Source organism: Gavia stellata, chromosome Z, assembly GCF_030936135.1.
Source record: "Gavia stellata isolate bGavSte3 chromosome Z, bGavSte3.hap2, whole genome shotgun sequence".
In the NCBI taxonomy this organism is placed as follows: domain Eukaryota; kingdom Metazoa; phylum Chordata; class Aves; order Gaviiformes; family Gaviidae; genus Gavia; species Gavia stellata.
Genome location: NC_082637.1, coordinates 26,312,492 through 26,456,670, shown reverse-complemented (window position 1 = coordinate 26,456,670; position 144,179 = coordinate 26,312,492). Strand labels below are relative to the sequence as shown.

Below are 144,179 nucleotides of genomic sequence, written 5' to 3'. Positions count from 1 at the left end.
ATCAGGCTTCCGAGAATCTAAATTCATAGGAAAGTAGGGTATTCTGTAATTACTATTATTCAAAAAATATGAAGACGCTTAGGAAGAGACCGAAAAATATCTTTATGGCCTGTTTACCTAAAAATGGGTATGTGTCATTTGCATATTTTATAAAAACATTGCAATATCAAATAGAAATAACAGGGGAAGCTTTAGGAATAATAACAAAGGAAATGTAAGACTCAACTCTTCACTGATTAAATCAAGCTTTGGATTCCGCTCCCAGCTGAGGTCAACCTGCACATAATTGCACTGTCTGCTGTAATACTTTTAAAGCTTTATGGACAAAATAATTTTTTTAAAAATACTGAAGACAAAAACAATCTTTGTTATATAGTTCAAATATATGTGCTGTTAAATTGAAAAAAATTTATTTCCTCCGGGTTAGAATCTATCTGCATATAGTTGCCTAAAATACATGGATTCATTTAGTTGTGAACAATGTAACATCTGTGAAACATGATTCTTAAAATAAATGCAGTATTCAATGGGTATAACACTAGTCAGGCGTGTACAGGATATTACTCTACCTCCTCCACCCACTTCTTTAATATAATTAAAAAATTGTGAAAGTAAAAAATTCATACCGAGACTGTTGAAGTAAATGGACCATAACACTGAATGTCTGTGCTGAGAATTAATCATGAGTGGGGCATAAAACAAGCCACAAAAATTGTTCATGTATTTTATGCTAACACCTTGAAAACTGCATGGTTTTAAGGTACCAGGTTGATTTAGGCATTCGGCCAGCTTAACCAATGTCTCCATCTTACTAAAAATTATTAGCTGAATTTTCATGTTTCTGGTGTAGTGTATCGTCTAGGAAGTGCCTTGTGTGAAAATTGGAACATACGCAGTTAAACTACCTGTGAGTCCATGGAGGGCTTGGTTTGCCTTATGACATTATTAATTCAGTGGATTCTGTGCTAGACTCAGCATTATTGTTATCCGATAGTCTGAATACTGTCTGGATGGCAGCCAGCTAAAAAAAATGCTTCACCTGCCTTTGATCCAGAACAGGAGAGCTTCCATCAGATTGCTTTGTAGAGCAAAGTGGAGAGGTCCTCTACGCAGCCGGCTTAGCATCATCTGTCTCCTATGTCAGTGCCCCTTTAGGACTTGTGGCAATAAAGCAGCATGGACTCTTCATCAGGCTTACAAGGCTCTGTGTAGAAGCAGAATCAAAGCTGTCAGTCTTCTGTTCATACCACATCATATTGGAGAAGGCTTAGTGATTGGTAATCACATCAGTTCCAAAAACAGTCTGACGCTTCTGTATTCCTTTAGGCCGTATATATAGAATCATTTAGGTTGCAAAAGACCCTTAAGATCATCAAGTCCAACCGCAAACCCAACGCTGCCAAGTCCACCACAAAACCCTGTCCCTAAGTGGCACGTCTAAATGTCTTTTAAATATCTCCAGTAAGGTGACTCAGCCACTTCCCTGGGCAGCCTTTGGCAATGCTTGACACCCTGTGGTTGAAAAAATTTTTCCTAATACCCAATCTAAACCCCCAGTGGTGCAACTTGAAGCCATTTTTTCTTGGCCTATCGCTTGATACCTGGGAGAAGAGACCTACACCCGCCTCGCTACAACCTCCTTTCAGGTAGTTGTAGAGAGCGATAAGGTCTCCCCTCAGCCTCCTTTTTTCCAGAGTAAACAACCCCAGTTCACTCAGCAGCTCCTCATAAGACTTACTCTGTAGATCTTCGCCAGCTTCGTTGCTCTTCTTTGGATGTGCTCCAGCACCTCAATGTCTTTGTTGTAGTGGCGGGGCCCAAAACTGAACACAGTATTTGAGGTGCGGCCTCACCAGTGCCGAGTACAAAGGGACGATCACTTCCCTAGTCCTGGCCACACTATTTCCGATACAGGCCAGGATGCTATTAGCCTTCTTGGCCATCTGGGCACATCTCGTAACTATAATTTCAAATGCATGTCATAATTTCTCTGTGTTGTTTTTCTTTTTTAAAACTGAATTTTTTCACACTTCTTCCGTTTCTTCTTTCTCTCATGTAACTTTTAACTCAAGTGAAATTTGAGGCAACAATTTTATGGTGTTGATCTGACAGGACAAAATAGTTTCAGTGTGCTTTTGAGCTGGTTTACAGGCTTTGTAGAAAAGGTTAATGTTCGGATGTTTTTCCCCAAAACGCTGTCTGAATGAACCTGTGGAAGAACATGTTAATAGATGGATGGGTGTAATGAGGCTATATGTAACCAGTGCTTGCAGTTTGGTAACCTTCCTGTCTGTTTTGAAGAATACCCCTATTCAATAGCTCTTTGGTCTTTGCTTCAAACCAAATAAGGTGATACTCTTTTGTTTAAAAATCAGTGTTCATGTTTTGTTATGTCTTTTCTGGCAACTGTAGTTTCTGAATGAAAATGGTGATGAAATTTCATTTAAAGGTCTTCATTAGACACAGGAAACGGACTCTCTGCATCGTTGCCTTAGGAAGGAAGAATGGTTGCTTACCTTGTGTTAATAACTGAAGAATATGTATATTCTGTATGAATAACCTGCCCTCACTTGTATTTTTTTACTGGGGGGTTGGTATTTCTGAAAGAGTTGAGGATTAGGTTTAGGATTGGGGTAACTCCAGCAGCGGACCGAACAGAACTGCATATGGACAAGACCTTGAAACGATGGCTGTTTACTTATCTTCTGTATGTGCACGAATGTAATCATAATTCATTATCTTATCCATACCATTTCCAGTGATTTTCACTGAACAACCAACTAAATTATAAGTATATCCTTGCTTTTAGTGTCCTTAAGATGTCTTTGTACTATACTGGTGGTCACAAAATTGAAATGGTCCTTTACTTCCTGGCACTTCCACTCCAAAATCTGCAAATTTGTGATTGTCTTCCAGAATATCAGAACTATTAAATAGGCCTTAAGAATGGTCTGTAAAGGAAAAAAAAAAGCCCTATGTTGTATTGTTCTGTTCCTCGAATGAGATTACTTAAGATTCTCCTTTAAATGGTGATAAGTTTTCTGTAATTTTTGTCATTTTTTGTGGCCCTCTAGGATTTGTATCCTAGTAGAATAAATAGTAGGGCTTCACAATGAAACAAATGTATAAATTTATTTAATAAGGAGATGCTAATAGCCTAAGCAACTAAAAGGAAATTAACGTTACAGTGTGCTGTAGAGCTGCTGCTAATAATAGAGACCCTTCTTCCAATGGGTGTCTTGAGAAGAAAGGTTTGTTTTTTCAGTACCTTGACAGAGGGATAATTACAGCTTTGGGACTGCAAGAGAGTTTTCTGATAGTGCCAGGGGGAAGTAGGAGAAGGCTTGAGTATGGCAACTCTGCTTTTAGGCACTAGCAACAAGCAAGAGGAGCTTTACAGAACGTGGCTTTATAGACTAGATGGTTAAAACAGCTAGTGGTCTGCAATAATGCATGAAATCCAAAGGGATTTAGGACTCAAACCCAAGAGCATCTTGGGATGACTTCTGTCCCTGTAGTTGCAGGGTAGATTATGTGTGTTTAACCCTCAAAGTTCATAAAATGTCAATTTTACAGACTGCAAGCCACAAACCACTACCCAGTACTCTCAGTGAGAACTCAAATGCCACAAAATATTATGTGCTGCTGGAAGAGGGCAGAAGGGCATAGCAAAAAACACATTATGAGCCGGCAGTGTGCCCAGGTGGCCAAGAAGGCCAGCAGCATCCTGGCCTGTATCAGAAATAGTGTGGCCATCAGGAGTAGGGAGGTGATCGTGCCCCTGTACTCGGCACTGGTGAGGCCGCACCTCGAATACTGTGTTCAGTTTTGGGCCCCTCACTACAAGAAGGACACTGAGGTGCTGGAGCGTGTCCAGAGAAGGGCGACAAAGCTGGTGAGGGGTCTGGAACACAAGTCTTATGAGGAGCGGCTGAGGAAACTGGGGTTGTTCAGTCTGGAGAAGAGGAGGCTGAGGGGAGACCTCATCGCTCTCTACAACTACCTGAAAGGAGGTTGCAGAGAGGTGGGTGTTGGTCTCTTCTCCCAAGTGACAAGTGATAGGACAAGAGGAAATGGCCTCAAGTGGCGGCAGGGGAGGCTTAGACTGGGTATTAGAAAAAATTTTTTTACTGAGAGAGTGGTGAGACACTGGAATAGACTGCCCAGGGAGGTGGTGGAGTCACCCTCACTGGAGGTGTTCAAGGAACGTGTGGATGAGGCATTGTGGGACATAGTTGAATGGGCATGGTGGTGTTAGTTGATGGTTGGACTTGATGATCTTACAGGTCTTTTCCAACCGTTGTGATTCTGTGAAATAGGAACAATTTCCTAGGTGAAGTTGTTTAGGTAATAAAACAAATTCCCTCATGCTGCTGGGAATATCACATCTGTTCTGCACCATCTCTCCCATACCTTTCATCTCTGCTAAGCCTTGGTGAAGGAAAGATCTTGCTGGCTTGTCGTCTGACCATCATTTTAATGCTGAACATGTAAATAAAGCTACTGTGAGCCTCTCTGAATTCTGCTCTGCATCCTCTGTCTAATCTTGGCCAATCTTTAGAGTTACGAAGGAAGCCCAGATGGGGTTAGGGGGATCTTCAGAAGCAAACTGCACATTATGAAGAAAGAGAAAATTTTTCTTATCCGGTCAGGTAACTGAAATACAGCACAGTAATATAAATGTGATGGAGCAAGCTGAGTAGACAGTATGGTAGTCACGACTCATCTTGACTGTCTTGGGATATAAATGAACCAGACACCAAAGGACTGTTGACCAGAGCTTCATTTTCTAATCTGCATTTCCCTCAATTTTGTCTTCCAGTTATAACACTTGATGCAGCTGAGTATACTGAGAATAGTTAATGTAGGCTTGGCATCTAACTTGAATGAAGAGACAGAAGATATGATGTGCATATTCCATAGTGTTCCTAATCTATGCTAAGTTCAAATAAACTTGGACTGTGAATGTATGCTTTTGAGATGGTAATATAAAGGATAAGAGACTTTGACTTTGAAAATTACATAAGAGGGGAATTAATTTCAGATAATCTTGTCTTTGTAAATACATCAAGTACTCCACATGTCTGTATGAGATTAGTTTTTGTTAAACAGTTCAATATTTTTTTAGAAACAGTAAAAGATTTCCAGCAGCATGTGAGGTCTGCTCAGGCAAATGCCCAAAATAGATGCAAAACAAGCATATAAATTAAAAACATATATTGTGGCAAATTTGTGCCAACAGATGGATTTTCAACTTCATAAGAACTAGAGGAAGGAATGGATGGGCTTTGATGTTGTATTTTCTTATATGAATTAAAACATAAATTATTTTAAGTATTTTTTTTATAAGCTTGTAATACTTAGATAATATCCTTTTAAAAAAAAAAAAACCTAATGGAAACTTTGTGCATTTGAAATTTCATGCCTAAACTCTCTAGGCTAAAATCATAAACTGGAAGGCAAACTTACCAGAAATGCAGATCACTGTTTTGTTTCATACAGATTCTTGTCTTGTGTCTAGAGCTGCACTGATGTAAAGGGCCTGTGTGGGTCCAAAGTACAGACAGGCAAAAAAACCCCCCAAGAACCAAAAAACCTAGAAGGATCAAAATGTGACTTCTCTTTTGTCTCCTTCCCTATCACTCCTGCGCCCTCCCAACACCTGAAAGTGAGCAATGTGTGAAGTAGCATGTCCAATTACTATGTTATAGATTCTTGTACTAAGTTGCTTTTTGTGCTGTCTTTGTGCTAATATTCATTACCTTCCAGAAATTCCTGGAAAGAAAAAATCAATACGAGTGCTGCACATTTTGAGTTAAGGTTATCAGAGATGTGCTCATACTTGACTGACTAAATTCAAGATGTGGGTGGGGATTAAGATTTTTTGTTTGTTTGTCTGAGTGATGATTTTGTGGGAGAGGGAAGATAATAGAAGAGGATAGGTTAAAAAGCTTTTTAAATGACTGTCACTTTTCGTAGGAGTGTTTGAGCATGTTGACTATAATTGGCACTTTTTCTACAGCTTCTGGAAAAACATAAGAACACGGAAAGCATGGTAGAGCTGCTTGAACTGTATCAAATGGAAGATGAAGCCTACAGTAGTCTTGCAGAAGCTACCACAGAGCTCTACCAGTACTTACTACAGCCATTCCGAGATATGAGGGAACTTGCAATGCTTAGAAGACAGCAGATAAAGGTATGGTAAAGGAAACTGAACTTCTTGTTAATGGGGAAATCATGCTTTTTAGTTACTATTTGTTACTTTTATTATGCAGTATATGCAGTGATGGTTTCTCTGCTAGAGGTTGACCCTATTTTTCTGGTTCCTCTGCTCAGAGGAGTGCTTTTGAAGAGTGATAACATCTCTGACATATGTAGCTAACCATGACCTGTTTAACTTACTGTGTTTGACTATTCAAATTCATTGCTGAATTTAATCGGTGAAACTTACAATTTTGTGATTACTGGGAATACTGACTAATATATAAAACAGACATATGTACAGCATTTATGCTATTGTTAATTCTTTTAAAAGATTATACAGGGAGTTACTTTCCATTTTAGTTTTCTGAGATAATCTGATAAACCATGAGAAGTCAGTAGCTTCTCACCTCATGTTGTGAAACGCTTCAACATGGAAGCTTATTAGAACTACATAATTTGTTGTAACACTTTAACAGTATGTTTTCCTAAGAGCTAAAAAAGTATAGCCAGCTGAAGAATAAATACTACATTTTAGTAAAACTGGTTTATAATGCATATGTTGGTTTTATTTAAAAATAATTCTAATTGTAAATATTTAAACAAAAATAACAAATGTCATCTTTATTGCATCTCAGAAGTACTTTTGATAAAATCACTAGTTCCTATGCAAATTATTAATACTAGCCTTCTGATTCTTCTAACATATCTGTTGTAACATAGATGCTAAAATGAGTTTGTTTCATTTAATCTGTATTGCTAATGTCAGTTTATCTCAGCTTGGCACCTTGTTTACTTAGCCAACATTGTTTTTACTGGTTTCAATTTAAAAATACAGTGTTTTTTCTCTGGGTTTGAGTATAGAATGAGGGAGGCAAGCAAGAGGATTTATGATTTCGAAACTAGTTTTATTTTGAGCTGTTGCTGTGTCCATAAAGTAGTTTTTCCAGAAAGTTCAGCAATCTGAAACTAACTCAGATAATGTGATGATATTTGAACTAAAAGTGCTTTTTTTTTCTCTGAATGATAAATGTTGCTGCATAGGGAATTGGGATGAATATTTTTTCAGATGTATTACACAGTTGAAGATTATGAACACTACATTTAATAAAAAGCCTTCTTCAAAGCATGATGAAATAGTTCCCATTTTATTTGAATTTGTAGCAGAGGAAAACTTTTTTTTGTTCTATTGTCAAACAAGAAAAGGTAAATATATTGAGTAGGGAATATGAATTGAGAGTTGTGTTTTGGGTTTTTTTCTGTTGTGGTTTTTTTTTTTTTTTAACCTCAAGGATCTCTTGAATTCCAGTTTTAAAATCCTCATTTTCTATTTTTCCTGAAAGAATAACCTTGATAAACTTCAGAGGCATGTTCTGTGGTTGATTATTTTAGTCATACATAGTTGCATCTAATGTACATTAAGTTCTCTTCCTAACTTGGCAATTTTTGAGCTATAAAAATTGGTCATATGCATTATGTGGTAGAGAAAGATGCCATCTCTTGTTTTTCATTTCATTGTTTGAGAGAAAGCAGTACTTGTATCTATGATGACAAAATATATATTACGCTGGGTAGCTAGGGTAGAAGAATTGCTTTATAAATAGAACTTGTGCATGAAATGGTTTGTGTTAACTTGCTGCGTATGTTTTTCTGGCAGGCTTAGTAATGGAACAAAGATCCTTACGTTTCTATAAGCCCTTATGGCTGGGGTTAGCTCCATTTTCGTGCATAAGAGAAGTATTTCTGATGCTTACTACCTCAGTGAAATGGGAGCTGTGAGCATATAATACTGTTTACATATAAAGAGTGACAAGAAAGATAAAATTTGGATGTAGGGCAGTGTAGGGAAGGAATAACCTGCAGAACATGTTACTAAAGTGAAAAAGTAAGTTACACAGATGCTTAAGCTTGAATACAAATATCAGTATTTAGTCAAGATTGTATATGCCTTCTGTAATTACTTTATTTAACCTTTTTAGACCTTTTCTCCATTAGGTATCTGTTTTTGATTTGTGAGGGGATTGTTTTAATTTGTTTTTTATGAATTTGGGGTTCTTAATATTTTAATCAGTTTAATTTTGTCAGTTTTCAGAATTAGTTTAGGAGGAAATTAATTGCTTTGTGTATAATCTTTGGAGCAAGACATAAAAATTGGAAGATATATCATGGGCATTAAATTTCTGCTGTTGCTGTGAAACTTTTAGCAAGAGATGAGCCTATAGGAGGGAAGGGAGAAACAAACATGAAATTCTGTCCGCTCAGTGGAGGCCTGTTAGGGTAGGACAGCTGTATTCTCTGCAGATTCCTTTTTTGGGAAAAACAAAACAAAACCGAAATAACCCAGAACAAAAGTTTATAACAAAGTTAAAACATTTAGAAGCTTGAAAATGCAGATTAGCGTTGTCTATGATAGACATAAGTCTTTTTTTAAAATTTCTTTCTTGTTTTTGTATTTTAACTTGATTGTGTGCTAGTTTTTCAGGTGTATTTTGCCTCATTTAGTGTGAAGAATGGATCATTTAGTATGGGTGAGGAATCAAAGCAGTATTGTGAGGCACTTAAATATTGCTGAATTTGGAAAACATAATGAAAAAGGTAGAAGATTATGGAAGGAGAAAAGGATGGCTTATTATGAAATGAAATGCCACTCTGAAAAACTGACTTCTGACAAAATTTCTATTTAATTACAGACTAGTCATCTGACCCTAGAACAGTGCGTTCAGTAGTGATATGTTTCTCATTTTTTGGGCTCCCAGCTTCAGAAACATAGTTTTGTTCATAGAAATGCTTAATATTTGTAAGTGCTGCCCAAATCCATGGGGACCTCTGTCTAAGCATGGCAAAATGCTTACCAGATATGCACGTGTTCTTGAAAAAATTGCACACTGCAAGCACAGCAGCGTTTGGGACTTACATTTTGTAATATATATGATACGGGAACAATCCTGCATGCCCCAAGGCCTTTATGTGGGACACAAAAGTAAAAGCCAATTCATAATGAATTCTGTTATCAAATTGAGAAATGCTCACCGAAGAAGCAAGTCTGCTCATTTCAAGATTAAAATGTTAGATATGCTTACTAGATGTATTCTGTGTGTCTAGTATGACCATATTTTGTAAGCTAAGTGTGAAAAGTTGTATTGATAAGCCAGCCAAACAGTCAGAACTGTAATTATGTTCACTGAATGCTGGAGGAGGTATAATAAAGGAATTGAATACAGTATTATAATTTATATACACATAAAAGCCGTGCTGAATTTGTATAGGCATTTTTAAATTTCATTATTTTTGGACTGTTGCTGGTTTAGATGTAATAATATGTAAAGACATTCAACCAGTGAGTTTTAGCATGTTAATTTCACGCTTTGGGTTACTGGTCCATTTCATCTGATTTCAGACTCTCAGATGTAACATAGGCATCAGGCAAGTGAAGCTTCATATTCAAATGCTGTATTATATGTTTTAGGCTATCTGTATATTTTTCCAAAAATCTGGAAGACAAGTATGAACTTAAAGCCACAGGACAAACAATTTATAGATTATGTTATCTAGCATTAATTTTGAATTCTAAATGGATTCAAAGATGCTCTTTTTGCTGGAATTCAGACCTCTAAAGAAGTAAAAAAAGTTTTAATTTTTCTGATCCTAAAATTGTTTTACATTTATACCCACAGATTTCTCATTTATCAAAATGGATGATTTCCCTGTGAAAATTGAGCAAATTTTTTGTACGTTAAGAATACACATTGCCATAGCAGAAAAGTAGGAAGCAGTAGGCATCAGTGGCTGGAAAATCTGAAGGTGAAACACTTCTCCTGAAATTTGGAAGAAGCAGAGTAGATACCTGTGCTCTAGTGCCTTTGATTTCAGATAGTTAAATCTTAATTTTGTCAGATAGTCCATGCATAGTGTTGTCGTCTTCTGAAACTATGGAGGGGAGTGACCACTTAGTGGTTCATATTTGGCTATAGAACTTACTGACAGGTTAGTATGATCAAGCTTTAAGCCCTTTAAGATATAAAATGTTTTTTGATACAGGATACCAAATCTGGTTATTTAAAAAAAAAAAAATCTTTCAAAAGAATAACTTTATGGGTAAAACCTTTTACGTATGTTCACCAGCCTCCATAGAGAGAAAAAAACCTACCTTGCTACTTTGAATTTTTATGGTCTTGTACCTGTGGACGGTACTTCACAGTGATGTTGAGTAGGCACCGTGTTTGATCAAACTTCAGGTGAAATCAGTGGGAGGCTTTCTTTTTTCATGCTTTTTTTCCTTTTTTTTCTTACCATGCTTGTTGTTAGTCTAAAGATAAAATGTAACATAAATTGTTTCATAACCTACATGTAGATGCCAGCAAAACTTTGACACAAGCATTCCTGAAGGTCAGAGTTGGACTGGATTTGCTTAACTGGGAACTGAGAGTATCTTAATACAGGTGAGAGCCTACAGTCATCATTACCTCTCAGTTCATCTCCAGGAAACGAGAACATTAAAATGTAATTATGTATTAAATATATTTAAAAGCACTCTTAGTTTCATTGCATACATATTCATTATTTTCACTGACTTGAATGTGTGGGGTTTTTAAGGACTTCAAATACACTAATGTTGAGGTCGAGCACTGGAAATAAGAGATTAGAGGAGCATATAGTTTGATAATTCATCAAATTCAGGGTTTTTTAAATTGTAGAATGCTTTATTAGTCTATGTTGTGCTTCCCTTTCAAGCTCCTTTAAGTAGATGCTGGTATAGTTGAAAATACAAATCTGGCTCAACCATATGCAGATTTATTTGTTGGTTTAATACTTGATGGTGAATTGCAGTAGTGAACCTTATAACTAATTTGACTTTGAGCTGTGTAAAATGAAATACTTAGATTATGTTGCATTGAACATTTTAACTTTTGGTTAAAAAAGTATTTTCACAAAGTAGGAAACAAGTTCAAAGGAGAAGATAAGTTTAATGGTGAGGATAGCTAGCAAAAGAGAGAGAATTACTTAAGAAAATACTTAAAGAGAGAATACTTTAAAAAAAGTCTCACAGTCAACTGAAGATGTTTTTGGGAAGGGAGTGGATGTCAATGCTTTCATACTCTTAATTTGTAGTGTTGCTCCCGTACATCAAATGGATGAGTTCTGTATTACTAAATCCATGGTTTTATCATTGGCTCTTGAATAACTGATGTCCTAGTGAGCTGGTTTTTGAACCATGCATTTTTATTTTTTTTTAAGCCTTATATAATATTTTTGAGTGCGTAATGGTCTTGCAGTAAAAACCGTGAATACAAAGCTACACAAGGCACACTGGAGGACACTAAAGCAGCACTGATTAATACGTACGATTAGTTGCATGGCAGTCAGCTCAACTTCATTCCTCTCAGTTTGCGAACCACCCCCTCCAGTAGTTATAGACTAGTGACTTGCTGGCAAGTTGATGAAAAACGTCTGGAAAAAAAAATCCTAAGCTAATACTCAGTGGAGAGACTGAAACACTTCAAAGAATTTGTCTCTTTTAGTAGATCTATAGTTGAAGATAAGTCCTCACATCATCAGAAATCATAGCTAAATAAACTTGGCTTTTGAAAAACCTGTAGAGTAGGGAAGAAACGGTAATCTAAGTTTATGCAAAATGGCTGGATTTGCAAATAAAGGTCATACACTTTGTTGAAAATACTGCTTTCTTGTTTGAGAAACTGGTGTAATATGCTGAATTATGCTGCGATAATCTTTATAGTCTCAAAATCTGTTTCAGAAAAGTTGTATGCCAGTCTCTGTTTACATTCTGAATAAATCCTCTAGTTCTATTTTATGAACTCATAGCAAAACATTTTGCTGACTTAAAATCAGGGGTTTATGGGCTTTCTGAAAAAATAATGCTCTAAACAGGCGATCTGATGGAAGGTAGGGTGGTAGTCTGAATCATTGAGGAAACAACTCTTGGTATGAGGTTGCTGACTACAAAACTGTGGCATGTATCTGATCACTTAAATCTGCCTGTCTGCAAGGTGAATAGACTACAAAACTGCTCTGGATGTTCGACTGTAAAACTGCTTAATAAGACTTGTAGAAAACTCTGATTATGTTTGAATGCCAAAAGGTTTGTTTTGTTTTGTTTTAAAAAAGTTCCCTTACAAAAGGCTGGGCTGGATAATAAAATGGTAGCTGAAATTGTCAATAAATAGACAGTAATGCCTGTGCAGAATGGTGATGATAACCTCCAAAAGTATACATGCACATTTGTATGTGCTCAATTAACTATTACTCCTGAGGAAAAAAGTATGAGAATTATCTTGAGGAGTTCTCTGACTATAGCTTGCCATTCAGCTTTTTGAAGGAGGAAAGAAAGGTTTTGAATTATTAGGGGGGGGAAAAAAACCCCAAACAAAATAGAAAAGAACATCACACCTTTGTATGTGTCCATGGTATACTTGCATCTTGAATGGTGCAGTTTTAGTTTCTGTCTCTCAAAAACATGATGTATGATCAGAATAGTTACAGGATGGCAGTGAGGATTGTTGGGGGATTTCCCTGCAAACAGCCTCAGTGCAAGGGCAAGAGTAAATGAATCAGATTGCCTTAGTTTGGAAAGCATGTGATTCATGTTAGATAAGAAAGAGATCTATAAATCATGAATGATAAGGGGAAGAAAATACTGAATGATTTCTTTCAGTCTTTCTCATACTAAAAAAAATAGGGGCCCCTCAATGAACTCATGGTGCTTTAAAACAGCCTACAAATAAAGGAAAAACAATTAAACTCGTATTAAACACACCTTACATGCTCTGTGGCAATAATTTCCACAGTTTAACTAGGGACATTAAATATGTATATGTTCCAGAAAGAGACAGACCCATCAGTGGCTATTAACAATGATTCAGATTAGCCATCAGCTCAGGAAGCCTCTAAGCTGTTTAGTAACAGAAATTGGGACTTAATGTGTCCATACCGCATGGCTTAATTTTTTTTTTTCTCCAAGTGCCAGTAATGATTACAGTTGGAAGCAAGGGCCAGGACAGCCTTGGATCTGACCTAAGATTAGGGTGTGGGGGGAAATGTTGTGGAAAGAAAGATGCAGAATCAGAGTGTCCATTCAAAAAGGCATCTTGATGAAACTCTGAAAGGATGTTAAACATGCAGAAAATGCTAAAATTGTGTGTCCCTGCAAGGATTAGAGTAAACGAGGGTGAAAACTGGAGTTGTATGATTTTTTTCTTTTGCAGTGTTGGAGATAGCGAAGGAGAAAGAAAGAAGAGACTTTGATATAATGTTACGCAGGCTGTGGAGGGCAAGGAAAGGGGCTTAAGTTCTTCAAAGACAGAAAAACTTGATCACGAGAGTGTAAATTTTTCAAGTCTGTGTTTACCTAAATCTGTAAAAAGATTGAAATCTAGTACTTTTTTTTTCAGTGGTGCTCTGAAAAAACAATTTTTGTAAGCTTTCATGATATTTGTGGACATTATACTGGATCTTGTAGGGCTTTATTTGCAGTTCTTCCAGTTATTTTCAGTATCCCTATTGGTGGATATTTATATGTGTTTAATCTGATTCCTTCTTGTCTAAAACTTGTGTCCTTACTATTTTCCTTTTTTCAGTATATCTGTATATAAAAATTGTCAACCATATTTTGATGAATCCTTGATAGACGTGCTTAACATTTTGTCTGTTGTATATATTAAGCTTTTTTTAACTGAAGATTTAAAAATCCATCCAATCCTTTTCATCCACAAATGGAATCTAGAACATCCGGAAATACTCAAGCCCACTTGCTTTAATACTTGAGCTCAGTTGCTTAAATAAAGTTTTCAAATATCTAGTAGAATATGTCTTAATAAAAAAGACATTTTTTTCTTTTAAATAAATCTTTCTTTTTGAAGGTAAACTTTTTTTTAGCCTGGAGCTCAGTCAATGAAGCTGAAATGTAAATAAAGGTTTTATGATATAGACATGGATAAATAAGGAGGGTATAACTCAGGATGCACAATTTAGCCTTAATTCTGTCAATTGCCAATATAAAATACTTTATCTTAGTGGTTTTAATGCTCCTCTGTATACACTCTATATGTCTGCGGAAAAAAACAGTTGAATAATCCCAGTCATTCCTCTTACTCTTGCCATAACCTTAATCTTTTATGAGTTTTCTCTTTTGAATACTTTGTAATTTTTCAGCATTCTTCATAGTTCTGGAAAAAGCATTCACCACTGCACTTTGCAGTACAATGACATTATCGTTCAGTCTTCTTTTTGTATGTCCTAACATCTTGCTTGCTTTTTAGTTTGTTACTTCCTTTATAGTCTTCATCTTTATTGGATTGTGTATGTCATTCTCCTATATCTTGATTAAGATAATCAAACCCCCTGTAGTTTGTATTGCTAGTCCTAGGCTCCAGATGTTTTAAGGAATCTAGACCATCCAGTCTAAGTTAGTTCGCATGTATTAACATTGAAGTTCATGTCGGGATTCATTAGGATAAAACCAGTAAAACTGTAAAGCCCTTTTTACAGGTGAATGCTTTCACTTAATGTATTTGGCCAATACATAGGGAATTATAACATGTTTTGGGAAGTAGTGCTGGGATTGTGTTACCAGCTGGGAGCACAGTTACATTAAAACCTGTAAGACTAACTTTGAGAAGTCCCTGAATGGCTGTTGAAGCTGAAATGCATGCATTATTGCTAATATATCCAGCAGGCTGTGGTTGGAATTGGTTGTTTGGCCTCCTGGAATGTGTTGAAGGAAGGTAGCAGAGTGTTTGATCTGAATCACTCCTGTATGTATGAAGCTGTTTCCTTTTGTATATTGCCTCTGCCATATGTAGTGCCCCCTCAACTTACTTTTTTTCGTTCTTAGAATTAATTGACCTGTTGTTGTTACATCTTGTGTTTTTCTTCTTTTCTGCCTATTACAAGTCCATCTAGGAGAAGGATAACGAAGGGAGCTGGAGAGATGTGACAGACCCCTGCGAAAGTTATAATGTGACGTAGCCTAAGTCTATTTCTGTCATTCTTGCCCATTCTTATCCCAGCTGTCTTCAGAAAGAACCTGGGAAGTATTAAAGATCCTTGAGGACTATTTCTTTATTTAGGAGATGTATATACAAAACTAAATAAAATCCTGTAGTTGCAGGCCTGTTTCTCATATCTTCTCACAATAAACTTACTTTACTCTCTTCGAAACTCAACATAACAAGAATCTGTGAACTTTACCAGAGAATAATTTTTCCAGAAGAGTCCTATCTCTCTGATTCATTCTCACTTCCTCACAGGCTGGATTAGGGACCTCCTTTCAGTTTGTTTCTTCTGAAGAACTAATTTGTTTTCCTTCAGAAACATCCATGTTTCTGAAGCAGTAGCTGGTGGAAATAGATACTTACATGATGTGTTGAAGTTAATGGCTTCTGCTGTTTCTTCCTCTTCTTGTGTGCTTTCCGACAACCACTTTTGTGAAAGCTGTCATAATTTTCTTAGTTTCGAAGCATTATCTGAAGTAAAGCTTGCAAAACATGAAAATCTTCAACAGCAAGTTTTGTCACGTGGAAAATAAAAAAATCTTAGCCAATTTTACCATAAGGTTTGGATTCTTCTCAAGGAGAATATAGGTTTTTTTAGGAAGAATAGCTGGAATGTTTTTCTTGAGAAACTCATTACTAGAAAAGAAACTGTAGATTTGGCTGTGTGATCTAGTTGTGAGATGAAGAGTTTTTTTTCTATTAGACCACGCTTTCTCCAGAACTTTGAGTCCAAATGAGGAACTTCCAAAGCAAAAATGAGTTTGAGAAAATGTTAGAATAGAAGCTGTGGTGATTTGCTGTTAGTTTTATCTCCTTTTTGTTTTTCTTCTTTTGTTAGCCAACCTGAAACTGGTTGCTGTTGGCAAAATAGCAACAATTAATTGTATTGTTAATGCTGGACTGATTTATTTTCAGATCTCGATAGAGAATGACTACCTAGGCCCCAGAAGAATTGAGAGTCTGCAGAAAGAAGATGCCGATTGGCAGAAAAAAGCCCACATGGCTGTGCTTTCTATTCAAGATCTTACAGTTAAATACTTTGAAATAACAGCTAAAACACAGAAAGGTAGTTATTTTCTACTATCTTATCTGTCAAATAAAAGATCTTTAAAAATTTATTTAATGTCTACCATGTTCTGTATTGTACTGTGATTTATTTTTTTTTCATCGATTCTCCGTGAGAAAAACGTAGTTGTCATTCCCATTTGTTTTTTCTTCTGTGTCTATTTGAATCTTTCACCAATAAGCCTTTTCAGTACATCATCACAAGTGAGCAGAATACAAATTTTAGATAAAAATTTCACAACCACTTTCTCAATGTGATTGTATTAGCTGCACTGTACATTTGTGAAGGATTTAAGGAGCATAGAGTCCCTGATGGATTCTGTCTTCTGTACTGGATATGGCAGACCACCCTAGTAAGTGTTTATTACCTTTCGATTAATTTCCTTTCCCTGTCTTTCAGTAATTTTTTTCATAGCTCTAAATATTAAGCAACAGCTCAGTTTAACTACTTGGTGAAAGCTGCTCTGTTGTTCAGAAATCTTAATGGATATAACCTTGGCATTTCTATGCTTGAAAAATGCAGCAGTTTTAGTGAAGAGTTGGTGCAGTGAAACCAGGTCATATGACTTGCCATGTACATCTGTGCTCTCATCCTTGTACTGTTTTAACTTAAGTAATCAGTTTATTAGGGCAGACACACCTGAGGATGTGGTTTCATGTCACCTCTTTTAGTTTGACTGTGGGCTACCACTGACAGAGTTTATGTCCCACTGTCTTCCTTGCCTGACTGCAGGTTCCTGTTTCTTTCTTTGCCTTGGTGATAGTGATTGTGCAACCAGATAAACAAGCTGTACCCCTGGGAGAAAAATCTTTTTTGATGGGTTGGTTTCCTGTCATCTCCCTGCATGACTGCTATATCTGCCTCAAGAGAAGCAGTCACTGTAAAATGATTTCTTTCAGTGACAACCCAAGTTAAGTATAACATGAAACTCCACCTTAATTTGAAAAAGTGACTAAAGCAGTTCAAGCATGTTGGAATGAATTTATTAATTAGAGCAAATTCTAAATGTGTTTAATCAGTTTGGTTCCTTTTCTAATATGACAAAGTCAGAACATAAATTACCCCATTAGTTGATAAAGAACACATATTTACAATTATTTACTTTTTGTTTTGTTCACATGTTCACAGTCAGGATTGTGGGGAAAAACACTGGGAAAGGTAATGCCTGGAGACCGTTTGCAACCATAGACCTTTGGTGTACAGGTTGCTTGCCTGTTTTGTTATCTTTCGGGGGTTTTTGGCCTTCTGCTGATCATAGCGTGGTCTTACATACCAAAATGCTAACAGATGGCAGAGGAAAAACACATGAGAACATAAGGTATTTTTTATTACCAAACAACAACATGTAGTATCTTCTGGCAGGTGGGGACTGAATGCTATCTGTCTGATTGTGTGACTACTGTGGCTTTGCTTTGCAAAGCTAAGTGTACAGTATCATGTTATTGTTCTGTATATTAAAAATGGTGAAAATAGCATGTGTGTCAGCCTACATATTGTATGGGGCTCAAGAATAGAAAATCTGAATCAGGCAAGGGGCTCCTGCTACTCTGAAGTCTTCTTGAAAAGATTCTCATTCATCTCTGCATATTAAGATCAGATTATAATTTGTTTAGTTAATTTGAATTAATTTTTTGAAGCACCCTGCATTTTGAGTTAAAAGATGGATGTTGTTTAAATTTAGTTCAGTATTCTTACAGAATTGTACTTGAGGTCAAGCTGAAATTTTTGCTTTAAATTGTAATTTTTTTCACTCTGCAGATTTGTTTAAACTTATGACTGCACTGTAGAAGTTATCAAGGGAAACTATAGGGTTTAGTAGCTGAACATTGGGGCTTTCAGAACGGAGGGAAATTTGGGGTGCAGTTTAAAACCACATGGTAGCATTAATGAGATACTTTTTTTTTAAGTCAAGAATTCTGAACCAGTGGTTCAATTGTTCAGGCGCTGTGTATTCAGAATGGTCCCTCTATGGATAACAAATTGGAATTATAATGACAAAATGATCAACAAATAGCTAATTGTATATTTACATGAATCCTGAGAGTACTTACATCCTGGATTTGAAGGTTAGTACTCTGTAGAATGACTGCTCCCTGCTATGAGAACTTTGTGTGCTTTTGGATACAAATGTGTGCATTGCCTCTGCAGTAGAATCACTGGTCATCTGAAGAGTAGTGTGGTAAGCTGTCTGCCTTTTCTTCCCTTCTGTAGCTGTGTATGATCGAATGCGAGCAGACCAGAAAAAATTTGGTAAGGCAGCATGGGCAGCAGCAGTGGAACGTATGGAAAAGCTTCAGTATGCAGTTTCTAAGGAGACGCTGCAGTTGATGCGTGCTAAAGAAATCTGTTTGGAGCAGAAGAAACATGCACTGAAAGAGGAGGTAATTTTTTATACCAATAAATAGAAAAATAAAACGCGCAGAAAACCCCCAAAATTTAAAGGAGTGTTGATGTACTAAAAAAAACCCAACAAAACCAAACCACAAGACTCATTACACTCTGCCATGTTAGACAAATGGAGTTGCAATGTAGGTGTGGTGGGTTTTGTGCCACTTATTTATGTCTTCTGTTCACCTTTTCCTGGTTTGTCAACCAGGAGGACAGTATTTACTGTTAATGTTTAGAGCTATCCGCTGAGATGAATAAAATGAAGAGAAGGGATAGGACAGAAATTTGCTGCTATGTAATCTCCACAGTTGAGCTCTCAGAGGCATGACCACTTTTTTGGAATAGTTCTGACATTCCAGATGGAAGGTGGCTGAACATTAGTAAATATACAGATGACTAGCCTGTTGTACTGCACTCTCTTTGTCTCTGCTTACCCTAATTATTAAGGCAGTCTTCCAGAGGGGGTTGTGCTAGCTACAGCTTTCCTGAGAAAAGAGTGCATGCATTAAATTGTGTTTAAATGTCTTAGCAGAAAAGAACCACGTTTATTGGGTTTTATGACACCCCCGCAAAAGCAAAAATGCTACAAATCCTCTTTTAAAATTTGCTGTCATGTGGATATTCGGTGCTAAGAACTTTCTGTCATACTGATGTTAATTTACATTCTATCCAATCAGTTGCTTGTTTTTAGAGCACTTCTCAAATGTTTCAGCAAAATTTGACTAAATCAGTGGCTCTGTTATGAAAAGGTTATCCAGAGAACTTACAACTTCAGCACTGTGTAGACTGGTAGGCTTGTAAGTCTATTTCAGGAGCTTTTGTAGAAGACAGCTTGATCTTCAACGAGACAGAGTACATGCAAGACCCAGAGCACAAAAAATAAAGTTTGCTCTGTTTCAGCGCTCTTTATATTTAGAAAGCCGAGAGTTGTCTGGAAACCTGAGTTTATCAGGGTGCTGCCATCCTTAGCTAAGAGTTGATGAGAGAATCCAGCAGTACTAATTGGAAATACCGTATTTAATGTGTTCACATATTTAGGGCAGCCATGCATCGTCTTTTCCATAGCACATCTTATTTTTCTCCCAGTGGAGACTTTCTGTAAATTTTTGTTGAATGACATCACAGTCTGGTAAATAAGTAATTGATTGTTTTGATGTGCCAAAGCATTAGGGGCTGCATAGGAAAAGGAGAGGTACATTGCAGTATATGAGGGGTTCTGAACTGAGAGGTTGGGGCTTTTGGGGACAGAGAGATGAGGAACATCTGATGGGTGTGCATAAGCATGGTGCTTTGGGATGGCGTATTACAAGGTATAGAGAGCTCTGGTTCGAAATGTGGTGATGGGGAGATACGAAGACCAGCATCTGTTCTGAAACATCTTGTTTTGCTTTGAGAATGTAATAGCCTTAAGTATGCAAAGCTGGATGTGACAAAGGTGACTGGGAATCCCATATGGGAGAAGAAGGGTTGCAGTCTTATCATAAAGGATATATTTGGTGATTATTTGGTGATTATGTTAGCTGGTGTATTTTGAAGAGATGACAGTGAAAAAGAGAAAACAACATCAACAACAAAAAATGAGGATGTGGTACATTTTCTCCTTTAAGCTTAAGAAGTGAAGACCTTCCTGCTATGCTTAGATATATAAATTTGCTCTCACCAAGTAGGAAAAGGAGACACATGGGAAATAATATACTTGTTTCTCTTGCACTTAATTCCCTCTTCTCCAAATCTAAACTGACCCTGCTGATTGATTTTTAAGAGGGACAGTAAAAATGTCCTTGTTTCTGTAGTTTTCATTTAGTATTAATCAAGCACGTTTTGTTTCCTAAAATGTGTTGACACTGTAGATGTCTAGAAGGCTACCACATTTTCCAAGTTACCATGATACGAAAATAACCTGGTTAGGTGACTAGGCTAGTTATAATTTTTTTTTTTTAATTTGACAACTGAAAATGTTAGCCCTATGATTATGTTTAAAAAAAATTTAAATAATAACTCTACACAAATTACATATTGCACTTTTTTATTTCCCTGATCGGTACCTCTTTTAAGTTCCATCTGTTGTTCTGAGTTTTGTTTGAGGGGAATGATGAAAACTTTCCCTTTGAGGCAGACCAGAGTCTGCTTTTGTGGACTGGTTGCCAAGTCTTGTCCTCATGACAGTAAACAGAAACATTAAATCATAGTGAGAATCCTTTGTAATTCTCCAAGTATGTAAAATAGTTTGGACAAATGGAAGTGAGTGACTGGAGACTTAAATTGCAGCAAGTCCCATCTTGCACATATAGGATTCAGTAACTAGTCTTCTCTTTTTTCCTTTTAGAAGCGTACAGTTGAGTTCTAAAGATACACTTCAAAAACAATTTTTAGTTTACATGACAAATGTTCTGTGATATTTTCATAAACAAAATCATATTCTAATAAAGTACTGCTTGGGTTTTTTAAGATTGTTTTTCATAGTTTCATAATTCTAAGAGTACTTTCCTTTCTTGTACATTGAGCCTGAATCAAAGATATATTTGTTTCTGTGGTGGGTTGACCCTGGCTAGACGCCAGCTGCCCACCAAAGCCACTCTATGACTCCCCTTCCTCAGCTGGACAGGGGAGAGAAAATGTAACGAAAGGCTCATGGGTCGAGATGAGGACAGGGAGATCACTCACCATTACCGTCACGGGCAAAACAGACTCGACTTGGGGAAATTAGTTTAATTTATTACCAATCAAAATCAGAGTAGTATAATGAGAAATAAAACCAAATCTTAAGAACACCTTTCCTCCACCCCTCCCTTCTTCCTGGGCTCTACTTCACTCCTGATTTCTTCTGCCTCCTACCCATGAGCGGCGTAGGGGGACAGGGAATGGGGGTTGCGGTCAGTTCATCACACGTTGTTTCTGCCGATCCTTCCTCCCCACACTCTTCCCCTGCTCCAGTGTGTGGTCTCTCCCATGGGAGACAGTTCTCCACGAACTTCTCCAACGTGGATCCTTCCCGTGGGCTACAATTCCTCATGAACTGCTCCAGCATGGGCCCTTTCCACGGGGTGCAGTCCTTCAGGAGCAGACTGCTACAGCATGGGTCCCCCACGGGGTCACAAGTCCAGCCAGCAAACCTGTCCAGCCTGGACTCCTCTCTCCACAGGTCCTGCCAGAAGCCTGCTCCAGCACGGGCTTCCCACGGGGTCACAGCCTCCTTCAGGCATCCACCTGCTCCAGCGTGGAGTCCTCCACAGGCTGCAGGTGGATATCTGCTCCACCGTGGACTTCCATGGGCTGCAGGGGGACAACCTGCCTCACCGTGGTCTTCACCACGGGCTGCAGGGCAATTTCTGCTCCGGCGCCTGCAGCACCCCCTCCCCCTCCTTCTTCACTGGCCTTGGTGTCTGCAGAGTTGTTTCTCTCACATATTCTCACTCGACTCTCCCAGCTGCTGTTGACCAGCAGTTTTTTTCCCCTTCTTAAATACGTTATCACAGAGGCACTACCACTGTGGCTGATGGGCTCAGGCTTGGCCATCGGCGGGTCTGTCTGGGAGCCAGCTGGCATTGTTTCTGTTGGACGTGGTAGAAGCTTCTGGCATCTTCTCACAGAAGCCACCCCTGTAGCCCCCCTGCTACCAAAACCTTGCCATGCAAACCCAATACACTTCCAATGACTTTAAGTATTTAACCACATCTTGCATTTCATGACTGTCATTTTACTTTTATCTGAGTTGGATGCATCAGCAGAAGTAAGAATTTTGTTAAGGGTTCTATTCAAGAAGGCATGAATAGCTATTTCTGGAAAATTAATCTTTCTGTAAGAAGTGGACAGTGATTTTGGTACAGATGCAATGTAATATTTTTCAGAAAAGTATGTTTCACCTTTGTAGCTTTCATTGTATCTTTTTTATTTTAAAACTTTTTTTTTTTCCTGCCAGCTTTTTGGAAACCTAAGTAAGAAGCTAAAATGGGGAAATCTTTGGAGATTTCTTGAAACGTATTTGATTTATTATTTTTAATAACAGATTAGGAATGCTTTTGCTTTCTTCACTTTCAGTATTCAAATTGGCAAACTAAAATTGGTCGTAAAAATGCCAATTTTTTCTTCTTTATTCTTACATTAAATATTTGTGTAATATTCTCCAGTTCAATGAAAAGGTCAAAAATACTTAGAAATAAAAACTCTTTTAATTGGTCATTGTGTTTAAAGAAAATAGAAAGCAGAAAGCTTTAAGCACCCCCGGTGAAGTAAAGGTGTGCATTCTATAGACAGAACTTTGGAGTCATAGTTAGGCTTTTAACAGTGCAGTGAGACATTATTACAAAATTACTCGTTAACAATGATAACCTTCTTTGAACTTAATATTTATCAAAATCCACAAAAGTTCTTTTGAAATAACATTATTAGAACATAATTTATTTTTGTACTTTTTTTTCCCAGAGAATGACTGGGTAGTCTGTTTTAAAGAGTATTAAGGAGAGCAAACCCTGGCATTTGAAGAGACTTTTTTTGTTTGAAGGATTTTGTGCATCACTGACATTTAGTCCCCATTTGCCAAGAGAAAGAAAAAGATCGGGTATTTATGGTCACTTAAAATAGACTCACTGCTGTGTTAGAAAATCAGAACTGAAAAACCTTCTCTGGCAAACCATTTAGCTACTGTTTTCTAGGCATAGAAGACATTCCTCTAAAAAGTTTAAAATGCTGGAGAAACTACTTCAGCAGGGTTTGAGTTGAGGATTAAGACAGAAAGAATGACAATTCAGAGCAAAGACCAGATCTGACTGTTTATGAGGACACTGTTGGTGTTCAGCAGGTTGTCTATGGATTTTTGAACATTGAGTCTTGGAAAAGAAAGAAGTTCATAAAAACAGTGGTACACTCTTTTCATGGGGAAGAGATGTTTCTTTTAGTGTCTGAAATTTTTCTGATTGCCCAGGATACTAGTTGTGAGTGATCATCTTAACCTTATTTTTTTATACTATTGTATCCTGTAGTATCCCGGCCTGACTGTAGTTGACTTCTGGTACTTAATTGGTTGGAGAAATACTTCCATTCCACAAGTCACTAGGTATCAGTGAGAGCCTGCCTTTTATCAGTAGTCAAAGTGCTCCGTGTTTCCCTTAAAATAATTTAGAAATTCTTTAAAATTATTTTTTGTTAGTTTTGAGGATAAACTTCCATATTCAGAGTTAAAGACCTGAGTTGTTTTCTGAATTTTACTCCCTTCTGAGATTTCTCGGACAGCAACAGTGACGAATTAAAATGAATACTTGAACTAGAGAACAGTCAGGATTCACATGAGGTGGATTGAAACATGACTTTGTGTTCTAGCTGAAGAGTAACAAATTACTTAAAAGGCTAGATAATAGAAAATTTACTAATAGCTATTAATATGTATTGCTAGGGAAAAGTAATACAAGTTTTTACCATAAACTGCAGGTTAATTACTTTTTGAATGACAGCAGATGAGAATGACCATGGTCATGTAACCTGGTAGCAACACAATTGAGCCACCAATGCAACAGGATGGTACAGCAGCAGATACTCTCCAGTCTGTCAAATCAGGTATTTCCAGCAAAGTGAGAAGTGTTAGTGTCACTGCACATGGACTTGTGAGATTTCTTCAATGCCCTTCTTCCACGCTTTTCTGATCACCCAAGAAAGATTAGTTCTAACTGGAGCAGTTGCAGGGAGGGCTACAACAATAATACCAGGAACGGCAAGTCTGTTTTACAAGAGGAGTTGAAAGTGATTTGATGAATAAAATGAAGGCTGAGTTTATATAAAGTTGCTATCCACAAAAATGTGGGAGTTGGACCTAGTAGCCCAACTGTAGGGCCTGTTACGATAGGACAGGGAATAATGGCGTTAAACTAAAAGAAGCTAGATTCAGAGTAGATATAAGGAAGGAATTTTTTACGATGAGGATGGTGAAACTCTGGAACAGGTTGCCCAGAGAGGTGGGAGGTGCTCCTTCCCTGGAAACGTTCAAGGTCAGGTTGGACGGGGCTCTGAGCAACCTGATCTGGTTGAGGATGTCCCTGCTCATTGCAGGGGGAGGTTGGACTAGATGACCCTTAAAGGTCCCTTCCACCCCAAATACTATGAAAAATACTAATGGGAATAAATGTTAGTCAAGAGCAATGCGTGTTGCTGTTCAGAACTGGCATAAGAGCAAATGGTATTATCTGATTGTGAATACATTGGAAATACGGAAGAAGTTTTCTGGCAGTTAGGAGGGAGTATCTGGAACAGACTTTCAATGTGGGTAATAAACACAGAGTTTTGTGGAAACTTTGTTTTGGTTTTGTTTCTACAAAAGCAGAATAAGAACAACAATCACAACAAGGAAATTACTTTAAGAACTCAGTTTATGAAAGCAGTTAATTTTAAATTTGTCTGAGAGCATTCCATGGTGGTGGAAAGCTGGATTTGATGGCCCTCACTTCTGTATTCCATGTTTGGCTATTTTTCTATTAATTTTGTCATCTATCCATTTAATATGTGTGTTCATAGTTCTTGTCAGAGGCTTTCTGTTTTAACCCGTTATACCTTTATTACCAATGAGGGGGTTTACAGATGACACATTTCTGCCTTAGAACTATTGAGAAACCTAGGTTTGTGCTTAAGTTCTTCACTTAGTATGAATGAGACAACGAAGACTGTGAATTATTTGCTTGAGTTAATGCAGGAAGTGGTGACATAGCAGGAAATTAAACTTGTGTCTCCTCAGTTCTAGCTCTTTGTCCAACTGCAAAATGTTTCTTTCCTCTAACATTCTGACATTAAATTTCATTGTGTTTCCTTCAGTGTGTTGATCAGCCTGAGACTTACCAAGGATGCAGCAAATTACTAGTACAGATTAGATGGCAACTTGTAACGTTAAGAATGGAACCACTCTTAAATTATTAACAAAAAACACTGACTTTTTCCTAAGACTGATGATATTGTTTTGAATTACCATACATATATAGTATCTCACATGAAGTTTTAACATAAATGGTTGAAATTAAAGGTCCCCATTTTTCTTTTTTATGAGGGGCTATTACTTAGCTAGGATATCTGCCTGAAAACCATACAACAATATTAATTTCCCATTGCTGTTGCACTGAAAACTGAGTATAGTGGTGTCGTACACCTAAAACAGACCAGGTAGCTGCAGCATCTGTAATGTATGCTTGTATAGGGCTAAGATTCAGTTGTCAGACAGGTGCTTTATCAGGAAAACACCACTGCAGCTGAATGAAATACTGAGCTGCTATAACTTGACTAGCTGATACTGTTGAAGATGGCCCATTTATGTCTCTATGCAGTCTTTATACAAAGTCTGTGGACAAATTATATATAAGTTTGAGTGAATTTCGTGGTTCACTGACAAAGCGAAAGTTCTTAGTTGTGGTAGAAGTTTGAATGACATTACCTTAATTCAGAAAAAAACCCCGAAACAAACAACCCAAACCAAAAAAACCCACCACATTTTGTTGCTACAGTATATATTTTAACAACATTTTGAAAATGCCAAAACCCAGGATGACCTGCCTGACCAATGAACATTATCTCTTTTATATGGAAAAACTGGAGGGTTCAAGAGAATCAGTCCTTTTGTCTTGAAAACTAGCCTCTAATTCACTCCAAATATGCCATTGTTATGTCATTTACTGTTCTGGTCACAATTAGTAACTTAATATGGAAGCAGAGTAATAGAATGGCATAACAAGACATTTTGGTGTCACGCTGGACTGAAAAATATAAATTGTACATTACTGATTGTAAAATTTATGATAATCACTTAATGACTTTTTGAGCCATTCAGGCTAATAGTTGATATACAAAAAAACCATTCAGTAATTATACAATGTAGTCGAATAAATTTTTAAAATAGACGTTACAGGAATTGATTCACAGGTCTTCGGTCTATCCATCTTATACGGAAGGAAGCGTAATACACGGAACTGTTTCCTTAGAGTTTAGTTGAGCTGTGAAATCTCTGTCAGTGGATAATGATGCAGGTGCTAAAAGAATACATGCTATAAAAAAAGGGATAGGACAAATTTATGAAGTAAAATCCAGTGAGTCTGTTTTGTGTAAAAGGCAGCACTGTGGCTTAAGCTGCGCTGCAAGCTGTGCTAGAGGCTGGTGAAACACTTTAGGGAGGTATCACTGCACTGCCTACTATGTTTCGTCTTCCTGGATATTTGCGGTTAAGCTTTGTCTGAAACATGGTATTGAGTGAGGTGGATCTTTGATTTAATTCTGTACTGATATCTTGCTGTTTTAGTATAGTTATATTTAAACATATGTGATAAATACAACTGAGGAAAACCATTTATTGCTATTAATTACAGTTACAGTTTTAAACCTTGAAGAAGACACCATAATGTAAAAACACACTAGCAAATATTTTTTAAAACATATAGTTTGCTAGGTCCTGTATTTTTGCTTCGTAGACATCCCTTTTTAAATGATTGAATGTCTTTTAATACAGAAACTGGACCACATTTCATCAGAATGGTAAGGTAGATAGATCATAAATCTTCAGTAAAATTTAGAATTACTTTCATCCATTATCTGGGAGAAACTATCAGAGATACATGTTTTTGAGCAGGTAGAGAACTTGCAGCATGTAAGATTCGCTTGCCTGTTGGCATTTCTTAAATATGGTCTGAATGGCTAACTGTATTGAGCAGTTAAAACTTGTTTGGCTGAATGAAAGAGGATGCTTTGAGTTCACTTTGGTTGTGTCTTGTGTCACTTTTCTATGTCAAACATATGACACAAATAAGCACTAAAATATATTTAAATATTTTAATCTAGATCTATTTTTCTCCTGTGAAGGACTCCAGAAACAATGAAACTCCTCAGTTCAGTTGTCATTACAAGAACATCAGTGCATGTAATTAACCCTGTCTCCACCACCTTTAACTTTTTTCATCAGTTCAGCTTTAATGACAGTTTTAACTGTAGTTTTCTAGATGCCATTAGCAAAACAACTTCTAGACTTTTTGGACTGAGGATAAGAAAATCCTGATTTCATTATGTATCTTCAGAGAATCAAGCAGTAGAGTAAAACAGTGGTGGGGATGTTTCACACTGTGCACTATATGACTTGTCACTTGACAGTCACAAAGACTAATCCAATGCTATGGATTTTTTTTATTGCCATATAGAATATATGTCAGATATTAAAGATGTCTGAAAGTGTGTGGCTAATCAAAACCTATCTTCTCCTCTTGATATGTTCAATTTTAACGTGTTATACTTAGTGTACCAGATTATATCTAGCTGTAATTGTAAAGTCTGTGGGTTTGTTCTCCTCATCCTGGACTCATGTGGTTTTTATAATTTTTTTTCTCTTTCCATTTAGATGCAGAGCCTGAAAGGTGGTACAGAAGTCATAGCGCATTTGGACCAGTTAGAAGCTGATTATTATGATCTACAGCTTCAATTATATGAAGTGCAGTTTGAGATCTTGAAATGTGAAGAGTTGCTGCTGACAGCACAACTTGAAAGCATCAGAAGACTGATGTCAGGTGCTTTATGCATTTTAATTAAGATGTAATCTGTAAAAGAGAATTCTCTTCCTAAGAGTCTAGTAAAGCCTGTGGGAATGAAATGAGAACAGATTCTTTACCATGTGAAGAGCTGGGTCTTCTAACATAAGTACTGTTAAATTAAAACTTACACCTGTTCATAAGGCGTATACATACACATACAGAAGTTTTGGTCTGGTTCTTACTGCCTGTGTTTGGAAATAAGCATGTAAGACAACTACGTAAGTTTTTGAAAACTAAATTCAGGGAGGAGGAAATGTTTTAATTACTGGACTTGTCTCATTAAAAATTTGCATTCGTATTATTAATTTCTTTGAAGTGATTGGATTTCAAAAGGTATTCCTGCAAATCAAGAGTCCTTCAGCTAAACTTTGAAGTTTGTTGTATTGCCATCTCCCTGATTTAGAGCAGTGATGCAAACCTTATGTTTCCAGAACCTGTTACACCTTGTGTACTTACAAACTGTGGAAATGGTACAGGTAAATCGTACAGCATTTTTTGATCCAGTTCTGTCCTTTGGACCTTTCTACAGTTAAAGTTTTTATTCATACAAGCTCTGTTGTATTGTTCAGTGCATAGGGCTTGCATAGCAAATTTTGTTATGGATAGAAAAGTCACAAGAGAGATTTGAAGATGGATTGTATTGTGAGTTGCCTCTGGAAGAAGAGAAAACATAGGTATCACGGATTCTTGTCACTGTTATGTGAATCTCCTCCTTTTAGGCTTGTGATGGCAACAACTGTAACAGCATGTATAGAAGATGAGGATTGAAAACTCTGCAGATGACTTAAAGAAATGTGGCAGCTTTGACCGGGTGTCTCTGTGGAGAGCTAGTTAGTGCTTTAGAGATAGATAGTTTTTCTGCTTGGGAAATCAGACATTTAATTTTGGTACTGAAGACACAGTATGGTTTGCTTACCTGCAGACCGAAGGAAATCCCTTGAACAGGAGGCTGAGAAGGAATGTGTATCAAAGTCCTTTCTCTTTGATGTAGTAATAGTAAAACCTAAGGGCCCTCTGAGAATTAAGCCTGCTGTAAAAAACATCATAGGTCATTACCACTTGTCACTAATGTTTTCTCCAGAAATCTCAAAAAAAACCCCAAAAACCCAACCCCCCCAACCTGACCCAAAATAAAACAAAACAGTCAGTCGGCTAAACAACCAACCCTCTTATTCCCCCAGGGCAACTGAACAGTTCACTGTTCTGGCTTCCTTTGCTCTTTTAAATTTGTAAAGTATTCTTTAATTAAAAACTTCAAATTTTTTTTTTCTATTGAAGACAGCTGTCTATGTTAGAAGGAATTACTGTTTTTTAACAACTCTCAGTTAATATCCCATAGGACTGAAAATTAAAAATACAGTTCTTTAGATGTATGGGAATTTTGTTCAAAGGATGAAAAGGACTTTACTTAGGTGGAGAGGATAGAACAATTAATGTGTAGAATGTGACACTAAAGAGGCTACATCTCTTTAAGACTGTTCAGCACCTAATCTGAATGAAAGCATCTAAAACCATATAGTGGTCTTTTAATACGTGTTGTTTCCTATGCAGTCAAAGAGAAAAGAATGGTCTGTTGCATCTTCTGTTATGCTGCCTTTTTAAAGTGTACTTGTAGTCAGTAAAGTAATAGCCTTTTAATTGTGCACATCTGTATGATTTGAAATACATGAGTCTTAGTGACTTTTAGAGGCTGTTGCTATTTTTACTCTTTGACTGTATTGGCTCTGCAGAGATATTTCAGAGAGTTTTGGATTCTGTTTTGATTTGAGGGACGTCAGCAGTACTGCAAATGAAGTCCCAACAGAATTTTTTGAGAGTGATTTGATTTGACAGCCAGTTGGTTGTGAGCTAGAAGAAAAACATTTTCTTTTGCAAATTCAGTACATTGCATCTGAAAAGTATCAGATGATAATAGATTGTCGTATTATAAACAACAGTAGTAGTTTTTTACTGTCATTAAGCAAATACCTGCACTGAAATTCACAAAATGTGAATTTATTAGGGTAGAGTTTTAAAGGGTCTTAGCCTATCCATACAAACTATTGGTACATCCTTGTCAGATGGTTTTGTAGCAGATACATTGCTGCCAACAGAGAATGTGATAGTAGGTTCCTGCTTTGGTTGGAGGGTGGGTCCAACAAGTGCAAATGGTCTGGATCCTGTCTAAAACGGAATAATTCTAATTGTTTTATTGTAAGTGGTTGAGTCATTAGACACTTAAGCACTTACAAATTTATAGGAATTTCAAAAGCTGTTTGTAGAAAACTGCTGGAATGTTTGATGTAGGTTGCAATAGAGTTGTCAAGGGTTTTTTTTGGTTTTTGGTTTTTTTTTCAAACAGTAAAACATAATTTAACATGTTTCAGAACTGGTAGATTTGACTGAGCTATTGAGGTTTCACTTCTAAATTCCTGTCTTTAACTCTGCATGAAAGTGTTCTAAAATAAAATTTGCATGTAAATTCTCCCATTGTGTAAGTGTATGGCAAAATACAGTTGTTGTCAGCCATGAGTCATATTTTTACTCACCGATGTCTCAAAGCGAGTTCTAGTGACTTGGCAGTTTTATATATGGATGAAACTTTGTTTGTTGTTTCTTGGTTTTTCTTTTTTTTTGTGTGTGTATAACTGAGCACTAAAGTAAAGAATCTAGTAGGTCTGGTTTTATTAGTTTTGATTTTAAGGTTAATATAGTGCTATGCTTTCTTTTCTGGTCCTGCCCTGCCTTCTGCTGAGCTGAAATTAGCATGACAATCAGAATTGTGGTTGCAGCAGAGACTGTACACACAAATAACATGAAGTGACAACAGCTTTTAAAATGGATAGTGTACTGAAGAAAACCCTGCTCCTCTCCCCAGATAATGTAGTAGCAGAAGTAGGAGGAAGTTACGGTCTTGCTGAAAGTAGTTGAGTTGAAATGAGAAGGTTTGGTGGTGCTGCAGAGTAGACACTTGACAGTCGTGCCAGCTGGATCTGCCTGCTTCAGCCAGCAGTAATGCATGTCCCTCTTGGTGTATTAGAAAAATATCCTACTTTGTATGCCAGTGAAATAAGGAGCAAGAGGCCTTTGCTGCTTCTTCATCCCAGCATTCTGCAAGGATTTATAATCATCACTCTTCTTGGCAAGAGATGAGAGGGCAGCATTCAGAGATGAGCACAATGTTACACTGAATGCTTCACTCAGGAGGCTAAAAATCATGAGTGTTGATAAAACTGTTAGTAATGACCTCCTTTTCAGGCCTGTAATGCTTTGAAGGATTACCTTGAAGTTACCCTCTCTCTGCTGCCTCTGAGCAGAAGCAGTGACTGGGAGGTCAGAAACCTCCTGAGAGGATTTTTGATGTTTTATTGTCTGATTCCCCTTTCATGAAATTAATAGTGGGTTGTGGCAGAAGAATCTCATGCCAGAAACTTCAGAAAGAGTCTGTATATCTTGAACTTCATAGTGAAGATCAGAGGGTATTACTGCACATCGTGGGTCTCAAAGACAAGCATGGATATTGTGATCAAGTTAGGCTACAGGCACAAGTGTACATTTAAAGCTGTGTTTATTTTTTAATGCTCTAAGCTTAACTGAATACCAGCCTGTGCTTCATTGGTATTGATTTATGTTCTTCATATAAACTTTAAAGCCCTACAGTGCTTTGCTGTTTAGTGCTTTTCCTCTGACCTTTTCATTTTTGATAGACCTCTGAAAGGACTGTAGCATTCTTCTACATTACATCTTGCAACTCATTGGGGGGTTGTTGTTGAACAAAACAAAATGTTAATCAAATACAAACTATTGATTTGACTTTTTCATTGCTGACATTTTTAAAACAGAGAAGAGAGATGAAGTGGTATATTACGACACTTACGAAAGCATGGAAGCTATGCTTGAAAAAGAGGATATGGCAACATCTATATACTTGCAAAAAGAGGAGCTGCAGAAGTTACAACAAAAAATCCGCCAGCTGGAAGCAAGGCGTGGACGTATTTCAGCCAAGAAAGCCTACCTCAGAAATAAGAAGGTATTATTAAATTGCAAATTTCTAGCATAATTAGCAAATTTAATAAAACTTCAGAAGGTTTCATTTCAGATACAACTTCCAAGTCTCGCAGAATTTTCATGGATCATATTTACTACTTACTAAAAGTTGTTTTACAGAGTACCAAATACAATAGCATCTATTATTAGATTGATATATTAAAGAATCAGTTTAGCTTTAAAGGAACCTTTAATCACTTTGAAGTCAACAAATAAACTATTAACTAATCAGAATACTTTCATGTGGAAAGTACATGCTAGAATGCACGTTTTTACAGAGGGTAGTTTTATATATATTTGCAGAAGAGAATTTTCAAGGGTGTTTTCTCACTAATGAGTTCTATTTCCATTCTTTTACCTCATCCTTTTAAACTTACGTGCTGTGTCATTGATACTGTGTATTCAGCAGATACATATGAAATCTAGTATATATTCTTAATTTGTAAAACTAGGTGTGCTGTTTAGGGCCACTTTCTTTTTTCATGTGTTACATGATTGGGATGTTGTGCAGAAAATTGTTTTGATATAGCTGATGTTTTAAAATTGTGTATCAAGTGTATGTAAATATGTTCATTGCTTTTTTCCAGAATTACTTGTTTATTGTTACTTAGCAGATTGCGGTTACATGAATATGCATTATTAATGAGTGAGATAGCTTAATGAGTAGAATAGATCAAAGTTCTGAGAGAGCATTGTAATACTTGTTGTAAAATAGGTTTCCCATACTTTATACTACAAGGCTATGCAGAAGTCTCAGCTGAGACCTCATTCTAGCTTGTGATCAGGGGTTGGTGTGGTTTTATGTTCCCAGTCATGTCCTTCGATGTGGGAGATGACCCCTTTATATAAGCAGTTCTAGTAGATTGAGGGTGAAGCTCTCGGGTCTTGCCTCCCCTTCATAACCAATATGTCTATTTCTGTACCTGAATCTGAAGCATAACAAAGCAAACAAAACAGTAGTTGATACATTTTATATTTTTTATTTTTTTATATTTCTTCAGTCACTGTCCTGTCTGTGTTTAACACAATATGGAGAAGACTGCAAATAAATTATAAAAGAAATGTCTTTTGTTAGCCAGTTATGGGAAGTCGTTTGCTCAGAGTCATTGAGTTTGTTTATGTGAGTTTGTAAAAAGAAAATTTTCAAGAAGCTGGGCTTTTTAGTACTTTAAGGAATGGATCCTAACTGTCATGTTATGCTCATTAATATGGGCTACATTATAATAGTTATGCTGTTTTCTCCCGAATGTGAAAAGGCACTGCTGGCATCTTACAGAGTACACAAACCTGTTCAAAATTGACAGCCTGGTTGCTGTTCCGTCCTTAACTTAGAGGAGTTAGCAAGTTGAGAAGCAACCCTGAACCAGGAGTAGAGATTTTTTAGCACGCCTTCTTATCTGTATAATGAACTAGTCACCTTCAATTGGCTCATGTGTTTCAAGGTTATGCTGTGATAAAATACCTTGTTTAAGCTGAAGGAATTAGTTCTAGGCTGTAGCGGTAGTTGCAGCATGCCTGCTTGTGCACTGAGACATGATGCAGAGCTGTGTATGGTAGTATTGTTCATCTGGGTCTGTGTGTGGGAGTAATATAGTCATGTCTGCTCAACATTGTGCTAGAAGAATGCGGCTATGCTGCTTTCAAGACCTGAGGTAATGTCTCCATGTGGAACTTCAGCGCTCTCAGAACTAGTTCCAGCTCTCTACTGATTTCATTGCCCAGCTCAGCATTATCTGCAGTTGCGTGCTGCAGTAAGATACTCAGCTTTCAACTTCTAAAGAAATCACAGGTTTGAATAACATGTATTTGAACTTGCAGGGCGAAATCAAAGATTTTTATTTGCGCAAAAAGAATAGGCAGAATCATTTGTTGTGTGCCATTTTGTTGGGCAGAAAAGAACATAGCCATTTTGATGGATTTTTATGTTAGAGGTATTTACTGTAGCTGCTCTTATTACTGCTGCATAATGCAGAGCTCTACTAAGCTTAATAATAATTACCTGAAAATCAAGACTCTTGTAGCTTTGATTCAAACATAAACAAGCTTTGTATCTTGAGTGATCATTCTAGTGATATTGCAAAACATTGTTAATGAACACTATTTATAGTGCCTGATGTGGGTAGTTGTACTTTACAAAACTGGGAGGAAAAAGGATTCTTGCTCTGAATAGTTTGCAGTTTAAGTTAAGCATGCAGAACAAAGATAGAGATGGGATGCAAAAGCAAACCCTAGATGGTGAGAATCACCGTAGTGATCACTGAATGCTAAGTGGAAAAAAGAATGAGTTTTTGAGGGTGCATTTGGGAAGTACATACTATGTGGTAAACCTGTTTCTCAAGGTCTGTCACTCTCAATTAAGAAACATTTATTGTTGAACTGAGATGAGATTCTGCTTAATGCTTTTCAGACTGTGTTCCTGACCATGCTTGTTTCAGCAAAGTACTTCAAAACGGAACTGTAAACAAGTGTTCTGTTCTGGATTGGGTTAGTGAGGTTTTGGTGTGGTTTTTTTTTTTTCTTTTTCCTCTATTTTTTTTTAACTTTGTCAGTTCTGTAGTTGAAAACAAAAAGCAAGGCAAGCATTAAGTGGTGTATATCACAGTCTTGTGATATATTTAGAAATTACAGTCCTTGCTCATTATTAGGTTTTTGGCAACTGAAGATTCCCTTAGGAGAATGCCTCCTTTCTAGTAGCAGATATCATGATTATGAAAACAATAGAAAATTACTCTATATCATCAGTTTTTATTTTTCAGAGGAGGTTTCATCATCCGGATATTTGAAAATGTTTTCTGTTGAGGCAATGCAATGAAAGGGATTCAATTACTCTGTGTAGAATAAGACTATATGTAATATAAGCTTCCGTGACTGTAGTTGCTATTAATTTTGTTTTTCAGAAATTCCTTCCCTGCTTTTGCAGTTGATGCTTTTATTTTTTAAGGATGTTGTCAAATAACTGTACCAAACCTTTATTTAGAAACTTTTGCTAAAGGTTTGTTAGAAACCTCATTCAGTTGTGATTCTGAATAACTGAGCCAGCATTTTTTTAAATTTATGATTTTACAGAGATTGTTCTTTCACTCCACTACCATGAGTATAAACTCTTCATTGTAATATTTTTTTATACAAACCTGTTTGTATTTGTTAAGCAATAATTTCCTGATGTTCCTTTGTGTCGATGACAGTGAGTTAGTTATTCAAAAGTAAGAGTTTAATAGCGGTCTCATTATTTTTCTTATTTCTTGAAAGCTAGTTATGGATTTTTCATGCAGGATATCCCTATTGTTATCCCAGTCTACCCCCTGCTGGCTGAACAGTAGCATTAATTAGGCTATCACATGGAACAAGCAGCTGTTTTATTAGGGAACTAGATTTATAGCAGAGTCAAGGTAAAAAAGATGGTGTAGAAGGTGTCTAGAAAAATATCTTTGGAAAAATAGAGTTGTGAAGAAATTGGATTATTTTACATCCAGGAAGAGTATTCCTCATCATGACGATGCAACATGACGAGAAGCAACAAGTTGGTGAAGCTGTTTGGACTATGTTCATAATGTGTGCTTTGACTTGGGAAGCTTCCTCACATGCTATTGTGTCCATTTAATAGGACACCTTTACTACTTTGGAAGTCCACAGTTTAAAGCATAGCCCATGCCAAAACAGGTGTTATGTAGACGCAGTGAGAGCTGGCATAGGATTACTTGGTATGTTTCATTATTATTATTATTAATATTATTATTACTATTAGTACTACTACTACTACTACAACAACAACAACATAAGGGCATAACTATATGGAACGTTTATGCTAAAATGCAGTTTCTGCACATGCTGAGCTTACTAAATGAGATGCTAACCTTTTAATTGGGATGCTTTCCAATCTGAAAGCAAGGCTCACTGGAACTAGTTAAATATAATACCTAATGCAGATCTCTTTTATGTATATTATGTATTACTAGTCTGAAATATGGTAGCTTATCCAGTGACAAGGGTTGAAGTGGTTCCTCATCTCTCCGTTTTTGTCTGTAATAGAATTTGATACTGTGAAATCAGTCAGGTGGTTAAAAGAGAACTGAACATTACTTCTTGATGCTCTCTCAATTCCATACAGTTGGTCAACGTCTTTCTTGAAGTATGGCTCTCTCTGGACATAATGCTCCTGCTTTCCCAGTGCTGAGAAGGAAAGACTACTTCACATGTGCAGCAGGCTGTATTCCTGCTCATACAACCAATTATGATGTTTTCTTTTTTTGCCAGAGTTTGCTGGTTTATGTTCAACTTGCCATTTGCCATAATCATCCAGGTCATTTACTTTAATGCTGCCACCTGGCTATTTTTTTCTTCATCCTTTGTTTGCAGTCACTTAATTTTGTCTGCAGGTAGAACCCTGCATTTGTCCCTATGAAATTGCAACCTTTCTTTTTTTTTTCAGACCATTTCTGTAATTAGTTAAGATGATTTAGATTTCTAATCCTGTGCTGCAACGTGTTTTCAGCCCCTCCTAGACTTTTTTATTAATTCAAGTCATAGAGATCTAATTACAATAAAGTAGGTTGTTTATTAGTACAAAGTCTGCACCAAATATGTTTTAGTCTGGTTTATCCTCTTTACATGCTTAAAATATCTTTAATTATTGCTCTTAATCAGAAAGATTTAAATACTGATGCTGAAGAGAAAATGTTTCATAGAAGTGTGCCCCCTAGGTATTTATGAGACATGTCAAAAAACCCAAACCAAACCTAACATATGTCTTCTTATTATTTTATAATACTTTTTTATATCTCGTAGCATATATTCCTTGTTATTTTAGAAGACTTTGAATTGAACTTAACACATACATAGAGAATAAACTATAAAGGTAAATCAGTAGTATTACGAAAAGTCTTTCAGATTCTCTAATAATATTCTGAAGCTATTGCTGTGTCTTTGAAATGCAGAAATGTAGTTTGTACTTTTGGAGTTACAAATTAAATGGATTAACTTTTCCAGCTGTATTAATTAAACTCTTTTCATCAGGGGAAAAAAACTCCACAAACAAACATAAAACCCAGCAGTGTTTAGCTATATATACACACCTCTGATGAAGCTGGGACAGTATTTCCACAGACGCTTATGCTCTTGTCAGAGTGTTGCCTGTATATAGAAGCAACATTGATGGTCTTACTGTCCAGAAACATTCAAGACAGCATGGTATTTCTGTCCTGTACAGGAACACTGGGTACCTTTTTTTATGTGATCACAGTATGTCCATAGTAAGCTTGTAGGAGAACATACCTTCTTCTGCATTTCCAAGTGTCCAAAATTGTGGGCTTTTTTTAACCCCTTGTTTTTGTGTCTTTTTGCTACTACTGTAGTATCTTGCTTGATGGCTGATAACTCCCATCAGCTGCCCCAAGCAATTCTTTCAATGGTAAAGCTTCTGTCTGGCTCCACCCAGTAAGTCAAGGTGACTGCTGCCTGGGAAGCCCATCGCTTCGGTGGTGTTCTAGCTTCTTGTTGCTACTCTGAATTTCTGCATGTGCCTTTTCTTTGTAACCGATACTTAATTCAGTTCTTTTTATATTATCTACCTGAAGTTTGAGTGTCATCCTGTTTCTTGTCATCTATTGTAACATGGCCTGTTTTTTTTTTTTTAACCTGTTCCTATTTGCAGGCAATGTAATAAATGCTTGTATTTAAACCAGATGTTACAGATGTGAACTCGGTATAGGTGAACCTGCTTGTGCCTGCATAAAATTGTAACAACTTTATTGATGTTTATGCTTGCAGATTGTACACATAAAAGATGAACTGACACTTGTAAATGGGAAGCTGCCTAGTTGCATAAACAGAAATACGTAATATATTTTAGAGTTGGTTATTGTCCATGCATACAAGTACATGGAGTTACACAAGGTTTTTATGAAGTATTTGACAAATTGCTGTTTGTTTCAACTTTTGTACTGGTATTGTAGAACAGACTTTTCAAGCAGCTGTTACTTGTGTATATTCTTTCAACAGTTAAAAGTAATAGGTTTGGGTTTGTTTGTCTTGGTTTTGTTTCCATTTTATGGTTTTACTGTAAGTTAAATTAGCTTGGTTAAATTAGCTTGTCTGAGATAGCTTTTGTAATTTTTATTTTTCTAATTCTTAGTGCTATTTGCTAAATACGACATTATACCCTGTATATTGGTATTGGAAATTCATATTTTACAGATAACATTTTATGTCTCTACAGGAGATCTGTATCGCAAAGCATAATGAAAAGATCCAGCAGCGTCACCAGGGTGAGGAGAAATACAAAATGCACCATACTGTTCAGCTAGTAAGTTTGAGTTTTCTGTTGTTGAGTTTAGCCTTTAGTTAATAGCTTGCATTCCTCATTATACATTAATTAGGATAGTAATCAGAGTGATAGCTGTTTTAAGAAGATGGTGTATATCCCTCACCTTTGCACCATGGATTTCTGTATTGTATTTTGCTGGTAAGGGGGAGTACATAGCTGTGTTAGGATGACATTGAACCCAAGCAAATAGAACAGTTCTTTAAGGTTTAGAGTCCAAGTGATTACTGCTAGGGTTAAGCTGTATGCAGTTTGTTATCACGCACACATAGATCATTCCAGACATCTGAGTACAGCATCAGATATGCTGAAATGACTAAGGAAACCATACACATTTATTTTTGAATCTTAGTAAGCTTGTTCGTTATTTTTCTTCTTTCTACAAAAGAAACCACTTGAATTGTGTTGTATAAAGAAGTCCTTCCAGCTGTACGCTCCATGATTCTCTGCACAGTCTCATTGCAGAGAATAGGCTACCTAGGCCAAGTCTTGTGCTGAACTTAACAGACTTTATGTTAAAGAATATTCAAATTCTGGGCTAGGTCTTGGGAGCTGATACAGTATCAATATTTAATACAGATCACTGACAAAGATGCATTGAAATCCAAGTCTCTTTAATTCAGGCTTCAGTTAGATTAGTGAAAGTGATTCTATTTCATCCTTATACATTTTTAACATTGATACATTTGTCCAGGAAGTCAGCTGCATAATTTGTTCTATGAAAAGGCTACTTGTGAAAGACAGTACGTATTGGCATACTCTTTCAGAACTTAGAATTTTTTTTTTTTTTTTTTTTTTTTCAGTTCTTACAATAGGGCAAAGGAGTTTGGTGTGTGGATTGTAGTCCATTTATCACTCTTAAAAATAAGACTTGACAAAGCTGAAGGACTTTCTTGTCTCTCAAACACTACAGGGATTTTTTTGTTGTTTATTTCATGGAGTTGCCCACTTGCATTACATAAAGGACCTAATTTTTTTGTCTTTTTTCTGTTAATAAAGTGGCTGAAGATTTCTACTATTACTGTAAAATAGGTTTTCAGCCACTGGTTTTCATGAAGAATTTTGAAAAGATAACCTCAAGGGTGTCCAAACCTGAAACCAAATAAGAATTGCAATTTCACTATTCTTATGTGAAAACAAAAAAACCAAACCCAAACCAAATCAAACAAAAAAACCCCCTTGAGTTTGAGACCACTTCAGGAAAAGTTTGACCTGCTTGCATATGTAACATGCAGGTGTGGTGGTAGAACTATCCTTTCGTCTTGCTATAATCTTTTCTTTATGCTTCTATTGTAACTTCATTGCCTCATTGCTCTGTTACTTTCTTTTCACCACATGCTTCTATTCCTCTTCACCTTTTCCTGTTTCCTGTCCTTACTATTTTTCAGACATGTTCTCCTCTTCCTCTCCCTAATGCATCTATACTTACCTCCTTCCAAATCACAGGAGTTGGCTCTTTATGAAGGACACCAGGCCACTAGCTGACTTCCGAAAATGGCAGGCAGGCAGGCAGACACTGCTTTTGTGTTGACAATAAAAGGTCACAAAAGTGATCAGAATTTTTAATTATAATGATGAACATGGGATTTTAAAAGTAATACTTAATGCTGTGAGTCTTAAGAATTAAAGCTGCTGTTTCTGCTCAGGGCTTTTTCTTTTTAGTCACCTGTCACTTTCCTGATAACTTCTGAACTTGAATACAATGACTTTTGCCATCTGATAACTAGCATCCACTTTCAATAAACTTGACTAAGAGTAGTGTTTTGTTTCGAAGTTTTGTGAAAATGGATGACTAGTTAAAGGAGGTGGATCCAAATATGTGTTTTTACTGAGGTAAGATCCCCAAACAAGAAAAAATACAACTGCCTTAGCTGCAAGGAAGAGCTTCAAACCTTTATCGAAGTAAGATTATAGAAAATCAAGCTGGATTAAATAATGACAGCTTAAGTTAATTAAATACAAAACTTTACTTTTGTAAATCATAATGAAAACGTTTACTTAATTTGCTCAGTATTGGATTCAAAATTTTGTGGCACTGAGTTCTGTGATTTCTTGCACTGTGAAAATACTAATATGACTTGTTTTAAATGGGCAGCCTTGCAATTTGGACTGTAATTTTGTTCTTGGAGTGAGAGAAAATAGATACTGGTTTGCTGTCTGGCTAATTTATACTATTTTTAATTTAAGGGGGCTTTTTTCAGTATAATTTTCTGTCATGTCTCTAGTTATTTCTCTTCTTTCTCTCTTCTTTCAAGGTAACAAGTCTTCAAAAGTTCCAATTCCAGATTGAAATCTTTCTTTACTGAGCTTTGCATTTCTTCCAGATTATAGAACATGAAATGCATGTCTTTTAAGGGGAAGACAAAAGCCAAGTTTTGAAATTCAAAAATGTGATAGATAATTCCTCACAATTAGTAGAAGAGCTATTTTAATTCATTTTTTTAAATGATGCTAAACATAGCACTGGATGTAATACTTATATGTTTTCCATATATTTTCTCAGAAGCGAGATCAATTACATGATGAAGAGGAAAGAAAGAGCTCCTGGGTTAGTCAAGAACGTCAGAAAACACTGGACAGACTTCGCACATTTAAACAGGTAACAGAAGAAGAGTTGTTCTTTTCCACCAGTTTCTTTTGCAAAAGAAATTTTCACTCATTTGAGGACTATACTATGCTATTAGCTATTCTCCTTCATTGTACAGTTAATTGTTCTTTGGAAGATTTACAACAAAATATGGCATTGGTGGTAACAAATTCCTCTGCCTGTTAAGTTCCCAGTGCCATAATAAGCTTCTTTTTACTCTTGCATTTACCCTTGTGACAAGACACTTAGCAAAAGTTCCTAAAAGAAGTATAATCTAAGTGGTATTTCCCACAAAGAGAATTACCATCTGACATACCCCCATTACCACTGATTGCTAGAACACCTGCCAATACTTGCCCCTTCTTATTAAAATCTAAGTATCAGAAAATAGATAGAAGATGGAATGAGGGGGAGAGAATAAGGAAAGGGGTGAAAGTGCAAGAAAACAGAGACTGTATTAATTGGTGAAGACTTTTTTTCTGGCTTTGCTGAATACATTAAAAAATATGAGAAATTTCTTTACTGTAAAACTGTCTTGCTGAGCAGTGCACTCTTCATACCCTTATTGTTTACAAGGCTTTTGAATTACATAGCTTCTCTAAATTAGAGCAAATTTACTTATTTTAACCAGCAACTGTTAACAAACTGACTTTATGTATGAGCATGTTTATATTGTTATGATCTCTATTGCTTTAGGCCTACCATAATTGGGTAAAATGTATTAGACCAGTCTTTCAGAAGCAGTTTAAACTTTTGCATAAAAATGGCTATGAATGAAACTAATATGAAATGATAGATACTGAGGCAGCAAATTTAAGAATCAAATTAAAAATACTTTGGGAAGTCTCAGAATGTTTGGTGTTTTCAAGAGATACCTTTTTAAGCAGTATGATTCACATCTAAGGCCAGTGTATTAGGTCAGAGAGGACTTTCTTGCAGAGGGAGGGGGCCATTGACCAGTTTTAGAAAAGGAAAGCAAGAGGTAATCTTGAATTTTAGTTTTCAGAAAAGTGTTGTGAATGTCCAGTCTGGTTCTTAGTGAAGTCCTAATTCTAGGGATTCATGTATATCCCTGACTAGACCAATCACGTGTATATTGTGGCTTAACCAAGAATAAAAATTAAGAAAATGGATCATTTTTGCATAAAGGTGAGGATATATTTAATTTGTTTTTACATCCAGAGCAAAATTAATTAAAATACCAGATGAATTCTACTTGTCAGAAAGGCAAACCCTAACAACAGGTACTTAGTACCTAGAATAGTGCGTTGCATGTACTTACCTAATTGTCAATAACTTATTCACTTTAGCGGTACCCTGGGCAAGTAATACTTAAATCAACGAGACTACGGCTGGCTCATGCAAGAAGAAAATGTGCAGCCAGCTCACTGTCGTGTGTCGATCAGCCTCAGTCTTTGCCAGCAACCATACAAATCCAAGAGAAAAGTGAAGAGGTCGAATTGGAAAATGCAGTTCAGCCTTTGCAAGTGCAGGAATCCACAAGCTTAGAACAACTTCAAGATATCTCGTTACCTCCCAATGGTGTTACCTCTGAACTGCCTCATGTTAGTACTTCTCCACTCAGCAGTAATGAGCTTCAACCAGAGACTGTTACTGTAGTACCGCTTCCACCCCCTTTGCCTCCACCACCTCCGCCTCCACCTTTGCCCTCAAAGGAAGATGCCACCAAATCCTTAGAGAAAAGTGACAGCTTTGTTAAACGTCAGAGTGAGGAGAAAGGAGTCCAGCACTCTTCTGGTGTCCCACCAGCACATCTGTTTGACAGCAGTCAGCTAGTCAGTGCCAAGAAGAAGCTTAAGAAGACGGGTGATTTAGAGGGTTTACAGAGGAGGAGAGGTAATGTTTTAGTTTCGGTGTATTTAATTGTAATGCAGATCAGTTCCTCTTTTGAATTGCTCTATAGAAAAGTGTATGCTGTGATTCATTTATCATTATTAATGGGAAAGTTGTTAAATCCTTTTCAGTTGACAAATGTCGGCAACTCAAAAGTTAGGACCTTTATGACAGCATGCAGTATACTTGTTTAGTTAGACAGAAACCACTTGTGAAACTGACTCTGATATACCATGTTAGACTAGCTAGAAAATGAAACTAAACTTTGCCTAAAAGAATCCTTTCCTATGTAGCTTACAGCCAGGATGGCAAATGTTTTATGCTTCTCCTGAGGTTGCAGTATTTTTTTAATAACAGGATTTTACATAATGTATGACCTAGTAATATGAATACTTGTCTTGCGACATAGGAAACCTTGAGAATGCTATCTTCAAGGTTTCTTCAAATTTTCATACAAAAATCCACAAACTCTCAAGCACCCTTGAGAGCTGAGCAAGAATATGTATGTTTAACTACAATTGAAAATTAAATCTAATCATTCAGTAAAGCATGTTAATAAATAGTTAAAAGATAAAAAACTTCTTTGGAAACTGAGGAGAATGAATAGAGCACAGGCCTGAGCTGGGAGATCTGTTACAACTTGCTGATTCTGTGCTACTTGTTTTTAACTGTTTATCCTTTATCACATACATAAAATGGGGAGAATGGCAGCCATGTTTGAACAAAATAATCCTGGTGTTTTGGTGAAACATGCTATATTGGAGCCAAGTTTTTATTTGAAAATCAGAGATGGGATTTTCAAAAGCACTCAGCTGAACTGTTTTACTGGAAATCACTGAGAAAAAGTACCTCGGATGGGCCCTGATTCACACGGCTGTAATATGGCTGTAATAACATTTTATTAAAAATTCTATCTGGCTCTGTCAGTTACAACTACAGAAAACATCCCTCCATTGACATTTTCCCTCACGCAGATAAAATAAAAATTAGAACTGTCTCCATCAATCAGACAGAAACAAGAGTGTTTCCTCTAGAATTGTCCTTAAATGACTGAAAACCCCTGAAGCAACTGCATCGTTACAGAATTCTTAAGCTCTTAGGAGTCTTGCAGGTTGCAGGTACAGTGTCTTAAGTTCATTACCAATTTTGATGCTGTTGTGCTCCATTTTTCTTTTTCTGTAGTCCTATTGTTTATTTTTCTGATACCCATTTTGCAATTTTGTAGAAAGCATGTATTGTGTGTGCAATTTGATATACATCATAACATGACAAATATAAAATCAAATTATATCCTCCCTCTTAAGAGTATTATTAATGTCTGCAGCAGCACTCTACCTGCTGCTCTGTATTCCCTGAGATGTTCCAAGTCTCTTAATTGGCTTCAGAAATTGGTCTGTCTATGACAAAGGAGTGTTTTACAATCCTTGGTTCCTCCTTCAAATGTACAGTCCTGTATTCCTTTTATTTCTTTTTAACTTGTGACTATTCCAGCTGTCTGGGCCATTAGTCTGATGGACAAAACCCACTCATAAATGCAAAACAGGTTTTAAAAATGTATTCTACAATACACAAAAAAGAACTGGAGATGGATATTCATCTATCTATTGATACCTGCTGCACATTGTATGTGCTAGTGTATGCAAGCTATTTCAAACTGTTGTACTTTATTATAATGCATTCTCTGGGGCAGAGATCTTACCTACTTGTAGCTCTTCAAAGAGCCAAAGCCTGGTTTTTATTTCTGCAGAGAACTAGTTTCAAATTGGTGATGAAGGAAGGATTTGTCATAAAGTATTAACTCTTAGTTCTCTGTTTTCATTAATTAGAAAGGAAGGGAATTTATATAGGCACACTGTGACTAGGTGCTAATACATACATGAATCCAGAGAAGAAGCAGGAAAATGCATGCACTGCTGCTTCCCTCACTGCCATGTAGTAATAGTCACACAGTAGGTAAAATCAGCCACAAAATGCAAGTGCTGAGAATGGACTGTACAGTCTGATACTTAAGATACGTACTTATTACCTGAATTTCAAAGTCAAGAAAGATAATGTAATAAACACTTTCATTGTGTTGGATTAATTGCAGCTATTTCGATTTTCCTGACTGCAAACAGGAAAACCGTCTTGTTCAAAAAGTTTTACTACCTGCCTGATAGGAGGTTAAGTGGTTTCAGAAATCAAAATTGTCTATATAAACTAGTTTTGACCTGGTAATAGGGAAGATTAATTTGGAGGCTTAACCAATAGTGGAGCTACCATTATACTTCCAGTATGAGACTATCACGTTAATAGTATGCAGCTACTTTTTGGTCTTTAGGAAATATAAATGAAGACTGATAAAATTTAGTAAAAATAATACTGAAGAACTTTTGATTTACTGCAGTGAGTTCCCCGATGGATGAAGTGCTGGCTTCCTTGAAACGTGGCAGCTTTCACTTAAGAAAAGTTGAGCAGAGAAGTCTCCCTCCTTTTCCTGATGAAGATGATAGCAATAACATCTTGGCACAAATCAGGAAAGGGGTAAAACTGAAGAAAGTGCAAAAAGATGTTTTGAGAGAATCCTTTGCAATTCTGCCTGATACAGACCCTCTGACAAGGAGCATCCATGAAGCATTGCGACGAATTAAGGAAGCATCACCTGAATCAGAGGACGAGGAGGAGAGTTTGCCTTGCACAGACTGGGAAAATTAACCTGTAATTAACCCACATTTAAAAAAAAAAAATTTCTTCAACACTTTTTGTATAACAATAGCGGCTAAGCCTCAGGTTGTGCATTCTAGGAGACTTAGTATGAATGTGACTAAACTGTCTGATGTCCAACATGGTAAAATATGCACATGTGAATTTAGTATCACTGACTTTTCAAAGAATTTAAGGTTTATAGTAAGGAAAACTTTTTTTAGGCAACATCTTAGCCTTTTATTGTTTGAATACTTTTGCTGAATATTAACAGGACTGCTCCTATAAAAAGCTCTATTTTATTTAGTAAATTTGAAGGGACTGTTTGCAGCTTACCAAGAAGCTTTAAAAAGCTTTTACATAACAAAGCAGCACAATCACTTTTGGACACACCTTGTACTTATTTTCTAATTACTTCTGACCTTGTAAAGATTTAGCATGTTTATCGCTTCAGACTGACTAGCTCCAAGTAAAGGACGATTAGATTTGACTGCTGAACACATTGAAATCTGATTGGTTACCCTGTGTGACTGACTCTTTGATAGCTTGGTTTCAATCTGTAAACTCTCTGACTTAATTGAATTTCCAGACTATAAACAGTAAATATACAAATATAATTTATACTTCTGCTACTCTTATGAATCCCATGAACTTGCATTATACTAAGCTACAGTGCCTGAAAGTACAGATATTAGACTTCAGCAGATGAAGTTAATGATTTCAGAACAAACCAGAAGTTGTCAAGAGATTAGTTTTAAAAATTATGGCTGCATCGGTAGCACAAAGAGGTTCTTGATTACAACAGCATACAGCACTATTCTTCTGTGGTGCTTCTTTTCTGCTACTGGCATGTGGGTGAACTTAAGTTTCAATGAAAGCTTCCACTAAACTTAAAATTTGGAGAAAAGAGACGTATGACAATCTGCAAAGAATTTTAAAACCTGTTTAGCAATCACAGGCTATTTCAAGAGTATGGAAGATAAATATATATAATCCTTGCAACACAGCTAGCAGTAGGAAAAAGATAACCCTTTTGGATATTTACGATCAGGTATTTCTACCCTGGTTAGTTGTTACCATAGCTGGAGAGTGACTGCTGATAAAGTGCTACAGCTGTTTAAAAAGTGATGGTGACTTACAACATCATCTGCTGAATGTTGTGATTATGAAATACTGTGTTTCAGACTGTTCCATTGATACGCTATTTTCAAATAATTTTAAAATCTTTAAAAAGGAAAATAAATATTGCCTTCATTTCCTCATGAATTAGCCATTGGCCACACTAATGATTTAATACTGTTTAATTACAACATACTCCTTCTATTCCATACCAAATGTACGGCTAGTTTTGGAGTTGAAAATCCAGGAGTGGATGTGTACTTAATTCTTACGGAAACTCAAAATGAAAATAATTTTGCTTGGATGTAACTTTTTTCCTATTACTTGTATACTGAAAACTCCCACTACCACAGCCCTTCAGAAGTCAAGTGACAGCTCTAAGAAAAGACATGCCTTGGAAATGACTTGGCTTTCTCAGTACAATTCTCTCTTCATTTCCTAGATAACTGAGCAAATTTAAACTTTTTGATTGGACTTTATGATTTTAGTAAATCTAACTTACTCTTTGGGATCTTGTTTGCATTTTTTAGCAAGAATATTCTTTAGTACTATGGGTCATTTAAAAAAAAAAAAGTAAGGAAATTATCCAAGAGTGACTTCGAATTATTTTTAATCTAGTTGGTGGACCACCTAAACATGTTCCACTGGAAGTGTATCCTCTTAGAAGTCTTATGTGTACATTGCCATACAGTATACATAAACGTTTTCCTCTGCTATCTTTCGCAGTCCTGCAGAAGCAGTTCAGAGTGCAGGCTGAAAATCACTGCCATGCAGTACCTGTAGTGCACTGGTGGTTGTCTCCTTTTTACCAGTCTACAGTTATGGTATCTTCCCCTTTTAAGGATGCACTCCTGTCAAATGCTGAGTCCCATGAAATCACCTGGACCTAAAGCAGGATGCAGTGTCAGAATTCTGAGTGTGTGCTCCTTGGAGTTCTTCACACATCTGGGAGCCACTTTCTCTTACCAATATCATATTTTATTATGAAAACAATCCTGTTTTCATGAGATGAGACTATTCAACAGGTAGTACAGATTTGATTGAAAAATGGTTATACAAAATAGCTAACATCTCAGAAAGGAAAAACAGGCCCCCGCTATGGAAGCGTGTGAAATAATCTGGGAGAACAGAGATTGAGACAAAGCCCTTGTGAAATTCAGCTGAATAAATACTTCTCAGATAGATGAGCGTGCTTGCTTGATCATATAGACTGGTTACCCAGAATTTGTTATGCAGGAGTAAAATCTAATGAAAGTCTGTTGTAGAAGTTGCAGAATAGTATTTTTTACATTTAATACCATGCTTTAAGATTGACCTACTGATTTTTAACTGTAAGCTCTGCACATACAAAAAAACCAGTTGCATAGAGATTTTAAGTTGAAAACAGTTATACAAAAGTGTATTGGCACCTATGTTACAAATGATGCTTAATAGACGTACATCTTTATAAGCTAAATGTAATGCCATTATTTGGCTTAGGAACGAAGGCTAAATCTGATGTAATGGTGTATGTTTATCGAGTGCCAAAAAGTGTCTTAATGTATGCGCAAGGACTATTGACAATGCCTGCTGAAGTGGTTCCATTGTTTATTGAAGTTTGAAGACAAACTAATAGTAACGAATTCCTGCAGGAGATCTAGTCATCTCTTGTATTACCTGCTGTATGAGTTAACTTCAACATAAAGTTATGACTAACTTTTTTTAAGAGCAGTTCAGTCCTTACGGACACTAAACCACGTACAAAAGTGTTGAGGCATTCTGTGTATTGGAAATACAGCTGAACAAGCAGTATAAAGATGCAGTAGCTTCTCTATGAAAAATCAGAAGATTACTGGTTATCAAAAGTATCCCAAGCCTATCTGTGTGTGTGTACGTAACGGTACATATAAATCACTATAGTACATTAAGAGTACTGTAAGTAATGCGAAACCTGGGTTCCTGGGAGTGACGGACAAAGTAATGGATAAGAAGTGAGCTTTTGCTCTCCGTAAGTCTTCTAATCCAGTATTTTGGGCCTCTTCAAACTCTCATCTGTGGTCACTGCCAATAGTATCAGAAAGCAAAAAAAGACCTGGTCATATTCTGTGTGTCCTGGCTCCAGAGTTACTGTGTCATTACCTTGGGAGCAAAGAGAATCAAGGCTTTTGAAGACACTGCTCAGTATTGCATGTTGGAATTGCCTAATATGTTGACCAGAGAGTATTTGTACAGCCATTTAGCTTTTCAGATGTTCCTTTTTTTTTCCCAAACAGGTGATTCACAGCCACTGATGTGAGAAAAGAAACCCCAGTTGAAGATTACTTTTCCTCTTCATTTCTGAAAATTCAGAGCCAGCAGTTGTGACCATCAGTTCCACAGGAGGCTTTCTTTGGCAAAGAAATAGTCTTTCTTTGGCAAATGATTCAGTATATGGAAAAAATGGCCTGAAATGTTAATTTTTGGGTCACTTTTTTCTTCAATTTGTTCCAAAAATTCTGGTTTGGGCAGAAAGCTAAGTTGTTTAGATGTCCATTTTATACAACCAAGAATGCCCGATTCTTAAGCACTTTTTATATTTGTGTTAGTAATGTGTGGCCAGTTAAGTGAGGGGGGCATTTTGAGTTGGGAGAATACTTGCTTCTGGAGTAACTTTGGGATTCAAGCCAAGACATCAAACCAGTTATAAAACCTCCCCTTCACTGTACTGAATATATCATCTGCTTGAAAATCCAATTAAATAGCTCCTTGCAGAGAAGCTTGCTATGTAGCAGTGTCATATTCCAGGAAGAGCAGAATTCCTAGTTGCACTCCAGTAGCTGAAATTCAGTAACGTGCAACAATGACTTTTTTTTCTTCTTAGTTTGAAGAAGTGTATGTCAGTATGAAAAGTAACAAGTGACCACAGCACAACGAGAAGTAAGAGTTGAATTCAGTACACATTCAAGAATGTGTTTGGTTCCAACATGGTACATTTAGCAAGACATACTGCAGCACCTTTTTAGAAGGTCATTTGCAGTCTTACACTTTTTTAAAGCAGACATTTTCATGCTTTTTTAAAATGATATTTAGCTATGCTGAACCAAGTTAATTATACTTTTATCATTTGTTATAAGAATCAGTATTTTGTAATTTCATACTTAAAATTACTTAAAATTATTTTTCTCTTTTGGGGTAAAATGGCTTTTGATTAAGCAGCCTTCTTTAAAAAAGATCAAAGCACTTAAACACACTGATAATTCAGTTGTGAAAATCATGCTTCTCCTGCTGGTTTTTATTATTCCCTTTAGTGGCTGCAAAAATGTTTGTATTTCATACCCAAAAGCCTACTGGCTGAAAAAAAAAGTTCCCTTTTGATGCTATTTTTTTTAAAGGAGAGTTACAACTTCCTCTGCGGTGAATGCTTAAAAGTAATCCTAAGCTTCATGACTAATGGCTGCGGGTAGCTACTCTTATGATATCACAGTACTAAGAGGTATGTCAGTACAGAGATACAAGTAGCCTTCTGCCATCTGGAAACTCCATGTGATATTAAAGTTAGCCTGTTACAATTCTAAGGAAACTGAATTTTCACTAGCATTTTATTTTTACTAGTATGACACACTGTGTTTGAGAAATACACAGTCCCTGTCCTTTGTGTAGTGTGTTCCATTCACTGTTTCTTTCGTGAGAGACAAACTGCTTGGTGGATTAGTTTTTTTTTACGTGGAGTTACGCATTGCTGCTATCATGTAATGGAACAGATACTGTGTTAACATTTATAACAGGAGATTTCATGTCTTGCCATTTACTTACATAAAGAGGAACAGGAAAACTTACCTTAGCAATAGGCTATATAACCTAAAGGAACCTCAGCTGTTGGACCCTTCAGTTGTTTTGCTGTGGCTGTCCTGAAATTAAAGCTCTGTCAAACATCTCAAAAGGATGTCATTTTACCTTTGCTATTGACAGGTGTTTTCTTAACCATGTTGCCTTATTTATAAAGTTAGTGAACATTCATTTTCAAAGCATTTGTGAGCAGCGTTACTGTACAGTTTTATCGATTTTGCTGTATTAGTCATCCTGTCTGTATTCTTCTTTCTTGAGATCAGCTGTATGAAACACTTGATACTGGCTTTCCAAGGACGTAAAACTACATGATGTTTTTTTTCTTAAACCGCTTCTCTTAACCCCAAGTTACAATGGTGTGGTTGTAAGCTGTCTAATACTGTATTCATGCAGCAATAACAGCAATTTCAAAGTTCATCATAATTATTTGACATTGCCTGTACTGTAAGCCGTGTGTATTTTTGCTTTACACTTGCCTGTACTTCCAGTCACACCACATGTTAAAACTGATGTAATCAAATAAATTTTTGGCTGTAGCACAAAGCAGAACTATGATGTAGAATGGCAATTCAGATTATACAGTTCATCTGAAACTTAGTGCTAAATTAATAGTGGTGATTGACCAACTTTTATGTCAATTTTTTCCTATTTGCCAGCCTGCAGGTTTATTCCTTAGAGTAAGCATATAGGAAACTAGCAAAATTCCAAGCCAAGGAAAAATAGTGTGAATTTAAACTACAGGTGCAGTGGTCCCCTTGCACAACGTTTATGTCTGCAGTTTACCACTGTGTTGTGATTTATCTAAATAGCTCCACGCTGTACTGTACTACAGTTTTCAGGTCTGTTTGCCACGTTATCTGTCATCTTTGCCTTGAAAAATATGTGCATGATTGAGAAAAATTACTGTCCTTAATCTGTTTTATATTTAGCTGAAATCTTAGATTCCTGTAATAGCTTAGTTTTCTAGAAATGGACTTCTCATATGAATGTGTATTTTATGCGCACACAAAGAGTAGTTGTTAGGCTGAGCATAGCAGTTTATATCAGTTCAAAACTGCCATCTTCAATGTGGAAAGTAAATGTTTTTTTTCCACATACTGCTAAAAAAAATTAAATCCTGGATTTTAATCCTCCATGAGTCACTAGATGTCACAATTTCACGTAATTCTCCACTTTGATATTAAAATTGTGCATATGTAGTGTACAGGCTAATACATAAAACTCCCCATCCTCTATAATGTGAAATTTTGCAGTGGGGAAAGTTTAAGTATATTCACAAGAAACTTACAGACATTACCACAGTCCTGCATTGAGATTGGTTCCTCCATAGCTGAGAAAAGCTCTAATAATTGTGTTGGTCCTTGAGAAATCTTAGCAAGCATCACTACAGAAAAAAAACATACGTGAGGAAAGAGAGTCTCCATAAAAATACCTTTCTACCTATTATTGGTATTTTTGATTTGTTGCTGGACTTCATTGCTGTGGCTGTGTTGTTCTGTTGCTAGTTATTTATCTTAAGCAGTTTGTCAGCTTTCAGGCTTTTTCCATTTTTAGAAACTTCTTTGTTCAAATTAAAACAGTTTTAGTATAGTGTAACTGATCCAGTGAGGTAAAGAGTTGGAATGCATAACGTTTATTGTACAAATGCTTATGTGAGGACTGAAGAATCTTTCATGAGTGGGAACAAGAAATGAAATGCTCAATTTCTACTAAAATAACCAAAATGTATGGAAAACAGCAATAGTCTTTTGATCAGAAATGGAATTTGCATCAACATTGATTTCATGCTGTCATTCACAGAGGTTTCAGATCCTTTACAAATGACCAATAGTCTAATTTTATTCACTTTACTGTGTTTTCCTGTGTTAGTTAAGTTACCTATCTAGGGTAGATGAAGGCTTTTTTATTTTTGTTAAACATCACTTTTAAGGTTTTTTTAAAAAAAAATCTGTCAGTCTGCATTCTACACCTGTGAAATAAATGGGTATGATTATATATTGTGTTCTTTTGTGGCTGCATCAGGGATAGAACTCAACATACTTTGCTACATTATTCATAAAGAATAATTTTGAGCATAAGTACTACATTCTGTAATGTTTAGTATTAAAGTAGTGACAGGTGCATTATTGAAGATGCAGCTCACTGAGAAGAGGAGGCAGAAACTTTTATTGGTTAATGTTACCCTTATTCCGTTTGTTGCACTGAATTTCAAGAGTGTAATTTGTAAATCAAGTTTGCTCACATGTGTAATCAGATTTTATTTTCACTGCAATGCTTATGTAATTAAATTCCCTGGATGTATTTCTGGTAATGATTCCTTAAGCATGGACAATATGTTGTTATGTTTAGCACTACAGAATTAATATTAAGAACAAGTGAAGCTTCTTGCAAAGAAAAGGATTAAATAGAAGCACCTTACTGGGAGAGCACATTGCATGATTTCAGTGCTACTGGAGCTGGCAGACCATAGGTCATCCTAAACTTGACTGCAAATTGCTCTTTGGTGTAATAAGCACTTTGACATACTGCTATCAATGCTGTAAAAAGTACAGCAATGGCTATTTTTAACCTATAAATATACTGTAATTTAAATTTTTCCTACAAAATGAATTTATATTTAATTGCTGCCTAATACATAAATACTTAGAATTTTCAGGAGGGTCAAGGGTGGGTGGGCATGCCAGTATATTTTTGGGAGGGGCTGTTGTATAGACAGTTCTTTGCACTTCCATTCAGTTTGACTATTAATCCAAAACTCCCAGCTCTGACTGTGGTGAATCTGCAACCTGACATTTATGTATTTTTATTGGGATTCAGGTCTTCTATATTCTGCGGCCCAGAGCTTCAGAATTTGACAGAAAAGGTCGTCTTTCCATTCTCAAATGTGAATGCTCTGATGTACCTCTAATATGGAAAATGACCATGCAACAAATTTTACTCTGCTGAGTTTCTAATATTAATGTAGAGTATTATTTAAAGCTGATATCTAAGGCTGTTAACCAGTAGTGGGTCCATTTGGAACAAGTGAAAAGGGTGATGGTCATTTTGGTGAGTATAGTCCAAACTCTGCAGAGGTTTTATTCCAGAGACTGACACCTAGTCGGTAATAAGTTTGCCATAGACTGGCTTGATTTTCAGATTTAGAAACACATTTTTGATTTCTGAATTGGGAAATAGGTGTTGGGGATTAGGGATACTCACTTAATGTGTCCCAGCGTGTTACTGGGGTTGCTGTATGTTTCAGATTTCATCTTGGATATATACAAATACATCATCATAAGATGAAAGCTTAAGAAATCCAGATGGCTGCAGGTTGTCTTGCATGAATGAAGCCAGTGAAGTTTAATGAAACTAACTTCTTTGTTAAGCCTGTTGAATAAATAAATAATCAAAAGAAAACCAATTTGCCATTCACTAGCTTCATGCAATATTATCAGTAGACTCAAACACTACTAGCACATTGTGCTTAGCTTTCTCCATTATATTCAAAAGGACATATTAAATGCATATTTTATTGTAAACTACTCTGCAAATTTACTATGCCTAAAAATGTTCAATGTTATAAAGTATTAAGCAACAAGTATGTTTAAAAAAAAGGTTAAAAACTAAAACATTTCTAGCAGTACCTACACACTAAAAGAAGTTTTTATTGCCTGCTTTTTGCTCTTTATTTTTTTTTTTTAGTGTGGCTTTTCTGCAATGCAAGTTTATTGCTGTGTATTTCATGTTTTTTATTATCATGACTCAGAAATTTAAACCTACACAAAAAGTACTGCACTCACCTTCTTGTACATGCGATGTAACATCCTACTCACAGTTTTGGTGCTTTAAAATGATCCTTTTTTCTTTATTAAAGGATATTTATTTGACCACTGTCTCGTTTTAACTTTGAATATGTACCAATGTTAAAAAAATATTTATAGTACAGTTTGTTTCCCACAAAAAGAGTTTTATATCTAGTTCATTTAGGTTTCCATTGTTATTCTTTTAACTCCTCAAGCTGCCTGTCATTGCTTAATGGCAGATGGTTGTGCCTAAGCTATGTTGCAGCAGGGAATAATTAGTTAACACCTCTGTAAACTAAGTCACATAAACTATTTAGGTATTACAGAATAATCTTGCTCTTAAATGATGCAGGATAGTTGTGCTTAAATAGAAGTCACACACGCTTTCCAACTCTTAATCAAAAGACAAAAACACTCTTACGAAGAAGGGTAAAAATTTCAACCCAGAAATATTAAGAGCTTAGCTTCCCTGTTAACATTCTTCCACCCTTTTAGAGCTAGCTAGTGGCAATGCCATTACAGGGATAGAGCAAGCCTTCACCTGCAGTCACTTAAAAAGACAAGTAATGATAATGGAAAAGCTGAAATCAAAAACATGCTACTTCTCCACTATTTGCTTTTTTGGTATGTATCTACAATAGAATATTCCAAAAGCAAACTAGATTGTATATGAAGAACTGGGATACTTTGGAAGTACCCTTAGGAGTGTTCTGAAGAGTTTAACCTTTTTATTCCAAGGGAGGGGAAATGCCCCAAACCAGATGACTACAACTGATCATGTCCCAGACTAGAGTTGCCAGCTGTTTCATTTTGTTTGGGTTTTTTTTTTCCATAGCTATTTTGTGTTATTATTTATCTAGACATAAATCTTACGGAAGAAACATGTTTGTATTGCGTATCTTTTTCCTTTCACTCTTGTGTCTCTGGTACGAGAACTACAGTGCAGGTTAAGTCAGTGCAGGCAGGTTCTATGCCCAGCTTGGTCCCTTAACATGAGAAAAAACCCATAATCAGTGTATTTTTGGAACAGGAACTTTTTAGTGCAATTACAATCCTGAGAAAAAATGAAAAAGGTGTGACATTTCTAATAACAAACTGAAACAAAGGTTGCATTGCAGTATAAATCTACACTGCAAAGCGTCTTAACCAAAATCCGAGGCCTGTCTGACTCAGGTTTCCTAGTGGTTTTTTTCACTTCTGGTGGTAACAGCGCATGCCGTTAATTTTGGATTGTGGCAGAACACTCAGAACAAGTGGGAAATGTGTTTTGAAATAAGCAAGTTCTCTGATCATTGCTGACTTTTTTTACTAAAGAAGAGGGTTGTATTAGTAGCTGAGGTCTGTTCCTAATGCTCCCACCGTGCCCTCGGCAGTGTGTGTGACCCTGGTGTGGGTGCCTTCACAAATTCTGCTGTGCAGGACAAACTTACTATTTAAGAGTATTTGGTGCCATCAACTGGCATCTACTTTGGCTTCAGAAGATACATAGCTGCTTTTTTATGACTCTTACAGGTATTCCTACAGGTTGGAAGTATATTTAATGCATGCATCAGAATTGCAAATTAGTGAATATATCTGTAGGCACACTTGGATGGCAGTGGTATGCTACTTGCAATAAGGCCTAAATGTTTGTACAACACATAGAAGATGGGAGATGGGTAGAACTATCATTTATTTTTTTTCACGTTTGTTACATGTCAGATGTAAAGGAAAGGTACATTGTAAATAAATATTTACTGGGCCACAGTCCTCAAACTTGCAGAAATGAAACACCACCTCCTTCTCACAGAAACCATTGGTATATATACGGTTTGTTTCTGTTACACCGCTTAATACTCAGCAGAGGGGATGGGGAGAAGTAAAAATGGAAAGTGAGTTTGTCAGATATTTGTTTTTCCAAAACCTATGAACTGTTCCTTTTCTCATCAGTTCTACTGCTGCTTCCCATCGTAGGGAGAAGCCCATTTTACAGGCTTTATTCTTCCTGATGCAGGAGGGAGCTTGCACGAATCCTGGACTTGTGCAGTATCTCTGAATCACCAAACCACCAGCGTGTCACCGCCACCACCAAAGCCTGGGCTTTATGCTCAAGTCACTATGATCACTTAGCTAGGTCTAGTGCTATAGAGTTTTGCCACTGTGTCTTTACATTTTAGGAGGGAGGGATGTAATTAACCTAACAATATAGCTTCTGTAAATTTTAGCTGTACTGTGTCAGCCGTTTAACTGTTAAGAGCATCACTTTGCTGACACAAACTGCACTACAGCCGAAAAACGTCCAGAGGTTTTACCAGGAAGCTGTAGCAGCATTGCCACATAACCTGCCTTGCTCACAGAAGCACTGCAAGTTTCTCTCCAACTTTCCCTCCTGCAGAATTCAGACCTGACTTGTTCCCACAGAGATGCCTTCCTGCCCTTTCCCCCCGAGACTCTCTGACTCTTACTTTCTCTAAACTTTATGCAAATCTTCACCACTGTCATGTTGATTGTCCAGGCTTTCATCAGCTCTAAGACAGCACACCTTCCTTGAAACCTTGCCTCAACAGGAAGGGCTGGCGGATAAAAAACAGGCAGAGATTTTTATCTGTGCTGTGACAGCTGCTGCCTGTCTGTGTTAGTGCTGGGGCTCATTCTCTCCTCATTAATCAACCAAAACTCTGGGGAAAAAAAAGGAAACAAAAATTACATTCAAGACCACTCCCTGTATCTGCTGCCTTATCCCTTTGTTCCTACTGTATTTGCATGTTGTCTGTGGGATGGTTGTTGGAGAAGCTTGTGTCGCAGACGAAGCACCTGTATTGCCTTCTTTACACTCTTTCTCCTCACCATGGAAGACAGTACACTCAGCCTCTCTGAGACATCTCACTATGCCCCATATTGCTTATATAAGGCCAAGCACGTTCATGGTCTTTCAAACAAAATTCACTGTTTACTTCATTCTTTTATCTTAAATGATGTCTCTAATTTGCATCACACTCCCTCTGTATATTACTGTTCAAAAGTCACAGGAATAAGAAAAATGGAAGAATCATGCAATTCATACAAAGCATTTATGTTAACTATACTTTTTCTTCCTCAGTACTTTATTTTAATCCCATTAAATTTCAGTAGAAATGTAACTGAGCTCTTAGCATACAAAATCATCAATGCATGCTCAAACTGCCATGCATGTTAAGTGCACAATTTAAACAACGCAACAGATGTTTTATGAATCAACTTCATATGACGCATCATAAAGTGATGGCCTTTCACACCCCCCCCCCCGCCATGTGCTGTGAGTAAAATGACTGTTGGAGTGGACAGAATCCTGCAAAAACAATATGACAAAGAAGCGATTGCACACTGCTGCTGGTTTCTAATGATGTGTTAAAAAAATAGTCTTCGCATTAAGAAATAATAATACTAAAAAAAATAAATCACACTTTCTGTCCTTTTGTTGCTGGAGCACATATACCTGTGTCATTCGTGTAATAGTTTCCCGAAGGTTTCTACTGATGGAAGGTCACAGCCTCTCCAAGTGGGCTGCACTGCTGGAGCAGCCTTTGTGAGGTCTGGCCATTCATGGGCCATTCCTCCGGTGCCCGTGGCCAGCAGATGGGATGAAGAAAAGCTGCACACTAGCAAGTGACACTCCGAGCATATCATCTACTCTCATTTAATCCATTCTGGGAAATGATGGGAGGAGTGCTGGACTCATCCCCAGTCAAAGGTAGCATTAGTTAACCATGCTTGATTGATAGAGCAAATCTCTGTTCAGGAGATGAAGTTTGTCACTTTTATTTAAAAAAAAAAAAACCACCAAAAAAAAAAAAAGACATGTCTACTCAGGCTGTTCTCAGGGAGAATATGAGCTGCAGGTTGCCTACCAGGACATGCTTTGCTTAGAGTTGTATACAAACTAATATATATTACATCTAAAAGACATTTAAATACTCAAAAGCAGTTACAGTTCCAAGTCAACGCTACGTCCCATTTCACAGAAAAAAACCCCTTCAAGTCTGTAGCTTTTAATCTCAGTTTTCAGTAAGAAACTTTAAGCAGAAACTCTGTGTCCCAACCAGCATTTGTCAAGACTGCACTATCAGCCACCTGGGATAAACCTGGGTTCTGCTCCCAGCCATTCGCTGTCCAACAGATCTGAAGTCTTCCTGCCTTTGGAGGCCCAGATACCTGAATTTGCTCAAGTCCTTAGTGGATACTCAAGGTTTCAGAGATGCTTCTGAGTAAGAAAGCTTTTGGTACTGTCCACACCAGCTTGGTTAAGTGACTGAATGCAAAATTTAGCTCTTGCTCCCTTTGGAGCTCACCCAGTGGAAGAAGCCTAGCTATTTCCCAAAAGGACACGAAGATGTTTTGTGTTAGCCCATCAACATGTCATTGCAATAGCAAGTCATGGGGTTTCCTCAAAAAAAATTCTAATATACTGAAATAGTGTAAATTAGAATTTCTTCACTTGTATCTGTCAAGACCTTCCAGCCGATGAAGGTCTGATGCCTTGACACACCACTGTCACCAGTTAACGGTTTTCCAAGGCCCCCGCTTTTATCCAATATGAGACACAGAGCTATGCTTACAGGTGTCATGGAGGTCACAACCTCCTCAAGCAGCGGCTCCCACCGAAAGAGAGACTTCCAATGTCATGGTGAATTCCACAGCCACCTACTAGCTGCTACTCCCAAGCTGTGAAACCAGCCTCAATGGCTGGTTAATCTGTTTGCTTTTATCTTGTAGGTAAACCTGCCTCTCTGCCAGGGTTACAGAGGTGTTTGCCTGTTTGGGCATACGAAGTCCCTGGTGTGGTTGCTTGCTCAGCCACAGGGCTGACTTTCGCTGTGCTGTTTGAGGGCTTAATTCCTTCTGGATATTAATTTTAGATACATATGTCCTTGTTACAGCTTCATTACTGCAATTTGGCCAAAGTGTCACAATTCCCTTAAAAACCTTTGAACCTAGAGCAGAGTTCGCTACCTGCCCATCCTGCCACTCCCGACTGTAAGTCTTGCAGCTCCATTTCCCAGTCTGACTTGGGCACATTGCAGCTCCTGCACAGAAATCTGCCCTCATCTTTGTACCGGTTATCTCAGGGAAGTTTCAAAATGTTGCTTTAATTCCTTTGTGAAAGATCTGTCTCCTGTCCTAGCTGATGATGGAAATCCTCTGGCTTGATACGAATTTTTGCTGCCTGGTATACGATCCCTTTGTTTTCAAACCGGTTGGTTTCTTCTGAAAACAGCCTGCCAATCCTGCCACATTACTATATTTTGACTTATGGAGTTATACACACCTTATAGGAATTTTCTATTTCTGCAATGCAGCCATCATCAATAGAAAGCATACAAACCCCTGTCTTCTGAAAATACTTTCATTGCTCACTGTTTTAGCCAGCCTTGATTTGAAACACTTCCTTGTGCCATGCTTCAGTAATGCTTGTTCAGAACATCCCTGATGCTTCCTCATTGCCTCCTGGCTTCTTTGGCTGGCCAACTCCTTCACTGAGGCTAAGAGATGTTCACGCACAACAGACAGCACCTCATACCTAAGGTATCTTCTATGTGGTTTTTGTTTGGGTTGCTGATGTGCCTGCCTGGTGAGCAGGACACTGGATGTTTATGTATCTCATTCCATGAGCAGTTGAGGACTTTCTTACATTTATTGTAAACACGTGCTTGTTCACTCCACGTCACGCAGGAGAAAAGAACATCATAGGCAGAAAAAAGGAAAAATACAAGAAATATAGGATAAAAGACTTTTAACTTCTAGGTTCAAATGATAACAATAACCACCCCAAATAAAGCTTTCATAATTTCTTTTTCTTTCAAAAAGGCGGGGAATAGAGGCTTATATCAAACCAGCACATTCTGCTGCTTCATTCAGATCTGCAGAATGAAATGTCCCCTCTGTTTCCTCCCCTGCAAGTAAATCATCTCCAAATGTGCAGAATGCTCTGGAACAAAAGGGCCTGAGTGTTAATAACAGGCTACAGTTCGAAACAGCAGCTTCTGAACGAAGGACAACAAACTGTCCGGGGTTGCTTCTGGGACAGACAGCGAGTGCAGCCGTGTTTGGGCTAGCTTCCACACAGCTACCAGCATGTAGCAGTGCGGCTGAGCAGTAGGGACTCAGTGCAGGATGCTCAGACTAGATACTACTTGAGTCGCTCAACTACACATTACTATCCTGTCTCCTCTCACTAAGTGAAAGTCAAAGAGACAGCTGTGCCTTTCACTGAGAGATTTCTGGTTCCCATTGCTGCAGATTCCTGAGAAACACCACCGCTGGAATTATAAAAATAACAGTATATTCAGATGCACAGAAAGTAGATTTAATTTTTACATTTCCATCCACAGGTAAGGGCTGTGATGTCTCTCTTGCAGGGAAGTACAAGATCATTTTGCTTCCCATTTCGTTTTGTTTAGAGAAAATTCCCGTTGTCATTTAACAAAATACAATCCAGACTCAGAGAATTTCAAAGATCTTGTTCCCTCTCTGAAAATCTTAAGCTTGGAAATACCTGCATGACTGTATTATTTAACTCAAAAGGGGGAAATCCACACACGCAGATTACACTTAAACATACCTTGTCAGTGTAGCTCTTCCTCTCCCCTTAGCACCTGGATGCATGTATTGTTTGTGAAGGTCCTGGCCTCTGCCTCCTTCTTGATCGACTGGGAAAAAATTCTTCCTCTTCAAGAATTACCAGTCACAGAAATGCAAGTTCTCGTCCAAGAAAACTTCTAGGTTGCTATTCTCAATCCAGTGGAAGCAAAAGCAGCTGACACACTGCTGGATCCATGCAGTGAGATGAGATTTGGATGACAGCAGATGAGAATCCCCAGAACAGGGATGGACAAGGTCTGACTGAAACTACTTCAAAGTTAAAAGAAAAGAAAGAAAACCCCAAAACCCAGCTCCAAACTTCCTTACACAAACGTCACAGGTGACAGAAACTGATAGCAGAAAAAAATAGGGCGATGTCGTCAACCACTACCAAAGACTAATACCAATACCAAACCTCTAGAGTTGTGAAGATAAAAGACTGAAAGGACATGGGGTTTGCAGACTGCCAGGACTTCGGCTGTGTTCATGAAACACAGACCTAACGCTGACCTTGAGAAGCCTATAGCAATGAGAGCAGTTCTGGGGCAAGCCAGGTGTGCTCAGTATTAGCATGTGAATTACCCAAGGAAAGTAGATCCTTCCGAATGAACTTTTTGTTGCTGCTGCGCAGTTCAGGTGGTCTATGCTTTGCTATGCAAACCATTCTCGCCTATTTTACAGCTACCTGTTCCATGTAAAGGAATCTTTTTGACAGATCTGCATTCCCCCCACTCCCCACCCCAAATCTAAAACGTCTTACTCCTCCTTCCCATGCCTGTATCTGAAAATGACACAAACTGCCAGATGTGTTGTTGCAGCTGAGCTTTGCTTGCGCAAGACCCGGCCATGAGGGAGAAAGTGGGTATAAATTACGCTGTTTCTTTGGTCCTAGGATGAGCTGCCAGCAGTGCACAGGCAGTACTGGCAGCTACAAGTCCCTGAGAGGTTGTGGCGGGCAAGCTACGAGACCCCATATGGTGTGAAAACCCACTTCTAGCTATAGTATCTACAGGTATTGCAGGTATTGTAATACAAACAGTTGCACCTGCTTTCTGGCTACACTGCACAGCCAGAACAGTGGACATGAGCTGAACTGACTCCAGGATCTAACACAAAACTCTGTTCATTGTTCCCAAACATTTAACATAATGGGGCATATTAATCCTGCTTGTCTGAAGGAAGTGGAGTAAAACAAGGAACTAATGCTACTAAGCAAAAATAGAGATTTAAAAAAAAATTCTGTTATTCCGTGATATGTTCTCCGCTTAGCACCATTCAGAGGTAGTGCACATATGCAGCATTACTAAGAAAATGTAAACAAGACAATCTGAACATTGCTTTGCAGAGTCAGGTCCATTTCCTGAAAAAATCAGTGTACAGCTGTGCACTTAGCTGACATGTCCAGTTACTGAGACTGAACCATGCGCACTTGCACAGACTTTCTTAATGGTCCTTCTTTTAATTGTCTTTCGACATCCAGACCTAATCCCTAATCAGATTTATCTTTGGCCTCAAGATCCGAGATTTCTGCAATCAACCAAATTAAGTGCTTTTACTGACATCCCCAATTCTGCAGAGAATTAAGGTCTGCAACAGTTTTCCATTCCTCTCTCCATGTGGTATTTCTGGAAAAGGTTTTGATTTTGACTTTCAAATGTGGTGTTCACAGAGCACTGTTCAGTAGCCACTTCAGCACAGAATATAAAAGATGATAGAACAAATTGAGGTTTAGCCTCTTACTGAAGGTAAACCTGAATCCCTTACTGGTAGAAAAATGAGCAGAAATCAGAAACCTTTCACAAGTGACAACTGAAAAGACACATGGCAAAATATTAATCTTTAATTGACACATTGTTCATTCTTGCAGGGTTTTCTTTAAAGGAATTATCCTGGGAATGCCACCGACAGCATTAAACGATACTTATTTGTGTTACATCTGGTTTAGCCCTTTATTTATTTATATTTTACCTGAAAATGTATTTTCTTAGAGACCTTATAACAGCATTTCTGCATTATGAGTTCATTTTGTTCACCTCTTTCCTGGATATATTAGCCAGGAAAAGGAATTCCCAGTCTGTAACGGACAGATTAATTCACACATTTTACTTTGTCCACATAGAAAAATGCAGTTTCTGGATCACTGAGGCATATGGACTATGAACAAGACACTCCAAAAACTAACTATCCAGACGGGGATATACTTACAAAAATCTTTTATGTCAAAGTCAGGATTTCACAACATAACACGCTAATGCAAAATCCAGTAGCACCTGAAAGATTAAGGTAGCTGCTGCTATCACTTGCACATACTTGAAAAAGATTTAAGAAAAAAATAGAGTAAAAGTACATTCTCCAGAGAACAGCAAATGTATTTCAAAATAAAAAACATTTGGTTTTTTTTTGTTGTTGGGCATTTCTGTTAGGTTTTTTGGTAATTCTTTTTACCTTTTTTTTACAAGACTGTAGTTGCCATATAACAAGTTAACCGCGATGTGACTGCTCTCCCCTCCAGTGTAAGTTCATGGTCATGTTTTCAGGCTATAATACTCAACACTGTTTTCTCATATACATATTCCCATAGTTTCATCAAAGATAGACACAATGTATAATACCTGTCTCTGGGAAAGTAATGCTTCAAATAGGCGAAATTTTATCTTAAAACAGAAGTGGAGAGGCTACCGTAGGTAAAGTCACCTAAGTATGAACTTTAGGTCACAGTTTCTAAACACTCACCTACTGTACATAAACATTAAAAATAGTCTCAGCAATAGGATTTTATTTATATGTGCACGTATGTCCACCTTATCCCATATTTATGTTTGGCAACTATTTGGGAATTCAAAGGTGCAGCCCTCAGTAATTTTATTATTTAGAAAAAAGAAATGAAGCGTATCTACTCTATGAGAAAAGAAATTCTCAAATATCAATTTTCAATTTTAATTTCAATAGGAAAATATTAAAAATGTGCACATCTAAATTTTTCCATGTTCTGTATATACATATGTGTGTGTACGTATACATAGAAATACTCATGTACCACACATACTCACAAAATTTAAGTGGAAATATTTCTGTCCACTATTTTCCCACATGTAAATGACATCATATCTTTAAAAATGTCAATACTAATATCATTAAAAATAATATTACATTTATTCCATCATCAACTTTCTGTGTTTTTATTCTTTCTTCATCTTTATTACATCCACTGAGCATTAACAAGCCAGATTCTCCTTGCACTTCCACAGATGTTATGCCAACTGAATGTTGCTGACATCACATCAAGGACACATCTGGTTTACAACAGCTCAGGTGACAGGAGAATCAGGCCCAAACATCCCCAGGTAAATTAAAAGCTGGTCTTATCTGCTCATCTGGACCTGATGAAGATAGACACACCACCGTCTAAAATCCACCGAATGAAAAACATGTAGCTCACCACAAAGTTTTCAACCAGTAGCTCGCTGAATCAAGCTCTCCCCACCCCTTTAATAAATAATAAGTGAGAAAATACCCTAAAGATATGGATAAAACTTAAACATTGTGTACATTACATACCGTATAATACATGATGGTTTAGCATGTGACCTAAACCATTTTCCTGACTAGTCAGCGGAGACCTGATAAACCACTGGTAAAGAAAAAACCCGTCATTTTAGAAATAAAGCATGTATTTCTAATATAAATGAGAACCTGTGTGTATTATATGGGATATACACACAGTACAAACATGAAAACAAACTTATCTTTTCTAGTTTTGAATAGCAGTCTCTAAGTGGAGAAAATTGTGTTGTACAAATTTAATAAGCAGCTAGATTTCATGTTTAACATTCAAATTAATTTGGGGAGCAAACAAAGGTCCGTGCATCTTTCGGCTCTGAAGTCTGACACTCATTCATACATTTTAAAAAAGCCCTCTTCAACTTTACAAGCAATTTATGGAAAGAATGTACTTTGATGCAAGACACATGACACTTGGCTTACCTTTCAAAGAGTTTTTTTAAATAAATCTATTATATAAAGAAATGTGTGTTTGCCAAAAGTCTGTTAAAATTACATGAAAACAACTTTAAAACCTGTTCACTGAGGATAATTGAATTAAATTTCCTGTTTTTAAACATTTAGTTAACAGTTCAGAATATTGCCTGGTGTAGTTTCAATAAAGATGTGATATGAAGACCCACAAAAGAGTAAACATGTCCCCATTTCAATTTGCTATGACAACAAAACTTCTAGAAACAGCTTTCTTGGCTGGACAAGTTCAGTGTACGAGTAGTCCCTTGCAATAGCTCTATGCTCTTAATGCAACCTGTAATAAAACAGTGCTCCCCATAAGCCATTATTCACAAAACCTGAAATTCATGTGACATTCTGAAAAAGTCTACTGCAGAACAGGTTAACAGTTAATTGAACATACATATTCGATATATGTATCAAGGCCAGAAAACAAACCACTGGCTATTCCTTGTTATCTGTGTGTGTCAAGTTTTACATTTAAAATTCTCAGGGCTTTTTTGCCTTTGTTTTTTTTTTCTGGGGGACTCACCTTCCATCATTGGTTGGCTCCAAAATATAGTTAAGTGGAAGATAGTATCTCACTGTAATTACATGGAATTCATATGGAATAGTAAACCTTACATTGGACAATATTGTAGAACACCAGAGTAAGATCCATAAAGAAATACCGTATCTTCCAGTATATATATATATATATATTAAAAAAACCAAAAACCAACCAACCAACCAAAAAAAACCCAAAAGGAAGAACTTTATACAAGCAGTTATAGTAACTTTGTTTCAATTAAAGATGCAACTCTCTCTCACTCCTGGGAAGAATAAATTGGTAACGGCACTGCATCTCCACAGTGCAAAGTATCCTGAGAAATTATTAAGAACAACAAAATACAGGGCTGCCATCACTAAGTTCTTGCACAAAACACAGCAATTAAATATCTTAAATAAATAAAACAGCAGATAACCTATATTGTATCTATCACAAAAAGGGGATGTGACCTGGGACACTGCTAATTCTTCCATCACTGATAATTAGAAAAGGATTGTATTCAATTACTGTTAATATCTTTCAAGTTAATCTATGGCCAATAATGTACAAGGAGGTAATTTGTAATTCAAGTCTTTTTGTTTGTTGTTTTTTTCTTCAACTAGCTACAAGCTGAGTTCTAAATTTTACATTGAAATACGACTCAAATTTAAAACAAGCCCTCTCAGAGGAGCATTTTCTAATTTTGTGCAACTTTGACGCAGAGCCCAACACAGTCCTATGAAGAGAGACAGTGCATCTTTAAGCTGATTGGCACTGAAATCCCACTTTCTTTAGCTGCATTCTATTAACTTGGCCAAGTTATCTCGTAACTCTGTTAGTTCAAATATTTTTCCATCAAGAATTTCTAAAAGTGTCTTCAAGTTATTGCGAAAAGCTTCTTGCTCATTCTGACTTTTCTCCAGACGTTGCTCTAGATCAGACAGCTGGCCTTCCAGGTCTTTGTTTCGAATTTCTACTTCCTTCAGAGAAAATACATAACATGTTAATGTGTTGTCTGCAAACAGAAAGCAGTCTAACCTCCTGCTGGTATTTGTGTCCTATTTTTGTCACCTGGCTTTTAAAACAATTTGTGACCCTTTACAGTTTCCACTAAATGAAAACTAGAACCCAAATTGTTAACTACGATTGCGTACGTACCACCACTTCCTCCACTTTTTCAGTAATTCATTTGAAGGACAGAAACTTTTGGAGAGGGATGAAATTTAGTCAGTGAACAACAGATGTGATATACTTACTCAGGTAAGTTACTGCTTCTATCATTCAGAAATGTGCCACTTACTGAAAACAGCTTCTCAAAGGTTTACTTAAGTTCAAGTGTTCCCTGATTTAGACTACATGAATTGCTCAAGGACATAGTCCCCATTAAATGGTCTCATACAGAAACTCATCCAGAATACTGCTTTATGGATGGAGGAGTACTACCTTACTCCTGTCCCACATTATAGGCCTTTTCACCCTGAAAATTAAGACAGAAACATAAGCTAGCATGACTGATGTCAAGGTGACACTGATTGTAACAGATTTAAACCTGCAAGAGCAAGCCGAATGTCTTGTCTCGCTGCACAGTGCCCTGGAGCACCCACCTGCAAGCCCCACAGTAGGGCAGCAGTGGGAGCAGGGAAAGCGCGAGCCACCCGTGCCGTACGGACAAGCTGTTCCCATACAGCGGGTGGGAAGACGAAGCAGCGGCATGTTGCATGCAGCTGAGGGGATCTGACCCTGAGCAAGCTCAGCTCTCATTCACAAGGAAGAGAAGCCCCCCGGCACCAGCCCGCTGGGACCCCTCACAGCTCTGGCTCACGCCTGGCAGCGCAGGGAGGTCACCGCTCCTCGGCTTTGTGCAAACCGGGTGCCCTCTCTTCTATCCAACTACTAATGTAGCAGTCATCTGGGTCTGGAATAGCATATTGTTATTTGTCCCATTCATTGCACGTCTCGTAGATTCATGCTAGATTTCGTAATTTCAGTTACGAAAAGCACTTTCAAAGGCAGCACAACAGGGACAGTGTATTTAGTACACCATACACCCTGTGCAGCCATTCGCTCGAAAAGTGCATCATGAATTTGTATTTACACACATTAACATCTTTTCAACACCGCTTCCCTTTACATCGGCTTTGTGTCACAACGCTTTAACAGGCCTGCTCTGCGTTTTTACAACAACTGTTTCACACAGCCATGGAGAAGGAGATTTGGCAGTGGTCACTGATCCCAGCACAAGCGACTCCGCTTTCTGCTCTCCCACTCTCCCACTGTTTTTATGATGATTCTTCTGTCTCTCTCTAAAGCTAACAAATATATGTTTACATTGGAGAGATCTCAGCTAACCATAAGAAACAACCTGACCCATACAGCGCATATATTTGGGCAGTCATGAGTTAACAGGTATAACACGGCAGCCTTGTGTCAAAGTCCGTGGCCCAAGAGAAGTTTCCACCCGTGAGGGGTCTGATGGCAGCACCGATCAGCCGCTGCATCCCTGGCCGGAGGAGGGATGGGGTGATGTGGCCAGTGCTCAGTTTTGGCTCCCAGCCTCTGCAGGGGGGGAGGGCTCTGGGACCCACAGTCGTGGTGCAGGTGGAGAAGGCAGAGCCTCGGGAACCTGATCTCCTCATAATTGTGGCTTCTTATGCAACCAAGGGTTACGTGCAAGCTGAACTGGAATACCTCCCTTACTTCTTGTTTGTAAATGCGGAAGTTAAAAATTACAGAGTTTTGGGCACTGGTCTTGAACAGCACAGCTGAGAGCAGGAAGTATCCATTGCTGCCAGGACCAAGAGAAGAATTAGCTTAATGTGTTTAATACTAAACAGTATGGTTGCCAAAGCACTAAAGGAAGCTAACTGAAAAGAGTATTTGTAGAAACAATATAAATTAAAATACATATGTGTTTATGTAGTGATTAGCTACCCCACCGCTGCTATAAATGAACAAGCTAACTGATTATAAGCCAGCTACACCCACTGAAGGCTCTTCTTCATTGAGCCTACTCCTGCCCTCCAAACCGAGTACTGACAAGTACTACCTGGTGTAGTGACTGCATGGGTTCAAGACCCTCTGAGGCCAAATGACTGCAGTAGAGGACAAGAAGGGAAATTCAAAGTCACCTCAGCTCTGCAGGAAAGACACAGTCCTTTCTTCAGCTCACACAAAACCGATGGTTGTTTTTCCATGTTTGATTACGCGTCCTGCTTCTCCTGTCACTGCTCCTCTTCTACTCACCAAATATGTGTGCTCTAGGAAGTCTCCTTGCCACTGACCTTACCCCAGAGATAATTAATTTTTGTAAGTAGGCAAGCCAGTGATGAAAGGGACCACTTTGGAACAAATCCACAGATACATATAAAGTTTTATTTCATATGGTTTTATATCTGGGCCCGAAGAGCATCCCATTGGCCTGGATCTAGCACTGAAGATCATCTTTCAGACCCTCCTCAGACGCTCTTAAACTGAGGAATTGTTCTGCTGTGAGCTGTTAGGGTGGGAGCACCCACGAAAAACCAAAAGCTTTATGTTAGATGTAGGAACTCCCATCCATGTACAGCAAAAGGCTAACTCTCCATTGCTAGTCCTTGCCCTGTATCTCTTCAAATCAGAAGAGCTTCCTTCTTTTGTTTAAACTTCCAGCTTGCATATTTTATTTGTATGCCATTCCTGACATCTCTTTCCTAATCCATATACATTTAGCTTCCCAAACATTTCCTCAGATATACTTTCTCACACACTTGCTCCTGTTTTATTTTTCCTAACTTATGCTTAACATATTCAATGACATATGGGAAGTAGAACTAACTGAAATATGCCAGGAGCTGTTGCTTTTCATTTCTGGAAAATGCCTCTTCCCAAATTTTACATTTGATCCTTACGTATATTTACCCTGGATTAGCATTAATGATCGTTGCAATAGTATTGCATTACAAGTTCGCATCCAGCTCATGTGCAGTTTCCTATTACAAATCAGTCTACCTCAAAACTGTTGCTTGCTTCTTGATTGGAAGAAGTGGAGAGGTGTCCATGTAATGCAATCTATTCCCCTAGTTGTGTCATTTCACTTCATTTGCAGTTAATCTCGTCTAACAATAAACTGACTCTTCTGATACACCTTTGCAAGGTGTATTTTACACTGTTTTTTCAAGCTCCTCTTACAGCGAACACAATCATTTCTCATACATTGTTTTCTTTTAGAAAAGAAATAAATTATTAACAAGTCATGTTTGTTATTTGCATTGTAATAATCTTTTGTGGAATTCAGTGCAAGGATCTGAATAAAATATTCAAACCATACACAACAGCTATATTTAGGACTCAGCCACAGTAATAAAGATATCCTGACTTACTGTGAGAGTCACACTGATCATGACTCATTGATACTTTTTCTCTACATTGCCAATGAAATTATTAAGTAACAAGGGCCCTGATACTTACCCTTCACAGTGATAACATACTGCTCTTCACTGAAATTTGCCAATGATGGATTTCTAATTCAGTCCCTGATACGAGGGTGTCAGAAATGCAATACACCTTGAAATAATAATTTCTCTGTATAGCATTTTTCATACAGGCTATACTCCAAAATATTTTAGACTTACATAATCCATTTGCAAACACAAGAGAGAAAAAATAGAGCAGAAGAAAAAAGAGCGAGACAAACAGATACGGACCCTGGAGACAATCACCCTGAAAACAGATGATGAGTCAACTAAGTGAACAGATGTGAGATGGTTAGTCTGGAGCTACAGAAGAAAACACCATTTCACTGATGTCACCGATGTAGGGTGAAGTGGCTCAGAGACGGCCAGTATAATCAAAGCAGGACAATTATAGCAAAGCAAAGAATCAAGATCTTTTCAATGGGCTGCATCAGGCTAGTAATAAGCTTTAAGCTTAAGAAAGGCAACTTTTAACTCAGATCCTAAGTGAGCTTTAAATTCACTTGAATAGAACCATACAGAACTCTTTTCAGAAACTGATCACCTACAACGTGACGTATGGACATATATACACAATATATCCATTTGGTTACTAAAGATACAAATATACCAACAGGAAGCTACTGACTTTATAAAATACAAATTTTAATAAAAACTTCGCGTTTTCTCATCTTTCATCTCTTACTAGTCTCTCATAATTCTGCTTGCTAAGAATAGCTAATTCCTGCTCACTATTACTTTTCATATGATCTTACACTGAGATTACTGCATATGCTACTGCTAGAACAATTTCCAACTTTCATTGTAATCTCCCTTTTGAGTCTCTCAGATAAGCGCCTTTGCAGCTGAAAACTCCCATTTTTAGCCTAAAGCCAGCAACAATTTTTGGAAAAAGGCAAGCTCAGGTGTATTCAAAACAATCTTTAAAGATTGTTTAAAGTAGTAACATACTTTTTCCAGATAATTTGACTTAAGAATGGGGAAAAATGAATAAACTCATTTTGCCCTTATGTGGTTTATTCTGTAGGCTAAAATGAGACTGAAGGAAGTTCCGATTCATGTAATGCGTTTCAAAGAATACCTGCTTAATGATTTTTACGCTGTGGCAAGTCTGATGGGGCTTGCTTTCAATGTGATTTAGTTTGAGCCACAGAACAGCGAGGGTCACCTTTCAGCACTTGGGATCTGGAGCTATTTGATGCCTAAGTTTCCAGTCCTATCAAAACTCTGAAGGCTGAATTCAGAGTTTAACTCATCTAAGCTTTGGGTCAGCCTCATTCTGAAGGCAGGTTTCACAAGGGAGGTGCATATGTGCTGGCTGGTCAGCCCAGCGACAGACAGACAGGAGCTTAGACATAGCAAGGGAGAGTATACTGAGGGCACACTGATTCCGGCAGGCTGAGGTATCTGGCTTTACACTCAGTAAAGAAACAACCCAGAAAAACCAAGAAAAACACAATGATTCTAAATAATTCCAAGAAAATGTCAAAGTGTGTTTTTAAAGTCTGTACTACACAAGAATGCTTTAACTTTTACTTTCTCAGGGCATGTTTAAAAGCTGAGTACAAATTCATCCCAACCTGATGACACACAGCCTCACAGTTTGAGTGGCACACAAGACCTATGGGAAGACACTGGAATGAAAGTGAGACCAGAACTGCCCAGGACGTGTATCAATGAAGGACATCTGCTAGCCTGAGCGTACTCTATGGACTTGTAGATGAAATTTGGGTGTGTTTCCTCGGGTAAAAATAGCAGCTTACAGCAGGTGGAAATTTTGATACAAATGCCTAAGGATCATCCCAACCCACCACTTTGCAATACAGTCTAACTTACATATTTATCTGGCACCTTCAGTGAATATAACACAAGTTGCTGATAAGAACTGCTCACTTGATGATCTTTTATCCTTTCTCTCTAAATTAAGATGATGCGCTATAGCTCACCTGTAACTTCTGGGTCAGAGAATCCCTCTGTGCCTGGAGCTCTCTGGCATTGTCGATTTCTTGTTTCAATCCTTCTATTTCCTAAGGGAGAAAAGACGACCTTGCTAGCAACAGGTTACCTGGCTTGGCCTCAGTTCAGGTAAGCTGACTACCGCTTCTTCCGAGCAAGCCATTGCAATGATACCAAAACTGGCAGCTGGCTACTGCCCATCACAGCACATGAAGTTTAAGCCCTGCCCTCAATACTCCAGAATCACAGTCCCAAAACTGCAATTCCATTCCAAAACAATACAGATAAGCATTTTCTTTTATAAAAGTCCAAATTTTTCTCTCCCACACAAAAGATCTGAAAAAACTTTTTCCTGGAAAATTAAGGGTTCTTGTAATTAGAGAAACAGTTTTATACTTTAAATTCTATTAGAATCTCTCCTTTTCCATTTTTTCAAGAGAAAATCCAATTTTCATCTCTGAGCTGCTTATTATGTCACTAGCAGCAAGGCTTAGCATCAAAAAATTGCCTGCTTTGACCACTGATTTCTGTAAAAAGAGTCTAAAAGAAATGGTATCTTTAATTTAGCAAGAAGAAAGTTTTAAGATATAAAAATAACAAATATTGATAAATAACGAACAGAAGAGAAACCTTTTCTTAGCTTACTTTCAGGAGACAAGAACAGAAACAATGAAACTCAAAGGTATCAAACTTAAAACTAATAAGTACTTTTCCCCGGAAGGCCATATTCACCTCCCAGAACTCCTTTTGGAAAGATCTCTTTGCAGCCAACAGCTCAGCATAATTCAAAAGTGAATGGGCACCAAAATGGGAAACATTACCAACCCGAGGCTAATCTCTTAAGTATGAGGGAGTTTGGAAAAGGCTTTGTTCCATTTTGGGTGGATATTCTGTAAACTACCGTGCCTCTCCTGCATCCTCCTTGGAAACACCTAACAACTGCCCCGCTGGCAGCACGACCCTGCAAGACACACTGCCCCTCTGAACCCGCACACCAGTGCCCACTGCGTCTGTCACGGGGGGCTCAAGGAATCTGGTCTTAGACTGGGCAAATAATCCTTCATACACGGCTCCTTCCACCTCCTTTTTCCCATCCCTAAAGGGGCAATTCTCGATCATTCTGTGGCACAAATCTGCTTTCCTCTAGGACCCGTGCCAGTGCAGGTGTTACTCCAATTACTCTTATTTTCTTGCTGCTGGTCCGGCCCAAGGCAGATGGCACAATAAATATTATCAGGTTGCAGGCTGGGGGCTTGGCATGCATTTAAGGAAAGGGCTGATCATAGGGATCATAAAAGTCACCTATATTAACATAGCCTGAAGAACAGATTGGTCTGAAAATGGCATTGATCTATGACTTGTTCCAAACCGTACTCTCCAGAAAAAGGAAAGCATGCTTACAACAGCTTCCCTTCTTAGTGAATATGGACTGCATCAGTGTGATGACCTCTCTGTGGAAACCACTTATGACTTACTTTTGCAGAGATGCGTGGTAAAAGCAAACAGGAAAACGATACTTTTTTTTTGCTGTTCAGATACCCAGCTCTATATTGGACTGTAATTATATACATAGAAAAATATTAATAATTTCAAAGAAGCTGGAAAAAATTGTACTTTGTAACAGCTATAGGAAATAATACAGTATTTACCAGCTGTCACAAGCTTAACATCGAAAGCCTTTAGAAATGACATAACAGAAAAGCCAAGAATAAATGTTAGCAAATACCTCTTCTTTTTTCTTCAGCGTAGACTCTAACTCCTGTATTGTCTGGTTTAATTCTGTTTTATGCGTGTGGACTGCATTGGCTTGACTGCTCACACACTCTAGCTCAGTCACCTGTTGAAATAAATAGAAGGAACACATACAGAATCAATTTCAACAAATTCAAGATACTATTACTTCTTTGCATCAATAGCTGCATTTGAAATATACCCTTAGTTCTGGATGACTTATGTTGATTAAAATGGTGAAGGTGTTCTTATGAAGTTAGCATAAAAATCCTTAACAAATTATTTAGCATAAAATGGTTGCTATGACTATTTGGAAACAATGAATTTAATATGTTGCACACTGAAAAGAACACTAATTAAAATGTATACTTACTAAATATTGAAAATTTTATGAAAGAAACTGAATTACCATTTCAGAAACAGTAACGGCTAGACGTTTAAACACAGATCTGTCTATCTAACCTCTCCATATGACACTTTTTAATGTTGCACCATCTTAATCAACTAAGGAACAATGCTCACCCACATCTTAGCAAGCCAATTAGCATTTCACAGCCTCCATTTCTGACTCCACATCAAGAGTGTAATAGCAGACACTCAGCCACCAACGTACAGCTGCCAACTAATTACTTCCTCTAGTTTTGGATCTCATCTCTCAGTCACAAAGCCAACAGCTAATGGCACAATTTGGATTTGCACAGTTCTTCTTTATTAGCAGACAGCAAATACTCTCCATCTGCCCTTGGATAAGTTAAGATACCTGGCAGTGGTATGCCCTTTTTTTTTATTTTTTAATCAAAGAGATGTTAATTATGCTGCCATTCACAGATAAACAGTTGTCAAAAAATAGCTTCTGCACTGAAGAAATAAACTCCATGCAGCTAGAGTCTACCCAGAAAAGTCTTTGTTCATGTGCCTCTCAAATTACAGATCAAAATATTAGAGAACTCTCACACAGCATGTCTGCGTGGATGTGTGCACTAAAACCTTTTTGTTTAATAACAAACTGTTAAAATATTAAAAACACTATTTAAAACCTAATAACTCATTTTTTCCAGAAGATATGAGCCTGTCAATCTTAGTACACAGTCTTCAACAGAGCTGCCACCATCTACCTACAGTAACTAACAAATCTGGTCCAAAAACTCCTTTGAACAAAGTGCTACCCAACTCTGCAACGAAAACCTTCAAGTCTCCATTTAACTGTCTTGGAGAAGTAGCCCTCAGACAGAGGTCAGGCATTCTCCAGGACAATTTTATTTCTTAGATGAAAGAACATCTCAGGGAATCAAGGTTGGTGCCTTCCAGCACCTATGCAGTCTAGCTAGTGAAGCCACTGTGATGCCAGTAATTTCAGACTCTGAATAATTTGTAGGCTCAAAAGGTAGATTACTGAGTGCAGAGAGAAGTCAAAGGAAAGCCAAGATGAAATACAAGAAAATTAAAACAAAATCACTATCAACTTCTCCTTTCTGAGTCACTGGGAATGAACTTCCCCTCTGTAACATCCATAACGAATCTAGTTTATTCTACTGGAAAACCGTGATTAGACATTTTTGCACATCAGATTTATAAATGGAGAGAACTGAGATTACAGCAAATTCTTGGGAGGGGTTAAGGGGAATAAGGGATGAGGAAACAGCTTGGTAACACAACACCCCACCGCCACCCAAAGAACTATCTTATTTGCTGGAATTGTCCCAAAAGAAGTATCAGTGCTCATGGCAAAAAGTAATAGCCGTTTGCTCAGTTTTATATGCCACTGAGTATTACAGCTGATAATTTTCTCAATTTGCTTCAATTACACAAAAATATATCTATTTAGATTCCTTGCGACTGCTACCAATTGTGACTGTTACAGTATTCACCACTACAATTACACAAACACAAACAAGCAGAATTGGAACACACCGACTGGGATAAACCTATGTCTACACAGTGTCCGAACTAACATCTAGATACAGCAAGAATCACAGAGGCACAGAGTAATTTAGGTTGGAAGGGGACCCTGGTGGTCATCTGCTCAAAATAGGGTAAATTTTGAAGTCACATTTGGTTGCTCAGGGTCTTGGCCAGTCAAGAACCCTTCACTATCTAGCAGAGCTGCCACACTTTTATGCAGGTTCCTGTATGGCGGGCTGCAGATTTATGCAGAGGTCTACCTCATTTCTAAGTTTTGCTGAAACTGTCAAACTCACTCAGCTCGCCCACCTTCACCCCTTCCGATGTTTAACTTCTTAAACATTTCCAAGCTATTCTGCTGAACTGAGTCTTGAATTGGAGGTGGAAGCCTCTGTGAACCCGGGGCTAGGGTTGTTAGGGGAACCCAAGGTCAGACCCTCTCCCACCCCTTGTGAAAGACTGGAACATTGTATGGTAACATCTAAGGTCAATCTCTCTTTTAAAACTGTTGCACTCAGCAATACCCACTGGCTCTTACCAAGCACTGGCACAGTGAATACCCACTTAGACAAAGTGTAAGAGCCTCAACTGGAGAGACAGAAGAAAACCCAGTCCCCAAACCACCTCTGTCCTAGCACCTAGTGCCTTGGAAGCAAGTGTGCAGAGGTGTCTCAACCTGTGACTAGGGAAGCTCTTGGACCCCCACTGTTCTCCACATGGTTCCCTCTGGGCTGGTACACACAGGGAGGATGCATGTGTTGGTGCAAGCCTGGAATCCAGGGAGGCTGGTGGACTGAACTGCAGTGGATGAAATGTTACTGCTCTCAGCTGCATGTATTGTCGCTGGCTGAAAACATCTTCTGCAACAGCCCCACCAGCTGCACGGCTCATGTGAACACTCCCCAGTACGCTCTGGTCCATACTAACTCAAGACGTCTACTGGAGTTGCTTAAGCAAACACGGCTGATTTTGCTTAGGCAGAGCAGGGAGTGCTCTCACAAACGTTTTTGCCAGCAGAGGCAACTACTGTCAGAAGGGCAATTAATTACCAACACTAAAAGGTCTGTGACGTCTTACTCTGGTCCAGCTTTTCTCTGGGCGAACGTCCATCTCCTACTGCTTATGCAAGAAAATAATGCATTGTTCAACTCTTTTGTTTACTGTTCGTTGAAAAATCAGTAAGTTGGAAAAAAAGAACAAATTAAATAAAAAAAACAGAGTTACTTTAATCACAGCCTTATTTGAATGGCCATTCCTACAGAGATCTGAAAAGATGTCAAATATCTTCATGATGTTATCTTCTTGAATGTACCTACAAAAAAGAAAATCATATTGTGACCCTTTCAAAAAATCTGTAGAGTAAGATGGGCTCTAAAATGATGCAATATAAAGAATATGCAATTGAAACACATAAAGCTCTAGGCAAAAATCTGGATAGCATTTACTTGCTCTATTTCCTTGCTTCAAATTGCATTTATTTTGGACCAGTGGTCCAAAAATCATTAAAAATAGTATTTATGCATTATGCACAGAAGGGGGCATAAAAGGAAGCTAAAATGCTTTAGTCTGACCCTCTTCATTCAGTGTTTCATGTTTGAGAGCAAGGCTTAATCAATCATTCAAGCCTTTGCACAGCAACACTGAGCAATGTACCTGTGATTAAGCCTTGTTTCCAGTACAGAATTCAAACTGAAAGAACAGTCTTTGAACAGTAACTGATTAAACAAGGTTCTTCTATTGTGCTATCATAAGACTGCACTGACTTGCATATCTGAAAAAAGTCAATAATGTGGCTTCGTATTTGAGAGTAAAAAAGGAAAAAAGTATTGTTCTTAGCCTCTGCTTCTTTATTTTGCTTTTATCATCCAGGTAAGGATTGCACATAGGGAAAAAAATTCTGAAAGGGCTTTTTAGTGACTGTTTAATGAGCTAACTCTTCTAGTATATGGCTGGCATTATAATTAACTGCATACTTCAGTGAGAAATACATCAGCTGAAATAAGACAGCATGGCAACTTGTTCTGGCATGGCCTAGATCTTCTCAGCAGGGGCCATTCTAGAGCTTTCTGGAAATTTTAATCTAGGGTCAACAGCCTATAAATAAAGGAGGATGCCAGGCAGAAGTTTTCATTGCAGCAGACAGAAAGCACACACTGGGCTGCTGGGAAGACTGGGCTGCTGGCTGCTGGCTGCTGGAAGAGGAGAGAGGCTTTGGGCCATGTAACACAAGAAGTAACAGCCTTGATGTAAGCTTAAGACAGTGGCTGCCCAAAGCATCAGAAGACCAAAGAATTTTTCAAAGAAAACAAACCAAATCAAATCATAAAGAAACCATGAGAGGGGATTGCATCAAATCCCAACACAGACAACTACTTCACAAGTAAAGACTTCATTTCACAGAATCACAGAATCACTAAGGTTGGAAAAGACCTGTAAGATCATCAAGTCCAACCTAAAAAAAAACCAAAACAAAACCAAAACCAAAACAAAACAAAACAACAAAAAAAAAACCCAACACCAACCCACCCAACACCACACAGCTCCATGCCCATCAAGCCACATCCCACAATGCCACATCCACACATTCCTTGAATACTTCCAGGGAGGGTGACTCTACCACCTCCCTGGGCAGCCTGTTCCAATGTTTCACTACTCTTTCAGTAAAGAACTTTTTCCTAATATCCAGCCTGAACCTCCCCTGGCGCAACTTGAGGCCATTTCCTCTTGTCCTGTCACTAGTCACTTGGGAGAAGAGACCAACACCCACCTCTCTGCAACCCCTTTTCAGGTAATTGTAGAGAGCGATAAGGTCTCTCCTCAGCCTCCTCTTCTGCAGACTGAACAACCCCAGTTCCCTCAGCCGCTCCTCATAAGACTTGTGCTCCAGACCCCTCACCAGCTTCGTCGCCCTTCTCTGGACACGCTCCAGCACCTCAATGTCTTTCTTGTAGTGAGGGGCCCAAAACTGAACACAGGATTCGAGGTGCGGCCTCACCAGAGCTGAGTACAGGGGCACGATCACCTCCCTGCTCCTGCTGGCCACACCATTTCTGATACAGGCCAGGATGCCATTGGCCTTCTTGGCCACCTGGGCACACTGCTGGCTCATCTTCAGCCGGCTGTTGATCAACACCCCCAGGTCCTTTTCTGTGGGGCAGCTTTCCAGCCACTCATCCCCAAGCCTGTAGCGTTGCATGGGGTTGTTGTGGCCAAAGTGTAGAACCCGGCACTTAGCCTTGTTGAACTTCATCCGGTTGGCCTCAGCCCATCGATCCAGCCTGTCCAGATCCCTCTGCAGAGCCTTACGACCCTCAAGCAGATCAACACTCCCGCCCAACTTGGTGTCGTCTGCAAACTTGCTGAGGGAGCACTCAATCCCCTCATCCAGATCATCAATAAAGACATTAAACAAGACCGGTCCCAAAACTGAGCCCTGGGGGACTCCGCTTGTGACCGGCCGCCGGCTGGATTTCACCCCATTCACTACAACTCTCTGGGCTCGGCCATCCAGCCAGTTTTTTACCCAGAGAAGAGTGTACCTGTCTAAACCACGATTTGCCAGCTTCTCCAGGAGAATACTGTGGGGAACAGTGTCAAAGGCTTTGCTGAAGTCCAGGTAGACAACATCAACAGCCTTTCCCTCATCCACTGTGCGGGTCACCTGGTCATAGAAGGAGATCAGGTTGGTCAAGCAGGACCTGCCTTTCCTGAACCCGTGCTGGCTGGGCCTGATCCCTTGGTTATCCTGCACGTGTCCCGTGAGCACCCTCAAGATGAACCTCTCCATAACCTTCCCTGGCACTGAGGTCAGGCTGACAGGACTGTAGTTCTTCAGATCCTCCTTCCAGCCCTTTTTGTAGATGGGCATCACATGGACAAGCCTCCAGTCGCCTGGGACCTCCCCTGTTAACCAGGACTGTTGATAAATGATGGAGAGTGGCTTGGCAAGCTCCTCCGCCAGCTCCCTCAGTACCCTTGGGTGGATGCCATCAGGCCCCATAGACTTGTGAGTGTCCAGGTGGCATAGCAGGTCGTTAACTGCTTCCTCCTGGATCATGGGGAGTTTATTTTGCTCTCCATCCCTGTCATCCAGCTCAGGGAGATGGATACCCTGAGGATACCTGGTGTGGCAGAAGGATACCTGGTGTAGACAGAAGCAAAGAAGTGGGTATGACAGAAATATTTTGAGTGGTCACTTTCCTCAAGCAATTATTGACTGAATGAATCTGCACTATGTTTGCTGCAGGTTGATTCATTTTTTCAAACCACTTTCTTGAGATAAATTTGTACATTTCTGATCTCAAACAACAATATTTTTATTCAGCATCTTAAATTCAGTACTGACAGATCATGAAATTCCTTCTAAACTTCATACAGAAATTACTTCAGCTGCTACAGAAATGCAAAGAAAGACAGATTAGAACATATTTTCAGTGTAGCTGTAGCCTATTTTATAGACCTGACAATATTAACTTGTTGTTTCCTAAAGGTATGTTTATCCCTTCTATTTAATGTGGAATGCAACATCCAAGGTCGACTAGCTCAGGCTACAGTGCAGAACAGGCAGAGTGCTCTCATGCAAAACTGAATTTAAATATTACATATTTTTAGCTGGTTGAGTTACATCCCTAAATGCATCATAACTGTGACTGTGACAATATTATTCCATCGATAATTCAAGATGAACCTCGTAAAAAGACAAAAAACAGCCCTTTGCTTTCCACAAAGAGAAAAGGAAGTGATCACAGAATCACAGAATCACTAAGGTTGGAAAAGACCTCTAAGATCATCAGTCCAACCATCAGCCAACACCACCATGCCCATTAAACCATGTCCCACAGTGCCACGTCCACACATTCCTTGAATACCTCCACGGATGGTGATTCCACCACCTCCCTGGGCAGCTTATTCCAGTGTCTCATCACTCTCTCAGTAAAGAAATTTTTCCTAATATCCAGTCCGAACCTCCCCTGGCGCAACTTGAGGCCATTTCCTCTAGTCCTGTCACTAGTCACTTGGGAGAAGAGACCAACACCCACCTCTCTGCAACCCCCTTTCAGGTAGTTGTAGAGAGCGATGAGGTCTCCCCTCAGCCTCCTCTTCTCCAGACTGAACAACCCCAGTTCCCTCAGCCGCTCCTCATAAGACTTGTGCTCCAGACCCCTCACCAGCTTCGTCGGCCTTCTCTGGACACGCTCCAGCACCTCAATGTCCTTGTAGTGAGGGGCCCAATGATGTCTCATGGCTCAGCAAAACTAGGAATAACTGCACAAAGTTTCACATAATTTATGCAGACAAAGCTTCTAAGTTCTTCATGGTGGACAGTAAGATGCAAGACAGCATGCAACAAGCCAATCATAAAAATAATTCCAACATAGCTTTCAAGACTAAAAAAACTCTGGAAACATTTTTGGTGCTCAGAAATGTGAAAATGTATAAAACAAGGAAAATTGGTTTTCAAGGTTGCTGCTGAGAAAGTAAAAAGCACACCATAGTATTTATTCAGATACATCACTTCTGACAGCAAATTAATTATTGTAGTTTTCCAAGACTTACACGTAGATAAAATGATAACCTGGGGGCAGGGGGCAGTTTTGTGCATTACCAACAATATACTACTTTTTTCAACTGAGAAAACAATTAAAGATTTTGCTGAAAGGCCACATTTTTCTCTGTGGGCACTGATGCCTCAAGCCGTGGAAATATCAAAATATTTTCCACAGTTACTCATTTCTGTAGAGATGAAAGAGGAATAATCCATCATCTGCTTGATTTTGGTGAAGAAAGTAATAAAACTGCAGTAGGTATATTTGAAAATATAAGAGGTTTACTAAAATCAATGCTGTGAGCTTCAGCCATGCATTATTATTTGCAACTGATAATGCTAATTCTAACTTCAGGGGACATCCCTTTCTCTGCAATCTGATTAGTAAATACTTTTTCTCGCTATCTGGCCATGTCATGAAATACATGCAAGAGCAAACACAGTAAAGATATGTCATCCTTTAATCCTGAGGATTTAAATCCAGTAATTTCCTCATTCTCCAGCAGTTTTGGAATTATAGGATATATTTCATTCCATAAAGCTTTGACTATGTAAAAATTTTGTGGCATGCCTCCACAAAGTATGTTTTTTATAACTTGCAGATAAATGGATCTTAACACTTTTCTTAGGTTTTTTAGAAAGATGAAGATGGGGATGAGAGACCCTTCTGTGAAAACATCTTTTTTTTCCTTTCCCAGAATGACAGTAGTTTCGTTGGTTGGTTGGTTGTTTTCTAAATTATAATCTCATATATGACACATTCAGTGAAAGTGAATTCCCAGAAAAAAACCTAACGAAATAGTCCTGGGTCCTAAATGCAAATCTGCTCTAAAAACAGATCAAGGCAAACAGAAAAACACAGAAAAGACTTGCCTTCAGTTCACTGTATATTAACAAAGCCAAATTCACATTTTGATTCCAGGAACATAATCTGATTCACCTGCTCGGTCTAAAAAGAGACCGTCTTTTTAGTAAACTGTAATTATTAACCAAGGGTTGAATCTTGATAAAGGCTACATGTGGATAATTTGTATTAGGAATTGTGCAGAAAGGGAGCTGAGAGTACGTGCTGGATTTCAGAAATCCTGTCCTAGGAAATGCTATGATAGTCTTAAAGTCAAGACTGACAACACATACCATTTCGAAAACAATATGGAACATACCCCCTGAAGTAAAATGCTTGTATTTTTCCTTTGGTATCCCCTAATGCCATGCAAAGAATGTGGTCAGCCTCTGCAATGGTTTCTCAAGGATTTTTAAAATACTACTCTGGAGAAGAGGAGGCTGAGGGGAGACCTTATCGCTCTCTACAATTACCTGAAAGGAGGTTGCAGAGAGGTGGGTGTTGGTCTCTTCTCCCAAGTCATGAGTGACAGGACAAGAGGAAACAGCCTCAAGTTGCGCCAGGGGAGGTTCAGGCTGGATATTAGGAAAAGTTTCTTTACTGAGAGAGCAGTGAAACTGCCCAGGGAAGTGGAGTGGAGTCACCATCACTGGAAGTGTTCAAGGTACATGTGTCCAAGGCATTGTGGGACATGGTTTAATGGGCATGGTGGTGTTGGCTGATGGTTGGACCTGATCTTACAGGTCTTTTCCAACCGTAGTGATTCTGTGATTTCTTTTTGTTAGAAACTAGTTCCACTGAGACAAGGATAACCGACCTTACGCAGATAATTACAGCTTGCTCTGAAACATAAACTCTCTTTTAAGGCAAGATTGTAATTTAAAAAATAAAAATCAGTCACTATATTCCCATATGTCATCTAAAAACTTGCCTATCACAGTTAGAACAATTAGCCTTTCCAGATCTTACTGTGTCACAGAAAATCCTAATACTCCCCAGAACATCTCTCTTGAACATGTGGTCAATATTTAACATTACGACCTCACTTGGGCAAGAGCTGCCCTTTTTTTTTGCCTTTTCAGGAGTTTCTAGTGCAACAAGAGTTTGTTTGCAATTCCAAATGAAAGGACTGCATATGTAAATATATGGACTTAGTTGTCCATTTTTTGTGCACTCAGAATTGGTCCGTCTGCACACATATTTCTTTCACATAAATGCACAAATACTAACAAAATCATAATCCCACTGTTTTGATTAAACTGCCAAGTTACACATACCTACCCTGCAAAATCCTCATGTATTTTCATTATAAACAAATAGTAACAAGCTGCTATCTAGCCACATGCTGATTACAATATCTTAAGAAGGAAGTTACACTTGAGTAACTTTTTTCTTTAATCAATCAAACCAAATTTAAATACAACGCAAGTTTGGATTGTTAAGTGGTGGTAGGAGGGCCACAGTCTTAAAAGGAGGATGACAGGAGATAGGGATCACATAAAAAAGGTGCATGACCAATAAATTGTTGGATCAAAAGTCCATTCATAATTTTCTTGTTACCACGCTTTCTGTCACCTTCTTTCACATTTCCACTTTTAGATAATGTCCTTCCTTGGCCACATAAAACCAAACAGTTATTCACAGTAGTCCCACAGTGGTGCTAGTAAGACTTTTCAGCAAGTATGAAGCCCACGATATGGGCTCTGATTCAGCAAGCGACTTTATCACATCTGCACGTTCAAAATTTAGTTTTAGTCATTCAATTATTAATGCAGCTGGTGGAAATGTGGAGGGGGTTGCTAAAGGGTCTGCAAAGATTTTCTATAGATGATCTGAGCAGATGGCTTATGCAGCATTCCACACTTCTTGTGGACTTTAATAACTGCTTTTATAGATTGTTGTTCTCTTTAAGTACCACAGAAATAGCCCAATAAAATGACTATGGTTTTATTTCTGTATGCTTACACTTTTTTTTAATAACCATTTTAAAATTTCTTTTAACAGTAGTGAAATCAGAGTCCATTATTTGTCAGGTGGTTTTGATGACTACATAAGATGTCCTCATACTTAATGTCATTCATTGAATAAAAGAACCAGAACATAATAGGCTAATTTTATCTCATTTCCTAGGAAATCCTGGTAAAATAACAAGCTAGAATTCAAGAGTTTACCTCTCTGTTCTTTCACGAATACCCAAGAGCTTGATCACTTCCCTTCACCTCTTTTTATCTTAGGTTTCTTCTCCTGCAAGTGAATGATCTTCAAGGACTGCAGCTCTTATTATTATGCACTGGTGTTATTACTCTGATATTGGCCAGTCATAGAATGATTTACTTCAGCAGTTAGCATGCAAGAAAAAAGTTAATCATTTTCCTTTTTAACAGGACAAAGACAGAACTTCAGGTTACTTTCCATAATTCATATCACCGTTCAATCCTTTCCCTTTAGTGGTATCAGGATTAATCAGTATCAACGCTATTCTTATTTGTCTGCAGTAGCTCACTTGAGGGTTTTTCTTTCTGTTACTGAGCTGTTCTAAACTCACGAATCTCTTTTGACTTCAAAAAGCTATGCAAGGTGTGTAGGAGTGCTCCCCAACCCTGTTTAAGGGAAATCCTTGTTAAGTTGCTTCTGAGCAGATTAGAGGAGAGAAGGCTGAGAGCTCCAAGTTAAGCTCCTGACTGGGCATCACATCTTCCCAGAATTATTATCTCTTTGTATTTGAGAGGGAAAAAAACATACATTCATTTAGCAAACTTCTGAAAAATATAATGTCTGACAAAATATCAAAGTACAGTATTTCTGTCTTAAGCTCACAATGTATCAAAAGAGAGCACAAAACTTTAATTTATTGAGAATTTTGCACTCAGCCACACTGAATCTGTATTCTGTTTTGTCTCAGCTCTAGGCATTATTAATGTAGAGAACAAATGGAAGAAGGAAGATAAAGGTCTCAGAGAAAGCAATAAATGTAGGTTAATATGAAAAACTGAACTGATAGATGAGTAAATCTTATAGTTAATCAGAAATAGCAAATAATAAATTAATTTTCAAAAATGCAATCAAAATCAAAGAAAGGGGCACTTTAGCTTTGTTTATGTATTTTAAAAAGTGTAAAAAAAGTGATACACAGAAAAACTATTTCAGTCAAATTTGAAAACAATTATAGAATAAAAAGTGTTGGGCTTAAAATAATTTAAAACAACTTAAAAAGCAAAGTTTACAACAAATACTGCACGAGATGGAAGACCCAGTTTACCACTGTGAGTGAAAATTATAGAAGGTAAAAGAAAGAGATATAATGTAAAATCAAAGGTTGTTTATAAATAAAACATGACAGAAGTTCAAACTGTGGAAAAAGGTACCACAAGAAGTCAACTAGTAAAACAGTATTAGCAATAATTTTTTTTAATATAAAGACAAAAAATATTTATGTAAATAAGGCTATTTATAAGGCTATTTATATAAAGAAGAACCTAAAGTTGGAAATAATAATGCAAAGTTTACTAATCAATACACATTACTTCCCCTCACACACCACACTTGACAGAAAAATGAGTCTGCTGTAGCTTGCAGACAGATGACTCAGGCACAGAAACTTGTATGTAAACCTAAAGCACACCAGTGAATACCACAATTACGTTAGATATAAACCATGTTATATAATATGGAATTGAACTAAATATAGCAGCTAAAATTGGCAGTATCATTCTTCATTTTGGAGACTGGTCTATTTTACATAAGACCGTGATCTTAGAAGTGAGAGTATCCCTCCACTGCATACCTATCTACACACATTCTTCTTCTCCAGTGGGCAAGATGCTGTGACAGCCAACTTCTTTTCCATATAAAACAACAACTGCATTACAACTGAACATGCAAACTAATTTGCAAGTTTTTCTTTCTCCTTGAAATCAGTTTTTCGATGAGTATTTTAAAAATTCAGTTTATTCAACTTTTCTTACCAAAGTTTCTTTTGGCTCAAACCCCATTTTTCTTCTGATCTGGCAACAGATGCAGGTTGCAGCATGGCAAATTTCAATTAGATAAGATATTAGGAAGAATAATTTGACAAGGGTGGTCAAACACTGGAACAGGCTGCCGAGGGAGGCTGTGGGATCTCCATTTTTTGAGACTTGATTCACAGCCCTGAATAACCTGATCCAGTCCTGGAGTTGGACCTAACTTCAAAGCTGGCCCTGCTTTCAGTGGAGAATTGGACCAGATAACTTCCAAAGCCCTCCATGCTAAATTATTCCGTGATTCTATGAACTAAGGATGGAGTTTATTTCATCTGACTAAAAGTATGTCTATGGGACTATCTAGATTATTATCCTATGGAGAAAGACAAGCACTTACAGAAGCAAATTCAACTCAACACCTTAGCCAGTTTTCTTAAGACTGGGAGGCTTACTCTTCACGCTTTTCTCTCTCCAAGAATTACAAGAAAAAAGTTGTCCATCTTAGACTTGATATATAACTTCTACATAACTTCAGGTGAGATGGATTCCAGTTTGAGGAATATTTTTTGGATCAACTGCAGCTACGAGTTTATACTGAGCTTAATGGATAAACTGAACAGAAAGAACACAATACAGTGACTTAACACTGCTTGCTACCACATGTACCATAACCAACAGTCTCCAGATAAGCCATTTCAACAGCAAATTTTCGATCTGTGTAAGAAAGAAGCATCTGACTTGCAGTTTCGTTTTGAAATGGGGCACTATTTCAATGTACAAGATCACTCTCCAATGGGCAAGTTAGACGAGCTCTTGTATCACACCGTATAGTTAACAGATTGAGATTGATTTTTTTTTTACAGGATCTGCATACTTTTGCCTAGAGGGTTTGAGTTATTGGGTTAGCCAAGTCTATATTTTTCTAAAAGCAATTCCAACAGAGAGCAGTACTCTTGACAAACTATCTTGTCGTAATTTACAGAGAGACATAGGCACAGAGCGTTCCTATATTCTACGGGAGATATCAACAAGCCCTGAGGTCACAGATTACAGAAACCTTTAATAAAGGCATGTAAATAGCAATCAAAAGAGCATAGATCCCATGTTATAAGATTTTGTGTTCCCTCAGAAAAGCAAAATAATTGCAGGAAATTTGCTGGGCAAAGGTTATGAAAAATCATCAGCTATTAATGAATGAATTAAGTAACAAAGACTTAGTTACTACTTTTGTTAACTTTAGTATCATATAAAAGCAAAGTGTCATGCTAAAAATTCCTGTATTAATTAATTGCATTTTCCAGTAGCAGATTTTAAATAAGATTTGACTAAGAGGGAGCGTAACATCAAGAAAAAGGGATCTTTGCCTGTCTTGTCCAGTTGGGTCTCCCCACAGCAAACGCACCTGCTGTTGTAATGTGTTACTTTTCTTTTCTTTCTTAGCTAAGGACTGTATTGTCTCAGCTTTGCAACAAAAGCTGTTAATACATTTTATTAGGAAGAATGCTACCTCATTATGTCCACATTTTAGCAATGAGTTCTTCACTGTAAAGCCTATCTGGTGGTCAAATCCACCTGAACGTCTGCACTATAGTAATTTCAATACAAGGTTGTAATTTAAATAATTTTATCAAAGACTACTATCACCTATTCACAAACCTGGAGCATGGGTTGGAACTCCCACCCTTCCAAAAGAGAAGCTTAAATAAGATGACAGACAAAGCAAAAGTATCCCTCTGTAAAAACACACATGACAAGCTTGTGCGTGACTGGAAAATTTCTGAAGCAAAGCAGTTTTGTCAGCACCTGCCAATTTCTTGAACTGAAAGCACTGGGCAAAAACCACCAGTTTTAATTACACTTCAGGCATTTCGTCCAGCCAGCTATGGCACACACGGTAACAGTCCATCGGAAACTGCTGTTCTTCCCTATCGATCATTTGTCTGGGACTTCAGGCTCCTTGTCTGCAAGACAGTTTAGGTACAGGACAGCCCCAACAACTTGCCATTTCCCCAGGTTTCTCAAGTGAATTCTTGCTACTCTTCCATATCCCCAAGTTAGATGTAGCCTGCTGAATTTCTCCCTGCTCAGATGAATATGAACCTTATTCTTGGCACTACTAACAGCTTCCAGCTGGACAGCTCCAGTGCAGGTCTGAAAGAACCCTTCACAATTTGCAGGATTTGGTTAACTGTAATTGCCATACCTTATTTCATATAGGTGAGTACAGCATACAAAACCAAACTAAAAGGTCTACCATGTTTGCTACTTTACCCTTCCCTTCTTGTCAGCATATTCATGAAACCTGTTTTCATGCAAAAAAGCAATGCTTTTGTTTGTATTTTCTTAACTAAGTACATCTCATTGATATTTTTCTAAGTTAACTGATATTAACAAAAGTAATACAGCTTCATCAAAAACATCTTCCCTCCGTACATGTGCTAATTTGCCTTCACTTTGCACAAAAATGTGTCCTAAGCTATAACGACAAATTCATATGGATAAAGGTGAATACATTATACAATATATAGAGTTACATGTGAAAAGAGACAAGAAATTAAGATCTTGTATTCATAATTCAGCCTTCAACCTTGCATGTTTTATTTCTCCCTCAAACACTGTCATTCCTTCCCCCACTTGACACTGATTTCTGGTTTGCCAAATGATGTCTGCAAAATTTACAACGAAGGGAACAGGACCCAGCCCCTCCTGTATGAAAGCGGGAGCAGACCTCTAATTGCACGTAATGATCTTGAATCTGTGCTCAGTTTTCTTTAGGTGCAAGGATGACAGGAAACTGTTTGTCTTTGTTATATGTGGAAACTACAACAGGGTTTCTTCAGCTTACACATTATCAAGTTTTTTTTTTTTACATCAAGTTCCTATGGGCTTAAATGCAAGCGGGACTAAAGTGCAATGCTCTGGAGAAGGTCCTGAAACAGATGTGATGGCATCAAATGAAGAGTGAAAGCTGGCAAACATGTCATAAGGTTAGATAACTCTTCCTGCAACAATACCCTCTGCAGAAAAAGAACTGCTACAAAGGAAAGAACTTCCCAAGAGAGGAACCCTGTGTGCTTTGAAGTAATCATTAATTTCTGTCTCAAACATTAACTTAAAGTCCCAAAAATAAACTTACTTGTTTTACTTGAAAATGGGCGAATACAGTCACCAGTACTTCCACCTCAAGGATCCTGGCAGTTTGTCTTGACTTACCCGCTTATGAAGACGTTCTGCTTCCTCCTGATATGCGGCAAGTTGTTGTTTCCATTGTTTTACGTTGGCAGTGGACTCCAGCAGGGCTGCTGTGAGCTTAGCATTATTACCCTTGAGCGTGGCCAATTCTGCCTCCCAATGCTTGCTGATTGTCGAACTGCACAGACAGAATAAGAACGGTCAGCACCCCCAAATCTTTTCTTTTTTCTTAAAATGTCTTATAATTTTTTTCAACATATCCAGGAAAAATAGAATTATGCAAAAATCCTGTGACTGAATGTCCAAATGGGAATCTCAATGCTCAAATCATCAAAACTATCAATTCAGAAAATACAGATATATCATTACTGGAAAACAACCTCTAACCCTCCCAGTTCAACAGGGTATTTTTTATTAATAAAACGTTAAGGATGATGACATCCACATCAGTTTGCCAAAAGCAACAGTGTGTAATTCTAGAATATGTATATGATTAGTCACTATTTTAATATATATGTATTGAGTGAAAGTGCTACTACTTTATGAAATAAATATACTGTAGAAGAAGATTTGTCACCGACTTGAGTAAAGAGGGCTAATGTAGCACTTTGGAACTACAGCTTAGTTGTCTTAATGCAAGCCTTCTATCCTTGAAATATACTTTCTTTATGAAATACCATACTAATTTGTACTTGCAAACTCAAAGATCTTGAATTTCAACACCATAATTAATACGTCTTTCCTCAATAATATCAGCAAGGAGTCTAAAGATCAAGGAGCACAGATATATTATTGCTTTATTGCAAAGAGGAAGCCAATGTTGGGGTTTACTGAAGTAGCCTGTGGAGGAACAATCCTTGCCTAGTTTAGTTATTCTCTGAGTAAACACAGAGCTTTAATTTTCACAGGTAATTAGTTTGCCATCATCCACAGACCCTATCTTTGCACTCAGTGTGCAAGGGAAAAACATCTCAGACACATCAGGTGAATGTATTAGTATGCAAACAGCTCATTAATATCTACTTGTATAATGCTAACAGTATACGAGGTGCACACTTACATGGAAAATACATACAGAAAATAATTCCTTTTGTCTAACTGGCTTACTATTAAAGGCAACATTGAAAACCAAAGATCTGTCCCTCTGGCCAAAATGATTTTGTATATAGGTTTGTGATGAACTATTACAATCTAATTATTTATTATAATAAATATATTTTAATATGCTTAATTTAATTATAAATTACTACTATTTTGCATATAAAGTTTTGGGTTTATTTAAACTTTGTACATATGAACAAAGAAACATTCTGTCACCATTCTGTCCACTGTGTTTCTTTCCTCCATTTCATGCATATGTACAGCCCATCCCACCGAAGCGTATTTCAAAAACATTATGAATCCTATAAATGCACCCTAGGTGTTCAAAATCAACCAGCAACCAAGGAACATTTATTACCAATTCAGATCACATCTACTGTTTCACTGAAACATATCTGATTCTTCTACGCTCCAGCATTTCCTTCCAAATACACTGCTCCACCCCCTTGAACAGGAATACAAGTTCCTTCAGAACAGGAATACAGGTTCTTTCAAATTGCTCTAGCATTTCATGATCTATTCCACTAATTAGAAGTTCACCACTGGAAATTTTAAATCTTAAATGACTGAACTAAAATAATGATAATCCTACTTCATCAGGGAACACTGACTCACATATTAAAGAAAATGAGAGCAAGTTTCTGTAACAATGTCTACTCTTCTGTATCTCTAATCAGATTTACTTTTCACTTAACAGTAGCACAGCAGATCAACAAATTCTGTAAAAAACATGCTAAAAAAATCTAGTTCATTATCATATTCATAACTCCTCCTTGATGTTCTGATCTGGCAAACAAATACCCATTCCAGCCATTTCATGCAAGTGAGTAGTTCTATTTAGTAGTCCTGCTATGGCAGGACGAGTAGCAAATTGTGTGTGTATGACACCTATACATGTTTACAAAATGTGCCCCACTACTCATCCTTCCCCACAATAGAAACAGACACAAAAGATCTTATCTTGATGTAATGCAGCAGATTAAAAGGTTTGTGTCCGGGACAGTTACATGATGAGAACTGCTTGATCACTTAATATCCTAATTTAATATGCAAACAGGGAAGTGAATGGATTTTTTTCAATGTAATAATTTCTATACCCACAATGATACAAAGTAAACTTCTGAGCCATGAAGATCCCAGAAGACAGGCTCTCAAGTAGTGCTGAGTAATAACAACGTGAGGGGGATTTGTGGCATGTTTCACTTTCACTTTTGCCCAGTGCCCTTACTACCCTGCCAAGAAAACAGTCAGGACCTCTTAAGTTATTCCTTGTACACTGGAATGTCAGCATTAAATATGAAGCAGATATTTTCTCTTACTGCTATGGCTACCCTGGTTCGAAAGCTAGAAGGTTTCTTTGGAGCTGGTAATTTTTAAAATGGTTGTTTTTAATAGGAATGCACCAGTATTATTTCTCAATCATACTTTTTATCCCTAAGAGATCTACACAGCGGGCAACAAAAGTTCGTCTGTTGTAATGCAGCTGTTAGTCGTTTGTAGCATATACTGGGTTTTTCTACAAGTAATTTCTACAGTATCTTCTACAGATTGGACTATAGCTCCATAAAATAGAAACATACTACTTAAATTAGTCTAGTTTTGTATCTGATACTACACAATGACTTCCCAACTATTCAGGCTTATCCTGTTTCTTCTTACAAAACTCCACATTCTCTGACATCAACACAACCATGTGATGTATATCATACAAGGAAACACAGAACTAAAGATGTGAATTTTTAGTTTTATAAAATCGCAATTTGATTAAAATAGCCCATAACCAATCCTGGCAGTGCTGACTTACTTTTTTCAAATACTTTCTCAACAAACTCAAAAAGAAAAAAAGAAAAGATAATTAAAATTATGTTTTGTGGATTATTTTGGTTAAAACTGGATTTATTTGGATTTAAACTGATGATTTTAGGACCAGATAAAAGCTCACCTATGGCAGGCTGTTCTTAAGCCAGACTAAGAGTATCTGCATTGATGCCTGTATCTGTAGAGCTGCATTGGTTCAAATTTATCAACACTTCCAGAGGAAATGCTGAGAAACATATGGTTCAGACACAATGAGAATTCTCCCTTGGAAGAAAATATGCTGGTGCTAACACCCAGGAGAGGGAACGCACAGATCCAGAAGCTGACGGATACATAGGGAAAATTCAAAGAGCTCCCAACAACAGCTAGAGCCCATGGCCAGAATTGTGATGGTGGAACAGCTGCACTACAGTCCCTCAGAATAGGTACAGGAGGGCTGCACATAGTCTTTCTCTCTCAAACCTTTTACTGAATTGCTCTTTGAAAGGCTTTTTGCTAAAAGGAATTGATTTTGCCTTCGATGCATTGGATTCTGTCATAGGAAATATACACACAGCTCTGGCAGGTTGTCTTAATGGTTGTAAATATCTAAATCAAACCCAAATCATTCCTCACGTGTTCTGAGATTATTTGCTCTAGGAAGCACATGAAATAGGAACACTTACTCAGTGATCAAAGTGATCCAAACTGCAATGCAACTTCTACCAGAACACCTCTCAGTTTTGCGCTGTGGTGCAAAGAGCAAAGCTGTATGTATATGCTGGGAGACACAGGCATAAATGTTTGCAGTCCTGTGGTGCAAGAATTCAATCTGCATACATGTTTTGTTTTGTTCTGAAAGCCATCCATCCCTTTGCTGGCAGTGTCACGATTTTAACAGTTATTTCTTCAGACTTGTCAGAACTAATATCGCTGACTGCCTGGCACAAAGTTTCAAGAAGGTCCTTCAAAAACAGAGACATCCTTAACACTCCTGCTTGTTCTCAGCGTGAAAAGCTCCACCAAACTTCTAAAAATATCCTGACAGACAATAAAGCCTGGATATTGCCCTTGTGAAACTTCTGAACACCTGAAAACAAGAGAACAAGCCATTTTGCATACATTACCACATTAGTGCCAAATACAAGAGGGAGAATGGGCCTCTAATGGATAATATCAAAAATACGAGTTTTATTGGCTCAACTGATCATGCTACACAAAAAAATGCTTTCGTAACAGAGGTTTAGTTCTGATTGCACAGAAAATTATCTTTACAATGACAACTGTTCATGGGATCGTAAACTCTCCTGAATCTCCAATCCCTGGTACCAGCCACGGTATCTGGTACGTGTGTAACATCAGATATGCCCGCAGTCATAACACCGCATAGTGCTCCACCATCAAAGCAAAGGATTCAAAGTCAGGTATTTAACATCTATGGCATCCAGTAATTTGATCACTACCACAAAACACTCCTAGAACAACTGCTGGCTGGTATCATACAGCCTAACTGTGACACCCTTGAAAATTATAGTAGGAGTCGATGATTTTACATACTTTTAGGCACTCTGACCAATTAACATCAGGCCCATCTCCTTTCTCATTGGGGATTAGTTACAACCCCAGTAAGTCACTGAGGAATAGCTTTGCTATCTGTCCATCTGTGACCTGAATAGAGTGCCAGAGGCTATAAATGCATGATTATCTTTCTCTGCAAAGTAGGTCACTTAAGGAAAATTAATCCTAAAAGCTCCAGTCACCACGTTTAGCCAGTTGGAGAAGGCTTGCGAAGGCAGGGGGCGGGGAGCTCACATTAATGAGTTGCATTCAGAATGAAGTTATTTTGAGAGATGCCTTCATGAAACAAAGAAACAAAAGCAGTTCAAATCAGAGATGTTTTCTGCTTTTTGAATCAGTATTGCTTATTCATTGCTTGCTGAGTTGTATGCAGTACCAACATTATAAACCATGGTTTAATCTTTATTTCAGATTTATAGAAATAAAATGTATGCAGAATTCTGCTTTATTAATATTTTATGGGTTTTAATATTAGATTAATTGCAAAAAAGGAATTAATTTAAAAATTGCATTTCTTAATATAGCATAGTCATGGTTTCAAAGAACTACAGTTACTCAAGAGCACGTGCATTCTTTTCTTTGGGTGTCACTGTGATCTGCACTGCAGGTGTATGGTGAGCGGTGCTGTCTTGGGATAGCAGAAATGAGAAGGAATCAATCCGAGCAGAGAATGGAGTACTTTCACTACAAAATTTCGCGTCTGGTATAGTAACTAAATCCCTAAGACTTGACAAATATGAAGAGAGCACAGTCCCTGTAGCTGCTGTCCAAATTATAAATAGTGGCATGCGCTGGAAGCAGCCCAAGAGTCTGGTGGAGTGAGCATTACCAATCAGTGGGAGAGGTATGTCAACCAGCTGGTAACAACGCATTAGCTGTGCTAGCAGTAACGGGTGATCCTTTCTGGCAGCCTTGCTGGTGAGCCTTACGGAACAGCTCTTCACGCTTAAGGAAGCAAAGGGGGATTGCGAATGATTTGGTTTTGTTACAGTAGTTTCTGAGAGCTCTAGTGAACTCAAGCAGGGAAGCTTCTTCTCTTTGGAAGTGTAAGGCAAGTGTTTGGATTTATGTAAAACTCTCTGGTGCATCTGGGAAGGAATTCTGCACAAGGTCCTTATGAAATCCGCCATATGAAATAAGCTTCAGATAATGCTGAGGTCCCAGGCTGGAAGGGTGAGATCTTTGCCAACGGGCTACACTTGCTATTGCCTACATTGGAATGATGTGACTGTCCTATTAGACAGAGATGTTGACTCTGCAGGCACAAAGGATGAGTGCAGCATCCCTCAAGGTATTCCTAAAAGCTCACAAGAATCCTCCTCTCATTCATGCTGAGAATGCAAATTAAGCTCCTCACTTCATGTCCTGATTTAGAAGAAATTTTAAATAGGCATTTGGGGAATTTCACTGCTTTTCAGAGATTTCAAAAGGCATCTCCTGTGGCCATCTATTAAATGTGTAAAATTACTTTATGATAGAAAAGATTTAAACATGATGGTTTTAGAGTTTGTCCTGCTGCTAGTCCAAAGCACCATATGCCCTCAGAAATGATATGGAAATTTCTCCCTCCCTCTTGAACAGTCAAAGCAAAATTGCAAACAGAAAGGGGTTTTGTCATTTATTTAATTATACCTGATTAGGAGTCCTAGAATGAGTGGGAAGCTGAAGAAAGAGAAGTGGAGTGTATGAGGTCCTATCTCACCATACCAGGAAGAGGCAAGAAAGAAAAGTCTTGAGTTGTTCTGCTGTTTTAGTCTTCACACAAAGCTGTCTGCTTGTACAGGCCCAGTAGACTAAACCGCTCAAAAGACTCCGAACTTATGTGCATGAGGTACATAGTGATCTACAGTATAGTTAAACAATTAAAGACCAGAGAACGAGGGAAAGCTACAGCAAGAATGACAGCTTTTGTAAGAAGAAAAGAAATGAAGCAAAATTGCCTCTTTACAGCTACTGCTTATTGTCTTACCTGTAGCTGTGATTAAATGGACACATACAAAAGGAAGTCTTATTTGATAAACTGGAATTTATTAAAAAAGGGTAAATCCTCTCAAAGTTATAATCAAGAGATAATTACCAGGAAATTGCTTTGAGTTAAATATTTTGAGTGAGGCCAATGAAAAACTAATTAATATTCAAAGAGATCCTTATCCTTAATTAGAGTATTCAGAAGAATTTTTAGCAAACGAGGATAGGTCCCCTGGGGAGAGAAGTAGGAACATTAATGGTGCATGAAAGATCTGTTCTTCCTTTTGGGATAAGGAGTATCTACATGATCTCAATGGAGTTACATCAGCACAAAACCAGGGAAACATAGCTGTGAATCAGCTCTTTAGATTGGTTATATGACAAATTCGATCATAGCAAAAAAGATGAAGGAGGCCCTTGCAGCACATCGTACTTTAAGTGAGGTGACTAATAACAAAGCCACACACACCTACTGGAAAGTGAGAAAGGCAGTTGAATGGCTGAAATCAGCAAGTTGAGAGCATGACTTTTCTGAGAGTCTATCATTCTCTACAAACGCTGAAGGTTTATCCCACTCCAGGATATATTGTTTTGTTTTGTTTTGGACAACTCTTTGCTCAAGTCAGAGCTACAATATGCTTGAACTCCCAATTTCTATGTCAGTGTAGAAGAGAGAAATGCAGAAGCCTTTTCTGCAAATTTCAGCAGAGGGGTGCTTATGGAGCTATTACAGATTTCACTTTCAAGGTGTTTCATATATTATCTTCCACTTCCGCTCAGCCTTTCAGTTTGACCATGCTCTCGGATTCTGAATCATTCAAAGTACCCGTGCAGCCTACGGACAGAAGAAGAGTTGCGTTTCCCGTTCTGTTGCAGGCAGTCCTGTTCTATAGGTATGTCTTGCTGCCATGCTTTATCAGCTCACTGGGAAAGGGTCAATATCTTTGCAGACTTCACGGATGAAGATGACTAAAGAGGCTGAGTAATGACTCTTTCCACTATATAGCAGACCACCATGCACTGCAAATTGGTGGCTATACCCTATTTAGATCCACCACCTAAATCCGTGTTCTGTACTTTGCAATATAGCCTTCATTCACCACAGGGTGCATAGAAACCACCACAACACAGACCGCCTTTCAATATGGAATTTGATCACTGAGGAATAGACTGGCTATTAAATTGTTTTTAAGGAAGGAAAATTTCACAGAAATATTCTCTATGGTAACCCAGCACGGTATTGCTGCAGAAGACAACAAAGCCAGAGAAAAAAATGCCCAAGTATGGTGGTGTTCACTGCTTATTGAAACACTAAGAGACAATAGCAACAGAAGAGCTCCTGAAAGGCACTCCATGGGATGCAGAAGATTGGGTATTGATAGAAAATTAATGCTTCAGCTATGACCCTTATCAATCAGGGACTTAGATCCCAGTCCCGATACAAGTTAAAGTGGCGGACAAAGAGAAAAGCCACTCTTCTCCACAAGAAACAACGACGTTTCCAAGCTTCTTATGCTGTCTGCTAGTGTACACTGGATGTGTTTACACAGGTGACATTTAAACTCAGTTTCTCATTAAACTTACACTGTTAAGAACAGTTTTATGCATGTCTTTTGTACACTGTATCACAATGCAAAAGACTTGTATTTAACCTGAATCATCATAGTAGCACTAAGAAAACCCCTGATTTCTCTGAAGAGGCTCAACTTTTATTGTAGTTTTATTCTTTTAAAAAGATCTCATTTTTCTCTGTCATTTAATTTTACGTAGTAAAGAGACACTAGGTTATCTTTTCATGAAGGCCATAGAGCATAAACCAAAATCAGTAACTGTCTTATAATTTTAGCCCTTTGCAAGAGCAAGCATAGCTAGTTAATTTCTAGCTTTTTTTGCACTAAACATTAAAACCTTGTAGACCTAACATTTATCACATACTCTGAAAAATTGAAAAAGATTTGCCCTTGCTCCCTTACTGAAATTGCTTATCAGTATCACTCTCATGCCTGTGAGACCTTGCAGACCTAAAATTTTATCACATACTCTGAAAAAGCAAAAAAAGATTTGCCCTTGTTCCTTTATTGGAATTGCTTATTGGTATCACTGGCAGTAGTTTATCCTCGTGCCTGTAATGTATCTCACATTTTTCACAACTGATACCCAATAAGTATTTTTAGTGCATTCAACACTAGGCAAAATTCCTTGCTGTTGCTATGGTGCTGAACACTTCAAATATTCCAACAATACTACACTTTCAAAAGCAACCTAAGTTATTTAGGAACTTGCATCCCATCTTCTAAAATGACTAGGTATTTGGCTGCGAAGAAAGTCAAATTGACTTGGGCTCCTATGGCACTTAATTACTTTGTGAAAGCAATTAGATGATGTGGTTATTGGCAAGTCAGACACCACACCAGGACACTATGACCCTGACACTAAAATGATCTGAATTACGACCACTTACATTCTGAAACTCATTTGTACAGACAAGAATTTAAAGCAGTTTAACTGTAAATTCACACTTTGAATTAGTATGGATTAATTTTGCTGAGGCCCCTGGCTAGACGAAACCCTATGTTTCTTTTGAAAATCTTACCTATAACAACAATTTGTGCATTGAACCAATCCGCACTCAGTCAGCAATGTAGCAGAAGAGAGTACTCGACTGCCCTACACTTCTCTCACCTGGGCTGTCATTTATTGAGTGCTATTCTGACTTCAAGAGTTTCACTGAACTACGCTCTTGATTACATCTTGGTGAGTTTGAGAAACTTCCCTAGCTTCACCACAAAAATGCTGTGGTAGCAAGGACAAGGAACAACTCTTTTCCCAGTGACCACACCACTGCCACTGAGTAAAACAGGGCCAAAAAGCCCTGAGCTTCTGAAGGCCATATGGACTGGAGAGTTGGCACTCTCTGCAAACTGCCCTAGTCCGTGTCAGCTGGTCAGACAGATCCCAAGCACAGTTTGCGCATAGTCAGGATAAGTGCCCTTCCATCTCTACAGTCTTCCAAGGCTTTATGTGATCTGCAAGCCTCCCATGCCCATCTGAAACACTTCTGGGCGTGCAATGCACATCCATGCTTTTGTGCAAGGAGAATACCACGCCGGTGGAGGGCAATGCAGCCCTCAAATCATTGCAGGTATCTGGAACACGAAAAGGACTCCATACAAAACAGTTACCGTGTCTTACAGCCGCAAGGACACTGTGTGGGCACAGAAGAGATCCAGCATCATTGCTGTAACATGTGGAAATGGTTCAGCCCGCAGTCCTCAGTGCCAAGGCCCATTTTATTAAGCCGTATAGATGTGGCCCATGAGGCCACATATGTTGCAGCTACAGGTTGATTCTATGGAGCTCAGCAGAGATTCTCAGCTTTGCAACAAGAGAGTGAAGACAGTAAGAGCTATGCTCTAACCAACTGCAGCCACATGCAGAGCAGTAAGGTGACTAAAGGGACCTCTCCCAACCCTGTAAACCTGACATATACCACATGCAAGCGGTGGAGATCCTCAGCACAAGCCCCTGCCTGCATTTCTAGGTACTGTCACAGCTTTAACTGGAGTGTGTTGTGCCTCTGCTGAAGACAGCAGCTGTTCCAAGTGGCTAAACGTAGAAGATTTGCAAGTGCCGATTTTATATCTTAGTTGAACCTTCTGTTAGTGATACCACAGGGTAGCTCAGCCTCTAAGACCCCTTAATGCTGGTTCCTGTCTTACTTTCACAGCAAACACTGAACTCAGCAGAACAATCATTACAGCTGCAGGGCCTCACAACTCCACTACCAGCAACAGAAAGACATTCTACAGAATGACCTACAGAAATGCCTGCATGTGATCAGGCAGTTGCATAAAGATTCTGAATTATGACTATTTGGCCTCCAGCCAGCTAGTGCATTAGGTTATCTTACAATAGCAAATAATAACTACTGGTGCAATTCATTTTTGCATTACAGTTGCCAGTTTGCTTATCCCAGTAAAGAGAATGACATACATTAATCGCACAGTTAGTGCAGGAGATGAACTGTGAGTTTACATGCTGACAAGAAAATAATTTTATTTCATTAAGGGAACAGAAGCTATGTGAGAGCATGGCAAATTTAATTAAGTTTCATTTATCTCCTGTGATAGCCACAGAATTACTTAAGAATCAATGGCCTATATATAAAGCCCAAACTAAACCACCTACGGAGCTGTCAGAAGAAAAAGCAGTAACATGAACTATATGATCAGAGTAAAACATTTATTGACTGTATACATTTGAACAAAACAACTTGCAAGTGAGTTGCAACACTTGTGGATACTGCAACTCATGGGTTTTTCCATCCCAGCTTTTTAAGAGAATGGAAGTATTAAATTTGCCTTGCTTAAACCAAATCTGAATCCAAGAAAAGACTGAATTTCTTCCACGATGTTGATCCTAGAGACAGATTTACTAAAAAGATATTAAATGGATGAAAAAAAGATTAAATTTAATACACGGGAAGTCTCTGATACTGGCACTTTTTCTATGAACTACAGGTTAACATGCAGAGGAAGCAGTCCCTATATAAGTTCCTCTCTCCCCTACTGTAAAAAATCCCAGTTTTTAAGAAAAAACCTAACATGGCACCCTCCTTAATTCACTGGTAGTTGCTAGTTCCTATTTACTCAGTCTAGACTAAGTGATCTTAGGTTTCCTTCAGCTTCTGTTTAGAATAAAGCATAGGTCAGATATTTGGCTCAAAAACTCATCTGGAAGTTAAAAATACAGTAATTAATAGACTGGTTCTTCCCAATTCAACACTTGATGCAACAGTTTCAAAGAATATAAAGCTTGGCTCCCCACCTCATCTTACTTAACTCATCACAAACCCAACAGGGATGTCACGAGTATGAAGACGCATATGAGTTTTGCTAGTTGTGAATTCAGACAGCAGAAGAGATGCTGAGGTCCCATCCTTCCATGAGGCTATGCCTATGTGCCACGGCACTGTTTCAGCACGTTTGTTTTCTAATATTGTGAGCTCTATTTCACTTTCCCTGATAAAGCACCTAGCCTAGGAAGAGGGTAGGGTGAACAGCATAATGTGAAGACGTTTAAAAGACAGCTTTCCTGAGCCTCCCACTGTGCTGGTCGTAAGCCCAGCACAAATAATCCCTAAAGTGCTAAAGTAGAATTAAACAAGAACGGTGCTACACAATCGGTGTTGTCGTGTAATTACATTAGTTTTAAATTTCAGCGTATTTCCTAACTGAAGTGAACAGGTAAGTCACGGTCATATACAGTGATCAGTTAGATCACACTTCGGGCATGTAGGAAACTATTTTAGCTATCCTCTTAAAATTCAGGCCAACTTGATCTGAATGTATTGATTCTATGAAAAACCATTTGGCTTCAGACAACGAACTTGTATCTTATTTCTATACCTATTTTCACTATAGTGAGGGGAAAAAACCCTTTTATTTTTCTTCCTTTGGCAAACTACAGAGTTGGATAACTTACTACAATTCAGTCAATTTCATTTTAGGGTTTTGATTTGGTTTTTTTGTCTGAGCCATGTTGTTTAAATAAAATTACTTCTTAATTTCCTATGTGGTTGCAGTCTCCCAGAAGAATGGTTTCCACTATTCTAACTTTAATTTCGAAATTAAACCCTTTGCATTTCATGACAGGAAGACAGAACATCATTACACCACAGTGCCACAGAGTAAAATCTGCAAAAGCAACAACCCTACAATCGAAGTTCATGACAACAAATGGACCAAAATGTTCTATTTTTGTGAACTTGAGAAAATGGAGTCCTCGATATCATGGACATTTTATTTCAGCACCTTCACCCAGCTCCAGCTTCCTTCATTTGCCAAATGGTTTAAAAGCTGATTAAAAAAAAAACCTCTTATATTCTAGTTCATTGCTGATTTGTGCCAACCCAATTCATTACAGACAAAACCTGACGGCTGTTTGGTGTCACTGTGAAATACTTTGATGATGCTTATGAATTGCCAGCTGTCCACATCTCACCAAAGTGCTATTCAGAAACTTAAATTCATCTCAGCAGAGCCCCCTGTTATATGATCAAAACACTGATTAACACAAACCACTTTCTGCCTGTACTACAAAATGTCACTGGCACCTACAGCAATATTAGAGAGTCACATCTTTTGAGTTCCTTTAGATACAGAAAGCTTCCCTGAAGCATAAACCTGATGGAAAACTACAGGAAATGTTGATCTCCATTTAGCTGTATTCCCCATTTTATTCTTCAAGCTAACTCTTACCTCAAGAAGAGAATATAATAGGTACTTAACATTTTTGACAGACAAAATATTCCACTTGTTTGTTATGTGTGCTGGCCTCTAACCTCTACCCATGTCTGCAGGAAGTAGGTCGATGCTATCGAGTTCCACTGCAAGGGGTCTGCCGACTACAATGCGACAAAAAATAATCAACATGACAGCATTATGTTCAGCTTGTTCAGGTGGAGCCTGAATACTGTTTGCACATTCAGACACATTCTGAAATGGCTTACAATAAAGCAACTTTGGACTTTTCCTTAACCAATGAGCTTTTACTCTAGTCTTCTGGGGGCTTACAGTATCTGGACAGGAACCATGACCTGGAGAGTAGGGAGAGTGAATGAAACAGCCCACCAGGGAGGCAGGCAGGGTGACAGCAATGCTGGGGGACATGACACTGTGTTGCCTCCACAGAAAACAGGAAGCAGAACTCTGGATCATACTGTTGGATGGAGGTACAATTTAAGGCTGAAGCCGGTAAAGAGGGCCTAGTGGATGAAACCCATCTTCAGCAGGTTTAGATGTTTGAAAGCTAAGAAAGGTTAAGTATCCCGAGATGGCACTTCATCTGACCGGTCTTAGGTGTGGGTCTATGAGGAATTGCATCAGGTGCTATGGAAGTCCCTCAGGTATACTTTTTTGACCTCAGTGTCACATGGATGTGCCAGAATTTGCTGGTTCTCCCTCAGAGAACGGAGGCCACAGCATTCTCCAATGGAATTACTACCTTAGCTGGGTTTACTTGCAAAGCCTACCTCTAAATAAGGGAGAAATCTTTAGCAATCTTAATTCATCTGACAAAAAATGACACACTCCAAAGAGTATCATACTAGTAAAACAGCATGGATGTTTTGGAATAGACTTGAAACCAAGCTTTTTACTTCATGCGAAAATTTAAGAGCTCCTGGTCCTTGGTCCTACATCTCTTGCAGGGACGCAGAATCATCCCTCACAGAATACGCAGCTACAGAGCTTATGAACTTCAGTCAGGTCTATTCCAGACAAATTTTAGAAAGAACGAACTTTGATGAAAGCTATTTTTTGTATAAGGGTTTCATTACTAAGTTAGTACTCATGCTATGTATTTTTAATATAGAGAGTTTTCTAAACTGCTTTTCTCTGCTTTGTCAAACTTCAGTTTTTAAATACACATTCTTTCAAGAAGTGGGCAGAGGTAATCCATTTGGCTGAACCCTATCAATAAATATCTAAGACCAGCAAGTGGCTTCATCAAGTTCACCACGATTTCTTTGCACCACACAGACAACTGTATGTTGGCTCTGAACTGGAGACATCAACAGACACAGCACAGTTTGTTCCTAAGCCACACGTGCCTGGGAGTGAAAAATATTCCAGGGGACAGAAGTGTTCATGCAGCTCTATCCAATCCTCCTTTCTGTATGACCACTGGAGGAGCCCATACCAGCTGCTCAAAGTACAGTTGCTAATTACAGTTGCTAATTCTGAAGCTTTAACTACAGCATTAGAGAGGTAGTAAAGCAATAGCAGCTGCGGCCACCTCCTAAACTCATGTTCCATCTCTGCTTCCTTTTAACCCAAGCAGAATTTGGCACAGCAGCACATCTATCTCATACCTTCAACAGAAAAAGAATCCCTAACTTAAATACTTGTTGCCAGTTATCATTGGTTCTGACTTTCATGGTCAATCCCCTAGGAGAAAGTTCTCTAATTGATTAAAAATTAGCTAATTTTTAAGTCCATACGGGCTTCATTAACACCATCTAATCACTTTATAAATGGCAAAATTCATGGATCCAAGGATCCATGTAGCACATTTTAGGTGAATCCACACTTAATAATTCACCAAGACTTAGTGGAAACACTCCATGACTTAAGATCTTGGCATCTTGTAACTCAGGTCAGATGTAATGTAAATTCCCCTACCACATATCTAATAGTATCCTTATAAATAACAGTAGGAATAAAATGAATGACAGGCTCTTAAGCTTAAACATCTGCAGAAGATGGTGCTAGCCAGACTGATTTCTGTTTCCAAAGTGTACCTCTTCTCCAAGGAGAGGGGGCAGTTAACAATGGAGTAATACAGAAAAAACGAAAAGGAATATAAAAATCCATAAAGTAAATTGATAATTTCATCTCCAATGTGAGTTGTTAAAGGATGAAGGTATGTTTATTTATATTCTGCTTGGAAGTTTGAAAGAAATGAGTCCTAGACTGTTTCAAGAATAGTAATTTTTTAGTCATTAACATTGTCACCATAGTTGTATCTTTATCATCAGGCCTTCCAGACAGCAGTGAAACCATAACCACACAGCATATATAAGATTTCAGAAGTGGGTATCTATCTACACATATGTGCAGCTTCTCATATGAGAAGTCCATGTATCTCATCATCCACCACTACACCTGAGATAACAGAGGGCAGAGTAACTTATTGGTATCAGTAAGAGAACTAAACTGGTATCAATCAGGTGCACTCAGTAGAGCTTCACCTTCACTAAAATGTTCTCACAGACTTTTTTTTTTTCCCCACCTTTTTAAAATTACTTCCCTCAAGTATTCTGCTGGGTTCGGCCCTGCTGCCTAGAAAACTTAAAATATATCCTTTCTCTTAGAATAAAGCAGACAGATGAGGTACAGCAACACAGTGATCTTTCAGAAGAGCAGAGAAACAGGCAAAACAGACACTCTACCTGGTGCAGGGTAGAGGCACCAAGTGACTTGGAAAGACAAAGAGCCTACATTTGAAAAGAGCCACTAACTAAAAGGTTTGGGCTTTTTTTTTTTGTTGTTGTTCTGTTTCCCTGGAGTTGGGGTTTTTTTTTTGTTTCAGGTGACTTAATTTGAGCGCCTGTCTTCTCAGTAAAGCAGGAAACTAATTCCTGGTGTAGAATCATAGAACGGTTTGGGTGGGAAGGAACCTTTAAAGATCATCTAGTCCAACCCCCCTGTCATGGGCAGCGCCATCTTTCACTACAAGCTGCTGCTCAAAGACCCATCCAACCTGACCTTGAACACGTCCCATGATGGGGCATCCACAACTTTTCTGAGCAACATGTTCTGGTGTCTCACCATCCTCGTAAAAAATTTGTGTGAAGATATTCAAGTACTTGAGCAACTGAACAACTGGAGATGTTTCTTATTAAAAACATACACTTCACAAATATTTAAGAAAGTATGGCTTGGGGAGGGGGGGGGTAGGTTTCTGTGGGCTTTAAAAGAGTAAGGCTGTATTTTGTTGTATATTGTTGCTATGAGTTATAACATTTTAATATACCAAAACTGACAAAAAGCCAAGTCTTCTCTTGCTTTCTGAGGTTTTTTAAAGCTGTTTTTTAGCTTGTGGACTTTGAACTCAAAACTGTTAAGCAACACTTCAATTTCCGTTACTTCTAAGGAATATGGCAGAGGCATACTGCCATGAATACAATGAGTGTAAGTTACACAAGTTCATCCATGTTCTGTATAGTGATTTTACAAAATAATCCAAAGTTGACAATAAGTGAACCTTGAGATGAGCAAAATACACAAGAATCTAAGTAAGGTAGTGATGTAGATTGTTCTGCAGCATACTTAAAAGTGATCTGAAGGTCACAAATCTTCAATTCTCTTTAATCTCCTTTCTCTAAAACTGTGTAACCTTTTCAATAATTTCTATGTGGATGGGAATATGTACCCAGAAACCCAAGTCTAGACTATTCTCCAGTTTCATAGAACCAGATTATAACTACAGAGTCCATTTAGAGACAGAAAACAGTAAATGAACAAGTCTGGAAAAGTTTCTTTAGCATTTGTTTACCCATACAGATGGTTGCATAAGCGTTGTATTTTGTGTTGGTAAAGATAAGTGGACTAAGTCTTGCACATGAAATGAAGCAGCTGTAGCTGCACCAGCTACAAGGGGCTTTTATCTTCTACCGTATACTTCTGAGTGGCTGTTGAGGCTTAACTTGAAGAATTATGAAGAATACACATGCATAGGTGGGTGCAAACTATGTGATACTCTTACCTGCACAAGACTGCCATAGGAAAGTCTTGTTAAAAATCGTCAAAATTCCAGGCTCTGAAGAAAGCCCCCCACCTCCTCATCAAGAATCAATCCCAGGCTGAAGGCATGGGCATGAATGGTTCACATTATCTTGGTCGTGAAATACTTTCACGCATCAACTTTCCTAACTAACGAGGAGGAGACAGGGAAGTTTGAGTGATCAGACTTTGTGAAAAATGTTTGTCCTGCAAAACATCCCCTCTGCCTTTGTTTTCCACAAAAGGCTTCTCTTTTCAAGGGTCATGACTGTTAGAAAATTCCTTTGAGACTCAGGGGATCAATAGCTATGCGGGTTTTTTCCCCCTGGTATCTTCAGGTGTTACTGGCTTTCTATTTCTGTTTTCTTAATGGGTGACTGAAATTCTAAGTATGCGCTGAGGCTTCCAATCCAAACAAGGCATGACATTTGTAGTTTCAAAGTACCAAGTCTTTCACAGATGATTTTAAAATAAAAAGCAATTCTACAAAGTGGCTATTTCCTCTCAAAATTTTTCATTGTGTTTTTCCTGGAGAATAGTGCATTGAGACTGGCAGTATTTCTTTGGTGTCTGTTCTCTTTGACACTAATGACACTTCTCAGTTTTGAAAAAAAAGTTATACTTGGAAATGCCAACCTAACTTAAACAAAATTTACCCAGAGAGATCCCTGGTGTATTAAAGACAACATCTTGGACTCCTTCATGGTGTCCGGGGAAATCTCAGTTTGCAGCTTACCCCTACTTACTGGTTAAAAGGTTTCCTATGATGACACTAAACAATATCAAAAACACTGATGGAAGTAGGAGTAAAGAAAACAAGAGGTATCAACTGTCTACATAAGATCTTCTACAACTGTCATTTTAATTCTTCTTCTTGAAAAGATGATTGCATGTTTGAGCTTACAACTCACAAAACCAGCAGATTCTAAATAATATATGTACAAATCATACCATAAAACAAACCTCACAGACACTGCTCACAGATTTGAACAAGCACACACACTGGTATCAAAATGCACAACAGAAAAAGTTCATTATTCAAGTAAATTACTACGAAAATCTAGAATAAAGAGAATAGGTCCTCCACCAATGCCTAAAAATGACAAAAAAAGTCACTGTATGCTAAGAGTAGACTCCTAAAGTGAGTAACGCATTTCAGAAAATTGTATTCTTGAAAATACCTAACAAAATTCATAACTATGAATTAATGGACACAATCCAAAAAAAAACCCCAAACTACTCACCCTACAGAATATGATTTAGTGTTAAGTATCATATATCCCAATTCACAGAGCCAATGTTTACACAGTTGCTGAAGTACTAAGAAACAATCTTTTTAATATCATCCATACTTTGGATAAGTTGAACACAATGGATGTATTTTAGAAACTGAAAGTTCATTCCTTAAGCAAAATAGTTCCTTTTTTTTTCCCCCCTTCATTTTTACTGGGCTTTTTTTTCTTACGTAGGTGATTAAAGGGGGAAAAATTACATAGTACAACTAGTATGTTTTTGGGTTAGTTTTGTTTGTTTGGGTTTTGGTGTTTTTTTAAATACGAATTGCATAAGGATTATATTCCTCTTCTAAAAACATACTTGACAGATATATTTCAAGAGTGTTCACTTGACCCTGACGACAGTAATTATTATCACCTAATTCCAAACACCCTGCTCACATCATCTGAATCACCCCTTGGAGCTCTCACAAAATAAACAGCAGGAAGTAGGAAATTGACATTCTCCAAACTAGAATGTGCTTAGGGAGGTGGTGAAATTACTCTCTTAAGTGTTTTTAGTTTTGGCTCTCATCCATTCCCCCAGCCATTAAAATTAGCTCTATTAGTTGCAGAGTTTCTTAATTTTGAAGAGCTAAGTAACACATACACCATGACCATTCTTCCAATAGCAGATACAAGTCCTCTCCACCTCTCCTTCCATTACTAGAGATACCTTATGAAAGTGTTATAGGATGACCTGTATTATGCTGTATTTGGCATGTTAATGGTTTAAAACCATGTAATGGTTTACTATGTATTCCAAAGATAAAGAATTTTGAGAAATTGTCACAGTCAGGAAAATCAGAGACATGAGAAAAATTACACGAACACAAGGTAAGATTTTCCTTTCAAATTACTGATGTCCTAGCAAGAACTTTTATTTTGAGGGACAGCCTACATGAGCTAGATCCCAGTAGCTTAGGCAGAAGTGCAGGACTGTGGGAAGCAACAGGAACTGTGTCAGGGAGGGAGGGGATAGCAATCCCTCCCTGGTGCTTCTTTCAGAGACCACCAGGCTCTTGCCAGTGGAGCACAAGAGGCCAAAGAACAGTACAGCTACGACCTTCGCAACATCAAACAAATGTTGGTTGAGGTGAAGTCAAGACCTATGTCTAAGCTGCTATTTTAACCAGTTCTTTGCTTACACTGACAGCAGGAACGTATCGCCTTTGAGTTTCTTCTCTGAGTGTGATTCAAGAAATAATAGTCTTTTCTCAACAGAGTAATTGAATTTACCAGAGTTCCTCTGGTGTGCCCTAAAATGTCACAGTTCATTATAGTACTGTGCAATGTGAAGACAGTTACTACCTTTTATGTTACAGCGAAACCTTTTTAAAAAGCCTGGCTTTATCAGTCTCCATTCCAGAAGGTTTTCAAAACCCAGCTGGATAAAGCTTAGAGCAGCCTGGTCTGATCTCATAGCTGACCTTCTTTGAGCAGGAGCTTGGATTAGAGAGCTCCTGAGCTTCCTCACAACAAGAAATTATCCTATGATCAGGTTAAATAACATTCAAAAGCAAGAATTTAAAAAAAAAAAAAGTAATATACATCCCCAGGACTACTTGGTAAGGAAGCTATGCATAGCCCTATAAAGAACATCCAAATACTAGGATCTGAGTATAAATTCAAATAACAAAACACCACAAAAATTATTAACTCAAAACTTTTCCTTAAAGCCAACTTAACAGTTCAGCATGATCCACAAAGTACCTTTACTGTAACATAACTAAAATATTTAAGCTTGTAGAAGTGAGTAGTTTTAATACACAAAGTGAAAAATCTACTAAACAGATTTCTGCATACAACTTTTAATGAAAACGCAGTGAAGGAACATGAGCTAGCAGCAAGACTTTTGTTTGTTCTTTGTTGTACAGCATTGGATTTACATGCAGCATTATTGAATGGTAAGCTATCTAGACAATAACATATCTAAGATATGAACATCAGGCAATGAGTCAAAATCCCCTATTAAAAACTTGTTTGAATACAAAAAATAGGAATTTTAACAAACAAGCAACAAACACACACATATATATTGTTTGATCAAAACATTACGTAATAGAAATTCCATGTTTATGTATTACAAGAAAAAATGAGGTAACAGGTTCGAGTCATGGTTGACAGAAAATTGTAGACTTTCAAGATTTGTGCCAGAAGAATCCTCTTACATTTTGTTTCTGAAAGTGTGTTTTATCAGCTTCATAAGGTGCCAAGAATGAAACAAAAGTTGTTATAAACAAATGTATTCTCTTCAAGGGTGAAAGAGCAAGTTCACCAAACAGTTACCAAAAGACCCCAAGCAGTGGTTGCAGAGTTTGCCAGATACACTATTCAGTTTTACTATTTGAATTATATTCTAAGGCTGAATAAGCTTAGTATACTATTTCTTTGGGTTCATTCAGACAACCAGGAATTCTATACTATGCACCACCAGGATTAAAACTTTTATTTAAAACCCAGTCACATCAGAAGTAGTTAAAATTTTTTAGCAAGTTTTTTCTCTCCAAACCCCATTTTATGATTAAGTTTTCAGTTTGAGAAAAAAAAAAATCACAAGTTAAAGAATGTGAAAAATATTTTTTAAGCAAGGAAGATGTCTGAGGAAGCTAAGATTTACTTCAGAATGAAAATACGTACTTTTTTTAGTCTTAATTATTTTAAGTATTAGATTTGATTAACTAGCTTCTATTAGAAAAAAGCCTTCCTGGACTAGCTGTTGTTCAGAAAAGGACTGATCAGTGTCTCAGCCAAGATTTTTAAAAATTCTAAGGCCAGGCTTAGGCTACATTTCACTTTCATTTGTTCTGGCAAGATTTTCTCATGAGAACAGTGCTCAGGCTATAGTATATTATAGGATGTGGGAGTTCCCAAGTGTATTAATTCAACACTGACCATCACAGATAGTTTAAAAAAAGGCAAGAGATTTAATTATGAGAGTTTATCTTCTGTGCAAGGCTCATAACTGTTTAATATCCTTATCTCTCAAGCAGTTGAGTAGAGTCACACTGCTTGTGAACAGCATTAGGACTTCCCACATGAGGATAAACTCAGGCAACTAGACTTCTGCTCTGTTGTGCCCATGGGGTATGAATGGGATTTTAGACATATACTGGGGAACGTTCATTTCAATACTTATTTACTGAAATAATTAGAAATTTGGTTTCTAATAACAAAACTCTGTTGACTTAAGTAATGCTGTTTTTCGGCTTTTGGGTGTAAGTTGTCAGAATAACTGTAACTACCAAGTAGTCTACACTTACGCTGCTAAAATAACAGGCTCCAACTACTTACACTAAGACATAAAAAGCGCAGAGAACGCTTGCAGAATAGGACATATCTGGCCAGCAAGGACATGTTATAACAAAATGAAATCGAACATTTTTCAGGTGCGCAGATTAAAAATGACAAGTAGTAAGATGTACACTAAAGCATGACATCCACACCTGTGATTTCTGACCTCATTAACTCCTGTCAGACCCTTTCAGTTCATACAAAGACATGAAACCCCCTTACCTCTATCACTGTTTTGACAGCAGCCCCCTTCAAACCTTCACCCCTGTCCTCTGCCGCAGAGACGCCTGCACTCAGCTGATCTTGCCGACCCTCTCAGCAGCAACGCAGTTCCCACCCCACCAGCCACCCTTGCCTGTGCAGGGCTGTGGCACCTCATCCTGCCCACAAAGCTCCAACACTTGCCCCATGGATGCCCAGGCTCCTGCCGTGCAGCCCCACACATGCCTTCCCTGTGCCCCAGCCTACGCTGAGGACCACTCCTTTTGGTTCTTCGCAGGGTAAGTATGTACTGTCAATGCCAGAGCAGACTATAGCTTTCCTATTTATGGAAGAAATGAACTTGCTATGGTAGTGTTATTTCAGTGAAGCACAGACAGCCTCAGTGACTCTCACGTTCCCTGCAGCTGAACTCACTGAAGGAAGGACCACAATGCCTCTTCTTTTGAAAAGCACCTAGAGATTGATTACAACTCCTGGAGTAAAGGCAAATACGTAAAAACCATTGCCGTGCACAAGTCAACACTCAAATGCTCTTCCAGCATTATCCTCCTTGCCCAGAAGCACTGGCTAAACTTTACCTTTGCTGAAATGCAGGGTGCAGGAGGAAGAGGCTCAGTGATCAGCAGGAGTTACCAAGGTGCACAGGGAAAGGGCTCAGTTCAGCAACTCCATCACACACAGAGTGCCACCAACACACAGCATCATCAGAAGGCCAGGGAACATGGAGGACCACAATCCCTTTCTGTACCCCTGACACATGAAAAGCCTCCAATGATCAGGATATAAGGTTTTAAATTTTTAGGGTTTTTTTTCTCCTTTTAAATCAGGGCAAGCAGACTGCCTGCACAGAGCACCCTTTCAGCCAGCACAAGCAGCTAGGTATGTCTACCTAGTTGTCAATTTAGTATGAAACGCCTCTACAAAACTATGCCCATTTAACCAGGACTAAGACAATCCTGGAGGCTTCAGTTTCCATCTCTTTTATCCATGTGTTTCATGCATCTTTATTTATAATAAATAAATAATATTTCTTTATTTATTTATAATAAAAACCTTTTCTAGACCAAAATTCAATTTATTTCAAAGCGTTTTAAAAATTCGCATTTTCTTCAGTAATAGCTCACTAACAAACTTGAAGCTACCATTAGCAAGACAAAATGCTGGTCTTTTGAGAATCATCATGAGAAGTGACCCTCAAAATGCAGAGTTATTGTCAGAAGACCAATTCTAGCTAGTGGTATTTAACAGGACAAAAACTAAAACCAGGCACTCACACTGCATACATGAAGTAGATAGAAAAATACAAAGCACGTGAAGTTTTGTAGCCTCTATTCTACACCATCAAAAATTACAACTGGGTAGTTTCAAAACATATCTTCAGTCATGCTCAATGCAGAGCAAAGCATAGTTACTATATTGGCATACCAGAAAACACATTTAAATATGCAGAATGACAGGGGAGATCTTGCAGCTATCATTTTTTAAAAAAACAAACAACATTGCTCATGTGTGGACTTTATCACAACTCCTTTTCACAAAAATATTCATAGAGAATTCCAACACACAAACAGTTTAAATGAACTCATTACAGAACACTGATAGATGTGTAATATTTGTAATATTCCTTCAACATGCACATAGCACTCTTACAAAGCACCATTTCTTCTAAAACATATAATAGATGCACTGGTGACAATTGAAGTATAAAAATAAACACAATCACTCTGTTAAAAAATTAGTGCAAAAGTATAATTTTTTTCTCATTTGAAAATGTGTATTATTTTTTTCCAGATATGTTTAATAGTATTATTCTCTTACAAAATCTGAGAAGTCCTGCACAATTCCAATTCCATCTCTGCTCATTCTGAATCGAATGACATATCTGACATCCTACTATTCCCCAACCTTTGATCAAGAGCTCTTAAACTCTATTTAGACTTAATTAGACAATGTTTAAAAAAATAAATCTAGTATTTCTAGCTCTGTTGTAAGTTTATTAAATGTTTCAGTTAGTCTCCACGGTCTCAATACACGATGTGTTTTATTGAGAGTGACCCATTTACAATTATCTCTAATAGGCAAGATATACCTATCTTAAATCATTATTTGTATCATTAAATAAAAAGTCTTAGCTTTTTTAAAGAACAACAGACCACAGCATTCCTAGTGCAAGAAATTATAATTCAGTCTGAAGCAGAACTACACTTCTCTCATCTTTCAAAAAAAAGTTGAAAATGTTTTCAACTGTCAGAGAACTGTTCAATTAAAGGCTGCTTTAAACTTCATAATCCAGAAGTGTTGTAAGAGTCCCTTTTCTTCCAACAACTCGTCAATGAAAGGCTGACATCCAGTCCTATCAGTCATTTAAAGAACGTGTGCAAAAGTAATTTAATTGAAATATTGCATGAAGCAGTTAATTTTACTAAGATCTCAGACATTGAAATAATGCTTCCTGTTAAAGGGACACCAGCACTCACCAGTGTTCAAGGTCTTGTGTTAAGCTGATTAAAGTATAAAGTAATGTTTCCCCAAATCTTATTCCAAGAGATTTTCTCATACATGCTTTTTTCTTAAAACAAAGATTATACTGCAAACCTGAAAGCCAGTCCAGTTTTTCTGGGGGGTGTTCAGTCTGTATTTTTTTTTTTCACACAATATGGGAGAAGGTCCCTTTAACAAGGAAGGAGACAGGTATCACTTAATCAGGATGTGGGAATGGAATCTGTACCTATGGGTAAATGGCAATGCGTTCTGGGTTGGTTCAGCCCTTGGTTCTGAGTTCTGCGTCACTTCTGGCGTCGCTCTCTCATCATCTGTCCCATTAATACTTTCTGGCGTTAAAGGAGACTGAATATCCCCTCCAGCTGATTCCTTAAGTAAAACAAACAACACATTAAAATTACAAACTGACCTGCTCAGGAAAGCTATGTGCTTATAAGCACTAACATTAATTTTTAAATGATACACAAATTTTAGGCAGTATTAATGCAAGGCTCAGATTTCCAGCACCCCTCACAGTCGCATTTCATTATGTGAATTTAATTTAGAAGTGTATTACCATAAGATTCACATTATCTTGTACAAAACACAACTGACCTATGAATTATTTGCAAGTATCCAGCCTGCTGCTTATTACAGACCACTCTTTCTTACCTGGTATTACATTCAACCCTCATCCTGCTACACAATGGGTGACTATTGATACCCAGGATTCTTGTCTTTTTCTTTATATTCTAACACAGTGAAACAAACAATTCTGGTATTTGTTTCAAAATCCAGCTTTCATAGCAGAATGGCATTGCTGGTGTGTTCACAGTTTCACCTATGAGCCATCTGTGAAGAATGCTGAACTCTTGTTCAGCAGAGTCCTTGCAAAATGTTCGTAGGCATGGTAGTCTGGCCTAGCTCTTGCTGGTCATGGTATTATCTGAGAAGAAGAATACTCCAGCTACACCCAGGCAGCTTCCACTACTGCTACGTAACTGGACACCTGAAAAACTTAGTGGCTGCCTCCCAGCAGAAGGCACTGGTGCAGTTTTAATAACCCTTCGTCACCCAACATGTACATTTGTGTTTTGGCCAACAACCACCATTTGCTAATTTAGAGTCACTGAAAAGTACTTCTTTTTTATACAAACAAAGTATACCCTTTTAGCCCACGTCCTAATTTACAGCATTCAGTCCCTGAATGGGGTTTAATTTTAGTATTCTCTTTCCTATTGTATTCTTTCTCAAGTCATGAAGGAGATAAGCAAGTCATATAAGCTAAGTAGCTCATCTCAATTTTAAAATGTCTTAGCAGACTTTTAGTAATCAAGTGGTAACATTAAACTCTAAGAAGAGTTTCATGAGTAGAGTTCAATGGATGTCATGGAGGGGTGTCTATACAGCAGAGGACTGGTTGAATTACGGTATTTCCAAAAGCTAAGCATCTCCTACGGCCACACAGCCTTCTACCATCTCCATGGGGAACAGGTGAAAACTGCTATTCAATGTTATTAAACTGAAGTACAAGCACAGTCTGTAGAAGGACAGCAGCTCCTCTTCCCAGCTCTTTGACACTCTGCATAGGAAGCTGAAGAACAGCTATCTCAGAAGGAATTGCAAAGTATCTGAAGATGGTCATGATCTTATAGGATCAGGGTTTAATTTTGAGCTTGCACTTGTAGCCTTCAACTAGTTTACAAGGATAAGGCTTTTTGAAAGCCAATACTGAATCTGATCCTCCACCTATATGAAATGTTGTCCTCGACTTTGAGACTTAACTAGATGCAAAAACTCAGTTCTTTTAAAGAAAGTAACATCTAGCTGTCATCAACACCTTCCACAACTTTTTGGTGTCCCTTAACCAAAAATACTGTTCAACATTTTCATTGCATTTTAAATTACATTAAGCATTTGCAGCACAACAATTGTCAAAATTTTGCTTTTATTCTGCGATATTTCTCACATAGTGAGAGATACGTATCTCACACTACAAGTGGAATTAGTGGGTGATACATTTTAATACTGACTTCAAGTTCTATTAGATTTATCATTCATCAAGTTATACAACACACATGCACCTGTGTCTCCATTCTGCACCTTCTTGTTAAATTCCTACTGATTAAAAAGCAGAAATAATTAGATTACACTGATTTAATTCCACAGATATAAACTGTTATTTATAGTATAAATGTATTTTTTTTATTATATGAATGCAAATTGTTACCTACTTCCAGGAAGAATCTTGTTATTCTATATTCAAAACTATTATCTTAACTGTTAATACTGTAAAAGTCAAAATTAAATCTTAATTTTTACACAACAATTTTACTGAACTGAAAGTGAATTGAAACTAAGTGTGAAAGGAGAGCAGAGTTGGCAAGATAATCATGCAAATGAAATACTTTATACAAATTATATGGTTTTGTCTATTATTATCCTCTGATTTGATAAACAGCTTCCACTGACATTAAATGAAAGCCTTTATGGACCAAGTTTCTCTTTTACCTCCCCCTCTTCCCAAATTACACTAGATATTCTACAAAATCTGGATGGCTTGTACCTTTAAGCTAAAATTCCTGTAACACTATTATTAGATACATAAAGCCAGAGCCTACTTAGTAAAATGTTTTAAGTATGAAGGCATAAAAATTATTTCCTAGAAGAAAAATAATTGTGCAAGTTCCATCTAGGCTTATTTTTCAGTAAAGCACTCTCATTGACTTCTAATGTGAATGAAATTCAAGTGACAAAAATTAATGCAGACAAACATCACAGTCTATGTAATACTTAAAGGTTCACTGCCTGCAAATTCATGAGGGGCTTATTTCGTATGTACAAGAGAAGTATCAGATTCTAGTATGTATTTCTTCAACCCATAATACAGGTTAATCAGTACTCTCACACACTCACAACTATCCCTGCCTGATAAATAATTTATTTGCAGTCAACTGTAATGAAGCTGGTTATGAATAAAGCACCAAAGACAACAGAAAAAGCCACTTACACTGAACAAAATTTTTACAAATGTTTACAAATAATACGTTCCCATTTTATATTAATTAGAGTATAAGAATTTTAGAAACATTTTTGTGAGATATCCATACGTAATGAAGTTTTCATTCCATACCATTATAGCTTCACACAACCACTCCAGACTTTACGGATTTGAGGAAGAAATTGCGGTCAGCTTAAAAAGAGATTTTCACGCTTCTCTTCTAGTTGCAAGAGCAGGTTAACTTAATTCTAACATTCAACTGTATAGACACTATGGAAAAAACAGTGCTTAAATTGAAAATTATAAGTCTTCCTGTAAATCAATTATATATTTTAATGCCTGGTATTTCCCACTCATGACAGCTACAAATAGGTATTTCATGCATTTGAGAAGAAAGGATTAACAGCTCTCATGTGGTATAAAACCACTACTGTATCATATATGGGTTTCTGGAGGATATTGAACTTCAAGTCTGCGGCACTGGTGAGGCCGCACCTCGAATCCTGTGTTCAGTTTTGGGTCCTTCACTACAAGAAGGACATGGAGGTGCTGGAGAGTGTCCAGAGAAGGGCGACGAAGCTGGTGAGGGGTCTGGAGCACAAGTCTTATGAGGAGCGGCTGAGGGAACTGGGGTTGTTTAGGCTGGAGAAGAGGAGGCTGAGGGGAGACCTTATCGCTCTCTACAATTACCTGAAAGGGGGTTGCAGAGAGGTGGGTGTTGGTCTCTTCTCCCAAGTGACAAGTGACAGGACACGAGGAAATGGCCTCAAGTTGCGCCAGGGGAGGTTCAGGCTAGATATTAGGAAAAAGTTCTTTACTGAGAGAGTGGTCAAGCATTGGAACAGGCTGCCCAGGGAAGTGGTGGAGTCACCATCACTGGAGGTGTTCAAAAGACGTGTAGACGTGGCATTTCAGGACACGGTTTAGTGGGCATGGTGATGTTGGGTTAATGGCTGGACTTGATCTTACCAGCCTTTTCCAACCTTAATGATTCTGTGACACTGCGAAGTCACCAGTCCTGGACTTACACATGGACTGAGGTTTAGCATTTTTCTAATAATAATTAGTAAATGTGAGAGTCTGGCTCAGGTATATTTTGCTTTTTTAAGAGTTTGTCAGAGATCTGCACTGTCTGAAGGAGCTCTGGTCCTACTAATGACTATGCAGGACTCTGGTGATGCCAAACAGTATAATAATGACAGTGCCTACAGTACACAAACTAAACGTAACAGAGGGGGATTCATCAAAAGATGCCTTAATTTTAAAAATCTTATAAACAAAATGCATACACTCACAAAAGAGTCGTTAAAGTAAAACAAGCAGACTTCACAGCACAGATCAAGCCACCTTTTAATAGTGACTAAATATGGAACAGAAGAAAAGGTGTAGGTGGCTCTAAAATCATGAACAAACCAAACCAATTCCAGCCTGTTTTCTTACTAAGTATTATACTGTTTTCTTATTAAGTATTCCATACACTTCCCTGGCATTGCTGTTCTTCGTAGTGCTTCTCTGTTCAGTACTGACTGGCAATGGCATTAGCCTGGCAGCTACTGATTCAGATACCATAATGCACGTAAAAGGTTTGTTCCAGTATAGAAATTCACATAACATCCCAGAAAGTTACTTTTCCCACAAGCTTTGTACGTAAATTTTGTACTTCTACAGAGAAAAAGCCAACAGGTGATAAACCATGACCATTTTGCGAAAACCAACGCATTCCTTGCACTAAAAAATGTGATCCTAAAACTTTTCAGGCAATAGCTATTCCTAATAATCTGCATAGGAGGGGCTCAGAATCACAGATGACTATTTTCAGTAAATTACTCACCACACAATTTCAGAAATTAACAGATGTCTTAATCTGAAATGACCGGGGTCAAAAGAAATATCTGAGGACAGATACTTGCTTACAGAAAAAGAACTGCATTTCAGACTCCAGTTGGTTGTAAGACTGATGGAGTGAGACTGCAAACCACACAAACTGCTCTAAAAGGTTCTGTACTTGAACCTAATTAAGGTTAGTTTAAAAAAGAAAAACAAAAAGGTGAGGGGACACAGTTTTCAGGCTATTACTTCACGTGGCTCAGTGAACTCCAGATTGAAGTTGCTCTTTCAGTGCACAGGCAAGCTTGTAACTGAAAATAGACCACGGGTGACTTGTCACTGTACGATCCATGAGTTTATGACATAAGCAAAATAATTCCCTATATTAAATTATGGGTCTGGGAAATAGGAGGCGGCAGAGCAGGGGAGCCAGTATTTTAGTTTTGTATAAACAAGATAAGAGCATTGCAAAGCTTTATTATCTAAGGCTGAGTTAAAGGGACATCAGATGGGGTACCTATGTGCATAGGTGGTCTTAGAAGCACCAAAACAGACAACTTCCTTCCAGACTGAAGCCTCCAGACATACCAGATATAGATAAAGTGTGTATTATTATATGAATCCACCTTAATACAGATGGGTCGAAAGTACAAGTTCTCTGACACAGAAACAATGCTTTCCTCTTCATTTCAAGAAAGCACCACGCACTTAGTGGGACTTACACATAACAAAGCAGCATCTCTCTTGTAATTTGTTGGTCCAGGCCACTGTCTTTCTCTGAACAAGTTAAGTTCTTTTTACAGTCAAGGTAAATGGTGATTTTATATATTGTCTGATATTCTGGGAAATTAAAGCAAAGCCTGCTGGTAAATTGGAGGATAACAGGCAGTATTAAAGAAACAGTAAGAATACAGAGTTTAAAATTAGCAGCAGCATAGCTTAGGGGGAAAGGAACTCCTGCTATTAAGTAACTGCAAATCAGACTATGTATTGTTTTCTTTCTACTACATGTTTCTCACACACACACACACAAAAAAGCCAAAGAATACATGCCATCAGATGGAACTGTATATTCAAAAAATACTCAATATGGAAATACTACTTCCTGGCCTTTGAGGCACTTTTCTGGTGGAAATTTCTAGCCGAATAGTACCAACACTTAGCTAAAGCTCATAACACCTTACAGAAGCAGTCGATTTTAGGTAAGATTGTTCTTAAGTTTTAATATGGCTAACTCTGGTAAGTACTTGAACTACAAACACATGTTCTATTTCTGAGATATTTCTGTTGTTATCTCTTGTTTTCTATTTCTCCTTAGTTTCACAATAAGTTTTTGCAGGACATTCAGAATTGAAACTCACACATACCAGTAGTATTTGCAGGATTACATCAAACAATAGTGAACAGCAAATACCTTGTGCAGGGTTTTGTTACTCTAGTTGTAGAAGTATTTTAATATCTCTACTTTATTTTAAAGAGAGGTATTTTAAAGATTCGATCTGTAGGGACATACTGAATGCAGAAAAAAGTACATGAACTTTATCTCTTTTAGGATTGTGTAGCAGAGAGGGAGGGCAATGTACCATATCTGGTACTTTAATTAACTGGTAAATAATAGGGGCATTTTTTAAAGCAGTACCAAGAGAAATGTAACATTTAATTTAAGTTTGACATGTATATTTTCTAGTTTTCATATGCAGTGTCTTCCTACCTATTATTAATTTAATGTAGAAGGATATCTGCAAGTCTAAGACAGCAGAGGGATTGACACTTGTAGCTAACTAGGTTACCATTATAGAGCTCACTACTCACATGCTACCTCCCAATGCCTTTCCTGTCAAAGCTTCCTAAAAAAGCCAGGTTCCTGTGAAGTCTTGACTGGCCACTGCAAACATCTCCTCCTCTTTTACTCTCCCTCTCTGCAAAGGATCACTATGCAAAAGGGAAAGAAGAGCTGTAAAACTACAGAGAAAGGCAACACATGAATTATTTGCCTTGCAGCCACTTTCTGGCAGATGATCAAAATGTGCTCCTTCAAATGTCTCTAGGGTGCCACCTTCCCTCCCCACTACCAAGCACCCATCTTTCCCCCATCATAAATCTCTTTGAATGAGCCCCAGCACCGTGGAACTGCTGCAGTTTGCCATGAAGCCATCGCTTCTCATCTGCTCCAAACTCCGAAGTTCCTGATTCAACTCCCTTCTCTCTGGGGAACTAATGAGAAGCATTAAGTATGTGAAGACTATTATGCTGATGTGTCAGCAACTGCACTAACTGTATCTTTCAGAATAATACACTAACTTATCAACACAGCGAAAAGCCAAGAGATGAAAAGTAAGGCCTGAATATGAAATTATTCTTAAGTGTGCAGTAATTAAACTGCAGCTCTCAACGTGCATTATAGAATCATTCAAGGTAACATTTCTGTAACTGCCTACAGTATAAAATGTTAGGTTCCAAGTATAAAAGGAAATCTGCACAGGAAAATGAACAATAGTATTAGCTCATATAGTTTAAGAGAAAGCTTTAACCTTGGGCAGCTGCTAGACGAAAGTATCTTGTCTCTGAGTGAGTAGTTCAAATTCACGTTCAAACCAAATAAGAAGTCACTCCATTTGACAGTGTCAGATTTAACTTCTGAGTCCAGACTATTAATCAACATGTCAAAAGAGAAGCAGAGTAATTGTTTTGTCTATAATACCAAGTAACTAGAGGCCTGGCTGAAGCACTTCACTGTTTCTAAAGCCAAGTGCGTATTAGGTCATAATATTGAAATACCTACTTCCATTATCTCTGTGTTTATTTATGGAATTTATAAAAAATTTAGAGACAGTCAAGAAAACTAATAAAAAAGGACTGCCTTATTTTTCTCCTGTTACAGTAGAGCAAGCAGTTTCCTGTTAATAGCAAAAGCCAACCTAGCACTTGGGCAAAATGCCTACGGGGAAAACAACATGAGGTTGGTTCACTGTGTATATTCTTGTGGTTTCCACTGACTTCTCTTGGAAGGACACCAGATGTAGTTTTCTGGTGGCAATAAAACTTTCCGTACAGCATGCTGCAAACTGCCTACCACCCTTGTTCCATCAAAGATCAGGAGCATATTACAGTGCAAAGCACCCAAGAGACGCACTGATTCAATGAATGAAGACTCCCCAGAAAAAAGACTCAGCTGCATTAATCCTACTCAACTCAGGAACTCCTGCTGTAGTTTTAAAGCTGCTTCATCCTCCAAGAGAAGGAATTGCCTTTGTCTTCGCTATTGCATAAAACAAAGCAAATAGCTACACACAGAGCCAGAAACACTGGGCGGTGGTGGGGGTGGGGGGGAGCGGGGCAGGAGTGGAGGGGCATAAAAGCCTCATACAATTTCTTTTTTCAAAGCAAATTCAAAGTAGTCGTTTTCAAGTAAATTAATTTTAGGCATGACTAATGTAAATGTGACTATATTAATTTATCCTCCTATTAGGCCTATATAAACCCAGTTCATGTTTTGAGATACCTTTTATAAACACTACTTTTACATCATGGCTAACTGTAATAAAACTCCAGAACCAGCATGTGAATCTGTCATCTTCATTCAACACATTTCACAAGTGAATACTACGTAGTGGGAAATAAGTAAAAATAGTTTGCCGTTTTAACTGTTATTTTTGTTGTAATGATTCTTCTATAAAAGTCCTTTACAGTGCACTGCCTGAATTTTCATAGATACAGTAAGAAAAAACACAAAAGGTGTTTACTATATTTTTACTTACATAACTACTCACCATGTTTACTCATTTTCTGGGGAAAGCTCGAAGAAAGGAATGGGAATAAACAAAAGGCCAATTTTACTTTAAAGCAAGTCCTTTCGACACTTCCGTAGTGTATGTAATATGTATTCTTAGACTTGTTGACACTTCTAGACGACTGTTGAGAGGATTCAGGGTAACTGGGAAATATCCCGTTCGTTTTCAATGCAACATGTGTGTGTAAGATACAATACAGTAAGTAGCACAGATACAAGGTACACTAGGCTTGAATCAGGCAGTAAGACTCACTTGAGAGGGTGTACTTGTTAGCTCCATCTTTTCTTGGGATTTTTCCTTTGCTAGTCGTGCAGCTTCTTTGAATTCCTGAAATTTTTCAGCAAACTGAAGGTACATATGTTTAAAAAAAAAAGAAAAAAAGAAAGAGTAGGCGTGAAGTAGTACATTACATGCAGAACAGAATGCTGTACTTAACATTTTACAAAGTCAAATACTGCCAGTAGAATTTTTTAATTTTCCTCCTTATTAGACACTCATTTAAGTGAGTTACACAGTGATATACCTTTCAGACATAATGTACACTGTCAGGAAAATTATGATGCAAAAGTTTGATTTGTTGCTGATAGTGTTAAAAAAACTCACTTCAGAGATGGCGAATAATAGTGACAAGCTGCCTTACACAGCTGCTTTGAGATTCAGGTTTTACTCTCCTCCTGACAACAAATCACCTGTTTCTGAAGCCTACTGTGGTCACTATCAGCCTAGAGCTTTCTATGGGCTTCAGTCTTTCATGACTGAAACAACACTGATTTCTTCCCAAATTTTAATAGCATTTATAATTTCAGTAGCTGATTAGGAAAGCAGCAGGGGGAATATTGAGTCAAGTTCATTTCTTGGTTGTTCACCAACATCAATCAAATTAAAGAACAAATTCATTGAACTATATACTGAACACTAAATTAAAGAATTGCACATTGAACTGCCATATGAAGCTTGATCTCCTATGCTACATGTACCTCTTCCAGAAAATAACTAAAGTAGCAATTTAGAAATAATGCACCCTTCAACTTCAGAGATTAAATCCATTTATTAAGAATAGGGCCTAGTTTCTCTGGCTAGAGAAAAATTTGGCTTCATAGATTCTCAGCTTGACACTACACTAATTGCTACAGTAGCCAAGCATTTGTTTTTGTTTCCTACTGCTTTTATACAGAACATTATCTTATTATGATCAGCTTAAGATGAAATGATTCTGCAAAAACACTGGAAGCTTCACCAACAGCATCTAAATCTCTCCATCAGCAGCATACAAAGAAATTGTTTTGCACTGCATGTGTTTAGAAGGGACGAAGGCTACCCTTTGTGTGACACAATCTCCTCAACTATTTTCAATCAGAACTTCGGTTGCTATGCAAGACCTAAAAAACCTTACTGTCTTTAAACTTCTTCTCCTGGTAAGCTATTAGTATTTTAGGAAATATCATTTCTCTCCACTTGTATCCTATATTTCACCTGTCGGGTTATTTAAAAGCATACATTTCCTGAATATAGAAGGAGACAAAAGATACCACCCTGAAAGTCTAATCCAACATCAAAACAGTCTCAAAACAGATGATAAAATTGGCAACAGATGACCAGAACTAGATGATACTTATTTAACACTTATACATAGACCTCAATATCTGATGGGTAACGTACTATTTAAATCAGCTTTAAGACCAGAGGATTGGTAAACGGAGAACATGATGCTGAGGTTTAGAATAAATGGCTGAAGACATACAAGGCAGTAAATATGATCTTCTGTATCACAGTGGTAGAAACTGTGAAAATAAATGTAATAAATAAGTAACATTCTAAGAAAGAGCCTACAAGGCTAATGTAGTAGAAACTTTCACAAATTTGCTAGAATTCCTTGAGATAGTCAGGTGATGGATAACAGCAATCTCTTGATAAAATTCCTGAGTAACAAAGATAAGATCTCATGGTATGAAAGGAAAGGTACTCTGGAGGATCAATATTTTAAGGAAAAGATGAAAAATTGTGCAGGGAGACTACAAGAGGCTCTTATAAGTATCTGTGGTGGCACTTTTGCCATTTAGCATACTGTCAAGTTATATGGAATAAATCAGGTCAACTAATTCAAAAAGGTAAGATAGACAGCAAAACTGAAAAGGAGTATTTCTTCTCATACATCAGGATACTAACAAAAGCACAGACTTATATTCTGAATGAGAAAGTTGTCTCAGTTTTTTCAGAAAATCATGGGACATCCTGTTCCTCCTACTGCAGGAGCAAGAGGGACTCTGCTAGCAAATCCTGCTCCTGAGAAAGGAATCTTCTTCAACATAGGAATCATCTTTCAGGTATCACTGACTTCTGATGGAACAATCTTGAGGTGAATTTGTGGTCTAACATATTAAGAAAAGGTCTAATGAAGATAAATAATTGTTTAATTAATTTTCTTCTATACTGTTTGTATGTGAAGTTGATTAGAGTGCCATTATTTTTCTATCAGATATTCTCACTACGCTAATTCTCAGTCACAGTAATTGTACAGAAAGAGGTTACCGCTGTTGCACTCAACCCTAGTAATTAGTTTAGAAGGACAAAGGCACATGAACCAAAACCAAACAGTCCAAAAGTCAAACATTTGCTGTAAGCTATTTAGATAATAATCTGAGAATAAACAGTTTATTCTACCTGCTCTGATTATTTACTTCATTAATCTGTTGAAATCAGTCACAGACTAGACTGAGTTTTTTGCGGTTGCAGGCTGCCTTTTGCTACCTGGAACTTGAAATATTTCACTGGGGCCCAGAGGCACTAGTGCAAAACAAATTACATACAACAGAACTGCTCACTTAAGGTCTCTGATAAATCAAATACAGAAAAGAAGTTCCAGAATCAATTTTTAAGGCAACTCCTAGAAGACCTGTTTCTGAACAAATCCATTAATACAGTTCATTTGTTAGCCCTATTACTAATATGCAGCAGTACCCTGAGCCCTAAATAAGATTTTATGTCCTACAGTGCTAGGTGTACCAAAGAGTGCTAGTGCTACTCTGACTACAATACCAGTGCACAGAAGTGAGAGTTAGTAATCTGAGCAGAGAGACAAGACAAGAAAGAGAATATAGATGTGATTTCTCTAAAGCTGCACAGCAGATCCAGGGTTTCTAATTCAGCTTTTCTGATTCCAAGACCAATATATCTACAAACTTTAGTGACTGAACAGACTGTAATCTAAGGAAAAGTTTCCTCTCCCCCATCAAATATGTTTGTTAATTCTAAAATAACACAAGAAGGTTTACCTTTATGAATTTTAGTAGCAATGATCAGCAATTTCAACTCACATGAATATCAGTTTGATAATTAAGATACGCTACAACAGGAACAGTTTGCTGAAAAGGTCCTGAAGATTCATCACTGTAAGCTTCAGAAAGGTCTGTGACTTGGTATTTTTCTCAACAGATTTGAGTATCCTTCTTAAAACACAGCAATCTGAGTAACTGCTAATCAAATAAGTACTTAAGATAAAATATCTACTGTAGCTTTTCAGATTATTTTTTCAACAGCAACATAAAGTTTCAAGCCAAGGGCATACTTAAAACTCTTAGATGTCCGTTTGAAGGCACTGAAAGAATGGGATTTGAAAAACTGTAATTAAGAAGGCAGTAAGTACCACACGGGGATAGCAAGAAAAGAGTCAAGGATAGGACAGATAAAAAACTTAAAATATTTTCACTGGCAAGGATAACCCAGTGTTTAAAATCAGGCAGACACAGAGTGTACATGACTACAGCATGATACTTTGCCTCCAAAGAAGCATTCTATGATTAATGAAAACAAACTAGACTGTGAGAGAGGTAAACTAAATCATTATTTATGCTAAATACATTGAAATAATAAGAAAAGTTATTACCACGTTGGTAAGCAATTGCCTCTAGGACATACACACCAATTTAAGTAAGTGACAAAGTTTCCAAGTTCACTGAAGCAATGATAGGTGCACAAACGCACGTGCAGTATTAGTATCATTCAGAATTTCCTGTGTTTGTGTTGCTTCGTGGAAATGAAAGCTATCTGATTATGAAAGGAAGAAATCTTACAAGTGTTAACACTTGTCCAAATAAAGCAGATGTACTGGTTCTCATTTTAATGGTTTTCTAACCGGCCCATGCCTATCCTTGGACAGTGACAATAACTTTCTTAAAAGGGCTGGTATGATTTTTTTTTTTTTTTAAATAACAAGCCAATCATTATTCCTTACTTGAACATGTACTATATATTCCTGTTATTGCACTTGGGTTTCCAGATCTTTTGTATACTTCAAAGATGAAAATTCTCTGCTTAATCTTAAACTGAACTGAAATTGCTCATCTGGAGAAAAATGACACTGGCTTGTACAGGTTCCTGGACTCATCTACCAGAGTAGTATCAATAGCAATAGTTATTGTAGAAAGAGTGCTCAGAGGAACTATATCATCACTTTGAGAAACAGGGGTTACTGCTTTCCTCTGAATAAGGTATACTTCGCTCCTGCACAAGTAGACCAGGAAAAAACCCCTCATGTACGGCACAGACTTTCTTTAGTAAACATTTCAACTTTTGTACTCCAACAGGAAAATTTAGTTTTCTTTTACACTGAATATATTTCCCACTAGCTTTACTTTAAGCCTGCAGGTGTTGTAATTTGATGCACTACATAGTAAAAAGCGAAAGTGAATGTGGTTTAAAAGACGAAAACGCATCTGAAGACTAACAACAATTTTTTTCTAGGATATCTAAATACAGAAGAAACACTAATTGTCTACTCCTTTGAATTCTGTCATGAAAAACTGTAATGGAAGAACAACTTTAAAAAAAGAGAAACCTAACAAATGAATAATTAGAAAGTGTTAACAACATACACTGTGATAGCTTAAATCTCCCTCCTTTCCTTCATCAGTTAAAAGAAAATTTGCAGGTATCACACTTTGTCTTGTTTTTTTACATTATAAGGATCGATACAGAACATTGTTTTATAAGTTATTTTTAAATAGTACAGTAGTGAGCACTGAGTCAAGATACAACAAGCAGGAATCAAATATTCTTAAGCCACTTGACTAGCTGAATAGCTGCCACTGGTCATACTTACTTTTGAAAGGTGATGTTCAGATGAAAATCCCAAGCCATAGACTGTATTCGCCCTGCTGTCTGCCCACTGGCCAAACTTCTGGGATGTTTTAGTAAATGTCATGTTGGGGGTGATAGTGCTATTTATTATTGCCTGAAAAAAAGTAATAGTTGTAAAAAAGGGGTTTTGTGGTTTTGATTTTTTTTTTTAAAGACTGCTCATAATTGAAAATACCAATATTGTAGTCAAGTACCTGTGTTACACTGAATGAGACACACACTGGGAACTAGGGAACGGTTTTCTAATTTAGTAACAGCTAAAATTACAAAAGCTTATTTTCGCATACATTGTGGAAAAGGAGCAAAAGCTGTGGGGGGCAGCTGTTTGCAACTGCAAGCAGTCATTTAGTAGTTAGCAAGTCTAAAAAAAGTCCTTTAAAGCACGTGCATAGGTTAACGAGATCAGAATAGAAGAACTAGCAAAGTCCTTTTTTATCTCACCAGCATATTTCTTTGTCCCCTAAGGCAACGCCTCTCAAGCTCCACTGTAAGCTTCACTGTTACATTCCCCCCACCCCTGCTGCATATGCAATTCTCACTGGAAAACATGCAATAAAACAAGAAGCACCATTTCTTTTTAAGTTTCTGTATTACAAGAATCTGTTCTTCCTTTATACACACACAAGCAGTAACAGGCTCATACACCAACTACAGAAGAAGAGCTACTCTTAGAATAATTTTTTGTCTCTAGTTCTTGTTATATACAGGATGGAAGAATCACGTCCTCCAGCATACAACTTCTGCTAATGTAGACAAAAAATGCAACTATTAGATTATATGCTGGTTACACTAAAAGCAACTGAAGTTTTACCATGGATTTCAACAGTATTTCCATCACATTAAAGTTTGTCTAACATATTCTAAATCTGCGATGTGGAACTGTCCAGCTGACAAAGTATGTCAGGATAAAGTCTTACAGTGACACCAATGGGTTCCATTTAACTAAAAACCTGATGGTTCATAGTTTATAACCAGCCAACATGAACAAGAAGGACTAGCAATATATCCAAATATACATGTATTTGAAGTGAAATACAGGCATGCTTTCTCATCTGTCTGGTGCTACTAAGAGTTTCAGCCACATTTGTTAAATAATTCACAGCCCTTTTCATGAATCACTGGTGCTTTGTAACACCCACGTGAAAGAGAACGTCCTTAAAACTTCCCAGAAAATAGCACACGCTGTGAGCAGAACAATTCAGCAAGAATCTTTCTTGCATGTCAGTTACCGTGCTCCAAAGGTTATTGTCAGTACGTGTCCTACTGCAATTGTCTTACAGTACCAAGTTGGGAATCTTTTGAACATCATTGTGCACGCTTCCTGCTTCCATGAAACCACAACCACTGCCTTACCCCTGGCAGATTAAAGCCAGTGATTACTGAAGAATCCTAGAGCAGCAACAAAATCCACAGGGTCCAAACCATCTTCTTTGTTGTGAATAACAAAACCTTTCTTTTATTCTTGGAATAGCAGGAACTGTACAGATGTATAGAGGATAACAGTATTTTCTCAGGATCGTGACAGTGAGAGACTTCAGCATCAGAGAGACCAAGTACTGCTCTCCCAAGCCTGAGATCTTCTAGAAGTCAAAATCAGTCTACAGTGCTTTTGTGAGATGGCCTTCTGGGTGGATATTAAAATGAGCAATTACGGAGTTTACTTAGCACCTTTTGCTTTTGCTGAGATTTGGGTAGCACAGGAGCACATCTACCATCAACATAAAACTTCCTCTGAATTCTACAGGGCAAGCCTGAAAAATTTACAGCTGAGGGGCCAGCTAAGTCCACAAACAGCTCCCATGTGCATATGGTGGTTCTCAGATGAAGTGGCGGAGAGGAGTAGTGCAAGGAAGTTCAGAAGAACACATTGTATCGCAACATGTAGAAAGACAAGCAAAGATACTGCAGCACATATGAATTTAACAAAACTGACATCTTCTTCAGTGGCTTTGGTAGCTCCACTATACTCACATTAAATTAGCAGAGCAAATCTGGATGTAGCTGAGGATATCAAAGAGGCAGTTCTCTCTGATAACCTTTGCCTCAAAATGCAAGTTTTGGCTACCATTGTGAACAGCTCCTGGAAAATCTTGGAATGCCTGAAAGCTTACATTTAAACCAACAAGCCTCATCAGGTCAAGGACAGGATTTGCTGTGTGGTCAGAGACTGGAGAACCATCTCCCGCATTAATTGTCCACAAAACGTCTGCTCAGATTTTGATATAGAGGAACCTGGTCAGTGAAGTGACTGGTAATTCAAACGTCATTCTCCTTCCTTTACGCATAAGGTTTGGAGCCTAAATAAAGCCATCAGGCTTGCACTTGCACTATGGCCTCCAACTGACCTCATAGAAAATGGCTGTCATAGGATAGAAGAGATAATGTGAGACAGGGAGGTGGACTTCTTGGAAAGGAGGTGTTTTGGAGCTCTTTTTTTTCTTGTATGCTTCTTGTCTTCTTGTGCACTGCTAGTGCTTGGAAGCCCACTTTTGAAATAACCCGGTGGAAGCCCAGAACAGACCAGTGCAAGTTCACTTAATGCTCAATCTCTCTTGCTGTGGAAGCTGCCAACAGCAGTATGTTTGAAATTAAATAACCTGGGGACAGTGTAGAAAAGAGTCTTCCCCTCAGCTCAAGCTCTAGCTATGGTGTCTAGCTTGCTTAAGCCCTAGTTCCAGCTATTGCTTGATTAATCTGAACTTACATCACAGATTTGAAAGTGTGGTGTATTATGTCACGGATGTAACTTCCTCAATGCAGAAGATGACTCTGAGGACAGGGACTTAAAACCTCCAAGCAACAGGCAAGTTTAAAGCCTGCAGGACTGGCATTTGCTGCAGTGACAGTGGCATATCTGGTGGCAAATTAACACAGTGAAGAACCTTGGAGAAACCAACCAGTTTTTAGCTGAGACTGGTCACTGCTTCAGCTGACCATGTGGCTGCCTGCACAAGAGAGAACCCAGAATAGGCTGCCTGGACCAGAACGGGATATTCGTTTTGACAGCAGTCTCCATTCAGGCTCAGCTACAGTGACTGTCAAATTGCTTCTTTGCAAGGGAGAAAGGTAAGAATAAAACTTTTTTTAAAATATTTGTACTGAGAAAGAGTTGCAGTGATTCTTCCCTTTATTTTCCAGCAGAGAAAAATAAGGAGGCTCCACTCCAGTGGACAGTATCAGTCCAAAGACAGCAAGTTTCTCCCTGGGAAGACTACATGCAGATCTCAGTGATGCAAAAGAGAGTCCTTTCATTAGATTTACCAATTTTACAAGGAAATCAGGGCTTTCAATCCTCTCTGAATTAAAAGCATTAGTATGGTAGATCTCTCGTGCTAAATTAAGTATGCTTTTAAAAAGGGCAATGCTGGAGCATACTACAGATACAGTCAGTGTCAGCTACTTCTGGAAAATACTACATATGAATCCTTCCTATCTTCAGCTTAAAAAAATACTTATTTTTACAATTAGAATTTATAATTAAGCATGTCTTGTCTACTCAGATAGGTATTGATTTAACTGCTCTCCTCTATGCCAGATTTCACTGTACAGTTACCAGTATAACAAGTGTCAAATATTTCATCAACTTTTAAGAATGTTGTTAGTATAAATGTACAGGAATATTGTAAAAACAGAAGAGAGTCAATCTGACAGGCAGACATTTAGCTTTTGAAGAAAACTGATTTTGTTGTCTTTAGATTTTGTTGGAATAATGAAATAGCTTTCATGTTTTCCTTTCATATTAGTTTAGCTATAAGAAAATAGGGCATGTGTCTTAGCTGTTTGTTTTACTGACTGCAAACCCAACAGCTGCAAGATATACAGCAGTAGTCAAATATGATTTTATTTTGTGCCAAGTAATAGTAGTAGTAATAATTAAGACACACAGTATTTTTTAACTTAAAACCTGTATTTAGCATTAAACAGCTTATCACTTTAATGTGTGACCAGTTTATTTTACAACAGTCATTAAAATGTAAAGATCACCTATTGCAGTAACACTGATGGAAGACTTGACTCAGAAATAATATATACAAGGTTCATGGAACCTACAGACTGGAAAACCACTATTTTCCAGAGTCTTCTCTTGTTTTAGATGAGCACGAATTATTAGGGGTTTTTTCCTATCTTGCATCTGTGAAAAAAATTATCAGAGAGTTAACTAGTACGGCAGGGACCACATTAATTGATCTCCTTTCTTTTCTCAATGATTGCCAGAGATTGAACAGAAAAGACAGTGGGATTCTGGGAATAATCGTAGTGTCTGTCTGCAGTGCTACAGGAGAAATAATGGAGGCTTCCTTCCATCACCTAGGAGAAAGAAGTACTAAAACACATTTTTCCAAGGAGCTATGAAATGAATATATAATTAATGAGAATTGAAAGCCTTAGCAACAACTGTTCAATGTTGTCATGTCATATTGCATAAGAAATTTTATTTTTCAGGCTTTCTCTTGATTCCTAGAGTGGTAGGAGAAAAAGGTTGCATAAAAGGTGTTTACTCAAGAGGTCACAGAAACCAGCCTTGAGTTCTATGAGATTATTTGCATCAGGATCTCCCTGCCACGGGCAACAGGGATCCAGATACTGTATGTGACTATAAAAGATGGCCTGTACGCTGAACACCTTATGGTCCTATAACATTTTCTGGAGTCAAGTTAGAGCAAGATGCATCATTTCTTGTGCAACATATTTTAAGAGAAGACTGTAGCTTCAGAAAACAACATTACACAGAATGCATTAAAAATAAGCAGAACTTGCTTCTATAGGACCTAGCTCAGCTGAATCTGGCTCATAGACCCATTGATATGGAATAAGGAAAAAACCTCTCTCTCTCAAAATACACCAGAGACCCCCAGAAGCAAATTCAAGTGGGAATCTGCAATATACAATAGCATCCCTCAGAGTTGAGTGCAGATCATGTCTTAAAAATGTCCTTTTGTTCTCAAGAAGAAAGATTTAATGACTTTCAGACAATCAGTACAGAAGTTAAATTTTATCCAGGAATCCTACTAAAACCCACTGACCTGAAGAGAGGAAAGGGTGTGGGACAGAAACAGGAGTATCACTCAAATCTGAAGTGTATCTCTCTCAAACTTTCTTTACTGCAGTCTAAGTGAACATATGTGTGAGCTGCCATCACATACTGACTTACTGCTCAGCACCTGAGCTGCTTTAACCGAGCAGCCACATGCAAGTCATTCTGTCCACAGTACCAAGCCACAGGGTGCTCTAAACCCCACCAGCACCAAGGTATACAACAAAACCTGGTTGGATCTACTTCCTCTGAGGGAGAGGCATGATGGCTTCAAAACCAGTATGGTTCGACAAGTGGTTTTGGTCACTGGCAATATGTGTATTTGAGACATAGTCTATGTAAATTTAAAAAAAAAAAATCATCTTTATTCAGTTTTATTTCAAAACTTAAAATGGGAGAATTAAATGGCATAGCTTTTTCTCCTTTCCAAATTTAACGTTTCTCTCTGACCAATCAACAATATAAGGCACTGCAAGCTCAGATGCCAGCAGTGTTATTGACACCCAGCTGTATACCATATAGCAGACATACTATCTGGATGCACTCCAAACTTAAGAATGCTTTATATTTATATTTAGCCCTTTGCAGATACAATATTGTATATGTGCAAACATGTTAAAAAAGATGGAGCTTTAATTAAAAATAAAAAATTCTCTGGGAATGATGCTGAAAACCTCCTTAATATTCTTCTATGGGTCCCCCCGCTACTCACCTGCATATGTTTCAGAGCAGTGCTGTGATGCCTAAAACAATGGGGTTTTCTTAATCATGATTGGGATCCTAGATCTTAGTCAGACATCTAACACTTGGATAAAAACATTGTTAGGATTGCAGCAATCACAGGAAGAGTAAAGAGAAGTGATAGATTGAATTGTCAATATACCTTGCCAATAGTACTGCAAATGTGAAGGAAATGCTGCAGTAGACAAACAAACAAATAAATAGACGAACAACTGCTTGGCAATTTAACTCAGGAGCCACTTTGCAGGAGTTCCAGCTTTGGACAAAGGCAGAGGAACCCCAGTGGATACCAGAATAAGGATTTTGTAAACTGTGCAGATAAGTTAAGGTGTTACAGATTACAGCTGGTAGTCTTGATTTCATACAGCATCTAGTTCCAATCCCAAAGTCTTTATTTATAAACAGCCACACAAAAGGTATTCTAATTACTTAACAGAGCTAAAAGAATCATTTGAAGGAAGGCTGGGAAGGGAAGAAACAAAGACAGACTTAAACTTGGAAAAACTCCAGTAGGCTTTGATACCAGAGTCTCAATCACTTAAAGTAGTATTATATAGAGACCTGTAACTATGAGACCAATTTCGATCTATTTCTTTATGATAGAAATTCTCCTTCCTCATTTAAAATAGCAATACTCTGGATACTTTAAAAAAATGCAGGGTAATATTTTTCATCCTCCAATAAATAGCCACAAAATCTCTGTGAATACTGCTATGCTCTAACAGAGTATTTCAGTTCCAACCATCACGAACTGATGAATCTCCGCAAGTTGCAAATTAAGGTCTCTTGAAAGGATTACAACTTTTGATTACACTCTGTATACCTTTAATGTCCTTATTGCAGAGTATTCTGAAACGCTGTTTGCAAAGTTACTGGTTTTATACTCAGTTGGGGCAGAACCTAAGGAACAGGCAAGTATTTTCTCCATGTCAAACTGATTTCTTAGACAAGGTTTCTTACAACAGCAGCTCAACACATTACACTTCCTATTAAAAAAAAAAAAGAAAATGAAAAAGAAAAACACCCCCAAAAAACCCAACCTCAAACCAACTGAGTTTTGAGAAAAGCTTACCATGGAGAGCTTTATTAAGAGGGATTCCTCGCATTTTCTACAGCAAAAATTGGAAGATTACATAACAAAGGGTTTACACTAAGTGATTATAGGCACTGAACAGATGTCCTTCGTAATGCTGAAGCCAATGATATTGATAGATCATTGAATGCCGAGATGAAAACAGGCTATTGTAACCCTATTTGTACTTTTTAGTGCATCTCACAGGGAATGCCTTTTTAGCCTGCTCAAATTAGTAACTAAGCAACAGGTCATCACTTAAATTCAGCAATAGATTTATCAAAATAAATATGAACGCATAGAAAAGAGCATTTTCGAATGAACACTTAAAACATGTAATGAAGCATTTAAAACATGTAATGAAGCTATGTTACTATTTTCATATGCCAGTAATCTGTTACTCAGATAATGACAAAAGCGCCTGAGAAGATACATGAGGGACATCACACTAGAAAATAAATACAAAAATTGATGAAGCAAGCAAGTTTTCTGAGATAAAACTCACCTTTGAGCCATCCAAACTGATTATCCTGTAGACATTTCTTGTGCTGTCATAGAAGTAGGACACAGTAACAGCATGCTTGCTGGTGGGAACCCAGTTCTTCTTAGTGTTTGGGTCAATCTGGAAGACATGAGCTCGGGTACTGAAGATGGGTTGTTCCCTGAAGGACAGAGAGGAAAAGTCATGCATGTATTTTGTATGTAATACCATCACACACAAGTTATCTGCCAGTTGTGCCCACATTTCACTTTGCATAATAAATTTTTCCTAAGAACTTCCCTATATGTTGCTGCATAGAGCAGGTAAGTACATTAATATACATATGCAAGCAAAATGCAAAAATTAGCAGCCAGCTGTAGAGTCAGATAAAGACACACATCTCTAATATAGATTCAGCCCTGTTCCATCATCTCCCCAGCCCCCATCTATCCATTTAAACTAACTGGCATTAATATATGTGTAACTTCATCCCATTACACTGTACACTGCAGAATGTTTATTACTTCAAACCTCCATCTTCTCAAAAATCTTTTAATACTCTGATTGTTCTACTCAGTTTTAGGCCATAACCTGAAACTGAACTGGCTGATTCAATGCAATTACTCTCAAACCAACATTAACTAGGCCAGGAACATGTATTGTGAAACCCTGACTCTTCAGAGCTTCACACTTGAACATTTTCACAGCACCACTAAATATGTATCATATACATGGTTCAAAGTTAACTGCTTAGCAAACAAAATTATATAAGGTAAAAAAACTTACTGTACTGTAGAATTTACAACTTATTTTCCCCGTGATTGTTACCAGGACATACAGTATTGCACAGAAATCTAAAAATATTTTAGTAAACTAAGATACTTGTCAGTTTAAATTTAGCTATATTTTAGTGACAAATAGATAGCTGTATTCTTCAGGGAATGTTGCCATCAAATCCCAGAGATATTAAGTACCAGAGCTTTAAGTTGAATTTAACTTTTTAGGTTTTTGGACTCTCTTGTTTTCTCCCATTTCCAGGATGTGAAGAAACATATCCTTTGTCCCTGCCCTCATTTCCCTTTAAGAGGTAAGTTTTTAATACATTTTTCTGCCCAAAACAAAAGCAAGAGAAAAGATTAGGATTTTGGGTACTCATAGTCGAACGGTTTTAATCTGGCCTCATTACAAAGGGGTACATGTGAACTCTGCAATATCCCTACTGCTTGGCAGCAAGAGCAGCCCAGACCATCTGCTTTCAGCAGCAGAATCGTATTACTCAGCTGGGAGTTAAGGCTCCTTGAAGCTCATCTGCCAGAAGATGTGGTGTTCTCCTACGTTGGGTGCTGGAAGAAGCAAGAGAAAGGATATAGAACAGACCAAAGATGGGGAAATAGTTTCAATGAAAGCTAAATGAGAAGGAAGGCAGGCTAGGGAGATCGATGCACATGCTAGTCCTCCATACAAATATCACTGTACCCTCAGCATCAACTCATCTGCTCCTTCTAAATCACCAAGCTATAGGAGGTTGGGTAGCTGTTTTCCTTATTCCAATCCCTTGTGCACAAAGGTTATGCAAAGGTGACTTTTATAGCCCTTTTGTTTAATAGAATCTTTACACTAATTCTTATCGCTCTTTTGATTCTCTACAATTACTTCTTCGATCACACTTAGACTTCAGTTCTTGCCCTCAATATTAGACACGTTTTTCATTTACCTCCCAATTAAGCATATCCAAATGTAACGCGATGCATAGTATCATAAAGCAACCAGTTCTTTAACTCTGGAAAGTTGAAAGGCCCATCAAAACAAAAATGTTAGAAGCCTGACAAGTATTTGGATTAAGATTGACATTGTAAGGAGAAAATAAAAGCTCTGACCACATTAACTAGGAAGACAAAAAAAGAGCTGAACCCAAACTGTAGATGTGTGGTTATTGAATACACATTTGACCAGCACTGATACTCAATTCTGTCACAGTACAGTCTACCACACAACTGGGCCTTTCAACATACCACAGGTTAGGAAGTTAATAGGTGAAAGGTAAGCAAAAACTATGCGACCAAAGCAAGTGTGTCAGTAACAGTCTGATTGTTCAGCCCTGAGTTGCTGCTCTCCTGCACTGTCAGCACAAACATCTGCCATAGCCCCAGCTAAATAACCTCAATTTGTTTGACAAGGTGGCCTGCGTATTCCTGCTGATCGCTCACCAGTGTTGCTCAAAGACAAACCAGAGCACTTCGCAGGGCACATGTGTGGGTCTGGCATAGACATTATAGTTAGGTATGGAACAGCATAAATGAAGCTTACTTACAGTTTTTTAATTGCTTTTGATAAAACTAGAGTTGCAGTCTTTTCTTTCCATGTTTTAACTGAAACTAAAGCTTTGCTGAATGACAAGCTGTCTACACTCTGTGTAAAAAGCATAGCTCCCTTTGTTAAACTAGTTTGATAAATCATGATTTTGCCAGATTACTAGAGTAATTAGGATTTTTTTCTGACAAAGACACTAAAATTCAGATGCCTCTAGAATTAGACCAACGTTTTGACACTTGATGATGAACATTTACAATGATTATTTCTTCAAACAAATAGAAGTTATGCACCTTATGTCTACAGGACTAAATGTGTTATAGAATCATTCACTGATGTGCCACTGAAGTCCTTTGAAGCTGCTGTGCAGTTAGGTCATCTGTACTTTTCTGTAGCAACATACTATAGAGCTACTTAAATTTTAGATTTGCTAAAACATTCAGAAACAAACAAAAGGTAATATATAAAACATAGACAAGATTTGTAACTTCAGCTAATCAATCTTTATTCAAACTTTTTGTTCTTCCATTATCCACAGAGGTCATGATGCCCTCCCAATCTGGAAGTTTCAATTAATTCAGTTGAAGTAGTATTAGTTATAGGAGTATTAGTATTAGTTAAAGAGAATAGTTTCCTTTTTCCCTTGCTAGGTGCTCAGACAACTAATAGATATAAAAATTATATTCTATTTTATAATATATAATTTAAATTTATATATAGAAATTTAAAAAAATCTACTTTTGCCTGTATAAAGTTGAGATAGGAAGAAGAGAATGGCTTTAAATAAGAAAAAACAATCCTGTAAAAAACTCCTATCAGTTTCTTACTCTTCCCTCTCTTCTCTTCCTCTTTCAGCTTTTTCATGTTGTTCTTTCATTAACAGAAAGTATTTAGTATTCATTAAAGACACTAATAGGAACAAAGACAGGAACTCATTACTAATTACAAAGAGAACTAATTCATTTTTTCCAGAAATATCCTGATACTGAACAAAAATAAAAGAAACTAACAAGAATGTCATAGTAACACAATTTGACTATTTGAAATGTCTGCTCAAGCATGGCAGAAACATTAAGGCTAATACACTGCTGTTCTTAATTGGCTTAGACTGCAACATTACAATGGTCAAGCACAGACTAAAAAGAAATAAGTGCTAAGTCCTCCTGGACTTGAGTGGCAATGTGAGGACTAACGATGCAGGAGAAGTACCACTTAAGCAGGTAGGGTCACACCAGTTCTTTCCATCTTTGATAAAGAAATCCATTCACTGATATGTGATCAGTTCTAGGCTAGGCTTAGGAGAAAAGCCTATGTCCTAACAGTTGAACGAACAGTGTTTTCAACCACTCTTTGCATTTTGGTATCTTAACACATCCTTCTCAAAAAAATGCAGACTACTGAATATAAGAACCTAAGGTTTCATTTTTCCATATGTTAGACTAATTAAAGCTTTCACTAAAGAAGTTTAAGTTAGTACAGAAGGCTAGAAAGAAATTTCCTTGCTAATCCATAATTAACATTTGCTTTTTTTAAAAAAAAGTATCTATTCTTTGACATGTCTGGTACTTCCAGTTCGTGCCAACACTAGTACTGAAGACCTCCTTCCTCTTATTTCTTTACCCACACTGTTGTGTACCCTGACTCCAAGGCTATTTTCATTGCCATAGTATCCACAGCTTCTCAAGGCTGGGATTCTATTGTCTTAGTTACTGTAAAAACAGTAAGGCTACTGAAAAGAAGGTATGAACTTCTACAACATTAGTTGATGTCCTACTTGCCCCCCCTTATGGTGTGTTAATGATGCTAAAAAAATTTTAAGAATTACACACACACAGCCCTTCCCCCTCCATACTGGGCTAAATTGACAGGGTTTTGGTAGGGAGGGTGCTGCACCATGTGGGACAAGGTCAGGGATAGCCCTGTGCAGACACAAGAACAGACCAGGATTGGGGCTGGAGGAAGAAAAGAGACACAGGAGATGACACCTGAGGAGGGGCTGGAGCAAAGAGCTGCCCAAGCAGGAGCAGACAGCAAACACAGGAGCAAGTTTAACACTGAGGGGACTGTAGCCCATGGAGGAATTGAGTAAAAAAAAAAAAACAAGGAGCCACCACACGCACCGACTGCCATTTTCTGAGTGCCACCTGTGGTGAGGGGATGGCAGACCAGGAAAGAGTTGGAGAGATGTCTGCAGGGAAGATGAGGTATGTTTTCTGTGTTTATGTAATTGTTTGTCTTCATCTTCATTGTCAATGAAGTAAATTGAATTGCATTTCCTGAATCAAAATGCTTTTGTTGCGCATGACATTCCCTTCCTGACACAAACAGAAAAACCAGACCTACAACTTTATGTAACAGCCTCTTGGATCCCCAAAGTGTTCAAATACGCTAAAAGTTTTAAGTCTCTAAGCAGAGCTATTTTCCCCAACCAGCAGGACAAAAAGGGATGAATAAGCAGGTCCAGTGTGATGGGGTCCTCCTATTCGGCTCAGCTTTGATAGCTCTAAAGTATCTACCGAGTAATGAAAAGTCCATGAGAATGAACATTTATGTCAATCATTTCAGCAATTTCTATTTCCCCAATATGGATCTTGAAAACTCCAAAGTGCGTTATACGGACTTACTGATTTTGATGCACATGGAGTCCACATACAAGACTGTTTTCCAGACAAGTCCAACAAAACGTGCCTTGGAAGTTCTTTTCATCACATTTGCGAGTTGCAAACAGAGCAAGGTCCCACCCTTCAGATTTTAGTCTCAGAGTTTCAGAGGAAGATGATGCCCTGTGCATCCAAAAACAGGGCAATATCCCTGTGCTCAGAACTGGAGCACAACCACACTCCAAGCTCCCTACCCACAGTGGAAATTGGATAAAAAGTGTGTGGCTCTCAGCTGATTACAGCCACGGACACAGCAGACGCTGCCACATGGCAGTCTGCATGCTCAGCACACATGCTCTGCCAGTCCTAAGGACTGCAAACTCGCTCAGTAGGCACCACACGCATGTTTTTGCAGGTGGTAATTTTGCACAGTGAGTTCTGAGCCTCTATAATATCTGCCATCCAAGGTAATTTCTCCCCGTATCAGACAACATGAGTCCCCTGCACGACCTCTCAGGCATTTGCTGATTATCCTCAGATTTAGGATAGGACAAAGACCTTTTTGCTTTTTCAAAATTACAGCATACCAAGACTACAGCTTTCTCCCAATGCCCTGCTAGAGTCTTAAAAAATACTCTCCATAGCTTGTTTTTAGAGCTGTAGCAAGCTTTTGTTACTCTAAACAGGTTGAGCAGAGATCCCTGAAATGAGGAGAGTGATTAAAAGTGCAGCTATAGTCAAAACTAATTTGTCAACTACAGCATCCAAACATGGCCAACAGTTTCTCAGGAGTCTGAGTTAACAAGCTCTGCAAACACAATTCAAAGCAACAGGAAAACCACAGAATTTTCCTTATTCCTAGAGTGTTCTGATGTCTGATAAATACTATATACAGTAGCTTGTGGGACAGTATCGCATAACATTGGCTTCTTGTTGTATGGAAACTGTTCTGAAATAAAATCTTTCCCTGGACAGAAAGTGTCTGAAAACTGCCATCTTGAAATAAAAATTAAAATTATAAAGTACTTGAACAAAACATGCTCAGCATACTTGCTAAATGAGTACATCTTAAGGTTTTGCTTTCTATATTACATACATACAGTAACAACTTTAATGTCTCAAAACAAGCTTTGAGATAGTAAAAAAAGTGGAAGCTACAATCGAGCAACCAGATCAAAACCTCTCCCATACCACCAGTGGTTTATCTAGTTTTACACTTACATTCTTAGACCTGCTTTTGCTGTTATGTTTTGGGTTTGAGACAGGTTTACTCAAGGCCAGAAAAAGCTTATGAAGTTGTTCCTAAAAAGCTTGGTAGGTTTTCTGTATTCAGTTAGAAGTTAATGCATATATGCACCTATTTACCTGTAAAGTTCAATGGCTTACTTTATAGAATATGTTCTACAGCTACATAATACTGCACAGAGCAGTGCCTTGAAGCTTTTTTCTAAACTGTTTTGTTCCCATTTAAGATCAGCTTTTAGTATCAGATCTTTAACCACTTCTGAGTTAGTATACCTTCACAAATAATACCAGCAATTTTTGAGGATTTGAAGAGAGAAAAATTATCTAGAACCTTTCATTAAACCTGTAAGGTTAAATAAAAAATACATTTACTTTTGCCAGAAACATACTGTACGTTAGATTTGTCAAGGATCTGAAGTTTTGACCAAGTAAATTGTTTCAGCTTGAAATCAGATACCGCACAGTACTTAATGGACATAAGATACAGGAAGTCAGAAGAGAACCATTTCGTGATCTGCTCATATTTACATTTCTATGAAATTAGTGTTTTGTCATGGGTGATCAGGAGACATGGCCTTGCTGATATGCCACAAGACAGCTGCCAGGCCTGCTGCCTTAATCAGCTTGGCCAGCTCCCACACTTTGCTTTTCCAAGGGTAAGCTGTAGCCTACGTTTTTAGCATTTATTTTCATAAATCTACAATAGACATTTTGATGCCCAGTACTGTCTATTTTTTGGAAGGAAAGGTTCAAACCCCAGCCTGTAAACTCTGCCCCTTCCCCTCCACCTTTGCCCACACTACAGCATCTATGCTTCTTCATCCGTGTTCCTTGTTCATTACCTCCAGTCTTAAACATGAACAAAGAAGTTTCAAAGATGGCATCAATACAGAACATGGTTTGAAGTAATTCCAATCCTATGAAATTACAGATCAGACTTTGAAAATTCTGACGAATTATTCAAACATTAGATTTTTAAAGTTCTTTAGATGTCAAATAACTTTAGAAGATAATGGCAAACACCCTACTGAATTGATGAAACAGCTTCTAACATTAAAGGGTATATAAATAGGCAAAAGCATTGCTGGACACCCCTCTTAAACTGCACTGCACAATGGTGACACTAATGTTAAACAGACTGAGTCATACCTGGTTTTAGAATTCAAATTGACTTTAGTCCAGTGACTGAGAAATCACAACATGCCCTAAGATACTGACCAAGCTGTAAAAGCTGTTTACTACTGGAAATGATTCTGTGATGGGTTCATATAAAAGTCCCTGGAAAACAGCCTACGGGAACAGACTCTAAGAACACTGGTATTACTTATAGTGAAGGCAGACAATTAGACCTAACAGAAATACCACAGTACCCATTCTAGTAGAAATGTGACAGAGAACTTCATATTCATCCAATTTCACACCTGCATCACTTTGTATCATCCTAAAGAGACAGCATATCACACAGTCCCACACTCTGTTCATTCAATAAGGATCTGTTGGTGACGATGGCAATCCCTTTTCCTCTTCTTTACCAAGTTATGTTTGGTTTGGGGTTTTTTTAAGTATTTGTACAAATAGCAGAATTAGAATTAATAAAAATTGGTCTAAACCAAAATTCTAACTCACAGTTGAACCTCTAGTGTCTAACAAAAGGAAACTTCCACCTGAAACCTTCTTGCATTTTGGGGTGGAACATCTGACCCAAGAAATTCCTCTGTGACTATTAGCACCTGAGCACTTGCTCTCTCAACAAGCACTCTTTTCGACCTGACTCTTTATTTTTATAAAATTCTCAGAAATGTATTATCTTTGAAATGTCAATGTCCCTGTAAAGACTAGTTGAAATTTGAGAGCTATTCAGGCAGGAGGGGGAACAGTTGAACTACACTTGCATACCTTAAAACCATACGCTTTTAAAAAAAAAAAAAAAAAGAACTCACAACATTTTACTATGGGCTAAGAAGTACACGCAAAACACATGTATACAGCTAGGTGCATAGAATATAGTTTTATACAAGCTAGGCTGAATTTTGACACCTATGAGCAGACAGAACTCTAATGAAGTCAGCGATTATGGTCTTTAATTAGTAGAAAAACTGCCTACTAATAATTATTTCTATCAATAAACAAAAGTTTCTGTATGACACAGGAGGCAAGTCAGGAAAGCAAGTAACTTCAAAATGTAGGGCAGAAAACATTTCTAAAATCAATTCCTTCTGATAACATTTTGGCACATCCACTGATGTGGATGGCATCTTTATGAGCATGTAATTCTATAAAATAGTCCATTTGGGAAAAAAATTAACCACTTTGTATGTGCCAGTCTCAACTAAATGCTCAGGAAGCCCACACATGAGACCTTCCAGAGGAGGAAGGGAGAGAAGAAAGGCAGAGGAGTATCCCACAAGCAGGCACTGTAAGACAACTGCAGACAGCGCTTAAAATTTATAGTCATATATAAAATCGCAAGAGGTAGGATTACCATACCTTGGGAAATAAGGCTCTTGCTATTAAACAAAACAAAAAAACCCCTAAAACGCAAAAAAACATAATTATGGAGAGCAATGAAAAAGTTCATTTAAACTCATTCCTCTTATGTCTGAGATTCCCATTCATAAGAGGCCAGTGACGGATAGTAGTTATTGGTAAACTTTAGAATAGTGAAGAGCTTCTTCCACGGCACAGATTTAAAATTACTGTAGCACGGTGCAGAGATTACAGTCTCACAAATTTAGTAACATCAACAGCATGGAATCTGGCAGAATTGCAAAGCGCAGAACAAACCAGTGCCCAGGTTCCCACTCTCCACAGAGGACAAGAAAAGCCAGGCGCAGTGAGTTTGTTGTCGGGACAGTGGTGGTGGCAGGACAGGACACTGCCTGTGCTGACAGACCCAGGCACAGGAGAATGGAGTGAGTCTTAGGCCAGGACCCAAGTGACCTGGCTTTGATTCATCTCTCAGACCTCCTTGCCTCATTGCAAGTCATTCATTTGACCTGACCAACTCTTCCTTGGCACCCTCCCTCTTAGAAAATACACTTTTCCAACTATTTCACTGGCATTTCCGTTTGGGTATCTCAGTGACTGTGAAACCCTACAAAACACCAGGAACAAAGGTCCCTTAAACAGCTGTCCCCTAAGTATTTGTCTCTGATACTCTTCTTTGTCCTGCTTGCGTTCATGGCCTTAACGTCACATTCATTTTGATGTGCTCTGATCACTGTTTTTACACATGTACACACACATACATTCACATCAAAGATATTACAAAGTGTGTTAATAATGAAGTTGGTCACTAATTCAGTTAGCATACTTTGAGCACACAAAGCAAACAGATTCTGCCCTCAGTATCTTTCATTAAGAACAACCCCCTCACAGCCCTCCTGGGCCCTCACTATATCACAAGGCACAGAAAATGCAAAAGCACTCAGAAGCCAAGAATTGTCTGCTGTCGCTCCATCTTCAGATGCCTAACATCAGGTGGGGAAGGCTTTAACATATTAACTTAAAATTCATGAGACTGATGGAATAAATTATTTTGGTAGGTCAGTGTTAACTTCACTGCATGACAGATGTTTCAATTTTTTTTTTCTTAATTTCCAGAGCACATTTGAGATATCAGTAGAAAAGACTTAAGTGAATTCTCTAGTTGCATTATTATTTCTTAGAATACAGTGAAAATCTGAATGGCAGTGTCCACTCATTTTCCTTCAAACAAGCAATGGATCATATTTATCCATGATACAGTGAAATCAGACGGGTCTTACTAGCTATGCTCAATGTCCAAATCAACAACAAAACCTCATGTTTTGCTTTCTCACAAATTGGAGAAAGC

At 37.9% G+C, this 144,179-nt stretch overlaps 2 protein-coding genes across 2 annotated transcripts in view; one reads left to right on the top strand and one right to left on the bottom strand.

Moving 5' to 3' along the window:
* JMY (junction mediating and regulatory protein, p53 cofactor) overlaps positions 1-49,867 on the top strand; it is a 65,863-nt gene extending 15,996 nt beyond the window's left edge. The window contains exons 2-11 of the mRNA XM_059833946.1: positions 6,023-6,196; positions 16,128-16,278; positions 18,490-18,659; positions 28,016-28,181; positions 32,027-32,214; positions 38,446-38,532; positions 41,054-41,149; positions 42,448-42,994; positions 45,378-45,688; positions 49,045-49,867. Of these exons, the coding sequence (XP_059689929.1) occupies positions 6,023-6,196; positions 16,128-16,278; positions 18,490-18,659; positions 28,016-28,181; positions 32,027-32,214; positions 38,446-38,532; positions 41,054-41,149; positions 42,448-42,994; positions 45,378-45,685 (1,887 nt within the window). The 3' untranslated portion in view covers positions 45,686-45,688; positions 49,045-49,867. The remainder of the gene's footprint in view (positions 1-6,022; positions 6,197-16,127; positions 16,279-18,489; positions 18,660-28,015; positions 28,182-32,026; positions 32,215-38,445; positions 38,533-41,053; positions 41,150-42,447; positions 42,995-45,377; positions 45,689-49,044) is intronic.
* Positions 49,868-66,312: 16,445 nt separating this feature from the next.
* HOMER1 (homer scaffold protein 1) lies at positions 66,313-134,381 on the bottom strand. Its single transcript, XM_059833955.1, has 8 exons — positions 134,214-134,381; positions 126,823-126,954; positions 121,977-122,069; positions 113,353-113,495; positions 89,126-89,282; positions 73,655-73,765; positions 71,919-71,999; positions 66,313-66,501 (listed from the first exon to the last, which is right to left on the bottom strand). Exons 2-8 carry the CDS (start codon positions 126,922-126,924, stop codon positions 66,313-66,315), a joined length of 876 nt encoding a protein of 291 aa, XP_059689938.1. The 5' UTR covers positions 126,925-126,954; positions 134,214-134,381.
* Between the last annotated feature and the right edge of the window lie 9,798 nt (positions 134,382-144,179).

Excerpts from the sequence above, each read along its gene's own strand:
- HOMER1 (XM_059833955.1), bottom strand. The coding sequence starts at position 126,924 with ATGACATTTACTAAAACATCCCAGAAGTTTGGCCAGTGGGCAGACAGC. Across the intron at positions 122,070-126,822 it reads CTGAACATCACCTTTCAAAA|TTTGCTGAAAAATTTCAGGA; the intron begins GTAAGTATGACC and ends ATGTACCTTCAG. Across the intron at positions 72,000-73,654 it reads CGCTGAAGAAAAAAGAAGAG|GAAATAGAAGGATTGAAACA; the intron begins GTATTTGCTAAC and ends TTTCTCCCTTAG.